The 139,355-nt window shown below is 55.7% G+C and overlaps 3 protein-coding genes and 1 long non-coding RNA gene across 5 annotated transcripts; 2 read left to right on the top strand and 2 right to left on the bottom strand.

Annotated features, from left to right (window-relative positions):
• The first annotated feature begins 23,913 nt into the window (after positions 1–23,913).
• On the top strand, positions 23,914–101,342 carry MYH14 (myosin heavy chain 14). The gene is made up of 41 exons (XM_075536194.1): positions 23,914–24,324; positions 33,135–33,291; positions 35,365–35,392; positions 35,545–35,647; positions 37,248–37,271; positions 39,140–39,232; positions 39,616–39,679; positions 40,525–40,623; positions 41,859–41,999; positions 49,583–49,678; positions 51,645–51,763; positions 52,316–52,468; positions 53,165–53,338; positions 54,332–54,505; positions 55,680–55,794; positions 61,052–61,239; positions 63,126–63,247; positions 66,692–66,761; positions 66,866–67,026; positions 68,873–68,981; positions 71,733–71,864; positions 72,585–72,791; positions 75,153–75,290; positions 75,758–75,881; positions 76,859–77,030; positions 78,531–78,743; positions 81,878–82,022; positions 82,770–82,976; positions 84,504–84,608; positions 84,701–84,853; positions 86,730–86,978; positions 89,797–90,009; positions 91,122–91,334; positions 92,531–92,692; positions 93,710–93,838; positions 94,348–94,436; positions 94,528–94,651; positions 96,654–96,862; positions 98,106–98,214; positions 99,874–100,046; positions 100,445–101,342. Exons 1-41 carry the CDS (start codon positions 23,914–23,916, stop codon positions 100,596–100,598), a joined length of 6,021 nt encoding a protein of 2,006 aa, XP_075392309.1. The 3' UTR covers positions 100,599–101,342.
• A 4,045-nt stretch (positions 101,343–105,387) lies between these two features.
• KCNC3 (potassium voltage-gated channel subfamily C member 3) lies at positions 105,388–122,207 on the bottom strand. 2 transcript variants are annotated; one of them, XM_075536214.1, is made up of 6 exons: positions 122,162–122,207; positions 116,905–119,413; positions 111,500–112,610; positions 110,091–110,282; positions 109,735–109,862; positions 105,388–106,337 (listed from the first exon to the last, which is right to left on the bottom strand). In XM_075536214.1, exons 2-5 carry the CDS (start codon positions 117,784–117,786, stop codon positions 109,759–109,761), a joined length of 2,289 nt encoding a protein of 762 aa, XP_075392329.1. In that variant the 5' UTR covers positions 117,787–119,413; positions 122,162–122,207; the 3' UTR covers positions 105,388–106,337; positions 109,735–109,758. The 2 variants fall into 2 exon arrangements, with proteins under 2 accessions (XP_075392329.1, XP_075392330.1); XM_075536215.1 differs by having other exon boundaries at positions 109,735–109,832.
• LOC142431329 (uncharacterized) lies at positions 119,406–121,807 on the top strand. Its single transcript, XR_012780820.1, has 4 exons — positions 119,406–119,494; positions 120,857–120,995; positions 121,294–121,338; positions 121,587–121,807. It is a non-coding gene; the product is annotated as an uncharacterized LOC142431329 (long non-coding RNA).
• A 643-nt stretch (positions 122,208–122,850) lies between the features above and the next one.
• NAPSA (napsin A aspartic peptidase) lies at positions 122,851–136,819 on the bottom strand. Its single transcript, XM_075537889.1, has 9 exons — positions 136,752–136,819; positions 128,113–128,254; positions 127,904–128,027; positions 127,588–127,706; positions 126,490–126,689; positions 125,402–125,524; positions 125,036–125,180; positions 123,291–123,389; positions 122,851–123,078 (listed from the first exon to the last, which is right to left on the bottom strand). The coding sequence occupies exons 1-9, from the start codon at positions 136,817–136,819 to the stop codon at positions 122,851–122,853; spliced, it is 1,248 nt and encodes a 415-aa protein (XP_075394004.1).
• Positions 136,820–139,355: the final 2,536 nt, after the last annotated feature.

Below are 139,355 nucleotides of genomic sequence, written 5' to 3'. Positions count from 1 at the left end.
GGCCTCCAGTGAGCTATTTATCTTTGTGCGTCTCCAAATGAGGTCATCAAGCTGTGACCTGATTGACAGGCTAGCCTCTGCCCCTTCACTCTTAATAGTCTCAAGTTAATACCACATTGTGTAACTACCAGTTACATACCTCACCAAATGGAGCCTGGTTGCATCGGGTTGGCAAACGGAAGATGCTCGCCTCAGATTGACAATGGAGGATGATTACATCATATTGACAATGGAGGATGATTACATCAGATTGCAAAATGGAGGAGGACATCGGATCCAAAAAGGGGAACCACCCAGTCCCAGCATTGTGGGAATCACCGCATTCCCAAACTGACACATAACATTCATCGTCACACGCTGCCAAGACACCCCATCCCCCAATGGGAGTTGAATCCCAGACATCTCTCACTGTCATCGAGTCTACTCCGACTCATAACGACCGTATAGGGCAGAGGATAAATGCCCAGTTAAGGTCGCACTGTTCTGACTGTACAAGCAGGTGGAGGAGGGCGGCGACGGGAACAGCCCGTACAAAGGCCTAAGAAAGTCCATGGTGTGTGCGTCCTAAGGTCGGGAGATTATAGGGCAACCTCCCAGTGGATTGGGACCTACCCAGAAGAGCCTAATAAACACTTAACTACGCTGGTTTCCTTTTTCCTAAACAGGGCAATAATACGGTTGCGGAGGGTAGCTGGGTAAACACTGTTAAAATGTTCACTGCATCTGCCCTTTGGACAGGCAATAGCTCTCCAGAACCAGTGCTGGTGCTGGGTTGCCAGCTATCAAGATGATAGGCATCTTACTTTCCTGGTGCAGTTCCAGCAGAAATGTCACACGTGGTTGTTAGTTGCCACTGGATTCATTCTGGTTCGCTGCGGCCCTGAGCACAACAGAGCAAGCACTGCCTGGTCCCCACAGTTGTTCTCATGAGCCACTGTGACAGCCGCTGTGTCAGTCCATGTCATTGAGGGCCTTCCTCTTTGCCGCCGCCTCTCTGCTTTACCAAGCACGATGTCCTGCTCCAGGGACGAGGCCCTCCTGATTGTAGGTCTGTGTTGGGCAGGGTTCTCTAGAGAAACAAAATCAGAACACTAATGATTACGTAAATAAAAGATGGGCTTCTGTAATGAGAAGGAATATGTGTTAGTCTGGGTCCATTAGAGAAACAAATCCACAGAAACTCCTATGTATAAGAGAGAGTTTTATATAAAGTTTTAAATAAAGGTTACCCAGTGCTGCCCAAGCCCACAAGTCCAACATTAACCCATATGTCTGACACCAATCCACAAAGTCCTCTTCCATCTCATGCAATGATGCCGACTGCAGGAAGAAAGCCGAGTCAGTGAATCTGTAAGCATCTCAGCGCTGGCAGGGGTCTCCACATGGCTGCTTCAGCTCCCAGGGCTGCATCGGGGTAGGTCTATGTGGCTTCACCCTGCGGAAGTCTTGCAGGAAGTAAGCCTTGCCAGCTGAAGCAGGGAACTGGCTAAGGCAGCTGCACCCTGGTCCGACCATCAGAAAACAAGAGACCCAAGAACTAGAAAGGCGAGGCTCACCAATTCATTTATCCCTCCACACTTCAATTAACCCCACATGTGTTTACCGGCCAGGTTGGCACAATAAACTAGCTACCTCAGAATATAACGGCTAATTCGTCCACAAAGAGAGCTCAGTTCGACTCACGTTCGTGGAACAGTTAATATATTGTAGGTCCTTCAACTCAACGTGGGTTGCCTGTCCAAGGTCAAGGAAGCAGACAGTGGAATCTGCCCTCAGGCAAGAGAGGCAGAGGTAGCCCACAGGCAGCAGACAGCAGGATGGGGCAGCAACAGCCAGTAGTGATGTACTCATGATCCACCAGCAGCACCAGTTGCCTCAAGCTCTAGGGATGCACAGCAAGGGTACAGGATCTACAGGTTGGCTCAGGCCAAAGGTAGTGCAGCACAACACTGAGGCAAAGAACTACTCAAGCAGCAGTACACTGGTCCTATCACCAGGGAGAAAGAGAGACAGGAGGCCGGCTTCGGAGAGCATTTACCTCGCTCACCCTCCAATCAAGCTGTGACCTGATAAAACTCCGCCTGCATGTTCCTACGGTGGCCTAGTTGGCACAATAAACCTAACTATCACAAGGTCCAAACTACCTGAGCTGATGTCTTACCATCCTCGATTCTAAGGAGCATCCTGGCTGTACTTCTTCCCAGATAGAATTGTTCATTCTTCTGGCAGTTCATGTATATTTGAAATTCTTCACCAGCACCCTAGGTCAAAGGACTCCCTTCTTCTCGATCTGTCTTATTAACTGTCCAGTGACTGAAAAGACCACGGCTTGGGCCAGATGCCCCTTACCCCTGAAAGTGACCCCGGCCTTGTGCCGCAAAGTTTCTCCCAAGGCAACATGCCATTGGATCTCTTGACTGCTGCTTCCACTGGCTTGCAGGTTGCAGTCTTCGGTCTTCGTCAGTCAGCACTTCAACTCCTCTTTACTTGGAGCAAATCAAGCTGTGTCGTCTGGGAAACCAGAGGCAGTTAACTGGCCTCCCTCCAAACGTGATGCCACGCTGTCCTTCAGATTGTCCGGTTAGTGGTTGCTTTTATGCCAAACGCGTTGCCCTGGGGGTAATACCGACAGGACCAAGAACTGCCCCAACGTGTCCCGAGGCTGTCATTTCTGTGGGAGCAGATTGTCACATCTTTCTCCCGTGCAGTGGCTGCTGGGTGTGATTATCAGCAAGGTGCTTTAACCACGTTGCCGCAAGGACTCCTCATCACAGGTACAGAGATTAGGATATACAACGGACTTTTCTTTTGTGTGTGTGTGTGGGGGGGAAGGGTGCAATTCAATCCCAGCCCACAGTCATCCAGTCGATTCCAACTCTCAGTAACCGTATTGGGGAGCGTAGGGCTACCCCTGTGGGTTTCTGAGGCTGTATGTCTTCAGAGAAGCAAACTGCCTCATCTTTCGTGCCCAGAGAGGCTGGGGATGTGTTCGAACCCCTGATCTTTCGGTGAGCAGCTGAGCACTTCCACCACTGCACCACGTGGGCTCCTGTCAAAACCAAACCCGAACCCCCAAACACACTCCATTGTCACCTAGTCAATTCCGACTCACGGCGGCCCTGTAGGACAGATTAGAACGGCCTCTGAGGGTTTCTGAGATGGCAATTTCCTTCTCGTTTTTAATGTATCGAAAAAGTTTATATGGAGCATTAGCCAGCTGGACTCGGCTTCGAGAATTCTCTGTTTTGTTGGCAACATCGAAAGCGTCATCCTTAGGAGCGAAGGACTGTTAATTCTTTCGGGAACAGACAGCCTCAGCCTCACGCAGAGTGGCTGGTGATTTGGAACTGCTGGCCTTGAGCCCTGGTGAGTCACGGTTACAGGTTGTGCTGCTCACTGCAAGGTCACCAGTTCAAAACCACCACCTCCTCAGTGCAAGAAAGATGAGGCTTTCTACTCCTGTAGGAGTCGGACTGGACTTGAGTTGAGTGAGAAATAGTTACCGGCTCAGAAACCCACAGGGGCAATGCTATGCTGCCCCATAGGCTCATTAGGATGGACTCTAGACCAGCTAGATTCTCACCATGATCCACAAGGAGCTCTGGTGGTGGAACAGATAAGAATTCAGCGGTTAACAGAAAGTTTAGTGAGTGCAAACTGCTTCGGTCAAGATCACCCCTCAAGAACCTCTGGAGCCATTCTCCACCGCCATCCACGGGGCGAGGTGAGCTGAAGTTGACTGGCTGGCACCTATCCAAAGGACACACCCACTTGGCTGGACCAGGAAGCTCAATGGTTTGTCAGCCTCGTCATGGTGCCTTTGGCAGTTAGACCATGAAGGGACTCATCTCGCCTGGTGCAATCTGATGTGATCAGCGAACCAGCTGGACGGGGATTAGAGTGGATTCAGCCCCTTGACTCAGGTCATCACTCTCATTCCAAGGTCAGGGGAGGTTCCCTGGGGTGTGACCGGCATCACCTTTTATTCTACTGGAGATGAAGAAGAGGGAATTGAGCAAGCAGGTGAGGGATCTCAGAAGCACCAAGAAGGAAGACCCAAGAGTGGAGCACGGGTCCCCATGCTGAGGACCCCCGAGGACCAGGGAGGGCTAATGCCAAGGGGATCCCCCCAGAGCCTTCCCTGGATGAGGGCTTCTAGCTCCTGAAGGAAGGGACCCCTGCTGGCAGAGTGGTTAAAAATTGGGCTGCTAACCTCAAAGTCAGCAGTTCCAAACCACCAGCCTCTCGCTCCCAGGAGAAATGAGGCTTTTCACTCCCATAAAGAGTTGCAGTCGGGCGGTGAGGCAGCGGGGAAAAACGAGGAGCTGATATGAAGGGCTCAAGTAGAAAGCAAATGTTTTGCGCATGACGAGGGCAACAACTGTACAAATGGGCTCGACACAATTTGTATGGATGGATTGCGATAAGAGTTGTTTGAGTCCCCAATAAAATGATTTTTTAAAAAGTTACAGTCTTGGAAACCCACAGGGGGAGGTTTCATTCCATCCTATGGGATCGCTGTGATTTGGAATAGACGAGAAAGGCAGTGGGTTTTTTTGAGCTCTGAGCTTTTAAATGGAACTGCTTAGCCACAAGGTTTGTGGTTCCAATCCACCAGGTGCCTGGCAGGAGAAAGATGAGATGAGACTGTCTACTCCCTTAAAGATGTGAAGTCCATGGAACCCAATGGGACAGGCGTCCTCTGACCTGTAGGGTGGCTATGAACGACAGTGGACCCGATGGCAGTGAGTTTGTTTGCGTTGAGCTCCTAAACTGTGGGAGAATAAATTTCTGTTGGTGAAAACCAGCCCGTTGTGATCTTTCATCAGGAGCCCTGGTGGCATAATGGTTAACCCTGGTCGTTAAGCAAAAGAATCAACCCAATGTCAGGTTTGGGGGGAATGGTTTCTCCAACCAAACTCACTGCTGTAGTCGATCCTGACTCAAAGGGACCGTGTAGAACTGCCCTTGCGGGCTTCTGAGAGCATAAGTCCTTATGGGCAGAAAGCCTCGTCTTTCTCCTTCAGAGTGGCTGGTGGTTTCGAACCGCTGGCCTCACAGCCCGAGAGTGGCCCACTGCACCATTTGAAAACTCGCCGTCGCTCAGTTCTCCTTCAACATCAGAGTTGACTCGGTGGCACCTGGCTTTGTATTTTTTTTGTTTCTTTACAGCTGCCTTTCCTGATAGAATGGCAGAACTGGGTGGCTATGGCCTGAGGAGGCGGGGAGGCTGTCTGGCCTGGCACTTGCCAGGAAAAGTGTGCTGACCCAAGGGCAAGGGCACTGGCTGGCCACCTAGGAACTGTCTGTTGCTGCCTGACTGTCCATCCCTGGGCAGCCAGCTTGCTCTTGTCTCGCAGCCAGTGCCAGTGTGGTGTCGCATGCGAGCAAACAGCAGCCTAGCAACCAAAAATAAAACACTGGCCACCATTCAAACGGCTCTTGCAGAGAAGAGGCCCAGGCGGCCAGCGGCCAGGGGCTAGGACAAGGCTTAGTACAGCTGTCCCCACCTCATTCTCTCTGGCGAGAGCTACTGACATCCTTCCCGGCGGGAGCTGCGCCCCACATTTCTTTCGACACTCAGAAAGAAAGAAAAAAAAAAAACAACAACAACCCTCAACTCCCTTTCACCGAGGGCCACCTCTCTTCCTCACTCTTCTGTCTCCTCCCTTTTTTCCCAACCCAGCTTTTTGTTGTTGTTGTCCAGTTGCCTTGGTCCCTCTCAGGTGGTAGAATAAAACCGCTCCCTGACCTTCTTCTGCCCTCTATGGAAGGAGCCCTGGCGACAGACAGTCTGGTAAGCTCTGGGCCGCTAACCGCAACGCCAGCTGTTCGAACCTGCCAGACGTCCCTGATGAGGCTGTCTGACTCAGAGAAGATGGACAGCCTCAGAAACGCTAGGAAACCCTGCTCTGTCCTCCAGGGTCACTCAGAGTCAGATTCGACTCGCTGTGGAGTGCCAGGTCTTTTCTTCCGCAGTTCCTCTCTCTCTGGGTGGCTTCAAATCACCCACCTGCAGGTTAGGAGCCGAGCGCAAAGCATGCGCAACCTTCACCCCCATTTATTTCCAAAACGTTCTCGTCGCCCCGAACAAAAACCTTGTGAAGCCAGCAGCGCACTTCCCCTTCCCCCTCCCTGACCCCTGATCACCCCGAAAACCACTCTCAGCGTACCCTTGCCGAATCTAGAGATTCCGCTTAAGGCAGCGGTTCTCAACCTGTGGGTCGTGACCCCTTTGGGGTTCCCGCTAAGACCATTGGAAAGCACTTCTCTATCAGTCTCCAGGCGGGTCTGTCCACATGCAGATACGCCCACCTACGAGTCCCTGCTGTGAAGACTGTTACCCATGCTACACCATGCTTCAAGACAAAATTTCATTTATTTGTCATTAGAAATAAATATTTCACAATCTATAATGACATATTGTTTTTGTGATGAATCACTATGCTTTAATTATGTTCCATTTGTAACAATGAAGATACATTCTGCCTTTCAGATATTAACATGATTCATAACAGTCTCAAAATTACAATTATGATGTAGCAATGAAAATAATTTTATGAATACAACTTTCCTCTAGTTCCTAAATGCTTCCTCCTCCCCACCCCACCACTATCATGATCCCAATTCTACCTTGCAAGTCTGGCTAGACCAGAGGATGCACACTGGTGCAGATAGGAACTGGAAACACAGGGAATCCAGACGGATGATCCCTTCAGGACCAGTGCTGAGAGTGGCGATACTGGGAGGGTGGAGGGAGAGTGGCTTGGAAAGGGGGAACCGATGACAAGGATCTACATGTGACCTCCTCCCTGGGGAATGGACAACAGAAAAGTGGGTGAAGGGAGATGTGGGACAGGGCAAGATATGACAAAATAATAATGTCTAAATTATCAAGTGTTCATGAGGGAGGGGGGAGCAGGGAGGGAGGGGAAAAATGAGGACCTGTTGCCAGGTGCTTAAGTGGAGAGCAAATGTTTTGAGAATGATGAGGGCAATGAATGTACAAATGTGCTTTACACAATTGATGTATGTATGGATTGTGATGAGTTGTATGAGCCCCTAATAAAACGATTTTTAAAAAGTAATAAAAAAAGAAAATACCTTCTGCCTATCAGATATCGACATGATTCAGAACAGTCACAAAATTATAATTATGAAGTAGCAATGAAAATAATTTTATGAAAAAAATGTATGGTTAGGGTCACCACAACATGAGGAACTGTGTTAAAGGGACGTGGTATTAGGAAGATTGAGAATCACTTAGGGGGACTCCTCCTCGCCGTGTCATTTTGTGCCCGGCTAACTTCACGCGGCATCGGGTGGTCAAGGTCCAGCTATGACGTCACACGCGCTGGAACATCAGCCCTCTAGCTGAGTCACCGCCGGCCTTTGCCCTGAGCGTAGTGCTTCAGTGCGCCCAGGTGTTTCCTGCTTTCAAGTCTTCCTGACAGATGACCTGGGAGTGAAGGGGGAGCCCTTGTGGCTTAGTGGGCCGCGCGATGTGGTGCTAATTGCAAAGTCCGCAGTTCGACTCCACCAGCTGCTCCTCGGGAGAAAAGAGAAGGCTGTCTGCTTCTGCTCTTGTGGTGCGCTGGTGACGTAATGGTTACACATTGAACGGCTAGCTGCGAGGTCAGCAGTTCAAAAGCACCAGCCACTCCTTGGGAGAAACTCAGGGCTTTCCAGCCCCAGAAAGAATTGCAGTCTTGGAAACCCACCAGGGCAGTTCTACCCTGTCCTATGGGGTCACTGTGAGTCGGCAGTAAGTTGGGGGTGAGGGGACGGGCAGAACTAGGAGTAGGAGCCTTCCCAGGTTGTCTTGTAGTCTCAAAAATGATTCCCCCCCCCTCTACCCCTCCCCTAGCCTGTTTCTGAGCGTCTGCTTCACCCCGCAGAGCCCAAAGGGCTGCTTTGTTGACTGGCTTCTCCCTCTGCTGCAGGGCACGCAGAATGACAGCCAGGCCGTCTGTCTCAGGGGGGACAGTCCTAGAGGGGGAGCGGAAAGACGGACAGCTGGCAGACCTCTAGGGGAAAGAGTGGAGGGGGCTTTATCCTGAGGACCCCTGCTCTGCCAGGTATGGATGACGGGTGGTGGCAGCTGTTAAGGGCAGAGATCTGCCCTACTCAGATAGGAACTTCTGGAGATTTCTGACTACCTGGGCTCGAATCCGTTTTCTAGCTATAGAACGATGGGCCAACCTAAAACCAAACTCACTGCAAGAGAGTTGATTCTGACTCAGTAATGGAACAGAAGTGCCCCTGGGGGCCTCCGAGGCTGTAATCTTTAGCGAAGCAGACAGTCTCCTCTTTCTTCTTCAGAGTGGCTGGTGGGATCCAACCGCCAACCTTTCAGTTAGGGCTCCTTGCAACCTTGGGCCATTGGACCTCAGTGCCTCCTCTGTTCAGTGTGAATGACCGGAGTCCCTATCACTTCCTAACACGGGACTAAATCTGCCTGGTAACTGGTGATGTCATCACCCCCTCCAAAAATAAAACCCCAACCAAAGCCCAAACCCATGTTGCTATGATTCCAACTGACACTGACCTAGTAAGGCAGAGAAGACCTGTCCCCTGTGAGTTTCCAAGATGAAATCTTTAAGGGAGCAGACAGCCTCATCTTTCTCCCAGGAAGCGGCTGGTGGTTTTGAACTGCGGTCAAGAGGAAGCTCATTATTATCCCTCAGGGTTTCATCAGTTACCCCATAAAGCCTTAGGTAGGTGATGACATCACCAGTTGCTAGCCAGATTTAGCCCCGTGTTGGGAATGATGGCCTCACTAATTACAGGCAGGTTATGATTTGCAAATGAGTGTGAGAGCCTCTTGCCAATGGGAATTTCTGTTGGATCTCAGCCCACGCTCTACAGTCGCACTGTCGGGCAGGAGGTGGTTCTGTCCCTGAGCCTCAGTTTTCCTCCTCTGTCAAATGGGTGATAAAAGAGTCTGTCACAAAGAGCAGGTGCCAATCCAGTGAGCTTGATGTCCAGCCCACAGTCAGCACTCAATAGACCCAGCTCCTGTCGGCCTCACTGCAGGGTGTCACAGGCCAGAAAGACAGGCGTCCGCCGTTCTGTTTTAGCGAAGAGCACAGACTCAGTGGTCTGACCCAATGCAGTCCCAGCCCAGGCCCTCCCCTAACAGCACCCGGGAGGCCCTGGGCCCCTTCCTGTCCTATCAATGGGGATAAGGGCAGTGCCAACCCCTGAGGGCCGGGGAGGAAGGGTCCCAGAACACAGCCAGGCCTTGGACAGATGAGTTTGTTTTGTTTTTGTTTACTGTGGGGGAAAGGGGCTTCAGAAAGGCCCACATCTCCTATGCCTCAGTTTCCCCATCTGAAAACTAATGGGTGATGACCGAGTTGATCTTGGCTTTGGCCTGTGCACACCCCTTTCCCGAAACCTATTCCAGCTTCTCGCCTTCTGTCTCTTACCCCTCAGCCATTCCCTCTCCTGGCTTCTTTCTCCCACCCAAGGAGTTTCTCTCTCTCTCTCTCCCCCCCTCCCTCCCTCTCGTTTTTTCCCATCCCCATATAATCAGAAAGGCAAGACATAACTGTGATCATAATTGTTTTATTTGCTGATTTTCCCTCTTCCCAAACCTGAACCTATACAGGGCATGTTGTATGAGAAGGTCTTGTCAGTGTTTAGTCAATGAACGTCTGTTGAGTGCTACTGTAGGGGAGGACCCCTGGTGCCTATAGTAGTGGTTAGGTGCTGGGCAGCTACTTACAAGGTCGGCAGTTTGAAACCACCAGCTGTTCCTTGGGAGGAAGCCGGGGCTTTCTACTCCCCTAAAGAGTTACAGAAACCCACAGGGGCAGTTCTACCCTGTCCTATAGGGTCGCTGTGCGTCTGCGTCAACTTGATGGCAGTGAGTTTTGTTCTGTCTGTTTGTTTTTACTGTGGGCAAGGTGCTAAGGATCTCCAGAACCAAAAACAAACCCACTGCCATCAAGCTGACCGCAGCTCACAGCTCCCTGAGAGGACAGAGTAAAACTGCCCCTGTGGACTTCCAAGATTTAAATCTTTTTTGGGGGGGAGAACAGACAACCTCATTTTTTACCCATGGAGCTGCTGGTGGGTTTGAGCCTCTGACCTTGTGGTTAACATTGTGGTGCTTAACACACTGCACCACCAGGGCTCCTTCCTGGGGGTCCTCTTACTGAATACAACAAAGATTCTTGCCTTCATGGGACTTATAGTGGGGTGACAGATAAACAAATAGACAATTACTCTCAAGGGTCAGGAGGCGTCCTGGTCTTGTAGTGGTTACATGATGGGCTGCAATCCGTAAGGCCAGCACTTCGAAACCACCCACCCACTATACAGGAGGTGAGGCTTTCTACTCCTGTAGAGTCACAGTCCTGGAAACCCACAGGGGCAGCTCCACCCTGTCTGATAGAATTGCTGTGAGTCTGCCCTGGCTCCATGGTGGTCGGTTTGTGTTTGGCTATCCAGGTTCAAGGAGATTCAGTGGCATGGGGAGTTCAGCACTGGGTTGCTAACCTTGAGATCCGAGGTTCAAACCCACCAGCCACTCAGCAGGAGAAAGCTGAGGTTGACAGCTTTGTTTACAGAGAGGGGCAAAATAAAAAAAGAAAATATTTTCTTTGATGGCTACCAGGGGTGGAAGGGAAAGGGAAACAAAGAGCCTCAGGGTAGACAGGGTCACTTGGGTGGTGGAAGAAAGGGGAAATGGGGTGGGGGAGTGTGTGATAGGCCACAGGGAGGTCTGGTACATTGTTTAAATGACTGAATGCAAACATGATCACCTGGTAAGTCAACCTCCACCCAATTCACAAGAAAACAAGAGATTCCCAGCCTTGGAATCACTGTGTAGGGTGGCTTTGAGTCGGAATCGATTCAAAGGCAGGGGGCTCAGTTTGATGTGGTGACTGGCAGCCATACCACCAGTATTTCAACATACCAGCAGGGTCACCCGTGGTGGACAGGTTTGGGCGGAGTTTTCTTGACTAAAACAGACTAGGAAGAAAGGTCTGGCATTTTGGCTTTGGAAGATCTGTCCGTGAAAACCCTTCCCCACACAGATTATCTGAGACTTCGTCTGGATTACTTGGGCTGCACATGACCTGGAGGGACTGGTGGCTGGGGCAGGACATCGCGGTTTGTGGCTTATGTTCAGCTGGGCAGAATGCCAACAATCTTCCGGAACTGTGACAAGCGATCCCCAGGGGTCCAGAAGACCCCACTGCCATCGCCGCCGCCTCCTCCTCCTCCGCTCCGCTTTCCGGGTGCAGTCTGCGGGTTCTGAGCAGACCTTCTGGAGTCAGAGTGACCTTTCTGGGATGGCTTGTTCCGCCACTTTGCCAGCTCAGTGCGTTATGGCAATTAACGCCTCCCCGTCTCTAAGCGTCGCCTTACCTCATCTGGAAGATGAAGATCTTCACGGCTCCCTTTTCCAGGGAACGCTGTCGACGGATCGAGTGAGATCATGCGGGCAAAGCGCTGAGCGCAGCGCCTGGCATCCAGCCTGTGCGCCATACGGTGATCATGATGATGGCCCAGGTGGTGCGGTGGCTCCGCGGAAGAAAGGCGTGGCTGTCGGTTTCCTGAAACAATGACAGCTTTGGAAACCCTGTGGGGCAGTTCTGCTCTGTTCTATAGGGTCACTCAGAGGGGATGGCAGTGGGCTTCGTCTGGACCTTATTATTGAATCATGGTTACCGGTGCTGTGGGCAGGAGGGTCCCCGCCTCCCAATGGGGAGGGGGCGGTGAGAGCCTGGGAAAGAGTGCCTGGTACAAATTCTCCCCCACTTCTCCTGCCGGTCGACTCCCCCGGGACCCAGGCATTCCGGCCACCAGCCGGCCCTCACAAAGGCCCCCATTCATGTCCTGTTTACAAAGCAGCCCATTCAGAAGGAGCCCCCCTCCCAGTGATTTCCCGCCCCCGGCCGCCCCTCGCGCCCCGCTATTGGTCGTCCCGCACCGCCTCCGTCCGCGCTCGGGCCGTTCTTTTCCCACGGCTGGCACCCTTCGTTAACTTCTGATTGGCCCGGCCCGCCAGCGGCGCTTCTGGATTGGCGGGCGCGTCCCCAGGTTCGTGGGCGGGGCCTGCCTCTGCCGCAGCGGGCGCCGATTGGCCGCTGTTGCGCTCGTGGGGGCGGTGCTGGGGGAGGACCCGCCCCTCTTTCTCCCCAGGCCGGAGCCTCGGGACGGCCCCGAACGCCGGTGAGTGCCCCAGGCCTGCCAGGAGCGCCGAGCGGGCCCGGGCCCCGGAGGCCAGAGCCCCGAACCCCGGGAATGCGAGCAGGGTCAGGGGAGGCCGGTGTGGGCGACTTTCAGAGAGGGTGCGGCGGGGACGCGGACATTCACCTTGGTCGCACCTCGGGACAGACTGGGGCAGGAGGCGTGGGGTCGGGGAACGTGGGTGTCTACACGTCCCGGGACTCGAATTCCTACTCTGTGCGCAGCCGCGCTGGCTGCCCCGCGGTGGCTTCACAAATGGGGAAACTGAGGCTCACTTTGGGACCTTGGACTCCATAAGACCTGAGTCATTGCCTTCAATGACCTCCCCCCCCCCCTTCTCCCTTTCCCTAGGGCTTGGCAGGGACTCAACTTCACGTGGGAAAATTGAGGCCCACAGAGTTGGGGACTTTGAATTTGGTCACTAAATCATCTTTTATTCTCACATGAATGGCTCCAGGTGGCTGCAGTGGTGTTCCTGCTTCCCATAAAATAATGCCAATAACAACAACAACAACAACAAAAAGCCGTTGCCCTCTAACCCATTTCGACTCGTGCAGACTCCGTGTTTTCCTGTGGCCAGGCTTTTCTTCCGTGGCCCTGAGGGATGGGCTTGAAACACCACCACCTCAGGGACTCTACCTATTTTACAGACCAAACCAAACCTCACCGCCATGGAGTGGATTCCACCCCCATCGCCAACCTATACTACAGGCCAGGGTAGAACTGCTCCTGTGGGTTTCAGAAACTGTAACTATGGGAACAAAGCCTCCTCTTTTCTCCAAGGAGCAGCGAGTGGCTTCAAACTGCTGACCTTGTGATTAGCAGCCCAGTGGTAACCACTATACCACCCAAAGCAAAACAAACCAACTGGACAGAGTCAGTGACTGCAGGGGGTCTAGGTGAAGAGCGGTCTTTCAGAGACAAATTGTGTGCTGGACGCTTTAACCCTTTAACCTTTTGAATCTCCACAACTCAACTCAAATGGCCACGGAGTCCATTCTGGCTCACAGTGGCCCTGTCAGACAGGGTGGAACTGCCCCTGGGGGTTTCCGAGGCTGTAACTCTTTATGGGGAGTAGAAAGCCGCCTCCTTCTCCCTTGGGAGAGGCTGGTGGTTTCCAACGGGCGACCTTGCTGTTAGCAGTCCCATGCATAACCCACTATTCCACCAGGGCTCTTTGAATCTCCACCGTCAGCCCAAAAGAAGGCGGTTGTCCTGTGGTGTAGACGGAGAGGGATGTAAGCAGACTATTGCTGACTGGTAGAGGGAGGATTCGCTGCTTGCTCCCCCAAAGCCCCCTGGGTCTGAACCAGAGCCCTCCCTCTTTCTTTCCCAGGGGGACTGTGAGAACATTTCTTCCTCTCTCCGCACCTCTGTTTGTTTCTCCAGCAGAACAATGGAGATGCTGGTTGACCCTAGCTGATAGGATTAAAAATCTTTGTGTGCGTGTGGTGAAAATACACAGTTGCCAAGTCAGCCAGGTCTGCAGGTGTAATTCTGTTACATTGTACAGTATAATCTGTTCACGGTCAGTTTTTCCACTGCCAGGTCAACTGTTGGAAACCACCAGCCATTCTGTGGGAGGAAGAGGCGGCTTTCTACTCTTGTCAAGAGTTACAGTCTTGGAAACCCCCCAGGGGCAGCTCTACCCTGTCCTATAGGGTGGGCATGCCTCTAAATAGACTCAATGGCAGTAAGAGAGAGCCTTTGTTTCCAAATTATTTACCACCCTAAGTGTAAAAATCAGTGCCCCCACTTCCCCCCCAAGGCATCACTGCCACCCCCTTTTATTCTGGCAATCACTAATAAATTTTAGTCTATAATAGGTAGCCCTGGTGTCATAGTGGTTTAACGTTGGGCTGCAGTGCCCAAGGTCAGCGGTTTGAAACTACCAGCCGCTCTGCCTGAGAAAGATGGGGCCTGGTACTCCTGTGAAGAGTTACAGTCTCAGAAACTCCGCGGGCCAGTTTGACCCTGTCCTGTGGGGTCACTAGGAATAGGAGATCATAAACTATCCGTCCCTCGGTTCCATCTTTCACTCAGCTGGCAGTGGTGTTTTAGAGGCTCGTCCATGTTCTGGCCTGCATCAGCTCTGTTTATGGCTGAGTCAGACTCAGTGGGTGTGGGTTGCACGCACATTTGTCAGGGGATGGGCATTTCAGGGCCTTCCGCCTTGTGGTTAGTTAGGAAGGGCATCAGGGGACACTGGTGGACCGGTTTCTGGTGGCGTTCCTGCTTCGACTCCTTTGGATCTCTACCTAGCACCCAGGGGCCCTGGTAACTCGGGAATGGTTCCGAGTTGGGCTGCTAGCCGTTGAGTCAGCGGTTCAAACCCACCAGGGGCTCCGAGGGAGAAAGAAAGACGAGCTTTCTCCTCCAGTAAAAAATTGTAGTCTTGGGACCCCGCAGGGGCAGTTCTGCCCCTGTCTTTATAGGATCACTGTGAATCAGCATCAACAGTGAGTTTGGAGTGAGAACTTAGGATTTGGTTTGCTGGTAGTTGGTGGGTTAGTTTACTGCTAAAAATCAAGGTCATTGGTTCAGAACCACCAGCCGAGCCGACTGAGAAAGAGGAGGCTTTCTACTCTTGCAGAGTTGGAGTCTTATTTCCACCCTGTCCTATGAGGTCGCTATGAATCGGAATCTGGAATCGACTCAAAGGCAGTGGGTTTGGGTTGTTCAGCGTGTTCAGGGAAACGTCGAGGCTTCTTGGGGGATCATCTTATGAGGGTTTCAGCGATGAGAATGAAGCTCCAGAGACCAGCAGAGCGTCTGCCGCCTCCCGTGCAGCTGTGCCTTGTGGGGTCCCACTCCTAAGGCTAGAGAAAGGAAGGCTCAGTTGGGACACATTGCTTTCTGAGACACTGGTCTGGGCTTCCCCGCCCCTCCACCTTCGCAGAGAGCGAAGCTGAGGTCCCGGTAGCCTGCGTGGGATTCGATCCCATCACCAGGGGCCACCGCACACCTGGCCACTACCTGACTCCGCCCCCTCGCCCGCCTCTGCGGCCCGGCAGCTCTAGGCCCCGCCCCCTCCGCTGTGGGGCAGGTGCGGGTGATGTCAGAGCCCGGGCCCCGTTCCCTGACGTGACGTGGCCCCGCCCCTCGCGCCGCTCCGGGGGACCGGCACCTGAGCCCGCTGAAGCCCAGCCCGGCTGCCCAAGAGCCCGCCGCACCGCCCTGCTCCCGCCACCGGTCGGCGCCCCCAGGTAGCCCGGAGGAGGTGGGTGAGGGTCGCAGGAGCTTCGACTTCTGGATCCAGGGAGTCTGGGGAGCTTCGTACTGTGAATCCCTAGAGGGAGGAGGGGGCTGGGACCCCAACACCTGAGACTGAGGTAGGAGGGCGTGGGGGGGGTGTCCTCCCGGACTCCCCAGTCCGAGGGAGGAGGGAGTGGTGAGCCAGTACTTCCCAGTCTGAGGGAGGAAAGCTTTGGAAGCCTGGACTCCCCCAGTCTGAGAGAGGAGGGTCTTGGGGGCTGCCAAGAGAAGTGGGTCGGAGGTGCAGACTCCCCAGTCTAAGAGAGGAGGGGGCTAGGGCCCATGAATCCTGAGTCTGAGGGAGGAGGGTATTGGGACCTGGGGGTCTGAAGGAGGCAGAGGAATGACCACCCCCACTCCCCACACACACCCTTGGATTCCTGGGTCTGAGGGGAAGAGGGGGGACTCCAGGGTCCGAAAGAGGAGCGGCAGGACCCTGGAGTCCCAGGTCTGAGGAGGGAGGAAGTATGGAAGGTTCCCCAGGTCCCCCTCCAACTCTGGGATCTGAGGAAGCAGGGGAGGGGCCAAGACTCCCCAGCCCAGAGAGGAGAGGATCCCCGGGGTCTTGTTTTAAGAAGAGGGCAGATTGGGAACCTGAGCTCCCAGGTCTGAGTGAGGAGGAGGCATGATGACACCCCCCCCCCCCCGACCCATCCTCCCAGACTCCAGGTTTAAAAGTAGGGAGTTGAGTGTCCAGGGCTTCCAGATGTGAGGGAGGTATCACATCTACACTCATAGGTCTGAAGGAGGAAGGAGTAGGTATGGTGTGGTGTCCCCCCCATCACACACACACACACTCTCTCTCTCTCTCTCACACACACACACACACACACACACACACACACACACACACACACACTCTCTCTCTCTCTCTCTCACACACACACACACACACTCTCTCTCACACACACACACACACACACACTCTCTCTCTCTCTCTCTCACACACACACACACACACACACACACTCTCTCTCTCTCTCTCTCTCACACACACACACACACACACACACTTGTGGGTCGGAGGAAAGAGGTGGTTTGGTAGCCTTCCTTCCCCTGGAACTCAGAGTCTAAGAGAAGAGACAGTATGGGGACCCTCTGACCCTCTCCCTTGGGAATCAAGGGTCTGGAGAGGGTGGGAGGGGGGAGGTGTGTGTGTGTGTTTATACTCCTAAATACTAGCTGTAAGCTGAGGTCAGAGAGCTGGATGCCAAGGGCCCCCACCCTGTCCCGGGGGTGGATCCCTGGCACCTTTTCCCTTTCCAGCCCAGCAGCCTCTGCCCCTCCCTGGGCAGGTGCTTTCACCTGCCCAGGTGACGTTAATGAGCCCTGGCACAGGCATGTGGGTGCTGAAGCCTGCAGGCCCGCCCCCCAGCAGGGCTGTGGGCCTCGGAACCCAGGCACCCTCACCCGGCTGTCTCCATGAGGTGAGGAGGCCTGGACTTGAGGTCCAGGGGGAGAGGGGTCTGAGGGAGGAGGGGACCAGGGCTCCTGGGTCTGAGGGAGGAGAGGGCCAGGGCTCCTGGGTCTGAGGGAAGAAGGGGTCCAGGGCTCCTGGCTCCAGGGAAGAGCCATTTAGAGCAAACCGATTGCAAAAATTCTCAAACTCTTCCTGGTCAAAGGCCACAGGGCTGGAAAGGAAGTGGGAGGGACGGGGGATAAAGTCCCAGGTGAGGCTTGGCTCCGGGTGGATCAAGGCCACGCGAGAGAACTGGACAGGCCTTGGAGGTTTGAAGGTCCATCAGCTGGTATTGAAAGCACATTGTCCTGAGAGAGCAGGGCCCAGCTTGAAGCTCCCCCCCCCCCCCCCCAGCGTCTGAGGGAGGAAGTGTCCCAGGAGCAGGAGAGGCTGGGAGCCAGTGCCTCTGGAGTGAAGGACAGGAGACCTTCTGGGCCCGAGCTCCGTCCCCAACCTGGACTGGCTCAGAGGAAAAGACCAGAGCTCACTAGGTCTGGGTCTTAAAGAGGAGCTGTGTGTTTGGAGGGCCTTCTGGGAGGGGGATGTCAGGTGACAAGGGGGAGAGTGACAGGGTGCCTCTAGACCTCCTGGGACCACAGACATGTTTCCACCCCAGGGCCTTTGCATTGGCTGTTCCCACTGCCTGGACCTCCCCAAAGTGTCCGTCCTACCTGAGAGAGAAAGGTGGGCATTGAGGGGAAATGTGAGGTGGGGAAGAGGAAAGGGGTGAGTGGACTTTTGGGGGAGCAGGGCAGCATGAAGGGAAGGGACAGTGCTTGGATTCTCCAGCCGCTATCGTCTGTACCCTTATCTCTGAGAGCAGAGAAGTGTCTAGCATGTTCTGGTGCATTCACTCAGGATCTTTTGGTTTAGTCCCGGCGTTTGGGGGGGCAGGTGGGGGTAGCACATAGACTTGCGATGGTCTGAGGCCAGAGCAAGGAGCCCTTGTGGTGCTGCAGGTTGGGCTCTTAACTGCAAGGTTGGTGGTTTGAACCCACCAGCCACTCCCATGGAGAAAGATGAGACTCTCAGCCCCTGTAAAGATTTACAGCCTCAGAAACCCTAGAGAGCAGCAGTTCCCAACCTGTGGCCTTTGACCCCTTTGGGGGTCGGATGGCCCTTTCACAGGGGCCGCCCTATTCATCACAGTAGCAAAACGACAGTGATGAAGTAGCAACGAAAATAACGTTACGGCTGGGGGGTCACCACCACCAGAAGGAGCTGTCTTACAGGGCTGCAGCATGAGGGAAGTTGAGAACCACTGCTCTAGAGCTTGGTGTGAGTCAGAATTGACTGGACTTGGTGGCGCTGGGTGGATTGGAGACCAGCGCCGGTTTACCCCCCAGCCCAGGACCTCTGGAGACAGGCAGGCTCTCGGGGTGGGGGGTGGGGGCACAGGACAGGATGGGACATGCTCCGCCAGGCCTGGTACATTCAAGGCCTCAGGGAATGAAAGAATGGGGCTGGTGGAACCAGGATACCGAGACAGTAACAAGGCCCGGGAGCAAGGCTTCTGCTCTGCAGGCCTGGGGCAGAGCCCCAGCCACATCACTTTGATAGAACCCTGCTGTCTCCTCTCCAGTCTCCCTTCTCACTGGGAATGAAACAATTCCTTCCACCTGTCCCTCAGGGTCCCCTTTGGCCCCTTTCCGAGCTCGCCCTCTCCCCTTCGCTCAGACCGGTTCAGCCGCCTTCTTTGGCTGTAGACTGTCCAGGTACCCCAGGACCTTTGCACGACTTGTTCCCTCCACCTGGACCCCCAGAGTGTTTAACTGCCCCCCCCCCAGCTTTCATAACCTGCCTCGGGCCTTGGGATGATGCTCCTCGAAACACCTCTGCTCGCTTCCTCCTCCCCTACAGGTCTCCCCTCAAATGCCACATCAGAGAGGCCTCCGTGTCCACCGTAATTAAAATTGCGACACCCCCCTCAGCCCTAATAGCCCCCCCGCCCCCTTATTCTCTGCTTAATTTTTCTCCTTGGCCTTTCTCAGCTTGTAACATACTATGTAATTTATTCTTTATCTTTTTATCTTCCTCCTGGGATTCCAGTGGTGCTGTCCAATAGAAGTACATATGCCAAGCAAATGTATCATTTAAAAGCAGTCACATTAAAAGGGGGGGGGGGTGTAGGAAGAAGGAACACGTGGTATGAATGTTAATTATATAGTTTTTCTCTACCCCTGAATACCATTTCAACATGCTAAAGGCAAAACCAAACTCACTGCCATTGAGTTGAATTAGACTCAGCCGTCCTATAGGACAGGGTAAAACTGCCCGTGTGAGTTTCCGAGACTATTAAAAATATATATTTTTATTGACTACTTTTATTGGGGGCTTTTACATCTCTTATCACAATCTGTACATTCATCCATTGTGTCAAGCACATTTGTACATATGTTGCCATCATCATTTTTAAAGGATTTTCTTTCTACTTGAGCCCTTGGGATCAGCTCCTCATTTTTCCCTCTCCCTCCCTCCCCGACCCTCCCTCTCTCCCTCATGAACCCTTGATAAGTTGTAGATTATTATTTTCATAGCTTACATCGTCCTCTGTCACCCTTCACCCACTTTTCTGTTGTTTGTCCCCCTGGGAGGGGGTTGTATATAGACCATTGTGACCGATTCACTCTTTCTTCCCCCACCTTCCCCTTATCTTCTTGATATCTCTATTCTCAGGGTTGGTCCTGAGGAGTTTATCTATCCTGGGTTCCCTGCATTGCGGGCTCTTACCTGTCGCAGTGTGCATGTTCTGGTCTAGTCTGACTTGTAAGGTAGAATTGAGGTTATGATAGTGGGGGGGGTGGAAGGAAGCATTAAAGAACTAGAGCAGTGGTCCTCAACCTTCCTCATGCCGCGGGGACCTTTAATACAGTTCCTCATGTGGTGGCTACCCCCCAGCCATAAAATTATTTTTGTTGCTACTTCATCACTCTAATTTTGCTACTGTTACGAATCGTCATGTAAATATCCGCTATTTGCACATGGCGCATGATGTCATCACGCTGGGTGCTCGTAGGCGGGCGTACCTGCATGTGGGCAGACCCGCCTGGAGACAGACAGAGGAGCCGTGTCTCGGTTCCTAAGACCATTGAAAGTATGTGTTTTCCCACGGTCTTAGGCGACCCCTGTGAAAGGGTCTGACCCCCTAAAGGGGTCGCGACCCACAGGTTGAGAACTGCGGAACTAGAGGACAGTTGTGTGTTTCATCGGTGCTGTGCTGCACCCCGACTGGCTCGTCTCTTCCTTGTGATCCTTCTGTAAGAAGATGCCGAGATGAACTCTACAGCAGTAGGAAGCCTTTTTGTGCCCCACGGCGGTGGCTGGAGGTTTCCATCTGCGGAGCCCAGTGCCTAACCACTGTGCCGCCAGGGTACCTCTATTTCAACATGCAGTCCATCTACAGACTGCTTCATGGGAGGCCATGTTTTTTTTGGGGGGGATGGAGGGCGCCAGTCTAAGAGTGGCTCGCGCCACATACCCAGGGCCCCCCAGCCCTCTGCAGCTGTACTACATGGAAGTGTAATGGCAACGAAGGAAACCATCAAAGGCGTATTTCTTTGGTTGCACGTGCGACATCTCATAAGGCAGTGGCGGCCGAGGGAGAGGACAGCCGAGGCTGGAGCTTCAGCTCCTTGTGCCAGATGGGATCTTTTCCCGCTTGCTACTCACTCTCTCCGACGTGCCCCAAACAATACCCAGCTCACTAGCAAAAAACTCCAAGCTCACTACCATCCAGTTGAGGCCGATTCACAGCGACCCTATAGGACAGAGTAGAACTGTCCCCGTGGGTTTCCCAGACTGCAGTTCTTCACGGGAGTAGAAAGTCCTCTCTGGATTGGTTTTTTTTTTTTTCAGAATGACTGGTGGTACTGAACTGCTGACCTTGCAGTTAGCAGCCCAATGGGTAACCACTCCGTGACCAGGGCTCCTGCTCTGCCTCACACTCACCGGAGAAACAAAACCCAACGACTCCCAAACGCATAGCCGTGGAGTGGATTTTGACTCCTGGCAGCCCTGGTGGCATGGGCAGCAGTTTGAACCAGCCAACTGCTCTGTGGAGGGAAAAGACGAGGCTTCCTGTTCCCCATGAATGACTCCAGTCTAGGAACCCCCCAGGGGCAGTTCTACCCTGTCCTTCAGGGGCACCATGAGTCGGAATCGACTAGATGCCATTGAGTTAGGTTTTTTTTTTTGGGGGGGGGTTAGTTTCTATACAGAGCCCCCATGGTTCTATAGGCCCAGCTATTCACTGAGGACCCCTGGTGACACGGTGCCTTATGATTGTGGGCTCATCAGTCAGCACAAGGTTAGCAGTTCGAATCCACCAGAAGGAGCCCAGTGGTGCCAGGGTTAAGCCCTCAGCAGCTCACTGGAGAGACTGGCGGTTCAAACCCACCCAATGGGAGAAAAGCTCTGGCCATCTGCTCCTGTGAAGACCACCCTCCAGCCAATGGGGCCGGTCAGCTCTGAGGTCCGGAGGAGCTGGAAATGGACTGACTGCCAGGCCTTTCTTCTTCGGCACTGCTGGGTGGGCTCAAACCTCCCTTCCTTCCGATGATTAAGCCGCAAAACCCAAACCTGCTGCCCTGGAGTTGGTTCTGACCACTAGTGACCCCATGTAAAGTTCTTGAGACTGGGAGTCTGTGTTTTTTTAAAGATCATTTTATTAGGGGCTCTGACAACTCTTATACCAATCCTTATATCCATTGGGTTGAGCCTATTTGTACATTTGTTGCCATCATCATTTTCTAAATATTGATTTTCTTTTATTAAAATCATTTTAGTGGGGGCTCGCACAACTTATCATCCATCCATCCATCCATCCATCCATCCATCCATCCATCCATCCATCCATCCATTGTGTCAAGCACATGTGTGCATTTGTTGCCATCACCATTCTCAAAACATTTGCTTTCTACTTGAGCCCTTGGTATCAGTTCCCCTTTTGTCCTCTCCCTCCCTCATGAACCCTTGATAATTTATAAATTATTGTTTTTTCATGTCTTACACTGACCAGTGTCTCCCTTCACCCACTTTTTTTGTTGTCTGTCCTCTAGGGAGGGGGTTATACATAGAGCATTGTGATCGGTTTCCCCTACCCACCCCCTCACCTTTCCCTTACCTTCCTGGTATCGCTACTCTCATTATTGGTCCTGAGGGATTTATCTGTCCGAGATTGCCTGTGTTTCCAGTTCTTATCTGTACCAGTGTACATGCTCTGCTCTAGCCAGATTTGTAAGATAGAATGAGGATCATGATAGTGGGAGGGAGGAAGCATTAAAGAACTAGAGCCCTGACTGGCTCGTCTCCTCTGGGAGACCCTTCTGTAAGGGCATGTTCAGTTGCCTATAGATGGGCTTTGGGTCTCCACTTCACACTCCCCCTCATTCACAATGATATGATTTTTTGTTCTTGGATGCCTGATATCTGATCCCATCAACACCTTGTGATCACACAGGCTGGTGTGCTTCTTCCGTGTGGGCTTTGAACATTGACTTTCTACGGAGCCCTTGGGATCCACTCCTCTGAGACTGGGAATCTTTACACGAGCTGGTAGCCTCGTCTTTTTCCTGCGGCACAGCTGGTGGATTTGAACTGATGACCTTACGGTTGTGCCTAACCCACAGCACCATCACCAGGACTTCTTTGAGTTTAGTCCAGCATTTCTCAAGAGGAGTCCTGGTAGCGTAGTGGTTACTGGTCAGGCTTCTAACTTTGAGGTCAGCAGTTCGAGACCACTAGCCGCTCTGAGGGAAAAAGACGAGACTTTCTATTCCCAGAAAGAGTTACCATCTTGGAAACTGACAGGGGCAATTCTACCTTGTCCTATAGGCTCACCACTATGAGTCGGGGTTTGGGGGGATGTTTCCCCAAGTGGGTGATATTACCACCTGTGGGGCACTAGAATGATCGGGGGTTGGGGGTAGGCTGCCAGAGCAGATACCTAAACTTTGCCCTGGATGATGGGCTATAGTACAAAAGTTTTTAATTGCGGGGTGGGGTGGGGGGACTGAATCATGTTTCTTCTGAAAAGGAGGCAGTCGGCCTGATAACCGTGGGAACTTATGGCTTCGTTCATCCCACTGCCCCTGTGTCCATTCTCGCTCCTAGCGACCCTGTAAGACACAGTAGAATGCCATAGGGTTTCCAAGACTGCCTCATCTTCCTCCCATAGAGCGGCTGGTGGGTGCAGACCACTGGCCCTAGGTTTAGCAGTCCAGCACTTAACCCACTGCATCATCAGGGCTCCTTGCCTCACTCCCAGCCATCGGGGCCATGCCTGCTCATAGGTGACTCTGACTCACCATCAGCGTGGAACTGCCTCCCGTGGCTTTCTGAGACTGTCAATCTTGAGAGGGGTAGAAGTCCTTATCGTTCTCCTGCACAGTGGCTGGTGGTTTAGAACTGCCGACCTTGGGGTCAACCACCTGAAGCATCACCCAGTACTACACCAGGGCTCTTTGCGGCTCCCCAAACCAGATTCACTCTCATCCAATCGATTCCAACTCATACAGGGTGGCACTGTCCCTGCGTAGCTTTCTGACATAGTCACTCTTTACGGGAGTAGAAAGCCTCATTTTTCTCCCAAGGAGCAGTGGGTGGTTTCGAACTGCTGAGCTTGCAGTTCACAGCCCAACTGGTAATGCACCAGGACCAGGACTCCGCTCCTTACCACAGAAGTTGCTTATTCATGCAGTGAATGAATGCCAGGGGCAAAGGGGTCTGTTCTTTGTTGCTCTGGAGGAAATTCCGACCCACGGAGACCTCGTGTGCACCCGTCCCAGATCACCAGGTCTTTCTTGCTAGGTACCTCGGGATGAGTTCGAATCACCAACGGTGTGGATGACCTTTTGACCCATTTTGCAGATGTGTCAAATAAGATCCGGGCAAGGAATGCTGTGGGGACAGCTGGGGATGGGGGTGGACATTTAGGGACATGCAGGTTACAGTCTCCATCTGACCACCCTCTCTCCCCATCCCTCCCACAGACCATGGCAGCAGTGACCATGTCGGTGCCAGGCCAGAAGGCGCCCCCCAGGCCGGACCCAGTGCCCGAGGCTGTCCAGTCATACCTGTTCACAGCCCGTGGGCCAGGCGGCCTTGGTGGCAGCCCTGGGGGTTTGGGCACGTCGCCGCAGGTGGAGTGGACTGCGCGGCGCCTGGTGTGGGTGCCTTCGGAGCTCTATGGGTTCGAGGCGGCAGCGCTGCGGGATGAGGGCGAAGAGGAGGCGGAGGTGGAGCTGGCGGAGAGCGGGCGGCGGCTGCGGCTCCCTCGAGACCAGATCCAGCGCATGAACCCGCCCAAGTTCAGCAAGGCCGAGGACATGGCGGAGCTGACCTGCCTCAACGAGGCTTCGGTGTTGCACAACCTGCGTGAGCGCTACTATTCCGGCCTCATCTACGTGAGTAAGGGGTGCGCTCAGGCTGGGAGCCTACCTTGTGACCCCCCTGGCTTGTGTACCCCAGCTTTATCCTGAACTGGGGAGAGAGATTTACGGGGCTTTGTTGATACTGTTCCACCTGGAAATGTGGCGACCCCCGAGATGTAGGTTTGAGCTGTTTGTGTGCATACGATTTATTCTGGTTACTGGTGAGAATTGACACATGGCCCCCAACCTACACCAACCTGACTCTATCCATACCTATGTAATTCAAGGACCCAGATTCAATCACAATCATCCAGTTGTTACCAGTCTCACCCCTCTTCCGGGGTGTTTGTTCCCCATCCACATGGACTTGTCGCCCCCTACATTTCTCACCTAGTCTTTCGATTTGCTGTGGCCTAGTTCATCCCACTGAGAAAGTTCTTAAAGCATCCCAGTGCTCAGGGAGGACCTTCTCTGTAAGTCAAGCTGAACCATTGTCTGCTTTTTAAAAGAAGATCTTAGGGGATATTTTCTACCCTGCGGTTGAAAGATCATCTCCGGGTCATTGTTTCCTGTGTAGGATTCATTCAGGATCTAAGGATCCAGGAAGTCTGGATTCCATAGGAATCTGAAATTCTGGTCAGCTTTCTCTCCCCTTTCGATGGGGAGTCTCTTGGATCAAAAGATTTAGGAAGCTCTGGAGGGTTTTCCCAAGGAATTTGCAGAAGCAAATCCTCCTGGCCTTTTTTCCAAGGTGCCTGTGAATGGATTTGGAATGCCAGCTACTCAGAGCATACTCGAGTGCTTAAACATCTGTGCCGCTCAGGGTCTCTGCTGGGGGGCAGGGGGGGCAATATGAAAATGACACTCTGCTCACTTAATATGCAGCCCCCAGAACCAACGCTCCAAAACCTCAAGGGTGTGGGAGCCAGAATTAGATGCCCAAGATCCCAATCCAACTCAAACTCTTTGGAAGCTGTGGGTCATCTTTATGCCACTGATGTGTGGCTCTCCCTGTGCGCAGTGGAGAAGTTATTAAGGGTTGGGGGACAGGGTTTACATCAGGCGCCTTTGGGGGTGTAGGCAAGATAGGTCCATGCACCGGATGATGTCCCTGAAATACAAAGAGTTCTGAACTCTCAACTCCGAGGGGTTAGACAAAGGGCTTAGATGGGAACCTCTGAGTACAGAGGGAGCCCCGGTGGCCCAGTGGTTACCCACTGGGCTGGGATCCCCAAGGTCAGCAGTTTGAAACCACCAGCCGCTCCACGGGAGGAAAAAGGGGCTTTCTACTCCCACGAACAGTTACAGTGTCAGAAACTCAAAGGGACAGTTAGCTCTGGAGGATCACTGTGAGTCGGCATCCACTCGATGGCAGTGAGTTGAATGAGTGACTTGGAGACAGAAAGTTAACCCGCTCTGTGGGACATGCCGGCCTGTGTGAATTCATTTCATCTCACCATTCTAACAAGGTCAAGTCTGTTATTATCCCCATTTTATAGAAGAGGAAACTGAGGCCCGAGAGGCCAAATACCAATAACTAGCTAACCTTGTTTTACTGAAGCACTGACTGAGAATGGGAGTAAAGGTCCCCAGGGGCCACATGCAGGATGTGATGGGCTTCTAACTGTGACTTTGGGAGACTTGAACTCACCTGGTGGTGCCACGGAAGAAAGGCCTGGTAATTTGTGTCTGTAAAGATGAAAGCCAGTAATACCCCAGTGGGGAGGCCATCATTCCGCTGGACGAGGGTCTACTTTGGGAGCGCTTCTCAAACGCACCTTGTCTCCGATCCTGGTCAACAGCTAGCTACCCTCGCCCCCACTTTACCGATGAAGAAACTGATATATAGAGAGGTCGATTCCCCTGCCCAGGGTCACCCGGTGACCTTGGAAGGACCAGGTCTGGGTAGTCTTCCCCGCTGACTTCACCACTTGGCCGGGCTGCGTGCAGCCGGCAGAGGAATTGGTGAGAGTGGGATGGACTGTGGGTATCTACCCAGCTCGATGATGTTTATGCAAACGCGGGTGGGTTGTGCAGCTGGGGTTCCAAACCCTGGTTGCACCTGAGGACCACCGGGGTTGGGGGCTGCTTTTCATAAAACAACCGATGCCTGGTTCCCACCCCGAGTGGCGCAGCATTTAAGCGCTCGGCCGCCGTCCAGTCAGCGGTTCGAATCCTGTCCGTGGTTCCGAAAGAGAAAAGACCTGGGCGAACCTGCCCCCAGTCAAGAGGACAGCCTAAGAGACTCCCTGGGGGGCGTTTCACATCCTCAGTTCAGAACAAGACACTCCTCCTCCATTCTCAGCAAGCTCCGCCCCCAGGCCATTCAAATAAGGGTCTCGGGGGTGCGCGTGCGCAGTGGTGTTTGTTCTAAGCTGGTTCTAAGGGATGGAAGAACCACCCTGGTGGCGTGGTGGGTACATGTGGGGCTGCGATGAGCCTGGTCCGCAGTTCGAAACCATCTGCAGCTCCTTGGGAGAAAGGCAAGGCTCTCTACTCAGGAAAACGGTCTCAGAAACCCACTATGAGTCAGCAATGACTTGATGGCAGGGAGTTTGGTGTTGGGTCTAAAGGGATGGGAGAGGAGCCGTGGGGGGCGGGGGGAGGAGGCGGAGTGATCACACAGTGGGCTGCTAAGGTCAGCAGTTTGAAACCACCAGATGCTCCTTGGTAGAAAGATGAGGCTCTCGGTTCCTATAAACCAGTGGTTCTCAACCTTCCTAATGCCGCAACCCTTTAACACGGTTCCTCATGTGGGGGTGACCCCCCAACCATAAAATTATTATTATTTTTGTTGTTGGTAGACTTAAATTTTTGTAAATTTAATTTTCTTTTGTAAATTTAATTTTCAATGAATAGTATCATACATAAAATTATTTTCGTGGCTACTTCATGAATCAGGTGACCCCTGTGAAAGGGTCCTTCGACCCCCAAAGGGGTCATGACCCACAGGGTTGAGAACCACTGCTATAAGCTGTTCTCCTCTTGGAAACCCACAGGAGGCAGTTCTACGCTGCCCTTCAGGGTCACCATGAGTCAGAAGTGACTTGATGACATTGAGTAAAGGGATGGGACCTGGTAGCACAGTGGTTATGCGTTGGGCTGCTAACCTCAAAGTCAGCAGCTTGAAACCGCTAGCCATTCCTGGGGGAGAAAGATGGTATTTTCTACTGTTATAAAGCATTATTGGTCTCAGAAGCCCACCGGGGGCAGTTCTACCCTGCCCTGGAGGGTCGCTCGGACTCAGAATGGACCCCATGGCAGTGAGTGGGTGGGGGGCTCTAATGGCTACCCAAGGGGTTGTGAATCCCCCTTTAACATACGAGCAAACAGGGTCAGCGAGACGGACAAGGCATGTCGAGAAAACAATGCAAGGAATGATACGTACGAGTGGGTCAGCCGATGTTTACTGAGCACTTCCGCTGGGCCGAGCACTGTCCTAAGAGCTGTGGGCTATTAGGTCGCTCCGGGCCAGGGATTGCTGTTATCATCAGACACCCAGGAATGTGAAGTGACTTGGCCCAGGTCGCACAGCCATACATGACTCCCATGCTGACATTTGAGGCCAGGCATCTGGTCCCAGAGTCACGTCCACAGCGCCGGCTTCGAAGGCTAGAGTCCCACAACCTTGCTCATTGAAACTGGCTTCTGTTGAAGGTCCCAAAAGATAGTGTAGAGTATAGATGGGAAGCCCCGTGGCCCAAAGGAGGAGACCCAGACTTTGAAAGGGGCGTTGGCTGGTTCAAGACCCCTCATCTTATGGTGGCTCACTCTCTCTCTCTTCCCCCTCCTCCCTCATGCCCTCTCTCTGCCATTGAGTGGATGCCAATTCATAGCAACCCTGTAGGACAGGGTAGAGCTGCCTCTGGTGGGTTTCTGAGATTGTAACTGTACATGGGAGTAGAAAGCCCCGTCTTCTTCCTGAGTAGCAGCCGTTGGTTTCGAACAGCTGACCTTGGAGATCGAAGCCCCATGCAAAACCACTATGCCATCAGGGCTCCTCTGGAGTGGCAGAGAGGGGTTTGACTGGAGGGCTCTAGGCAGGGGGTGACACCCTGGCCCTTCCCACTGCCTCACCCACTTTTGTAAAAACCCTGTTACCCTTGATCTGCTTCCGATTCCTGACCACCGCAGAGTAGAGCCCACCCCGTGGGGTGTTCTTGGCTGCCGTCTTTGCAGCTCCCCAGGCCTTTCCTCTTCAGAGCCGCTGGGTGCATTCGAACCACCAACCTTCTCGGGTTTGTGATGGAGCAGAAACCAGGGAAGCCTGTGATCCATCGGCTCTTACAGGTGGTCACAGCGGCAGCCAGAGTGTTGGTCAACTGTTGCTGACGCTGCATAAATCACCAAACAGCCCATCACAGGTCCCTCAAAGTTCTGGAGCCTGGAAGTCGGAGATCCAGGGGCCAGCAGGCCAGGGCTCTCCCCGAGGGCTCCAGGGAGTGGTCCTTCCTCGTCTCACTTGCTCGCAGCTTCTGGGCGTTGGAGAAACGTTTAGAACCGCACCTGACCAGAGAGCCAAGTGCTCAAGATGCTGATGCACCGGATTCCCCTCCTGACTGGGCTTCTGGAATCCTTGATCTCTCGCTGTCGTTTCTCAGGCCTCACTTCTGTGGCTCCCTGACCACGGACGGGCCTTGGCTCGGGTGTCCCTGGGCTGCGGCAGTGCCCCTGTCTTCTCTGCCTTCGTCCTCCTCCTGCCTTCTGTCCCCTTTTTGGGTCTTCTTTGGGGATCTCTTTTGGGAAGTTTTTGTTTAACCATTTCATTGGGAGCGCGTACAGATCACATAACGTTCCATTGTGCAATCGCCTCAAAGCACTGCTGTGACTAGCAACCGCCATCAGTTTCAGAACTCTTCTATCTTCTTGAACTCCTTGATATCAGCTCCCCTTTATCCCCTCCCTCCCTCACCCCAGGAACTCCCCCCCCATAATAGTTTTTTTGGGGGGCCATATCTTACACAATCCAATAGATCCATTTACATACAATTTTGTTGTTTGATTCCATTGAGTGGGGTTATACCAGTGGTTCTCAACCTGTGGGTCATGACCCCTTTGGGGTCGAACCACCCTTTCACAGGGGTCGCCCGATTCATCGCAGTAGCAAACTGACATTGATGAAGCAGCAACGGAAATAATGTTATGGTTGGGGGAGGGACTCACCACCACATGAAGAACTGTATTAGGGGGCACGGCATGAGGAAGGTTGAGAACCACTGGGTTATACAGTTGGGCTGTTAGTCTTCACAGGAGTGGACTACCCTGTCTTACTCCAGCCCAGGGATCCTCAAACTACGGCCCGCGGGCCACATGCAGCTCGCTGAGGACATTTATCCGGCCCGCCGGGTGTTTTTCCTCCTTTTGTTTTTTTTACTTCAAAATAAGATGTGCAGTGTGCATAGGAATTTGTTCATAGTTTCTTTTTTAACTGTAGTCCAGCTCTCCAACGGGTCTGAGGGACAGTGAACTGGCCCCCTTGTTTAAAAAGTTTGAGGACCCCTGCTCCATCCTTTCCACTTGCGGGCAGAGTGCTGAACAGTCGCACCATGGGGGCCCCTCAGAATAACGCTGGTCAGCGGAACTAGGCCCACCTGGGCAGCCTGGATGGTGTCTTCCCCAAATCCTTAACCTCTGACATCTGCTCATTTCAAACAAGTAACAGTCCCCGGTGCCGGGACTTAGGACAAGGTCAGACCCCTGTAGTCACCTCGGGAGCGGTCTGTGATCACCCCCATGCTGCAGGTAGGTACACTGAGCCTCCTGGAGGAGATGGGACCCAGACCAAGGTCCCCCTGGCTAGAATCAGTGAAGCAATATTTGCACCCAGATCCGTCTGCCTTCGGACAAAGCAGCTGCACTGGCAGAAAAAGCTCAGGACATACTACACCGCCACGGAAGGGAGGGAGAAGGGCCTGTCAGGATGGCTGGGGGAAGCGGGCCTCAGAAATAACCTCCAGTTTGTGAGAGCCTGCTTTCAGCGTGGGTGCTGCTCAAAAACACCTTTCCAGGGTGATGAGGCTGCGAGGTAGGGATCACATCCTCCCCTACCCCCATCCCTTCCACCTGAAGGAGGGATGCTCCTGATCCCACACTGGTAGGTCCCCAAGAAGGGCTGCGGAAGATCTGTGAAAGATGACATCAAGAGACACGGGCCTTTTCCCCTGAACTTCTTGGGGCTTCCTAGTCTGGGATACATCCTGTGTGTGCCAGGGGCCATGTTAAGCCCCCCAGATGCAATAGGAACTTGCTGCCGGTCCCCTGCTGCCCTCTGTGGGAAGTGCTGTTCCTGTCCCCAGCTAACAGATGAGGGTGACCCAGAAAAGTCGGGGTGACCTGGCTGCTCGAGTGCCCCCGCCCCAGAGAATGTTGGAGGTGTGCTTGTAGCTCCACCCTGCTTGCTGCCTTCTTGCTGAGCAAATATTTGTTGGCCGGCTAGCTGGTGGCGGGGAGGGCCGAGTTGCCCAATGGAAGTGGACTAGAATGACTGACTACAAAGTAGCTAACCAGATAGAAGGTTAACCCACACTGCCAACCAGCCAGGTAACTGGCTAGCCAAGTAGCTAGCCAGGTAGGAGGACACTAAAGTAGGTGGTTAATGAGCTAAGCAACTGGCTAGCTAAGTAGCTGTCCAGGTGGCTTAAGTGGCTCACCATAGTTAAATGGTTAACGGACCCAGCTGCTAACGAGTCAAGCAACTGACTAGCCAAGTGGCTAGCTAAGCCACTAACTAGGTAAAAGGTTCACGAAGTTGTTAACCAGCTAAACATCTGGTTAGCCAAGTAGCAAGGTAAGTAACCGTCTCCAAAATGTTCCTTCACTGGGTTCTGGGGGAGTCCATGGGATGCCCCCATGCTCACCCCACGTGGCCCTCTCACAGGGGCAGATCAATAGCCCCAGGATTGGAAGGACACTGAGGCTCAGAGAGGACAGCCCCCACCCAGCTGGAGAACGCCGGGATTGGAACCCAGAGTGACAATGGGCGTGGGGCGGGGCGCGCATTGCATTGCAGATTGCTTTTCCGGGCCTGGCTCCTACGGCTGGCTTCACCCATTATCGCCCTTAATCCCCACAGCAGCTGCGATGGGGTGGGGAGTGTCAACCCCGGCTTCCCAGGAAGGCCCAGACGCTGGCCGCAGAGCCCCGCGGGGCGGGCAGGCCTCCCCAGCCCCACCTCGGAGATCCGCGTGTCCCCCAGCCGCTCCGAGGGGGAGGGGGGAAACCGGCGTCCACCTTTGGCTCCTGGCCTTGGCCGCCAGCTCAGGTTCCCATTGCAGCGGTGTCTCCCTGGGAACAGGGTGTGGTGGGCGGCGGGAGGGGGCTGGGTGGCGTGGGAGGGTGTGAAGGGGGGCTGCGCCGCCGGCCCGGAGTGGGGACGGGGCGCCAGCCGGCATGAGATACCCGCGCAGGGAATGTGGCCAGGCCGCCGCGCCCTCGCCCTCAACAGGCTCCAGCAAACCGGTTGGGCGGCCACCCACCCTATTCTTTAAATGCTCGGCACCCAGGAGCTGGGCCCCTGCGGCGGCCACGCCCCTACGGTGGCCACGCCCCTCGTGACAGCCACGCCCCGTTCCCCCCCCCCCCCCCCAGCTCAGCTGTCCTGGGCTGCAGGGCTGCAGGGCAGTAGGCCAGCCAGGCAACCTGTCTGCCAGATAGCGAAATCGTTGACTAGCTGGCCACATTGCTGACTAGGTAGGTAGCTCACTGACTGCCAAGCAGCTACGTAACTCGCTAGCCTGCTTGTTGACTTAGCTGGCTAAGCTGTTGGCTAGTTAAAATGGTCAGCCCACTGAGCTACTAACCAACGAATCAGCTAGCCAAGTCGCTGACTTGCTGGTCCAGATGCTGACTAGTTCCATGGTTAGCTAACTGTGCTGCTAACCAGCTAATCAGCTAGCTAAGTAACTAATGGCTAGCTGGCTAAGTGGCTCCTAATTAAGTGCCTAACTTAAGAAGCTCTGGCTAGCCAAATAGCTGACCACATGATTAGGTAGATAACTAGTTAAACAGTAAGTTAAACTGCTGACCACTAAGCAGCTCACAACTCCTTATTGGTTTTGCTGTGTTTCTCAAAGTGTCCTCTGTGGGGGGCACTAGAATGACCCACGGTGTCTTAGGCTGGGTTGACTAAGAAACAAATCCAGTGACATTCATATGTGTGGACGAGAGAGTTTAATATCAGGAAGCAATTATATATCAGGAAAACATCACAGCCCAGTCCAGATCAAGTCCGTAAGTCCGATCCTAGTCCACAAGTCCCTCTTCAGACTCACAAAGCCACATGCAATGATACAGAAGGCGGGAACATTACCGGAGCCAATGGTGGTGGACACATCCACAGGAAGGCGAGAGAGAGAGAGAGAGAGAGAGAGAGAGAGAGAGAGAGAGAGAGAGAGAGAGAGAGAGAGAGAGAGAAGGAAGAAGAAGAGGAGGAGGAGGAAGCGGAGGAGGAGGGGAGGAGAGGAGATAGAGAAAGGAGAGAGAAGAGGTTCCCAGGACCTTCCTTATGAGGAGGCCACACCCACATGGAGGTACCATCAAGCTGTCACCTGATCGATAGGCTAGACTCCACCCCTCCACTTTTGTATTTTCAAGTTGACAGAAAACAATATTAACTACCCCACACGTGGGACCTGCAGACACAGATAGATACCGACCCTACATCTTACATACAGGGCTGTCTACCAAAAGTTTTTCAATGCCAGGGCTGGGGTGGGCGCTGAGTCATTTGATTTTGGGGCCTTATGCTGCAGACAGATGCCCTTGTGTATGTAGTGTACAACTGAGCCAGCTGTACATAGCTGAGGCCCTCTCTTCTTTCTTGCCCCCCCCTCCCGCCCCTGCAGACATACTCTGGCCTTTTCTGCGTGGTCATCAACCCGTATAAGCAGCTGCCCATCTACACCGAGGCCATCATAGACATGTACCGGGGCAAGAAGCGTCACGAGGTACCGCCCCACGTGTACGCAGTGACGGAGGGGGCCTACCGGAGCATGCTTCAGGGTGAGTGAGGGGGCTACGAGCCAGCAGGAGATGCGGGTGTATGGAGGAGGGGGGAGCTGCCAAGAGCTAACGTCAAGGTCACGTGACAAGTTGGGGACCTCTGCAGGGTCCCCGGGGGGTTCGAAGCACAAAACAGAAACCAAACCCCGCTGCCATCGAGTCGATTCCGATTCATCACGACCCTATAGGACATGTTAGAGCTACTCTTATGGGCTGTGACCCCTTACTGGAGTAGAAAGCCTCGTCTTTCTCCTGAGAAGCCGCTAGTGGTTTCAAACTGGTAGTATCATTGACAAGCAATTCGGAGGGCCATTCGGAATAAAAGGTGCTGCTGCTACAGTTGCAACTCCTACCAGTCCCGGATGTCTTCCAAACAAAATGTGTCTCTGCCTTTGGCTACAGCAGACACGTTCTCCGAGTGATACACTTGCGAGATTTGCCCTAGTCTTGCCCTGGTCTCCCGAGATTTCCTTCCACAAGCAGCAAGAAGCCAAAAAAGCCCCATGGGAACAGTGACTTCCTTAGGGGACTCTGCCTGGCCGGCTGGATTCAAGGTCAGCTGAGAAGGTTTCGGTGACTGTGATTTGGCACTCCCCCCAGGGGGTCATCAGGATAGATTTTTTTTCCTCAAAGGACACAGGCCCATCAGAGCGTCTTATTAGGAAGACATTTAAAAGGAAAATTGTACAATGCATCGATGAGAAAAGGGCCGAGCGGGTTGTTCTAAGGAGCCGTTCCCATCCCCACAATGTTCCTGCTCATCCTTCGAGAGTAGCCAGGGCTACCCTTGGGGAATCTCATTGGGAAACCTTACCCCCGTGCGCCTTCCAACCCCGGCGTGACTCCCTCAGACTTCTTTTTTGTTCCCCACATGAAAAGAACATTGGAAAGGATCATGATTTGGGTCCCCCGAGGCTGCCCAAACTGCCCTTCTGACATGGTGCCTGCCAAAGAGCAGCATTTCTTCGCTGCAGGCTTGGAGAGAGGGCGGTCGTGGGCAGACCTGGATGGGGGAGCCTTTGAAGAACAGTGGCCTCGCATTTGGGGAGTTTTGTTTAGCAAAGGCCCCTGTGATGACGCCGGGCGCCCCGAGGGAGGGGCATCGTGAGTTGCACCTTGGGATGCTCACCACAAGGTCAGCAGTTCGAAGCCACCTGCTGCTCTGCAGGAGGAAGATGAGACTGCTTGCTCCCCCTAAAGGGTTACAGCCTGGGAAACCCACAGGGGCAGCTCCACCCTGTGCTAGAGAGTCGCTGTGAGTCGGAATTGACTTGATGGCCGTGTGATGAATGTGTAGCAGTACTTCTTCACTTGCCTAGCCTACCCTCAACCTGTATTCAGTTGAGAAGCAGTGGAATTATAAACTCTGTAATAATACAGGTGTATTTGGTGATAGAGCAAACAGGACGCATTTGCATGCGATGTATTTATATTTGCATGGTGAATTTACACAGAGATAGGAACCGCTCGTTTTATTTGGCCCTAGCATTTGTTGCATGGACTTAGCCTTGTTGTAATTTGCATCTAGTGGAATGTTGGTTTTGATGGTGTCTCAAGGTTAAATTCAGGAGTCCTGGTGGCGTAGTGCCTATGTGTTGGGCTGCTAATCCCAAGGTCAGTAGTTCGAAACCACCAGCCGTACCACTGGAGAAAGACGGGGCTGTCTACTCTTGTAAAGAGTTTTAGTCTCGGAAACCCACGGGCAGTTCTACTCTGTCTTATAGACTTGCTATGAGTCGGCATCGACTTTGTGGCCATGAAGTGTGTGAATTTTACAGTAACGGCTGGTACCTGCCCATCCCTGGGCAGAGGAGACAGTGAAGGGGCTTGGCTCCTAGCTGAACACTGATCGGGTCGAGTGTACCCACAGGTGCCTCAGAAGAAAGGCCTGGCGATGTCATGCAGAAAAAGAGCAGCTCCCAAATCCTCAGGAGTGTCTGGCGCCCAAACTTGAGCTTTTGCTTATGATTTTGCCAAGGGGCGGGGGTGGCCAGCATAAGGGGCCGGGGTCCTGCTGGAGGAGACCCTCCCTCTGGGTAACACGGCCCCTCTCCCTCCTTCTGTCCCTTACAGACCGTGAGGATCAGTCCATCCTGTGCACGTGAGTAGTCTAGGAGGACTTCCTGGAGGAGGAGACAGGGCCTGGCTGGTGGGGGTTGTTGGGGGAAGGGCTGACCTGGCCTGTTTGCTGACCCTCCTCTGCTTCCCCATGTCATTCTCCTTGCACCCCCTCTACCCACCCTCCCTTAACAGCGGGGAGTCTGGAGCCGGGAAGACAGAAAATACCAAGAAGGTCATCCAGTACCTGGCCCACGTGGCCTCATCACCAAAGGGCCGCAAGGATCCCGGTGTCCCTGTAAGTGAATTCCAGCCCCACCCCCTGTCCCTGTCCTTGTCCCCACCCCCTGCCATCTCCACCACCCTATTAGACAGGGCCAGAAGCCCTGGTGGCCCAGTGGGCTGCTAACTGCAAGGTCTGCAGTTCAAACCCACCAGCAGTTCTGCGGGAGGAAGATGAGGCTGCCTGCTCCGGTAAAGAATTACACCTTCGGAAACCCACAGGGGCTGTTCTACCCTGCCCTACAGTGTCGCTGTGTGCCAGAATTGGCTCTGAGGCAGTGAATTTCTTTTGGGTGTTTTAAAAGCACCTGCCAGAGACACACTGCCACCGCTGGTGGGTGGGCCTACGCAGGTGTGTGTTCCTTGGTCCAGATACAGGTACAGCCCTCTCCCAAGAATTCGCTGCCTCCCTCCCAGAGGGCCACAGGCGGAGTGAGGACCCTTGCCTGTTGTCACGATGGGTGCCGAGGGGGCTGGCACAGATGGGGCCCAATTCGTGCTTTTGTTGGCACTCAGCACAGTCATGGTTGGATTCTGTTGAGCCAGTTCAGACTCAAGGTGACTCAGTGATGGGACAGAGTAGAACTGCTAACTGAACGGTTGGCAGTTCAAACCCACCAGCTGCCTCGTGGGAGAAAGATGAGGCTGTCTGCTTCTCCAAAGATGACGGAAACTCAACAAGGTGCCTCCGGGTCACTGTGGTCAGAAATCCACTCGCAGGCAAAGGATTTGAATCCTTTACTGAAGCAAAGACTGCATCTCCCTCCTCCCTGGAGCTGCAGGGGGTGGGGGGAGGGGGGTTTTCAACCACCCACCTTTAGGTGATCGACCAAGCAATTAATTACCGTGAAAAAGCAAGAACAGAAAGCAAACCCTTCCGTGAGCAGTTAATGCTTACTCAGAGCAATGCCACAGGGCGGGGAAGAAACAAGGAATGGAGAAGGCGATAGAATTCCCTCCAACTAACTTTTTGAAGCCCCCTCCCCTCCCTCCTGGGGGTGTAGGACAGCGTCGCACCGCCCAGGAGATTACCTGTGTGACAGCGCCCAGCTTCTTCTGAGGAGCAGCTGGTGGGTCCGAATTGCCAACCTCTTGGCGAGCTGCCCGGCGCTGACCAGGGCTCCCAGCCCAGCACATACTAGAGGCTTAATTTCCTGAGCACCTGCTCTGTAGGCCGGACCGCAGCCACCTACAACACCTGGGTCTGTTTTAGAAACAAACTGTGGATATAGTTCGAGATCATAGGTTCCCAAGTTTATTTGGCCTAGCACCCCCTTTTCAGAAAACTGGGTGCCCAGCCCCCCACTCCCGGGGTGAAAAACGTTTGTACCCTAGCCCATCATCCAGGATAAAGGGGAGGTACTGCTTTGGCAGTCGCCCTGGACCCTCACCAGGGGGTGCTATCCCTCGCCTTGGGTGGGGATGCCCTTCTTGGTTAAACTGAGAGACTGAGGCCCTAGTGGGCGAGTCTGTTGCCATAAACAGCAGGGAGAGTCAAATTTAGCCTACCTGATGCTCCCCCACTACCTCACCACCTGAGACCTCGGGGTCACCTGTGTGTCCATGTTCCATGTGCCGTGTCCTGGTCCGTGTCTCCTGTCCTGTGACTTCCTCAGGCCTCCGTCAGCACCATTTCTTATGTGAGTAGCAAGGGATTCCCTGGAGTCCCCACCCCCTTACCCCCTCCCTTCCAGTCTTCCTGGTCCACAAGACTCCAGGTCCCAGTGGCCACACCTGCAAGGGTCCCACGCTGCCTTTTGTAGAGGCCCTACTATGTGCACACAACCTAGTCCCACACTGTGTGCATAGCCTGGGCCTGCACTGATAGTTATGCTGGTCCTACTGTGTGCACACAGCCTCATTCCACACTACCATGTGTGGCAGTCTTAGTCTGTGCACAGCCTGGTCCCACACTGATGTTGATGTTGCCCCTACTGGATGTATGCAGCCCGGTCCCACCCTGTCATGTGTAGTGGTCCTACTGTGTGTTACGTGTGCACAGCCTGGATGTGAGCTGGCAGTGATGTTGTCCTACTGTGTGTAGACAGCCTGGATCTGCACTGTCATCTCTGCCAGTCTGTGTGGGTGTAACCTGTGTTCAAACTGCCACTTATGGCAGCCCTACTGTGTGCCAACAGACTGGTCTATAAAAAACAGCAACCCAGAGGCCCCACAACCGTCTTTTAATACTGACATGTACACAGGGCCCACGGCCCCTGCACATTCACACATCTCAGAGACAGAGTCATTTGCTGCAGGCCTACTGGGTGCCAGGCCTAGGGCCGGGCTATGATAGCTCACAGGGAAATGCCCTTTGCCCTGGAGAACCTGCTTAGGAAGGAAGCAAGAGGGATTGTCTTTCATGACATTGAGCCCCTTTGCTGGGCACTAAAGGGTTAAGGATGTATTGCTCAATGAGTGAATCAAGAATCCAGGTAGCCCCTAACTTATGATGTATTCCAGTGGCAGCAAACCATACTTGTGAACATCCTTTGTGTGTGTGTACGTGTGCATGCATGCACATCTTCTGGTTAGTATAGGAACCCTGGCTACCCATTGGGGCTGCTAAACCACAAGGTCAGTGGTTCAAATCCACTCAGGGGAAAGCCAAGGCCGTCTGTTCCTGTAGAGTCTCAGAAACCCACAGGGGTGGTTCTACCCTGTCTTAATCACCTCGATGAATACTACATCCAGTGTTGCCACTGATAACATGCCGGAGTTATCTTTCCCAGATCTACTGTTGGCAGCTCCGAAAGTCAAATAAAGATTGGGCTTAGCACGATACAGATAATAGTGAAAACTAGGGGGGGGGGGGAAGATACCGTACTGACTTGTGTCAGAACTGACTGAGTAGGTGTGACAAAAGTAGTGGCCAGAATGGAACTCCGTCAGAAGTCACTGCGGGGACTCCTAGCTTAGTTGGGTAAAAGGGCCAGGGCATGTATCGAGGCCCTCCTGATAACCGGAAAGATAAATACCACCACGCTGCGTAAAGCTCACCTGTGGCTCCCGCCTCCCCCCAGCATACGCAAGTACGTCCTCACGGTGACAGCAGAAACCAAGTCCAACGCAGCAAAATTCCTGCTCCTCCTCTTGGTCCTCCACCACGCCTTCCAGGGGCTTACACTGTGGACAGTGTGGTGCGCCTCCCTGCAGACCTCTTATTGCGCGCTAGCATGCGATTCTGCCTGTCGAATGAACAGACTTGTTCGCTGGTGGGGTGCTGTTTTGTCTTCTTCGTTTTTATAGTGGAACCGCCTCGTATTATCACACGGTGGTCCCGCAGTCGCTTATTTTGTTTTCCCGCTCCGGGACAATGGAGACGATTCCCCTCATGCCTCACCTAGCTGACGGGCACACCCAGAGCACACAAAGACCTCTGACTCCTCTAACACGCAGGCACTCAGGCGCTGTAACCACAGACCCCTCCCTCTTCCCCAAGCGGGTCCTGTTCCACTGTCTGCGCCCCCAATTCTCACTGACGCTCCATCTCCCACGCCCCCGGCAGGGCGAGCTAGAGCGGCAGCTCCTCCAAGCCAACCCCATCCTGGAGGCTTTCGGCAACGCCAAGACGGTGAAGAATGACAACTCGTCACGATTCGTGAGTGCTGGGGCAGGACAGGGTCTGACTGTGTGTCCCAGAAACAGGCTAGGGTGTCCGGGCTGGGGTGGGGCATGGAACGCTTAGGAGTGTGGATCTATGGACAAAGGAGGAGTCCGGGAGCTAGCACTTCCAGGTCTGAGGGGGTTGGGGGGTCGGGGCTGGGATCTGAAGGCAAGAAGTTGAAGGGGGCTGGACCTTGGCTTCCCCAGAGTTCTCTTTACTGGGGCCCTCCCATGGGAGTGGGGTTCAGGTGAGAAAGTCAAGAGGCAAACTTGAGTCTCTGGGAGAGGTGGGTGTGGCCAGGCGGGACCCTTCTTCATGCCTGGGAATCAGAGTAGAGGACCCTGGGCCTCAGCCTCCCCACCCCCTATTACTCTCAGGGAAAATTCATTCGCATCAACTTTGACGTCGCTGGATACATCGTGGGCGCCAACATTGAGACCTGTATCCTCTCACAGTCCAGAGGGTGCCTGGGAGAGGGGGCTGTGGGCAGGCCAGGGGGCAGGGAGGGAGGAGCTGTGGGCGGGGTAGGAACATCTACTGTTTTCATAAAAAGGCTTCACCATGGGGTTGTGAAGGAGGCCTGGTGACACCGTGGGTTAGGTGTTGGATTGCTAACCACAAGGTTGGTGGTTCAAACTCACCAGCCACTCAGAGAGTGAAAGATGAGGCTTTGTATTTCTTTAAGGAGTTAGAGTCTGAAACCCACAGGAGAAGTTCTATGTTCTATATGCTCATTAGAACTCGGAATTGACTTGATGGATTTGGTCGAGGGAGTGGAGGACTCCTGGTAGCATAGTGAGTTAGGTGTTGAGCTGCTAAGTCCAAGGTTGGTAGTTCAAACCCACCAGCGGCTGGCTCCAAGGGAGAAAAATGAGGCTGTCTCATCCCAGTACAACTCTGGTCCCTGGGACTTGGGGGATGGGCTAGTTTGGGGAAAGTAGATTGCCAGACCTTTCTGCAGAAACACATCTGGGTGATGTCACACCTCCAGCCTGCCAATCAGCGGCCGGCCTGTTAGGCCACGTGTGCCATGCAATGTCTGTTAGAGGAAGGAGTTTTATCAAGCCCTTTTAAAAGTGTGCAGCAGGCTTACACGATATGCCTAAGGCCGGGCATCCCATGACTACAAAGCCGTGGGCTTGGTCTGTGAATGATTCCATTGCTTTCTGGGAGAGAAAAGGAGGAGGGGCGGAGGGGAGCGGGCACTGACAGGTTGCAAACAGCCATCTGAGGTAGGTGGGAGGGGGCTCTCCCTGTTCTTTGGCGCCTTGACCCCCACCGCCCAGATCTGCTGGAGAAGTCGCGGGCCATCCGTCAGGCCAAGGACGAGTGCAGCTTCCACATCTTCTACCAGCTGCTGGGGGGCGCAGGGAAGCAGCTCCAGGGTCAGTGTCCCCGCCCCTTGCCCTGCTCACGGGGTGGGGAGGCTTGAGAGGGGGGCGGGGACTCAGCAGGGTGGGGGTGGGGTCTGCATCTTGGGTCTGGGGAGGAAGAAAACGGGAGGGGCCCGTGTTTGGCAAGCCCATGCTAGCGACAGGGTGCAGGCTCCCCAGCTCTTAGTGCCTGCTGCGTGCGCGCCAGCGGGCGAGCGTGCTGGGGCCTGCCACCTGCCGCTTGTGCGGGCTGTCACGTGGTTGGGTCTGCCACGTGACCTGCTGCATGCCAGTGGGGTGTTTGCCACGTGCTGAGGCTTGCCACCTGCACTTGCTGGCTTTGCGGCATGGGTGCTGTGGGCTCTACCCTCCACCCGCACCCCACCCCCAGCGCGTGCAGCTCACCCCAATCTCCTGCCTCCAGCCCTCTCCTGCCTCCGCTCCCCCTGATGAGCTTGGCCTGGCGGCACCTGCCGCTTGGCAGCTCCCGCTTCTCCGCGCCACGTGGCCCCGCGGCTCCTGCTTGCACTGGCTCTGAACCACCTCCTCCTCGTGGCTTCCACCTCCTCGGGCCTTGCCCCACCTTTGCTGTGGCTCCCGCTGCCTGGCAGCACCCCATTCTGGTTCGTGTCGCCCTGCAGCCCCAGCCCTCTCTCCTCAACGCCAGCTCCTGTCTCCCGACCCCTGCAGGCCTCTGGCTCCTCCCTGAGAACCCTCCTCCTGCCTGCCTGCCTCAGGTCTGCCCCATCTGGCCCCTGGCTGCAGAAACATCCCAGGCTCTTGTTTCCCAGGCTTTCCTCCCTGCCCTGCCCATCGTCCTCATTCTGGCCCTTCCCAGCCCGCGGCCCTGCAGCCTCGTGGCTGATCTGCCTTAGGTCTGACGGCCTCGTTGGCTTTGGCTCCTGTTGGCTTTGGAAACCACTTACCCCCCTTTCTACCCCGTGGCTTCAGCTTACTTGGGCTCCTGCCAGGTGGGAGGGGGGGCTCCTGCCTGCCCTGGGGGACTTCCAGGATGGAAACCCTCGAAGGGATGAGGAGAGAGATGATACAGTTCATCCGAAGCACCCACTCCGTGCCTGGCCTTTCCCATCCATCCCATAACGGAAGCCTCCTCATTCATTTGACCGAAGAAGAGGCCGAGGGTCAAACTAAAGTCACCCTCTCAGTGACAGCGGCGACCGCTGAATTCTGCGTCTAAGTCCACTGCTTCACTTGGTCTCCTCCTCCTCCTCCTCCTTCCCCTGCAGCCGACCTGCTCTTAGAACCATGCTCCAACTATCGTTTCCTGACCAACGGGCCCTCATCCTCCCCCGGCCAGGAGAAAGAGCTCTTCCAGGAGACGCTGGAGTCCTTGAGCGTCCTAGGATTCACCCATGAGGAAATCATCTGTGAGTGTGGGCTGAGGGTGCCCCCAGGGAGGGGTGCGGGCGCGGCACCTCACGGGACAGGCTGGGGTCCCGGGCGGGTCATGGCTTCTTGGTGTATTTGCTCATGTGATGCTTGACATCCGACAGTCTCACTTCTTCAGGGCTCGTGGTTCGAAAATACCACAAGGGGGTGGTTTCCACAAACAGAAAGGGATTTTCTTGTGATGGAGGAAGCTGGAAATCTGGATGCAGGCCACCGCTCTAGGGGGAAAGCTTTCTCACTGTCTCCCTCGGGGAGAGGGTTCTTGTTTCTTTTCATCATCTGCGGACCTGACTTTCCTCCAATGTTTCCCCTTCTCCCTCATGCTCCCCCCTGGGGAGGCACCCGTGGTTTGCACTTAGCTACTACCTCTTGGTTGGCAATACTAGTCCACCTGGTACCACAGAAGAGAAGCCTGGCGATCGACTCCCATAACACCAAAGCCAAGAAGGCCCCAGGGAGCAGTTCTATTGAGCAGCACATGGGGCCCCCGGGAGTCAGCTAACCCCCTACTGGCAAGTCCTTTCTGACCCAGAACTGCCTTTATGGGACAGAGGTGAACTGCCCCTGTGGACTTCTGAGGCTGTCCATCGTGACAGGAGCAGACAGCCTCAGCTTCCTCCTGAGGAGTGGCTGGTGGCCTTGAACTGCTGCCCTTGAAGTCCACAGCCCAGTGCTTAGCCCACTGCCCCGCCACGTGGGCGTTTAATGGGAGCCGCCAATAAGCCTTGGTCTCTTGTGTGGCCACGTGACGTTTCATTCTGGGAGGGGAGCTTGAATATGGTTTTTGTTTTCTTCATTAGAGACAAACCTTCAGGGCTTTCGCAGGGCGGGGCTGGTTCTCATCTTCCCTGGCCTGCTACAGGAGGCCACAGCCAGGGTGGCTTGGAGGGTGGGGGGTGAGTCAGAGAGGGTACAGAGCACCAGCTTGGCGGGGGTGGTAGTGGGGACAGGCTGTACTCAGCCACGGCTCTAGGTGTATTTACAGAGGGTTTCTGCCCACCCCAGTCCCCCACGGCACAGATCAGATTTCCCAACCCGAGTAGGCCCTCCTCCCACAGGCCTGTATGTGTCCTCTCTCCTCACCACACAGCCAGGCTGCAAGAAGGCAACAAAGTCAGATGGTAGCCACCCCGGAGGAGCGGGCCCTAAAGTCTGGCCTCAGGTGGTTCCCTGCAAGCTTGGGGTCTCTTAAGCCCCGGAGGCACATCCTGAAGGTTCCTACCTGTGGTGATCTTAGGAGCACCAGAGTGGAGTCTGGGTGTACTGAGAGAAACAAATTCATAGACAACTCATGTGGATAAGAAAGAGCTTTATATACAAGAGAAATTGAGTATTGAGCAAACATCCCAGCCCCGTCCAGATCAAGTCCATAAGTCTGATATTAACCTATATGGCCGATACCAATCTATAAATTCCTCTTCAGACTCACACAACACGTGCAATGACCCCCAATGCAGGAAGATCACAGGCCAGTGGGTGGAAAGTCTTGTGGATCCAGTGCTGGCTCCTCCAGCTCCAGGGCTCTGATTCCATCCACATAGCTCCATGTGGCTTGTCAGTAGGAATGTCCCTCAGGGAGAGTGTGTCTGGCCTCCAGTGAGCTAGTGAGCTCCATGATGCCTCCAATGAGGTCATCCAGCTGCGACCTGACTGACAGGCTAACCTCCACCCCTTCACTCTTAATGGGCTCCCCTTGACCCCAGATGCTGTAACTACCACAGAGGGGTCACCAGGCCTTTCTTCTGGGGGACCACTCTCTGGTGGACTTGAACCTGCAACCTTTGGGTTAGCAGCTGAGGCTGCCTGCACCTCCGAGACACTCCAAACAAACAAAATAACCCGAGGCACGTGCAGTCTGGTAGATGCCGGCTTCTGGCAACCCCACGTGGGTCAGCGTTGTAGGTGCCTGACGGAAAGCTCTCGCCAGGCCTTTTTTCAGAGGCCCCTCTGAGTGAAGCAGTGGAGCGTGGTCCTCATTTGCACACCCTGGGGATGCCATGGGGCGCTGCTAAGGCCAGGCTTGACATAGAGCCTGTGTGACTTGGGGAGTTTTCATTGGCTGGTGTGGGGAAGCAGGTCTCCAGGCCCGTTTCCCCTCGTCTGTCTTGGTCTACAAGCCCCTGCTCACTATGGGTCAGCCACCCCGTGGCCTTGCTTCCAGCGTCATAGCAACACGCAGTCCACCCCAGTTTGAGAGATGGAGAGAGGGGTGGGGGGCCATCCGTTGTAGTCGCCTCCAATGAGCAGTTCCCAAAGTCTGCCTGGGAGGGGGTTGGTCGACGTGACTCTGGGGCCATCAGCAGCCGCATCGGGGGGAATATGGGCTCCACAGATTCCCCCGGGGTCTCTGGGACCCTGTGTTTGTCAGACTGGCCCCCATGGAACATGCAGCAGTCACCGTCACCGTCAGCCGAATTGTGTTCACCATGCCGGGGTTCCTCGGAGCACGCTTTGAGAACCATTGAGGCGGGAGCTGTCTAGGGAGAGAGGCAGAGGGAGAGAGAGAGGGTCTGGGTGGCTGTGTCCTGTCCGGAGGGCCAAACCAAGGCACTGTGGGAAGTCAGCCCTGGTCAGATGCTGGTGCTGATTGGAATGACCGGCTTGGAGGGGCTACTCTCAGGTGCCAGCCTGAGTTCTCCAATACCTCAGCCTAGGGGAGACCTCCAACCGGGAACTCATTGCCCCCCGACACTTCCCAGCATTCTTGGGCTCTTTTTTGTTTATTATTTGATTTTTTTTGGATGGGCTCTTGGCTGTACCCATCCACCCCTCTCACAGTCAACCTGTTCTCTCACACACTTGCATGCACACACACACACATACACACACACTCAGTCACACCCACCCTCTCCTAGTCACACTCTCCCTCCCACACTCTCAGTCACACACAAACTCAGTCACATATAGCGTCTCATGTGGACGCATTCCAAGCCTCACACATATAGTGATCCTTCATCACCGTCACACACACACACACACACACACACACACACACACAGTTACACTCCATCCTAGTCACCCACACACTCCCTGTGAAGCCGCACACCCTCAGGTCGCTGGATGGCGTCTCTCCCAGGAGCCTCATCTCCAGTCCCCTCTGTCTGGCACGGCTCATGTGTCTTCTTTTGTCATCCAGGACCGCGCTGGCCCCTTTGGAAATGACAAGAGGGGTGGTTTTGTCTCAGTTTGGGGTATTTCCTCCCCATTAGGCTCCGGTTACTGGACTTTGGCAGGAGCAACGCCCCTGGGACACCTCACCCCGCCACCCTGACTATGTACACAGACTGCCCAGGAGGTGGAGCATCCCCCGCACACACACACACACACACACACACACACACACACACAAGAGCACACCCAGCTCCCTCCCTCCTCCCACCCCAGTGGCGGGCAGGGGGTTGGTGTGCATTGGAGCCTCATGTCATTCTGTACCCCTCCCGTCACCAGCCAGCCCCACCACCTCCAGTCCATCTGAGCTCCTCACCAGACAGAGAATCGCACTCAGGCCACCAGAGCCAGTGACCAAGACTCTGCCCCTTGTAGCGGCTGGTGGGTTTGAATGCCAGTCTTTCAACTAGCTGCCCTGCTCTCTCAAGGCCTTTCCAGGGTCACCATTCACCCCCCCTTTCCAGCCGCACAGTGGGATTGTGCTTGTGCTTGAACTCGGTGTGAACAGAGTCGGGGCAGCTAGTACACTTCCACGCCGGCTTCCTCCACTCCATGGTGGGTTTGTGGCATCCATCCACGTTCAGAGAGGTGGCTGTGTGTGTGTGGGGGGGAGGGGTCTCACACCGTGGGTGATGATTCACTAAGATCAGGGCACTGTTCCGTGAGTGTATGAGTTGCCCCCAGCTACTTTAAACGTCTGTGCTTAAAAGAGGGGGAGAATGAACATTAGGAACACAGATTCAGGTGGATATCAGACCGCCCGAGTCCAGGTCCCAGCTCTGCTGTTTATCAGCTGAGTGGCCTGGGGGTCAGTGATGAGCTGCATGCACGCCTGCAGTCTCCCTTCTATCAAAGGGGGCGGGGGCGAGAGCAAGACCTGCCTCGCTGAGTCCTCGTGCGGAGGAAAGGGACTCATTTTTATAATGAACGACAGGGCCTGGCCCAGAGTCTGTGAAATTAAACCAAGATTGATGTCAACCGTCCCTGGTGACAGCCATCTGAGAATGAGGAGCAGGGATGAGGTAGCCAGCCGGGTAAGGACACTGATCCGGGAGGCCAAGCCGAGGGCAACGCGCCCTCGCCTGGCTTCAGTGCCCTACACGAGGCCCTGCTGTCCCAAGACAAGGTTGTCCTGAGGCAGCGACCAATGTCCCTGTCCAGTTCAGAACAAAGCTGAGAACCGCCTTCTCTCCAATGACACACGGCCGCTGGCCTCCTGGAAAACCCACTGGGCCGGACACCAGGTGCAGAGCCCTTTGTGTTTCCATGGGAAACAGGTGGGGATTTGTCTCAGCCACTGCCCTGTGGTGGAAGGATGTGGGATACGGGCGCTGAGGATGGAAAGCGCTGTCAACAGTCAGAGGGAAAAAGGATCCGTCTTGGAAGAAAGGCAGCCAGATGCTCCCTAGAAGTGTGGATGGCGACATTTGCCTCCCTGGGTTTGGATACGCCAGGAGAGACCAGTCCGTGGAGGACATCAGGCTTGGTAAAGGCAAAGAGCTTTTATGAAAATGAGCTGGACTGACCGTGGCTGTCCCGATGGGTCCAAACACAAGAACAACTGTGAGGCCGGCCCAGGACTGGGCGGTGTTTGTTCTGTCCTGCGTGGGGTTGCTATGGGTCAGGACAGCACCTAGCAACAACTGAAGGGCGCAGTGCTGGTTGGAGACTTTGAAATCAGGAGGGATGCAGACCATATTTTGCGGGAGAGTATTAGCATTCCAGGCCCCCGCCTCACTGGAGAAGAACAAAAAAACAAACTCACTGCCATCAATGCCAGTTCACAGCGACCCTATAGGACAGGGTAGAACTGCCCCTGTGGGTTTCAGAGACTGTAACTCTACTCTTTAAGGGAGTAAAAAAAAAAACCCAAAAAAGGTCTTTCTCCTGCTTTCGAATTACTAACCTCAAGGTTCGCAGCTCAAGGCTTAACCACCACGTCACTGGGGATTTCCCCATAGTACCATGATGGCCCCATCTTTATAACCACCCTGCTGAAAATTCCAGTGAGTGGCAGTAGGGGGCAGCATCGGCCCCATCCTGAAGACAACCAATTCCCCCTGGGGAGCAGCACTGCCCAACCAACCAAACCCAAACTCACTGCCAGCCAATCGAGGCAGCCCTATAGGACATGGTGGAATCTCCTGTGGGTTCCTAAGGCAGTAACTCTTTACAGAAGCAGAAGGCCTTGGTTTCCAGCCGCTGACTTTCAGCCACCAAACTCTGCAAGTTCAGCAATTGCCCACTTCCATGACAGCCAAGTCCAGTCCATTTCCGGAAACAGCCTCTAGGGGACAGCAGTGACCATGTGAAGACAACCAAGTCCCTAGATGTTTCTGAATCAGGCTCTAGGAGGCAGCAAAGCCCACTGGGGATGGACTAGCTGCCCACCGAGTCTGTGCAGACTCAGAACGGCCCTATAGGACGGGCTAGACCTGCCCCTGTGGGTTTCCAGGACTGACTCTTGATGGGAGCAGAAAGCCTCGCCTATCTCCCGTGGAGCTTGTTGGTGGTTTTGAACTAACATATAACCATTGCACAATCAAACACAAACTGATGCTGGCCAGGTGATCACGACTCACATCGATCCAACAAGTCAGAAGAGAACTTCGCCAGAGGGTTTCCATGGCTGCCAATCTTGACCCCCTTCTGAAAAGCAGCTCCCTTCCCCCAAGTTTCCAGGCTAGGCTCCAGGAGGGGAGCACTGCCCACTTACAAAATATAAATACTTCTCCCCCTTTTAGTATATGGAGATAATGGCGCCGTCACACCCTCCTGCACCTCGCTTTTATTTCACCCAATATTTTAGAAATTTCTCCCATCCCTAAAAGCTACTGTGCCGGCTGTGTGATTGTTCAAGTCGGTTCCGACTCATAGTGACCCTAAACGTTAGGCCCTAAACTTTAGATGTTTTAGGTCTTAAGTTGAGGTCGAAGGAGACCAGTTCCATGCCGTTTCCTAGGCAGTCAGCTTTACAGAAGGAGTCCTGGTGGCCCAGCGGCTGGTTATACATTGGGCTGCTAACCACAAGGTCAGCAGTTCGAAGCCACCTGTCACTCCCTGAGAGAAAGATGAGGCTTTCTAGACCGGTTAAGACGGAACCCCCCAGGGGCAGTTATGCCTTATAGGGTTGCTATGAGACAAGAGTTGGCTCCACGACAGTAAGTTTGGTTTTTTTGGGGAAGATTTGCAAGAACAAACGCCATGTGGGTCTGCAGCTTGATCCCGCTAGTGGCTCCCTGGGAGATGGACCAAGGGACCTGCCCCTTTTCCTAGAGCGTCACTCCGAGTGGGAACCAATTTGATGGCACGCGACGATCGGGGCGCAGCAGGGTCAATGTAACCCACTAGACCACCAAGTCTGCACTGCAGGAAGGGCGCAAGACCAGAATCCCTTGATCGGCTTGCGTCTCACGTGGCCAGCGCTGTGTGCGACGGGGCGGTGGGGTCATTTGCTTTAGTGCCTTTGAAATCGCATGGTTAGGGGACTGGTGAAGGTCACTCATCAGGAATCCGGTTTGTGCTTTCTTTTGTTTGCGTGGATTGTTTTCCTAGGACTGGATCCCTGGTGGCATTGTGGGTTTAGCGGTCCCTCTGGATGGGGTAAAAGTGCTGTGGGCGTGTCCTGGGGCGGAGCATATATTGTGGGTGGGGCTTGGCCAAAGCATGTTCATTGTGGCCATGCCCTAGAAGCGGGTGCGGGATGGCATGGGCGTTTCCCAGGGAATGGAACATGTATTGAGAACCTGTTGGGGGCGGGGAATGGAGCTGGGTGTTTGTGGGTGTATCCTGGGTAGAACACATAGTGGGCATCTTTTGGGTGGGAAAATCAATGCATGCGCGGTGGGTGCATCATGGGGGGCAGGACTCAGAATAGCAGGGTGTGAGGGTGAGGGGCCGGGTTGTGGGCGTGTCCTGGCACAGAGCACATTTAGTGGGTGTGTGGGTAGGGAGAATGTATAGTATCAAAGTATGCTCTTTGTGACCACATCCTGGAGGGCGAGGTGTGCATTGTGGGCATTTCTTAGGGGGTGGAGCGTATGTCGAGAGCGTACCTTGGGCTGTGGGCGTGGAATTGAGGTGGGCGTTTGTGGGCGTGTCCTTGGGGCGGAGCATATATTACAGGTGGGTGTATGCTGGGTAGGGCACACTGGGCATCTTCTTTGGACCAGGGACTCAAAACGTGTGGGCGGGGCTTGTTTTGTGGGCGTGTCCAGGGCGGGACTCAGATGAGCAGGGTATGAGGGTGAGGCCTGGGTTTTGAGTTCCTTGCAAAGAACGGACTGGCTTCCGCAAGACAGTATCATGGAGGGTGGTTTCACTGTCCTAAGAAGGGCCGGGATGCCTTGCTCCTCCCCCGCCACCCAGCTCACCCTCTCCTTGCTCCCCCCAGCCATGCTGCGGATGGTCTCAGCCGTTCTCCAGTTTGGCAACGTCGTCCTGAAGAAGGAACGTAACACCGATCAAGCCACTATGCCTGACAACACAGGTACTGCCGCTGCCCCGCCCTCCACGGGCCGTCCCCTTCCCCCTGCTCCCTACAGACCTGCCTCCAGCCCAGGTCCACGTGGGGCCTGCACTGTGCCGTGTCTCAGCGAGATAACACCTGGCAACATTCTGTTTGCAGACATGCCAGCACGGGCTCGTTTTGAGCCCCGCTTTCCTAGTTCCACAGGACCAGGCGCTTCACGGGAGAGATGGGAGGCTGTGTGCTCCCTGAGAGAGTGACAGTCTCAGTGCTGCCCTGGCCTGTAGGGTCGCCATGAGTCAGGGAGTTAGTCCAGGTTGACTAGAGACACAAATCCAGAGACACTCATAGGTGTAAGAGAGAACTTTATATCAAGAAGCCATTATGCATCAATAAAACATCCCAGGCCAGTCCAGATCAAGTCCCTAAGTTTGATATTAGCCCCTAGGTCCGATATTAGCACATGAATTCTCCTTCAGACTCACACAGCACATGCAATGATGCCGAATGCAGGAAGATCGCAGGCCGGTGGGTGGAAAGTCCTGTGGGTCCAGTGGTGGTGGAAGCATTGCCAGGGCTCTGGCTGCCATCGGTGTGGCTCCATGTGGCCTGTCAACAGGAATGTGAAGTCCAAGAGAGTGCGTCCCGCCTCCAGGGAGGAAGACAGGAGTTCCCAGAATTCTCAGGAGAAGGCCAGTCCCACACAGAGGCCTCATTGGCTGTGGTCTGATTGACAGGCCAGACTCCACCCCTTCCCCCAAGTTGACAGGAGATGATGTAACTGCCACAGTCAGAGTGGACTTGCTGGCAATGAGTTGAATGCCCTTCACTTGATGCTTCCGGGTCTTAAGAAGCATGAGCGCTGCTAAAATTTTGGGGGACGCCAATGTGACCAGCCAGCAACCCAAGGTCCCACCCCCCAGCAGCACCAAAGCAGCCGAGTGGACAGCTCATGGACCAGAGCAGCCTGATCCACAGCTTATCTGGGGGTTGGCTCAGGAGCAGGCAGCCACTCATTCTGCTGTGCGTGGGGTCACTATGCGCTGTGGGGGATGGGTGGCTGCCCCCCAGATGGCACCAGGTCCAGATCTAGTTACTCAAACAATTCAGAAAAAAACATGTTAACATGCAGTCTGATTACCACTCTGTGACCCCGCAGTGCAGGGCAGAACCGCCCTGTTTCCAAAGCTGTCACCTTACCTAAGCAGAGGGTCGCCTCTTTCTGCCTCGGGGCAAGTGGGTGCTTCCCGACCAAGTAATTACCCCACGGTGCCACCAGGGGTCCCTAGAGGTCTAGCTGCTGTTTGGCTACTAGGTGCCCGTAGGACCTGCTCCAGACTCTTAGTGGCTCACCTGCTAACGAAGCAAACGCCGTCCAGTCCTGCGCCCTCCTCACAACCGTTCCCAAGTTCAAGCCCGTGGCGGCAGCCACTGTGTCCATCCATCCATGTCCCTGAGGGCCTTCCTCTTGTTCACCGCCTCTCCCGTCCCCACCCCTTTGCCAAGCTCGACGTCCTTCTCCCCGACTGCTCTCTCCTGATCATGTCCAAAGCATGTGAGATGAACGAAGTATTGCCACCCCTTGCCTCCAAGGAGCATGCTGGCCGTTCTTGTTCCAAAAAGCAAAAAAACTCCCAAAAAACAAGCTCCCTGCCACCCACTCAATTCTGACTCATGGCGACCCTATGGGACAGGCTAGAACTGCCTGTAAAGAAAAAATTGGGGTCTTCCTTTTTCGACTCCCAGGGGAACCACCAGAGGGACGATGTTCCTTAGCACCGGCTTGCTTGCTCCTGGAAAGATTTCCAGCCTCGGGAACCCACAAAGGGCAAGGGGGGTGGTGGGGGGCGGTAAGGAAGGCAAAGCCAGCGCCCTAAGAGGGGTAGCTGTGAGCCGGCATGGACTCTGCAGAGGGCAGTGGGTTTGGCGGGGTCAGCGCCCTCCTGCAGCCAGCACCACGTCCTGTCTTGCTGCCTCTCTCCCTCAGCCGCCCAGAAACTCTGCCGCCTTCTGGGACTGGGGGTGACCGACTTCTCCCGGGCCCTGCTCACCCCTCGCATCAAGGTCGGCCGGGACTACGTGCAGAAGGCCCAGTCCAAGGAGCAGGTGAGGGCAGGCGGCAGTGCCCAGGCCCCGGGGGCGGTCAGGGAATATCACCAGGGAGAGGCTATCCCTTACAGAAACAGATTCTCTCACCGTTTAGGGGACCACAAGTCCAAATTTGGGCCATGGGTTTCGGAGGAAAGGGTCTTGTTTGACTTCTTGGGGGGTTCTTAGAGGAGATCTGTCCCGTGGGGTTTCCACGCTGTTATCTCTGTGGGAGCAGATCACGGGGCCTCTTCTCCTGCGAGCAGAAGGGTGTGTTCGAACTGCTGCCCTCTGGGTGGACAGCCAAGAGCTTAACTCTCAGATCAATCAGCCTAAGGTTTCAGGAATGGTGCGGGGAGGTGTGCCCCAACTCCTCCGTCTTGATGCACTGGGAAGCTAGGAGGTGCCCTGCAAGCCACACCCACGGCCCCGCCCACTGCTCATGTCCCTCCCACTCCTTTACTTGCCCGCCCACTCCCCCTGCCCGAAGCTCTTCACTCCACCCACGCCACGCCCACTATGCTCCGCCACGCCCCTCATAACCCCGCCCTCCTGCTGCCCCGCCCACAGGCCGACTTTGCACTGGAGGCGCTGGCCAAGGCCACCTACGAACGCCTCTTCCGCTGGCTGGTGCTTCGCCTCAACCGGGCCCTGGACCGCAGCCCCCGCCAGGGCGCCTCCTTCCTCGGCATCCTGGACATTGCTGGCTTCGAGATCTTCCAGGTCCGGGTCTGCCTCCCCCTGGGGTGGGGCTCCCCGCCTCCACACAGCATGTCCCCCCCCCCCACTCCGCCCCTCACTCCCAGGTGCCCCTCTGTGAGCTTCTGCCCCTGACCCAACCTGGGATCTGGCCCTCTTTCTGGATGTCTGTTACCCGGTCTCTGTCCCCGTTTGGGGGTCTTGGGTCTCTGCTAACCCCTACAACTCTCTCTCCCTTCTCTCTGCATCTCTGTCTCCCATCTCTTGGTCTCTGCCCACTTATGTCTTTGCCCTTTTTCTCTTTGGGTCTGCCCCCTCTCTTTCTGGGGGTCTCTGTCCCCCTCTCTCTCTGGGTCTCTGCCCACTTCTGTCTCTGCCCCTTCTCTCTTTGGGTCTGCCCCCCCCCCACTCTCTCTCTGGGTCTCTGCCTCCCTCTCTCTGGGTCTCTGCCCCACTCTCTCTCTGGGTCTCTGCCCCCCTCTCTCTCTGGGTCTCTGTCCCCCGCTCTCTCTGGATCCCTGCCTCCCCCTCTCTGGGTGTCTATCCTCCTCTCTCTGGGTCTTCGCCCCCCCCCCCCCCCCCCGTCTCTGGGTCTCCGCCCCCTCTCTCTCTGGATCCCTGCTTCCCCCTCTCTGGGTGTCTATCCCCCCCCCTCTCTGGGTCTTCGCCCCACCCCTCTGTCTCTGGGTTTCAGCCCCTCCTGTGCCCCTGCCCCTGCAGCTGAACTCCTTCGAGCAGCTATGCATCAACTACACCAACGAGAAGCTGCAGCAGCTGTTCAACCACACCATGTTCGTGCTGGAGCAGGAGGAGTATCAGCGCGAGGGCATCCCCTGGACCTTCCTGGACTTCGGCCTCGACCTGCAGCCCTGCATCGACCTCATCGAGCGGCCGGTGAGCCCACCCCAGCCCTCCTCCAACCCACCCTGCCTCCACCAGCCTCCCTGCAGGCCCGGCATCATTCCTGACCCACGTGGACCTCAGGTGTCCTGCAAGCCCTCGATGGTCCCCAAACAAAACTCACTGCCATGGAGTTGATTCTGACTCACAGTGACCTGATAGGCTGGGTTAGCCCTTCCCCTGTAGATTTCCATGGCTGACTCATCTTTCTCCTGATGAGCAGCTGGTGGATTCGAACCACCGACCTCGAGGTTGGCAGCCCAGCATCTAGCCTACCCTGAAAGTGCCTGACTGAGCTGAAAGAGTGGATATCAGGTTGTTGGCTCTTGTGGCTCTTGTGCACCTTTGAGTCGATTCTTACTTATGACAACCCTGCGGTGGTCCCCTGGGGTGTCACACTAGGTTATAAGTCAGTGAGGGAGCAGGTTGCCAGACCTTTCTCCCTTGGAGCAGCTGATGGGTCAAGCCACACCTCCTGGGGAGCAGCCCGTCTGTGGGTGCCCCTGGCTGATCCTCACAGGCCCTGAGTTGCTGGTGTCACACTTAAGCTTTATTCACGAGAGTGACGCAGAAAAGGTGTCTCGGCACAGAGGCTCAGCACTGGCCACTAACCAAGAGGTTGGTGGTTCAAAGCCAAGCAGAGACCCTGCGGGAGAAAGGGCTTCGTTAAGATGGTCGCCTGGGGGAAACCCCCCGGGGCTGTTCTGCTCTGTCACATGGGGTCGTTATGGGTGGAGGTGTGGAAATTCGGGTGGCATCGTGGTGAAGTGCTTGGCTGCCCACTTCGAAGGTCAGTGGTTGAAACCCACCAGCCACTCAGCAGAAGACAGACGACTGTCCGCTCCTGCAAAGATGACAGTCAGCCGTCTCGGAAAGGCTCCTGGACATCCAACTCCGAGACCCCCCAACACCCACCAGCCTTAGCAGTCTCCTAAGGGTCTGGGGTGGGGGCCTGTGGCTTATGTCCCCCGTCCTGCCCCTGGTCAGGCCAACCCCCCTGGACTTCTGGCCTTGCTGGACGAGGAGTGCTGGTTCCCCAAGGCCACCGACAAGTCCTTTGTGGAGAAGGTAGCCCAGGAGCAGGGCGGCCACCCCAAGTTCCAGCGGCCGCGGCAACTGCGGGACCACGCGGACTTCAGCGTCCTGCACTATGCTGGCAAGGTGAGGGACCCAGGCCAGCCCCAGGGCACATGGGCAGGAGAAGGGAGGGAACGGAGGTAAATCAAGGCCACCTGATATTCACCGGGTTCAGAGAGTGGCCAAAGCAGGGGTCAGGAGATCCCAAGACGGAGCGAGGACTCTGGTGGATGAGGTCAGCGCATGGTTCCGCAAAGAGGGGTTATTTGGTGTGGGTTTTGAGGGGTGTGTAGGAGTTGCCCACGTTTGCCTTTTATTTTATTTCCACATTTGGCAAGGCCACCTGGTGTGGCCAGCTCTGTGCTGAGCAAACACGTCAGCTGAGGGTTCTGTCCTCACAAAGTTCTCTCATCTGGGAGGGAGACAAATGGCTGTTAAGGTGGTAGGTGCTTTAGCAGGAGGCAGCTAAGGGCAGTGCCAGAGCCTAGAGAAGAAATGCCAGGGAAGGTAATGCTGAGGAAGACTAAGCTAGCGGGTAGTTACCCATTTCTTTTCTTTCTTTTTTTAACCAATGAATCATTTTACTGGGGGCTCTTACAGCTCTTCAAACAATCTACACATCAATGGTATCCAAACGCATTTGTACACACGTTCCCACCCTCATGTCCAGTTGCCTGTTTCTAGAAAGGGCCGTAGTACATTTTTTGTGTGACTCAGTGGGCCGGACGGAGGGCCTCTCTCATCCTGGGCCAGTCTGTGCAGCAGTCAAACCTGGTTTGCAAACAGCAGCCGCAGGCTGGATTTGGCTCACAATCCAGTGTGTGATCCCGGGGTCAGTGTGGCAGAGCAGGTAGCCAGGGTCAGAAGGGCGCCCCGGGCACAGGGAACAGCACATGAGGAGACCAGGAGGCCAGGGTCTTCCTGGTTTCTGTGCTGGGCAGTCAGTTCATTCACCAGCTAGGTCCTAAGACCTCCTGTGGGAGCCCAGGTCTAGTGGGAAAGCTTGTCTAGAGAATGAGGGCGGAGAAGACAATGAATCTGTGTTAGGTGCAGGAATAAGAACACCCAGGAGCAGGAATGAGCTTGCATGTTGGACAGAAGAGAAGGCTGGAAAGTGGGGGCAGATTGAGGAGCCCTGTTGGCAGAGAGCGCAGTTCAGGATGCGGACACAAGGTGGAGCCAATGGCCCCCTTATAGAACAGCAGAGCTGTGAGCCAGGACTGGCTCCCCACCGCCTCCTCTTCCCAACTCCCTGCAGGTGGACTATAAGGCCAACGAGTGGCTGATGAAAAACATGGACCCGCTGAATGACAGCGTAGCAGCCCTGCTTCACCAAAGCACAGACCGGCTGACGGCAGAGATCTGGAAGGATGGTGAGGACCAGCGTCCCCGGAACCTGCCCCCGGAGGTCTATCCACCCACAGTGCGAATCCCTGTTTTCAAGAGGTTGAATTCCGAACCCGAGTTTTCTGCTGAGATCCAAAATTGAGGGGGGGAAATATTTATTAATTTGAGTTTCTGACGAGCTTCCTGAAGCTCCTTGGTCTCTCTTGATATTCCCAAGCCAGCTTTATCTTCTGATCAAATGTTCCCTGTTAATCAGTTCTAGTCTGTCTGTCCTGTATCAGTTCTAGTCTGTCTGTCCTGTAGGACCTCCTAGGTGAGTTGGAATCGACTCAATGACAGCGAGTTCGGTTTTGGTTTTCATGAATCAGAAACGAGACAAAGACGCCCACCATCAACACTGCTGTGAAAACACTGTTTGGAAAGTACTGGGCCCCTCCCCACCAAAAATAGTAAAATAAAAAAAATTTTTTAAGAAGAAAACACTGCACCTTGTAATCAGACAAGAAAAATAAATCCCAAACTGCAGACTCACTGCTGTAGGGTCAATTCCGACTCATAGCCACCCTTTAAGGGCAGGGCAGAATTGCCCTTGGGAGTCACTGAGCCTTGTCAATATTGTAACGGGAAAGGCAAGCTTGTCCTGAATCTGTAGATGCCACGTGACCTAAAAAAGTTGAGGCCCAGCTGGAAAACCATTCATAACAAGTGTTCGCAAAGGTAGCGTTGTATAGGGAGTGGTTGTTGGATGTCTTTTTGGCTGTGGTTGTTAGAATGTGCGTTTTATTAAGATTCTGCATTTAAAAATTTTTTATTTTTAATCATTTCATGGAGGGCTCTTACACTTTTTATCACTATCCATCCATCCATCCAACCATCCATCCATCCATCCATCCATCCATCCATCCATCCATCCATCCATCCATCGTGTCAAGCATATTTTGTACCTAGATTACCATCATCTTTTTCAAAAAACTTTTCTTCCTACTTGAGCCCTTGGTGATCGGCTCATTCCCCCCTCCCCCACCCTCATGATCCCTTGATAATTTATAAATGATTCTTTTTCATGTGTTGGATGTTCCTACACATGACTTCACATACACACCAGCACCCTGTGTCAGCCTCACAATTGTTCAGTGTAAGCCATTGTTGCAGCCTCTGTGTCCATCTGTCAGGTTGAGGGCTCTCTCTCTCTCTCTCTCTGCTTTAGCGAGCATGATGTCCTTTTCCAGGGACTCATTGGGCCTGATGACCTGTCCAAAGCACACACGATGACGTCTCGCCGCCCTTCTTTTATAGACAGTCCACTTTAAAGTGTGGTCCTCCTGGCTCTTCGAAAAAAGGTCTCCTTCACACCCCCGGGGAAAGAGGGAAGAGTGGCAGGCCGGGAGAAGCGCTTGGCAGAGTTTTTGTTTCCACAGAGCGCGTGGGAGTCTGGCCATCCATCTTGGTGGACGGATGCTTGTGTGAGGCACACGCAGAAACACCACGTCTTTGTGGTTGAGTCTGGAGCCACTCCAAGCCTGGTCTGCTGCCCCGGCCTCACATCCTCACACTCTCCCCAGCCCCTGCCGACATGTGTGAGCTAGTTTTAAAAAGTGGGCAGAACCGGCACCTTTTCTCCTGATTCCAGGTTCCCTGCATTTGTTAACTTCCTCAGTCCTAGATGGATGTGAATGGCCTAGCTGTAGAAGCTCCCAGCCAAAGCCATTTGACAAGAGAATGAAATCAACTGATGAGCGATTGTGTCAGAAGGAGCCCAAAAATCAAAAGAAAGGGCAATGCGTGTCTTGATTTCATGAGCTGACTTAAGGAAGAGGCATTTTATTTGTGTGTCCCCTGGGGCTTTTTTTTCTTAACTCATTTAAAAAAATTATTATCTTTACAAATCATTTTATTGGGGACTCTTAAAACAGTCCGTACATCCGTTGTATCAAGCATATTTGTACATAGGTTGCCATCAATTTTTTTCTGAACATTTCCTTTCTACTTGAGCCCTTGGTATCAGCTCTTTCTTTTGTCCACTCCCATTGTATGATTGCTTTGGGGGACAGTTGACATGGTAGCCATAGGTTCCCCCCTTCACCTGCTTCCGCACAAGTTGTTGCGAACGAGCAGCCTCCTAGTTTCTGTTCCGGCGGCTTCCTTTCGGTTCATCCCTGTGTCCCTGCCTGTCTCATTTGTGTTATTTATGAAGACATCATTGATCATTTAGTCTCATGGAGATGAGTTTTATTTTTGCTATCCAGCTTTTAAATTTTATTTATTTTTAAAATAATTTTATTGGAGGCTTGTACAATTCTTATCATAATCCACACATCCATCCACTGTGTCAAGCACATTTGTGCATTTGTTGCCATCATCATTCTCAAAACATTTGCTTTCTACTTGAGTCCTTGGTATTATCTCAATTTTTTTAAGTACAACAGGCCCCTGTCTTCAGATGTCTTCCTGTTATGGTGACTGCTTATTTTGTTATTTGCTTCATTTTTCCCCCTCTACTTACCATGAGTAGCACCATATGTGACAAGAAAACCTTTTGTCTTGATTTTACCCCCCTGCCTCCTGGCAGTAAATTCTGACTGGACATTTCGTCCTCCCGGCCCCAACGTGATGTCAGGCAGTGAGTGGATCAAAAGGTGAACCAGGCAGGGTCCCCGGCTTGAAATGCCCAAGGCACAGAACACGTGAAGAAGGGCGCTGCACAGTCTGGGTAGACATCACTAAACAGGGCCTCTGCTCCTGTCCACACTTTGGAACGAAAGCCTGATAACCTCTTACCGATGTAAACCCAACCCCACCTCTTCCAGTCCCCTTCAGGATTCTGCTCAGCGCCCCCCAACCCAACTGTGCTGTTGACTAATAACCTTTTCTTCTCTTTTTCTTCCTGCCACTGCCCTCTCCCCATCTTCTCTCCCCTCATGCTGCCCCTCCATCCACATTGCTACCCCGGCCTCCCTCATCTCTCTGTCACCTCCCTTCCCATCAGGCAGCACCCCAGGCCCTGGGGGTTTCCAGCAGTTCTCTCTCCTGGCCGCCTTCCAACCTCCGCAGCTGTTCCCTGGATCGGCCGCAGAGAGGCACGGCCCTGCCACTTCCCCTTCTGGGGGTGGGTGTCTCTTGGGCGTTGGCAAGTTCGAATAATTAATGAACTTTCAGGTGGAAGTAAGAACAGCTGTGTCCTCACGGGGTTAAGCACTCAGCTGCTCCCGCAAAGGTTGGTGGTTTGAACCCACCAACTGCTCCTCCGGAGGCCAAGGAGGCTGTCTGCTCCAGTAACAGCCTCAGAAATGCTCTAGGGTCCCAGAGGGTCGCCGTGAGCCGGAACAGACTCCACCAGAGGATTTGGGCTTCTGTTCACTGTGAAAACCACGCCCTGATGTCATTATGGCCACGGAGTCCTCTGAATGGCCCCACCAGGTGCAGGAATGGTGCCACCGTGAGAGCCGGGAGGTGCAGCACATAATGGGCCTCCCTGGTTGTTTTTTCCCACTCCCACAAACATTCTGCCTTACCACGTTTCCAGTGCTCCTTTTACTGGAAAATATGTCAGTTCCACTCCTTTGATCAATCTCCACCTGACATAGGTTCTGGCTTTCAAGGTCTGGCTGAGTTAGTCCCCCATTTCTACCTCAGAGGTAGCAAGTTACGTGCCCTAGGTCATGTGTAAGAAACAGGATCGGAGCCCAGGATGTCGGGCTCCCAGAGCCCCAGCTCTGACTGGTGCAATGAGAACTTACCCAGTGGTGGCAATCATGTAGCTAGGAACCCTGGTGGCATCCTGGTTATGCGTTGGGCAGCTGAACTACAAGGTCAGCAGTCTGAGTGACCACCCACTTCCTGGGTGAAAGATGAAGTTTTCTACTCCTGTAAAGAGTTACAGTCTCAAAACCCCCACAGGGGCAGTTCTACCCTGCCTTGTAGGGTCACCATGAGTCAGAATCGAGGAGATGGCAGTGAAGTTGGTAGCAGCAAGGAATATGAGGTACGTACCTTAACCTGGGGAGGAACATGCCATATTAAGTCCCCACTGGGTACCAATACCTAAGTGTGAACTATTCTAATGGCCCTGGAATGAGCTGGCATTGCAAGACATCCCATTGTCTCAGCTGTAGGTTCCTGGGCCAAAACAAAGGCCTGATCCAACACATCTGCCATTGGAGGCCCAGGAGGCAGGAAGGAAGGAGTGGCCAGAGAGAATGCATTACAGTACCAGTCGCCTAGAAATGAAGTTAGGCGGGCCTGCGTGGTGATTCAAACAGTGCACTCAACCAGGGTACCTGTCAAGGTGATCACTCCCTTTAAGTTCCCATTGTACAGGTCAGAGCTGCGGATTAAATAAAATAGCTATCAAGTGCAAGTACCTAGTGCCGCGGCACCTACTGATGAGAAAGTGGAAGTCATGTCCCTGAGGAGAAAAGGGGGTTAGAGTGGGATTCAGAAGTCACTGCGTGGGCTCAAACCTCAGTTCTTCCCGTTTCTGAGCTGTGTGACCTTTGGCATTTGCCTCTACCTTTCTGAGCTTTCGTTTTCCTGCCTTCTGGAAGGAGCTGGCAACTTCCCACCTTCAAGTGAGGGGGCTTGCAAAAGTTGATGGGAAAAATGCATGACCTTTCCATTCCATGTTGCCCCCTGAATGTGTGGACGCCCCCTCCCCTACACCCATCCTATCCCGTCCCCAGCTCACCGATGAGTCCAGCACCTGACGTTGCCCACTTACGATAGTGCTAAAAAAAAAACCTGTGCCATCTGACATTCCTGCGCCTCAGCCACGTGCACCTGGTGATGGCCATCACTGCGTTGTGATGTGGTAGGGACGAAGGCTGACAGTGGTGGTGACGGGGGTGTGTCAACTTGTCCGGGTCATGATTCTCAGCGGTGGGGGCAGTTCTGTCGTGGTGTGATTTGGCGGTTCTGCAGTGATGTAATACTTTGGCAGTTCTGCAGGCAGAAATGGGCACTTCTGTAATGATGTCACTTGGCAGTTGTGATCGCAGGTGGTTACCGCCCCATATTTTGCATGATGCCCATTCTCACGCAGTGCCCTGGCCATGGGAACCTAAACCGTGTCGCCAAGTCAGGAGTGGATACGAAATATGAGGGGGGCTTTGGAAAGTCCGTGGAGCGAGTTCATGACCTTTTAGTTCTATTTTTCCACGCACCTTCCACGCACCCTCATATAAAGTGCCAGATCCGAGGAAATGGCCAGACCCTCAATGTTCGGTCAACTCAGCCCCCCGAAACTGACCCCAAACTCCCTCTCTGTTTCCATCCGCACCCCCACAGTGGAGGGCATTGTGGGCCTCGAACAGGTGAGCAGCCTCGGGGACGGCCCGCCCGGTGGCCGCCCGCGCCGCGGGATGTTCCGGACGGTGGGGCAGCTCTACAAGGAGTCCCTGAGCCGCCTCATGGCCACGCTCAGCAACACCAACCCCAGCTTCGTCCGCTGCATCGTGCCCAACCACGAGAAGCGGGTGAGTGACCCGACCCACCAGCGTGGGAGGGCGTGGCCCTGGCAATGAGTACAGTCCGGTGTCCGGATTGGCCCCAAACAACCTCAGGTTCCCAGTCACTTCCGGGCCAGGCATCACTTCCGGTTACAGATAACTTCCGGGTTAGGCATCACTTCCGATTATCGATAACTTCCGGGTTATGTGCCACTTCCGGTCCAGACCATCCTGGAGGCAGTCCCAGCCCCAACCCCGCTCTGCTCTGCTGTTGGGAGAACTGGATTTACTGAAGCAGTGTTGGTTCACCTGGTCACCTGCCCTGCGAGTCCTTTCCTGACTGCCCGCGACTCAAATTCAGCACTCGCCACACCCCCCTCCGTGGCCGCTCTTTTTGGTTTAAGAATACAAACAACAAAATCCTCGTCAGAACCCACCCACAGCCACAGGGCCCCACTATCGGGCCGAGTAGAACTGCCCCCTTGCGTGGCCCAGGCCGTCAATCTTGTCCGGCAGAGCGTTCGCTTAGCGGCCAACTTTCTCAGCACCGTCTCTTGTTGGGTAGCCGCGGTCAAGGCCATTCGAGTAGCTCCAACCCTCACGTTGGCCTGGGTGCTGCCTTTCTGGGGGCAGGTCTCCACGTCTCTCTCCTAGGGAGCCCCCTTGGTGGATTTTAACTGCCAACCATCTGGTTCACAGCTGAGAGGCTCTTTCTTCTTCGCCCTGGTGCTTGGGCGGGTTGCGTGTTGGGTTGTAAATCACAAGGTCAGCCGTTCAAGCCCACTAGCTCCTTTGTGAGAGAGATACGAGTTGCGGTCTGGGACACCCACAGGGCCAGTTCTACCCTGTCCAATGGAAGTGACTTGATGGCAGTGGATTTTTGCTCCTATCTGACTTTCTTTTTATCTGACTTGGTGATGGCTTTTGCTCAGCGGCCACCTGAAAGGATGGCAGCTCACACCAGCCTGGCCGTCTGGGTCTGTAAAGAACAGCTAGGAAAATCCTACTGATCAATTCTAGTCTGGAACATTCATGGCAATGATTTGGGGGGTGGATTGTCCCCCCTCCTACCCTCCCCCCCTATGTCTGGAATCCTTGGCTGCTGCAGATAACATGCTCAGCTGGCTCATTAAAGTGTTGAAGGCTTCATTCTACCCAGAGGACCCCAGAAGACAGGCCTGGGAATCTATTTCTGTCAAAAAATCCCTGTAGTGGGAACCAGTCACAATGATCAATCTATAACCCCCTCCCAGGGGAAAGGACAACAGAAAAGTGGGTGAAGGGAGACATCGGTCAGCATAGGACATGAAAAAATAATAATAGCTTATAAATTATCAAGGGTTTGTGAGGGAAGGAGGATGGGAGAGGGAGGGGGGAAGATGAACTGATACCAAGGGCTCAGAAAGAAAATGTTTTTAAAATGATGCAACAAATGTGCTTGACACAATGGATGGATGGATGGATTGTGATAAGAGTTGTATGAGCCCCCAATAAAATGGTTTAAAAAAGAAAAATGTAAAAAAAAACCAGCTGTCTCCCCAGTACCCAGCACATAGTAGGTGCTTGACACACAACAGGCTATTCAGAAACTCACTGCCATCCAGTCGATTCTGACTCCTGGTGACTCTATAAGATGGAGCAGAACTGGCCCCAGTGGGTTTCCAAGGCTGTGAATTTTTACTGGGGCAGACACCTTGACCTTTCTCCCAAGGAGCAGCTGATGGTTTTGAACCGCAAACCTTGCAGTTATAGCAGCACAAGGCATAACCCACCAGGCCACAGGAAATCCCAAGCCGCTGCCCCCTTTGACCAGCATAAATAGCATGCTGGCTTTTCCCTCTGAAGGTTGTGGCTGGGAAGGTGGCGCCCCCTGTGTCTGCTGCTGATATTGCACGTATCTGCCCGCTCTGCAGGCTGGGAAGCTGGAGCCGCGGCTGGTGCTGGATCAGCTCAGATGTAACGGTGTCCTGGAGGGCATTCGCATCTGTCGGCAAGGCTTCCCCAACCGCATCCTCTTCCAAGAGTTCCGGCAGCGGTGAGTGGGCCCGAGGGTGGGTGGAGAGGAGAGACTGGGATCTCAAATCCCACCAACTCATGGGATCTCGCCTCTCCTTTGCTATATGGTGTGTGTTAGGCCGTGTTCTCTAGAGAAGCCAAACCAATACCGCTGAGATAGATGTAAGGAAATTCTGATGTTATATCATGAATGTGACTCACGCAGTAGTAGAAACAGGTCAGTCCAATCCGGTTCAAGTCCATGGGTTAGAGGTTCAACTGGAGGCTCCTCCTGACGCACATCGCTGCTGGAGTTGACATATGTACATATCAGGAATCATGGAGAAGAACCCAGAAGCAGAAACAGCACAGGCTGCTGGAGGTGGAAGCAGATGAATGCACAAGTCAGCGAGCCCGGCTCTCATGGCTGCAGAGCGTAATAAATCTATGTCGGCAGGCCAGGGAGAGTTGAACCAGAGGCAGGATCCAAACCAGCAAGAAGTCAAGAAGCCTTTCCACTGAGTCTGCTTAAACAAGGAGTAGGCCACCCCCACAAGGAAAACTTCCTTTCCGTTCTACAATTGTATCCAGGCTGCAACCTTACTGAGGGGCTAGCACTGCACCCTAATCTTTCCACAATGGGTTGGCTGCTCACGGAAGATCCCATCCGGGTGGAGATCACCTTACATCACATCAGAATCCTGGCCCCAGCCAAGTTGACACAAAATCCATCGCATGTCGTGGGCTTCCCAGGGCACCTGTGACCTCACCCAAATGGGGTGTTTAAAACCGCAGAGGTCTACTCTTAGCTTGTGGAGGTGGTTGCTGTGGTCATCAGTGTGGGGGACTGGCCTCCATACCGCGTGAGTTCAAGAGGTGGTTGTGTAATTGAGGGGTCAATCACATCAGCCAAGGCATGCAAGAGCTCAATCTCTTACATGGAAATTGGAACAGAAAGTGAGAGCTAACGTCTGCTCCAACAGGCTTGTGTGATCTCAGGCATGCAAACCACGTCATACACATATGTAACAGGAAGGGAATGTGTTAGAGCAGCAGTTCTCAACCTGTGGGTCGAGACCCCTTTGGGAGTCGAAAGACCCTTTCACAGGGGTTGCCTAAGACCATCGGAAAACATAGGAACCGAGACATCGCTCCTCTATCCGTCTCCAGGCGGGTCCGCCCATGAGCCCCCGGCGTGAAGACTGTTACCCACGCCACACCATGCTTCAAGACACAATATCATTGATTTGTCATTAGAAATAAATATTTCACAACATATAATGGCATATTGTTTTGTGATAAATCACTGCCTTAATGATGTTCAATATGTCACCATGAAAATACATCCTGCCTATCAGATACTGACATGACGAGTGATCACAGTAGCAAAATGACAGGGATGAAGTAGCAATGAAAATAATTTGATGGTTGGGAGTCACCACCACATGAGGAGCTGTATGAAAGGGTTGAGGCATGAGGAAGGTGGAGAACCACTGACCTAGAGATACACGTAACAGGAGGGGGACGAGCAATAGGAAGGGGAGGCGCTACGGGCACCCATGTGACAGGAAGGCACATACATAACAAGGTGGGCGGGCTCGAGTTGAGATGGCAGCCTCACCTTGGTCCTATCTGAGCTGGCCTGACTTTAGTGTCCCTGAGCTCTTCTCCGGGGGACACTCTGTGATCCCTTATCAGAAGGGCCCTACTGAAGGTGGGGTAGACAGTCGGGTCGATTGCTCTCAATGGCAGACACCATTCGGCAGATAACCTTTGGGAAGATCACCTTCAAGCGTGTATCTTAGCGACCGTGTGCTTGCAAGCAGCCCCTTAAGATTGGCATTATTACGGGGGACATCGTAGGGAACAATGTTTACGTAGGACAGTATGACAGGCATGCATCTCCAACTCACGAACGTGTAGGCCATCCTCCCGGGGAGTCTGCCTCCCATTCTCCTTCCATGTGAGCAGAGAGTCTGTCTGCACGCGCTCTCTTCCCGGCTCTCAGTTTCCCACCGATTAGGGGCTCCCTAGGCCCTCTGGGCTCATGGCAACCGTACAGGCCAGGGTGGAACTGCACCAGGGCTGTCAGTGAATCAATCACGTTGGGAGCCACGAGCCGTGCTGGTGGGAACTGCAGTCTGGAAATCCATCAGCTTGCTTGATTGGGCAAACCTCCAACACGAGACGAGATGTCTTTAGCGTGGGGAACAGCCAAGATCTCGCCAGGAGATTAACGCACAGGCCGACCCAGGCCGGGGTGTTTGTGTCCGACGCCTCCTGCGCACGCGCATGTTGGATGTTGAACGAGAAAAGCGGGAGAAGCCCCCGTGCCTTCGCATCCTGGCGTGGGCGAAGTAAGCGGTCAGTGACACGGACTCCCAGAGGAACCAAGAGCTGTGTCTCGGACAAGCACAGCCCAAACTCGCCTGGGAGGCAAGGCTGGCAAGAGTTCGCCCCCGCAAGACTTGGGGCGTTCTCTCAGGAGAGAAGGGCATCCCCAGAGAAGGACATTCCGCGCGGTAAAGTGGAGGGTGAGGTGAACCACGAAGACTCCTTCCTGGGATGGAGGGACACAGGAGCTGCCGCAGAGGGCTCAGGCATCACAAGCAGGGTGCAGACAGCACAGCATCGGGCAGCATTCCCTTTGCTTGTACCACGGGGTCACTGTGAGTCAGAGCGGGCTCCCCAGCACTTGGGCAGCAGCAACAGCGGCCCTCCAGAGGAAGAAGAGAACTAGCCCAACCTCTAACCCTGGGGGGACAGAGTGCTCCACTCCACTGAGCCCCTAAAACAGTGGTTCTCCACCTTCCTCACACCGCCACCCTTTCATACAGTTCCTCGTGGTGGTGACCCCCGCCAACCAGAAAATTATTTTCGTTGCTACTTCATGGCTGTCATTTTGCTATTGTGATGAATGGGGCGACCCCTGTGAAAGGGTCTTTCGATCCCCCAAAGGGGTCACGACCCACAGGTTGAGAACCACTGCCCTAAAAGGCACACAGAGGGTAAAAGATGGTGGCTCAGGCCTGTTGCTGCTGCTGTTACGTAGGATGTGGGTCTCCTTACTGTGCTGGTCGCCAGCTTACAGAATAACACCCGTACACCTCCGTATCTGCCTCTCTGGACAGGAGGTCAGAGAGAACAGAAACACAGCCCCCCTCCCACACACACATCCGTGTGGGTGCTCTGCTCCCTGCTCACAGATGCCCACCTCAGAGGAAGGCAGGCCATGCCCATGACCCCCTCAGAAACCCCCAGGACAGTCCTGTAAGGTTCGCTATGAGGGGAGCCCCTTCCTAGGCCCCTGGGTCAATACTGGGTGGCTTGGAATATAGTCTAAGGTTGGTTGGTTTTTGGTTTGGGGGTTTATTTGTTTGCTACAGGCCTTGTGGTGGTGGCTCTTCTTGCTGTTTGTCTCTCTGAGCCGGGTTCCAGGGAGTCAGTTGTTGATCTCGCCCCACACCCTTCTCTGCCCTCCCAGGTATGAGATCCTGACCCCCAATGCCATCCCCAAAGGCTTCATGGACGGGAAGCAGGCCTGTGAGAAGATGGTGCGTGTGGGGCAGAGCTCAGGCACCAGCAGGGGGCGGAGGAGGGAGGCCTTCCCTTTGTGTTCCCTCCTTTCTCATGACACCCCCCCACCCCATCCTCACAGATCCGGGCCCTGGAACTGGACCCCAACCTCTACCGTGTGGGGCAGAGCAAGATCTTCTTCCGGGCTGGGGTCCTGGCCCAGCTGGAGGAGGAACGGGATCTGAAAGTCACGGACATCATTGTGTCCTTCCAGGCAGCCGCTCGGGGATACCTGGCCCGCAGGTGGGACTGTGCGCCCACTTGGAGGCCTGCCAGCTGAGGCTGGGGCACGAGGGGTGTACCAGACAGCTGTAGAGGGGCTGGAGCTGGGAGAGGTTGACCAGATGGTCCCAGCAGAGACTGGAGCTGGGAGAGGTTGACTCCACATGTCCACAGACGAGGGCAAGGTGGGGTTGACCAGATGACCCCAAGTGTCAGCACCTCTGAGTTGGTGGGAAACAAGCTAAGAGCTCCCGGTGCCCATGCTGTTGGTCCTGGGCACCCTGTGGGGCAGGCCTGCTGCAGACCTGGAAAGCTGCCCATCCAGGCCCAAGTCTGGGGCCAAACAGTTTCCCAGGATCTGGAATTGGAGTGCCGCATTGGAAAATGTTCTGGGCGGCCTCGGAGGAATTGGTCCCCGGTGTCGGCTCACTGTCCCGGGAGGTTTCCAGTCTGGGCCATGATCAGGGTCAGGTCACCCACAGGTCCTGCTGGGCAACTCAGTAGGAGAGGAGAGATGGGCCAGGGCGTCCAGGCAGCAGGGACAGAAGCAGCGAGAGCCAAGGGTTCCAGGGACTCAGGAAGTGTGTGGCCAAGTCTCCTTCCTTCACTTGTGGACCTGGCCCAGAGGGAAGATGAGAGAATAAGGGAGGTGGCGGGAAGGACAGATATCCAGGTGCCGCCTGAGGGCATTCCAGGGAGCCAAGGGAGATCTGGGAGCAAAGGTGAGGTGGGATCCACTGTGAGTCTAAAGACCCCACTGAGAGCATGGGGGACAGGCCAGGGGGCTAGAGAGGAGGTGGGGTGAGACTTCAGGTGGGAGAGGAAAGGTCTGAGCAGAGCTGGGGTTGTGGGCAGGGAGAGGAAAAGATGGGGTGAAGAGGCAGGGCTGGGGAGCAGCAGGCTGTGCGCAGGACTCTCAGTAACCCAGCTGCTGCATCTGCACACCACAAAGAAGACATGCCAACCTCTCTGCCACTGAGTCTGTGCCCACTCACTGTGACCGCGACACACAGTAGGTGAGAGGTTGGAGACGGAGGCGAAGAAGGAGACAAGGCTCAGTCAGGAATGAGGAGTATAGCGAGGCTTTATTAAGGCGAGGGAAAAACTCCCGGGTGAGTTCCGCAACCCAGCGAGTTAGGTCAGGGACGTCTCAGCTTGTCGGTGAGGCGGTGGGAGATAGCCAGGGCTCGAGCTAAGGAAGTATACATCGACAGAAGGGAGATTTCTTTATTGTTTGCAGCTGCAGGGCCTTGAGTCAGGATGCGACCCGTGGGAAGTCATCCTCTTGTTTGCAAACCTGCTCTCTGGAATGCTGGGAAAGGGGCCATAAGAACTGGCCTGGGAAGATAAATTGCTTCCTGGGGTGCTGGGGAAGGGGCTACACAAACCCGACCTGGAGAGACAAGCTCTTTGGAGTGTTGGGGCAGGAGTTGCTTAGTTCAATAGGTCATCCATCCTCCCGAGAGGCTGGGAATGGGGGCTGTGAGGTTTCATCTTCTTGAAGAGCCGGAGAGGAGGTGGGGGCTGCCCAGACCAGACCCAACCCAAACATTAGGCATTTACCAGTGGTTAGCAGGAGTCTTGGTGGTGCCATGCGATAGGCGTTGGGTGCCACAGGGCAGTGATTCAAACCCACCAGCCATTTCACAGGAAAGAGGGACAGGAGGCTGCCCACTCTCTTCATGGGTTACAATCTTGGAAGCCTGAGCCAGGGTGGCAATGGGTCACAATCAACTTCGATGGCAGTAGGGTTGGGGTTTGGCTAGGTGAAGGGTGTTTAATGCCCTTGCTCAGGGGACCTAGGGGGACCGAGGCACGCACACACACCCCACACACACTGTCCCCTTCCCTGTGTCTCCACACCCAGGGCCTTCCAGAAGCGGCAGCAGCAGCAGAGCGCCCTGAAGGTGATGCAGCGCAACTGCGCGGCCTACCTGAAGCTGCGGCACTGGCAGTGGTGGCGGCTCTTCATCAAGGTAGGGCAGCCGGAGCCGGGAACAGAGCCCGACACCCCCGCGGCTGAGCACCCGCGTCCCGCATCTGTGAAACAGTGCCAGCCTTTGTTAGCGGTGTGGGGTACCAGCCCCCACAATCGAACGAGTCCAAGGGGCGGTTGTGTCATTGAGGGGTGAAATGAAAGAGACATCACATGAGATAAAGCATGCCAGGGCTTGCCTCCGGGACCCTCATGACTTCAGGAGCCAGGTCCACACAGAGAGAGACTATATTTCCAACCAAGGCTTATATACACTGAGGGGGTGTGCAAGCTCCCCTAATTACATCATAACAGGAAGGGGCTGTACCACAGGCATACGTGCAAACAGGAGGGGGACAATCTAGGGCTGTACATGCAATAAGAACGGGAGGCACTCGGGGTACACATGTGACAAGATGGGCGGATCCTAGATTCAAGGGGGCAGCCTAACCTTGGTCGTCCCTGAGTTGGCTTGACCTTAGACTTTAGGCTCTCCTTCTAGGAAACAATCCACTCTCTTGATCAGAAGGGAGTGGGTCCTACTTAGGGTGGGAGACAGACTATAGCAGCAGTTCTCAACCTGTGGGTCTCGACCCCTTTGGGGGTCGAACGACCCTGTCACGAGTTGCCCGATTCATCACAGTAGCAAAATGACAGTGATGAAGTAGCAACAAAAATAATTATGGTTTGGGAGGTCACCACCACATGAGGACCTGCATGAAAGGATTGTGGCGTCAGGAAGGTTGAGAACCGCTGGACGATAGGGTCTGCTTGGTTTAGACAAGGAAGGGGACAAGGAAGGCCAGGCAAGGTGTACCCTCGCCTCCCATAGTCCTTAGAATTCAGGGAAAGGCCGGGCTTGCCTAGGATAGGCAAGGGCTGTGCTAATGATGAGCTCTGGTATCCGCGAGCAGGACTTGGAGGGGGGGGGTCACACCTGCTTAGTGTGGTCCTTGGTGGGCAGCCTCCCTCGTCTCTGGCTCTATCGAGGTAGAACACGGTGGGCCCTTGACCACACATGGCCGGCCTCTGGGTTTTAGAAAAACAACTTCAGAGGAGCTTGAGATGGGGGTCGGGGTGGGTTAAGTCAACCTGCCTGTTTGCTCCCGGGTGTGGCTTTTAGCAGTTCTGGGTGTTTGAAAGGACAGGGTGGAGCGGTCACGATAGAAGTTCCCCGTAGGGTCATTCTCCTCCCCCCCACTCCTCCAGCCTGTAAGTCTTCATGGGAGCAGACAGCCTCTTTCTCCCATGGAGAGCTGGTGGGCTTTGAACCGCCAGCCTTGTGATTAGCTGCGTTTCCCCCCACCCCACCCCCAACCAAGTTCCTCTAAGTAAACAAGGTCACTACTAGTCAGAATATTCTGAGAGCCCCTTACTTTGGAATGTGCAGGGCCACTGAGCTAACCTTTTCCTGCCTAGTGGGTCCCACAGGGGCATCAGGGGGTCAGGCTTTCTGCATCTTTCCTTCGACGTTTGCCCACGATGCTCACGGGCAGCCTCTCGGCACACGGGGCCGATCGCTGGCTGGACAAATGGAGGGTATCAGGGATGTATGCTCCCTACAGGAAACTGGGCACAGGGAGAAGACAGCAGAAACAAAAACATAGTCCTGCGAACATCCGGATGCAGGCTCTGTCTCAGCTCTGTGGTGCTGCCCTCCCAGCGCGGCCACCACACACGGGGGCCTTTAATGAGCCGAGCGGTATTCTCTCATCATGTAGGCTACAAGTCTGAAACCAGGGCTTTGGCTCTGGGGGGAAAAGGCTGTCGCTTTTCTCTGCCCGTCTCTCTCTCTCTCTCTCTCTCTCTCTCTCTCTCTCTCTCTCTCTCTCTCTCTCTCTCTCTCTCTCTCTCTCTCTCTCTCTTGGCTGTGGTCCTGTGTCTCAGCCTCTGTTCCTTGGCGATCTTCAGGTGGCCTGCCGTCCATCTCTCTTCCCCAATCTCTGCTGCTCAATGACTTTTGTAAAAAGAACATGTTTGCCGGAGTCTTAAACTTGTTCAAGACACAGACGTAGCCTCCTGATGAGGGAGGAGGCCATTGACATGAGGGTTTGCAGATACACAGAGCTCTAAAGAGGGCCTGGGAGGTCACGGAAAACAGTCACATGTATGGTTGGCGGCAGATCGCCACATCGTGGTCACAGGCGGGGGACTGAGTGGAGTGAGGGGGAGGCCCTGATTGGGATACATGGGTTATGGCCCATAGGAGCTGACCAGCTGGGTCAGGGCGGGATGAATGATGTGAGACCCCAGGACGGGGACCTCTCTCTATTGGCTGTAAGACACACACCTGCAGGAACACTGGCTGGTTTATATAACCCAGAGAGCCTGTTTCCAAGTGGGATGGGAACCACAGGCATGGGAGTGAGGACTTACCACACTTTCTGGGGGGCTGCAGCCCATGGCATTGTGTGGGTGTGCAAGTGCCAACCTGCACCCCACCAGGGACTGTGCATCTGACACTACAGAGCTGGCCCCCAGCATAGCAGTGGCCAGGGTCCCTTGGATGTGGAGTCCCCTGTAGCAGAGCCCCACAGGACTGATGGGGGTGGGGATGCCCCTGTGCTCACCCAGGGCCGTCCAGCTAGCAGGTGGAGGGTCTGGGAGTCAGACCCAAGCCGGCAGGCATCACCAGGCATCACCAGGCTGTGAGTTTTGTGCCCCCCCCAACTCCTGGCCAGCGACTCCCACCTTGTGGACTGGAGGTTGGCAGGAGGACCCCAGCCATCCGACGGCTCCTCCTCTCCCCCAGGTGAAGCCGCTGCTGCAGGTGACGCGGCAGGACGAGGTGCTACAGGCTCGGGCCCAGGAGCTGCAGAAAGTGCAAGAGCTGCAGCAGCAGAGCGCCCGCCAGGTGGGCGAACTCCAGGACCGCTTGGTACAGGTGAGAGGCCTTCACGTGGGCCGGGGGGTGGGGTGGGGGGGGTGGCTTGAAGAGTCTGGGCGGGGTCTGGGTGCAGGGAATGCGAGTGCTGCCAGGGGCGGGGCCTGGTAGAGCCAATGGGAGAGCTGGAGCTGGGTGGAGCTAGTGTGGGTGGTGAGGCATGTATTGGGGCAGCCCAGGGACAGAACCAATGGGTGGATGGGGCCAGTGTGAGGGGTGGGGTTAGGGTAGGGAATGGGTGGGGCCAGTAAAGACTGGTCCTGGATGTGTGGTGGGTAGAGCCTGGGTGGGGTGAATGTGAGAGGTGGCGCTATGGGCGGGGCCTGGTAGAGCGAATGTGGGCGCTGGAGGGCAGCTAGTGTGGGTGGGGAGGCCGGTGGTCTGAAAGCAGGTCCAATGTGGGCGCAGGGCCATGATGTTGGGGTACGTCCTTGGTAGGTGAGAGGTGAAGCCGGGGTGGGGTGAGAGTGAGAGGTGGGCTTGGGGGACCCTGAGAGAGCCCAGTGTGCTGGAGAGAGGGTGGAGCCAGGACAGGGGCAGGGCCTGGGTGGAGCCAATGTGGGGGGTAAAGCCCGTGGGGGGTGATGTTACAGGCTGATTCAGGTTTTTGGTGGTGGGGCTTGGGGGCAAGGAGCGGGAGGGATGGGACAATCCCTCCTACCTTCTGCTGGGGGTCGTCCCTGGAGCATGCCCCTCTGACCCCCGCCCCCCGACCCCCAGCTGGAGGAGGAGCGCACCCGCCTGACAGAGCAGCTGCGGGCAGAGGCCGAGCTGTGCGCGGAGGCGGAGGAGACACGGGGGCACCTGGCGGCCCGCAAGCAGGAGCTGGAGCTGGTGGTGTCGGAGCTGGAGGCCCGCGTGGGCGAGGAGGAGGAGTGCAGCCGCCAGCTGCAGACGGAGAAGAAGCGGCTGCAGCTGCACATCCAGGTCGGCCCGTCCACGTCCGCCCTCAGCCTCGCCCACTCTCCTTCTGCGAGCCCCCGTTAGTCATAGATTTGCAGAAGACTCAGCCCCCAGCGGCTTCTGCCCCCCCCCACAAAAAAAAAACGAGACAATTTGGGGATTCAAACCATGGGAAAGCCTTGAATGGCAGGCTTCAGGCAAGGCTGGATCAAGGAGCTCCAGGATCGCCTCAGAACTCTCCCTCCATAACCATCACCAGCAGCTTTGTGCGGCACTCCCAGTGGGGCAGCCTCCTCTGGTGAACCAACACACACAACTTCTGTTCCCCCAGCATGGCCACCCCAGCAGAGATCCTCTAGAGCAGTTGGGGTCCCAGAGGCCTGGGGCTGCATTTGTTCCGTCTCCAGGCCACCTCCTGAGAGGGGAGTTTCCACAAGGCGGTTTCAGAGTGTTCACGCTGACCTGACCGTGCTATTCCACGGGCTTGCTCAGACACATACATGTTGCCAACCATGTGTTGCTGGTTTCCAGAGCTTCACGAAAACCCGTTGGCTAGTCATTTAACCACAACCAAAGTTTCGATAGTCACAACGGATCACTTTAATAGCAGGAGCAATAGCATACCTTTCGCAGATAACATCTGGAACAGTGTCCCAAATTAAAATCCATCGCGTTGATGCCAGCTCACAGTGACCCCCATCAGACAGGGTGGAACTGCCCCTGTGGGTTTCTGAGACGGCCACTCTTGACCGGAGTTGAGAACCCTGTCTTTCTCCTGCGGCCTGGCTGCTAGTTTCCAACAAGTGGAGTAATCCAGCATGCCCCATGTGATCACTGTGGTAAGGGGATGATAGCCATGAGTTCCAGCTCACGGTGACACAGACTGTTTGCCCTTTGGCCGCTAACCGGAAGGTTGGCCGTTTAAGCCCACACTATTGCACTACCAAAGAAGGCCTGGCAATCCGTGACCATGAGGAGCACAGCCAGGAACCCCCTGTGGAGCAAGTTCTGTGACACACAGGGTCACAGTGGACGATAATACAGACTTAATGATGGTGGTACCCTCATAATCCCCTGAGCCCAAACCCACTGCCACTGAGTCAATTCCGACTCACAGCGACCCTGACAGGACAGTGTGGAAGTGCCGTGGCTACTCCTGGCACATATTTCTCCCGAGGGAGCAGCTGGTGGGTCAGCACTGCCAAGTCAGGATGGCCAACCTTGTAGTCAGCAGCCTCGCCCTTAGCTCTCAGCCCCACCAGGGCTCCTTAGACTGATAAACACCTCACTGTGGTCATAGTTATGACTGAAGGTAACTTTAGTAGAAGTAGCAGGTGACTAGTAATAATAATAAGCAATCAAAGATAACTAAACATAGTAACTATTATAAAAGTAACACCCATATATCACTAACAATAAGTAATTTTCATCTATCATGTTACAGGCTCTTGTTGTCATGTCCATTTTTCAGAAGAGGACACTAGGGCACAGAGAGGGGAAATGCGTTGCCTCCAGTCACACGGCCAGTAACTGGCAGAGCCGGCATGAACCCAAGCTCTCATTCCTGGCTCCATGTTGGGGGCGCTGAACCTCACACATGTTCGCTGAGCTCCTGGGCTCTAGCAATTCCGACCCATAGCGACCATCTATAGGGTGCCCAAGACTGGAAGTCTTTACAGCATCAAACAGCTAGCTTCATTCCTCCTGCCTGTCCCCCCAATGGGACGGGACGTGGGTTTGAACCAGCCACCTTGGCACCATCACAACAGCCTGTAAACCAGCAGAAGCTCCAGCCCTTACAGAACTGCTGCCTGGTGGTGAGGAGAGAGAGAGAGACCAGAAATGGACCTTTTTTTTTTTCAGGCCACCTTGCCTGATTGGCCAGGTCCAGTCATGCCCACACTTAAGCCACCTCCCGGAAGAGGGCGGGTTTCCCGGCAGGAACATCATTGACAATGCGTGCCAAACAGCAAAGTGTCTCCCATATCCATGTCACATCTTTGGGCCTGGGGCCATGCTGGGGGAGACCGAGGACGCAGGCTCAGCTAGGAGGACAGACAGGGTCCCCAGTGGGTTGTGCCTTCCTCGAAGTGTGTAAGGAGTGCCGGACCCCTGAATTGGGAGGCACAGTCAGTCTCTCCCTCAGGGGGCTAACGGCCATGAACGCCAAGGTGCTGTAAGAAGCATCGGAGTTCACCGGACAGCCCAGGGAAGGAAATATTCCAGGGAGGAACCATGTGTGACAAGACCCTGAGGTCGCCTGACGAAAGCTTCTCCCCCAGCCCCACACTTGGGCCTGCAAGAGAACCCTTTCTCCCGTGCGTGTGTGCAGCTCGGGTGTTGGTCCACTCACACCCCCCTTCTGCCCCTCACTCCCCACTTCAGGAGCTGGAGACCCACCTGGAGGCGGAGGAGGGTGCCCGGCAGAAGCTGCAGCTGGAGAAGGTGACCACGGAGGCCCGGCTGAAGAAGTTCGAGGAGAGCCTCTTGCTCCTGGAAGATCAGAACACCAAGCTGAGCAAGGTGGGCGGGGCGAGTGGGCATGGCCACACGGTGGGGTTGTCTGGTGGGGACACGGGTGGGTTTAATGCGCTGGCCTTGTAACTAGCAATTAACGGCATCGCCCACAACACCACCAGCTCCTTAGGGTAAAGGCGAAGGGGAAGATGGCATTCCACAAGGGGAGATCTATCGAGCAGGGAAAAAATCTGGGTAGAAACAGGGCTAGCCATTGGAAGGTTTGATAAGTCACCAAATGCCGAAATGAGGATCTGATCTGTAAGCTCCCGCCTCATAATCCACAATAAAAAGCTTAAAAAAGAAAAGAATTGGTGTTCTCCTATAGAAAGAGCACCTAGAAATCAATAAGCAAAACACACACATACACAAGATGAGCAGGGTCCCCCTCAGCAAGCAGGCAGCAGAGAGCGACAACACCCCAACCCTGACCCACGGTTCCGCCTCCCCCCCGCACCCCCTCCCCCTTGCAGGAGCGGAAGCTGCTGGAGGAGCGTCTGGCTGAGTTCTCCTCCCAGGCAGCGGAGGAGGAGGAGAAGGTGAAGAGCCTGAACAAGCTGCGGCTCAAGTACGAGGCCACCATCACAGACATGGAGGGTAAGGGGGACGCTCAAGTCGGGGGTCTCCGTGGGGGGCTGTGCGCCGAGAGGGCGAGGGCCGGGGTCCTCAGCAGCCTGCTTGTTGCCTGGAGCCACGTCCTCTCTGCCCTGAAGCAGCTTCTGGCCACCCCCACCCACCCTGAGTCCAGTTCCCTTGCCTGTCTGCTCACTGGCTCCGATGCAGGCACCCACTATCTCTTTGTCTTGGCTTACAATGCTTTTATGGACTTAGCATTCATGGCTGTACAACTCGGTGGTTTACATGTATGTCAGGGCTATACAGTCAACACAGCAATCAATTTTAGGACATTCTGCGTATTGTTAATACCCCATTACCCCCCCCACACTCCCTGCTATAACCTAAGGGACTATCAATCTAGCTACTGTCTCTTTAGCATTACCTATCTTGGATTTCATAGAAAGGAAATCATACAACACAGAGAGAGAGAGGAGAGAGAGAGAGAGAGAGAGAGAGAGAGAGAGAGAGAGGTGTCACAATCTAAGAGAAAGCAAAAGATAATAGAAACTAGAACAAATGAAAGATCCTTCCAAAGGGAAAACATATGATAATATGTTAAATTATAACGGTCCAGTGCAGTCCACCTGAGGTCAAGACTGTCTGAGGGAATTCCGTAGCGGCTTAATCTGCAGGGGAACTTTGCAAATGGATTTTGGGCAGCCACTTTGCAAACTGAGTGGTGGTCTACATTGAAGCTCTAATACAGTTCCCTCCTCTGATCTTGGATTTTATCATCTGTCATTTACTGTTGACACGGTGTGAGTGAGATGGCGCAAGGGAAGCAGGAGGAGGCAGAGAGAGGGAGCAGGTGGCAAAGGAGCTAAGGGGACAATGGGGCTGTCCCCCAAGATGGAGTAGCCGGTCTGGGGGAGGGGGGAACTGCTGGGATCTCTGGGGGAGCTTCCCAGAGGGTCGGGTGAGGAGCCCCGGTGAGTAGCCTCCCCTCCCTGCTGCAGACCGCCTGAGGAAGGAGGAGAAGGGCCGCCAGGAGCTAGAGAAGCTGAAGCGGAGGCTGGACGGTGAGAGCTCCGAGCTGCAGGAGCAGATGGTGGAGCACCAGCAGCGGGCTGAGGAGCTGCGGGCCCAGCTGGGGCGCAAGGAGGAGGAGCTGCAGGCCGCCCTGGCCAGGTCAGCGGGGAGCGGGCCTGCAGGGCGAGCAGGATGGGCACAGGTCCCATGGGGTGAGCAGTGTGGCGTGGAGCACGGGCTGCGGGTGTTGGGGATGCTCCAGTTGCAGCCTCCTGGCCAATCCGCTCCCCAGCCTGACTCTGTACAAGCCATGTTCCCTCTGGGCCTCAGTGTCCCCTTCTCTAAAAGCCACTCGCAGGCATTCTGAGCCTAGGCAGCTGAAGGAAAAGGGCACAAGGGCCTTCATCCTTGTCCAGAGTCCATTGTGACTCAGCACATCGGGGGACAAGGAAGGGTCTGAACGTCCTCTCTCCCCGCTCAGTCACCCTATTCTGATAGAGTCAGTTCCGACGACTCCCCGTCCCACCCCCTTACCCCTCACCTCCAGCCAGGACAGGGTGGACCTGTCCACTGAGTTTCCAAGGCTGCCATCTTTACAGAAGCACCCGCCTCATCTTTCTTCAGCACAGCAGCAGGAGGCTTCGAACTCTAGACCTTTCTTTTCTCAGTCCAGCACTTTTAACCCAGCCCTTTGACACCAGGGCTCCTGGAACAGCCCAATAACCTCCCGCCACCAAAGAAAACCCTCTCCTATCAGCTTGATTCCAACTCACAGCGACCCCTCTGTAGGATGTCCAAGGCTGTGGAGTCTTTAGGGGAGCCGATGGCTGGCTGTGCTGGCTCTCAGTGGCCCGCATGTAATAGGGAGAGCCGCCCCTGTGGGTTCCCAAGGCTGTCGATCTTGACAGGGCCAGAAAGCCTCATCTTTCTCCCACGGAGGAGTCGGTAGATTCAAACCGCTGACCTTGAGGCTAGCAGCCCAGCGCTCTAACCCGCTCTGCCATCCGTCCTCTGGGCAGCCACTCTTCTCCTTTCCATCTCTGTGGACTTGCTGCTTCTGTTCCAGGTGTTAAGTGGGATCAGAGCCACCTGGCCCCTCGGGCTGTGTTGCTATCCTCTCGCAGCTCTGCGAGTTCAGGGGTCGTTCCCTCTTCCCTGACCAGGAACCCGACACTGAGAGGGGATTCAGTCCCTCACCAGAGTCACACCCACGGCTTCCTGGGGCAATTGAACACTCCACCCTACCCCTGGTCAGCCTGCCTCTGGATCGGATCCAACTGTTCTTCACAGCACCCCTGCAGGGAGGGACTGGAGGCTGGGTTCCATCCCAGCAGGGTCTCCAACAGGGAGTCCTTGGGCCTACCCTCCCACCACTGGGCCATATGGCCTGGGCAAGTGATGTCCCTCTCAGTCCCTGGATGTCCCCCTTGAGTGAGTGGTATTCGGCTTGCGGCTTAGATGAGGGACAAGAGGCAGGGCCATGTCGGCTGCCTAAATGTTGGTGCTCTCCCATTTTACAGCTGGGAACATGGAGGCCCAGGGCAGTGGTGGCACACGCATAGTCCGGATTTGAACCCCTGGACTGGCCGCCACCCCGGCAGGTCACCCGCCGCCCTGCTTGCGCCCCTTATGCCACTTCCTGTCCCTGTCGGCCCCTAGGGCAGAGAAAGAAGGCGGAGCGCGCGCCCAGCTGCTCAAATCGCTGCGGGAGGCCCAGGCGGGGATGGCAGAGGCCCAGGAGGACCTGGAGGTGGAGCGCGTGGCCCGGGCCAAGGCCGAGAAGCAGCGCCGGGACCTGGGCGAGGAGCTGGAGGCGCTGCGCGGCGAGCTGGAGGACACGCTGGACTCTACCAACGTGCAGCAGGAGCTCCGGTGAGGCCTGAAGAGGGGAGGGGCGTGGCCAGATGGGAGAAAGGGCGGGGCATGGGGCGGGGCCAGATTTGAGAGAGAGAGTGTGTGTGTGTGTGTGTGTGTGTGTGTAGGGTGGGCCTGTAGAGTCCCACTTGAGCAGGGCATGGGGCAGGTGAGGGGCGTGGAGGGGTGGGGCCGTTGATATGGGACCAAATGGGAGATGGATGGGGGTGGGGCTTGTGGGTGGGGCCACCGGTGTGGGTGGGGCTGGAGATGAAAGGGGCAGGGCCTGATGGGCAGGGCATGGGGTGGGGGCAGAAGGTGGGCGAAGACCTGGATAGAAGAGCAATAAGGTAGGGTTAGGGTTAGGGTTAGGGTGAGGGTGAGGGTGAGGGTGAGGGTGAGGGTTAAAAAAAAAAAAAAAGAGCAATAAGGGGGGCCGGTAAGGAGTGGGCGGGTTGTGGGTATGGCCAGTGGGATAGGGGTGGGGCCAGCAAGTACATTATTTCTGTTTCTGTTGTCCAGAGCATCGCTTAGTGGAGCAGATGCCAGTTCACCTATCCCTCCGCCCACCTTCCAGGACCCTGGTTTTCACCTACCGCGTCCCTGTTCACCACTCTCGCTGCCCTCTGCACTCCCACCTCTTCGCTCCCACTAACGTTGGCCTTCAGCTCTCAGGGAGGAGCTGATTTCAAACACCCTCAAGGTTCAAGGCAGACATTCCTAATTTACGTGTTTCTAGTTGTGGGCCTCCCCCCCGCCCCATCATTCCTTTTCCATTGTGATGGGAACGGTGGTAACTTGGCCTGTTGGAGGTAATGTCCAGCGTCCTGGTGAACAGAATTCACGTGACTGCAGTGTAACATGTGAGATTTGCTCACCTGGAAGGTGTTCCATGCCACAGCCATACCCACCACCATGAATGGGGCTGTGTTGGGGTGAGGGGGGGCCCAACACTTGAATGGGTCCTCAGGAGCAGCTTTGAGATTGTGGAGAATATTCAAGACAACGGGACACAGGCTCTTCCTCCCATGTCAGGACTGAGAGAGAAAATGTATTTTCCAATGGGTATATGTACGGGTCCTACAGATCTTTCATGAGGCATGCATGTCACACAGCTAACATATTACAAACTCAATGGGTGATATAAGTGCATGACATAACAGATAAGTAATGAGGCCAGTCATGGTCTTGACCTAGTGCTAGTTGATCTCGAACCCCCTCCCCCAAGCCCTCCCCAGGGGGTTGCAACATTTTACAGTGGATTCACCTATTGGATCTGAATGCTCCTCTCCACAGACCCCCTCCAGGCACAGAGACTAGCCAGGTGCAGAAATGATTCATCCTTGATGGCTGCTCCTTTATGACAGTTCCTTTATTGGGGAGGGGGATGTTATTGGAGGGACTGTGCCCAGTCACGAGAATGTGGATTAAGACTTATTTCTAGTTCATGACCGTGAGGGTCTCCCCCCTACTGGTGCTGTCTTTCCAGACCCTCCCTTAGGAGCGTAGAGGATTGAGCTGCATGACAGTCTCATCTCGTCCCTCAGTTTACCACAGGGATACAAGCCCCTTACCCACCAGGCCCTACAGACTCACAGCAACCCTCCGGGCCAGAGCAGAAGCACCCCCATGTCCCCCAGGCTGTCATTCTGACAGAGCAGACGGCCCCAACCCTCTCCTGAGGAGCAGCCCCTGGGTTCGAACGGCTCACCTTCCTACATCACCGGAGCTTCCCAGCTCAGCACCCAGCCTGGGCCAGTCGTCAGGGGACAAAGAGGGGTCCCAGTCAGGTTGCGACGATGCAGGGCACCTATTTGACAGGGTGGCCACCTCGGGGCAGGCAAACCCAGCCAAGGACAGAACTTGCTTCCATGCCGTGAGGGGTCATTGAGGATGAAGGGCAACACCGCTCCCCACCCCTACCCCCCACTCCGCAAACAAATCCACCACCATCGAGTCGATTCCGACTTGTGTTGGCCCCCAGGATGGAGTGGAACTGCCCTTGTGAGCTGCTGAGACCACCCATCTTTATGGGAGTAGAAAGCCTCCTCTTTCTCCCACGGATCAAACTCCGGGCTTAGCAGCTCACTGCGTAAGGAGCTGTGCCCCAGGCTCCTTGAAGATAGAGAGAAAAAAACCCTCCCATTGAGTCAGTGAGACTCACTGTGACCCTCCAGAGCAGGACAGAACTGCTATCAGAGCGGTCCCTCTTTATTTATTCATTCATTTATTTATTTTTATTGTTTTATTAGGGGCTCATACAACTCTTATCACAATCCATACATGCATCCATTGTGTCAAGCACATTTGTACATTCGTTGCCCTCGTCATTCCACCTAAGCCCCTGACATCAGCTCCTCATTTTTCCCCACCCTCACTACTCCCTCCTCCCTCATGAACCCTTGATAATTTATAAATTATTATTTTGTCATATCTTGCCCTGTCCAACGTGTCCCTTCACCCACTTTTCTGTTGTCCGTCCCCCAGGGAGGAGGTCACATGTAGATCCTGCAATTGGTTTCCCCTTTCCAATCCACTCTCCCTCTACCCTCCTGGTATCGCCACTCTCACCACTGGTCCTTAAGGGATCATCTGCCCTGGATTCCCTGTGTTTCCAGTTCCTATCTGCACCAGTGTGCATCCTCTGGCCTAGCCAGATTTGTAAAGTAGAACTGGGATTATGATAGTGGGGGAGGAGGAAGCATTTAGGAATTAGAGGAAGGTTGTAAGTTTCATTGCTGCTACATCTCACCCTGACTGGCTCTTCTCAGAGCTGTCACTCTTGACGGGAATAGAAAGCCCGGGCTTTCTCCCTTGGAGGGTCTGGTTGTATCAAACTGCTGGCCTTGCCCTTGGCAGCCCAAAGCATAACCACTGGGCCACCAGGTCGCCAGCGGAGATGAAGAGGGCGGGGGCCCTAGGTCAAGTCTATGGGAGGGAGGGGAGTCCACTAAGACTTCCCTGAGATGGGCCATCGGAGCAGGGTTTTGACGGATGCGCAGGAGTTCTCGTTCTCAGCCACCACTCGGTCTCCTGGAGGGGGGTGCTGCGGGGAGCAAGTAGCAGAGAAGGCGCAGCCAGCCACCCGGAACCCACCCAGAGCCTGGGCCTCCGCCCTGAGACTCCCTTTCCCTTCTGCCCCCAATGCATAGGTCCAAGCGGGAACAGGAGGTGACGGAGCTGAAGAAGGCCCTGGAGGAAGAGAGCAAGACGCATGAGGCAGCCGTGCAGGAACTGCGGCAGCGCCACAGCCAGGCAATTGGGGAGATGTCCGAGCAGCTGGAGCAGGCCCGGCGGGTGAGCGGGGCAGAGTGGCCAGGAGGGTGTGGGGGTTGGAGGGGAGAGGGTGTGTGTATGTGTCTCTGAGGTTCCCTTCCCTTCCTTCCATCTCACAAAACAAGCAGCCTTGGGGGCCTGCTGCATTCTACGCACAGCCCTGGGGGGGGGGGCCTGGGGCAGGGAGCTGCCCCACCAGAGCCCCCCACACCGTGGGCACATCAGAGTACACTAGATACACAGGCGCTCAGCAATGCGGGCACCCAGAACGGGAAGAGGGCCTTTCCCGTGTGCTTAAGGGGGTGCAAGTCTAAAGAGTGGCCAGAGAGGAAGGTGGCAGCTGAGTCAAAGGCTGAGGGAGGTGGGGTGAGGGTGGGGGCTGTCAGGGAGAGAACAGCCCGGTGTAAAGGTCCGGAGGTAGGAGGTCACCAGAGTGTCGTAAAGGCCCTGAGGCAAGGTTGTGCCTGGGCATTGAAGGAGCAGCGAGGGGTTCCGGGGAGCAGGAAGGGCCTGTGCAAGGTCTCTCAGGTAGGAGGTTACCTGGTTGTTGCAGGAACCAGGAGAAGGCCAGATCTCCCCCAGGCCCTGCCTGTAAGGGGCTCTTGGCCACAGGTGAGGTTGTCCCCTATCCCAGAGCGAGAAGCAAGGCATTCCAAAAGCCTAAAAGAGACCCCCTTCCCCCCACTGCACCCCGGGGTCCCTGGCCTGGTGGCTCAGAGAGGGGACACTTAGAAACACTGCTGGTCTCCTCCTGCCCTTCCCAACCAGGGCAAAGGCACCTGGGAGAAGACCCGGCTGGTCCTGGAGGCCGAGGTAGCAGAGCTGCGGGCGGAGCTGGGCAACCTGCAGGCGACTCGGCAGGAAGGTGAACAGCGCAGGCGCCGCCTGGAGTCCCAGCTGCAGGAGGTGCAGGGCCGGGCTGGCGACGGGGAGCGTGCCCGGGCTGAGGCTGCTGAGAAGCTGCAGCGTGCCCAGGTGAGTGGGGTCGCAGACTGGGGACTGGGACCTTGCTGGCTACTGGACGAAGGCTCCCATCCAGTCGGCTTCTTTGTGGGTACACCCCTGGGAGCAGAAATGCTCCATCCTCGGGTGGCTCCAAGGAGCGCTGGTGGTGCTGTGGGTCAGGCGCTGGGCTATGAACCGCCAGGTCCATGCTTCAGAAGCACCAGCCGGGCAGACACCCGATTGAGGCATCAGCTGAGTCCACGTGGAGGAATCGCATCCTGGGATCGTAATCAGAAGGCAGAAACAGTCTCAGGGTTCATATGGTGAACACCTGGTTTGTAGAAGGCTGTGGGTGACCATGGAAGCCCCAGGATCCATTAGCTGGGTGCCTCCTGGGACTAGCCTCTGGTGAATCCCCCCTGCTGGTAGCTGAGGCAGGTGAGTGGCCATGCTTTCAGACAGAGAACAGGTGATCGCTGGTGAGCCGATGTAGTGGAGGTGAGCCTCCTGTCACGTGAGCTCCCTCTTCACGCATCTTAAAGTTTAGGTTTTTAATTTTAAGACAGAAAAAGAAACCCACCAGCCCACGGCGTGGGAGAATGACAAGGCTTTCTACTCCCGTAGTGATTTACAGTCTCAGACCCCCACGGGGGCAGCTCCATCCCGTCCCATAGGGCTGCTGTGAGTGAGAGGGGGATCCTCAGGGGCCCTGGTGGTGCTGCTGTCGGCTCCCGTGGGGATCTACAGCCCCAGAGACCAACAGGGACGATTGGGCTCTATCCTCTCAGTCCTGTCCAAGCTGGAATCAAACCCTCAGGAGCCCTGCAAGGCCGTAGGCTAGGCATGGGCAGCTAACTGCAAGGCCTCGGCGGTTCAAACCCACCAGCTGAGGCTGTCTCCTCCTACACAGACGAATGTGCTCTCGGAATCCCCATGTCCGGCCGCCTTGAGCTGGAATCAACCCTGCAGCAGTGGTTTGGTGGGTGGGTTTTGTGGCGGGCAGTGTTGAGGAGCCCTGGGGGAGCAGGGGTCAGGGACACCCCCCCCCTGCTAATGGCAAGGTCAGCGGTTTGAACCCACCTCACGGGTCCGAGGGAGAAAAGACCTGGGGGCAGCGTACCCCCGTCAAGATCAAGATGGCAGCCTTGGGGACCCTGTGGGCAGATTGCTCTGTTACGTTGCAGGGGGTGAAAATCGGGGGAATGGCTGCCATGAGACGAAGTGAGCAGCTGTCAGACAGCAGGGGAGGGGTCAGGGGGTACGTGTTTAACCGCATGTGGCACCTGCGGGCTCAGGGGCAGCATCCTTAGGTCCCTGTCCCGGCCGGGGCACCTCCCGCACAGCCACCACCTACTAGTTCCCGGCGATGCCGGACAGTTTTCAGTGGAGCCTCCAGATTAGGGGAGGCGAGGAAGAAAGGCCTGGCTGTCAATTTAGACCCCTGCACGAGGTGGGGCCCCTGCACCAGCGTTGCACCAGTGTTTAAATCCTGTGAGCAGCAGCCGTCGGTGGGTGGGGATCCCTCCCAGCTGCTTCACCCGACACCCCTCCCCACAGGTTGAGCTGGAGAACGTGTCTGGAGCCCTGAGCGATGCCGAGTCCAGGGCCATCCGGCTGAGCAAGGAGCTGAGCAGCACGGAAGCCCAGCTGCACGATGCGCAGGTGACCAGGGCCCACCGCCCTCTCCTGCCCCATGCCGCCTCTTACCCCCTCCCCCAGCCCCGTGCTCACCCCAGACCTCCTTATGCCTGTAGGAGCTGATGCAGGAGGAGACCCGTGCCAAGCTGGCCCTGGGGTCCCGTGTGCGAGCCCTGGAGGCCGAGGCCGCAGGCCTGAGAGAGCAGCTGGACGAGGAGGCGGCTGCCAAGGAGCGGGCAGGCCGGGAGCTCCAGGCGGCCCAAGTCCAGGTGAGCCAGCCCCACACCATGCAATCTCCCGGCCCCTAGCTCAGGGGCAGCGTCACCCTGTGCCAGCCAGTGCCTCCCTCACAAACATCACAGCACCCAGGCGAGGTTTAAACAACAGGGATTGCTGGGTGGTTCATGCCCACCCAGTGACCCAGTGGTGCTGCAGAACACAGGCCTGGCGCTGCGCTCCCAGGGAGGTTATTCCCAGTGCCCCGGGAACAGAGGAACTAGATGGTACCCAGCGGGCCCGCTCCTAAAGGGAGGGACCACACCAGCAGGTCTTGGGAGGAATAATAATAAAGGACACTGGTTCCGTGGGGCCTGGTGGAACCCCCGAGACACGGCCCACTGTCCTGGAACTGGGCCTGCCCCATGGGTCAGCTGTCAGCCAAGCAGCAGGTCTGTAGCTCTAATGGGGTCCGCGCTCCTGAGTGACACAGGCCGCCTGAGACTGGAAAGGGGAGCAGAGTCAGGAGAGGCTCCCTGGGGGAAAGATGCTCTGCCCAACCTTCTAGGGTCAATGTGAGTCTCATTGGCTCCACGGCAGTGAGTTTGAGGTTGGGAAGGATTGGGTCCAGGACCCACCCTGCTCCTGTGGGACCTCCTGCACATACCAGAAGGAAAGCCCCCAACCCAGAGTGAGAGGCACAGGTCCTCCGGGGGCTAGGACTTCAGCCAGTGCCTCTCAGGGGACACAGTTCCCCAGGATCTGTCCCACCCCCACTCTGCCCCCACAGCCCCAGCCTCTGAGACGAAGCTGAGAACCTCCCTCCCTCCTTCTCCATCCTCTGGCCTCTACCCCAGTGGCCTGTCCACTCTCAGAGCTGCCCCTGCCCTGCGGACAGCACCCCTCCCTGGACCCAGCCTGTGCCCCTCAGCCAGGCCCTTGAGGCTCTCTCTAGCTGTGTTTGGAGACCTGGGGGGCATACCCGCTGTTGCACTGGGCTGCAATGTGCAAGGTCAGCAGTTCTAAACCACCTGCTGCTCCAAGGGACAGGGAAGGGGGCTTTCCACTCCCATAAACAGTCACAGCCTCAGGAACTGTTCTGTAGTGGGCTGGCCAGGATCTGCAGTTGGAAACCACCAGCCACCCCGTGGGAGAAAGACAAGGCTTTGTACTCCCATCAAGCCTTACAGCCTGGGAATCCCAGAGGGGCCGCCCTGCCCTGCCCTGCCCTGCAGGGCCACAATGAGTCCCAGTCCCCTCCAGGGCGGTGAATTTGAGTTTGGTTTTGATCAGCTGCGTGCATCTCTCCTCCTGTGCTTCACCAATTCACCTGTAGAAGCCACCTCCTTTCTTCAGTAGACACAGCCGTGGGTGCCTCCGCCCGGAGGCCTCCAGGCAGGGTGCAGGGGCCCCCTCTGAGCTCTCCCTCCTTCCATCCCACTCCGGCACTTCTGTGACCTGCAGAGTCAGATCTGGGTCCCCCACATCACCCTACAGTAACCCTTCAAAACGAAACAGAAATGTAGCGGCGTGGGTGCCCGACGAAGGATGGCCTGCTGACACATGTCCCTCTCCAGCGGGCGGGCTCCTGGGCCCATCTCCCCGGTCCCTTCCTCCGGGAAGATCTACCCCCCAAGTACTCTGGACTGAACCCTGGCCCTGTTTTGGACCCCGTGGCTCTCTGCCGTGCTCCACCTTAACCCCTGTTACCCTGTCTCAGACTGGGGACTCCTCAGACAAGGTCCAAGCTCTGGCAGAAGTCACTTGGGTCCCCTAGAGAGCCCACACTGGGGAGTCCTCACAACCCACAACCCCCCGCCTCCCTGGCAGCAGGCCCAATGGCACAGCTCCTTGGGCCAGGCCTCAGTCTTCCCGGCTCAGAAGTGGGACCACCAGGAGCCCACACTGACGGCGGTCTCCCTCCTGTAGCTCTCCGAGTGGCGGCGGCGCCAGGAGGAGGAGGCCGGGGCTCTGGAGGCCGGGGAGGAGGCGCGGCGAAGGGCAGCCCGCGAGGCCGAGGCGCTGACCCAGCGTCTGGCCGAGAAGACGGAGGCCGTGGAGCGGCTGGAGCGCGGCCGCCGGCGGCTGCAGCAGGAGCTGGACGATGCCGTCATGGACCTGGAGCAGCAGCGGCAGCTCGTGGGCACGCTGGAGAAGAAGCAGCGGAAATTCGACCAGGTGGGCGGGGCCTCGGTCCCCACAGGGATGCCAGTCCCCGCCCCCCCACAGAGCATCCTTATCTTTCCTCTTATCAGTTCGGATTTGTGTTCATCCCGGTGGACAAGAGACACAAAGCCATAGACACTCGTTTGTGTAAGAGAGAACTTTATATCAGAGAGCAATTGTGCATTAAGGAAACATCCCAGCCCAGTGCAGATCAAGCCCTTAAGTCCAATATTACCCCATATGTCGGTACTAGTCCATAAATTCCTCTTTAGACTCATGCAGCCATGCGATGATGCTGAATGCAGGCAGAGCGCAGGCCGGTGGGTAGAAAATCTTGTGGATCCAATGGTGGTGAAGCATCTCAGCGCTGGCATGGGTCTCCATGTGGCTCCTCCAGCACCATGAGTGTAGCTCCATGTGGCTTGTCAACAGGAATGTCAGGGAGAGTCTGTGTGTCCCGCCCCCTGTGAGCTATTCATCGCTGTAGCACCTCCAAATGAGGTCATCAAGCTGCGACCCGATTCACAGGCTAAACTCCACCCCTTCACTCTGAATAGTCTCAAGTTGACACCAGATGATGTCACTGCCACAGGATTTAACACATACTGCCTATCATTCCATATTTCAACCACATCAAGGAGAATTGTACGGAAGCTGTCCCAGTCAGTTTCTGACCATTCTCTCTCCACATGGTCTCCTTGACATTGTCTCCCTTTTACCATCACCACCCACCTCCACCACTGTACCCCCCCTTCCCCCGAACCCCATTATGCTACTTGCTGTCCTTATAGATTAATCAATCCTGGGTTTCACAGACTGAAAGACAGAAAGTCCATGGTAAAGGTCACTTGGGTTGGTCAGTATGTCTGTCTGTCCGCTTGATGTTGAATTTATTTTTTTAAAGTTTTTTGGGTTATTATTGATGTTGACTTTCTAAGAACTCTCTGACTCTGTATTTATCACTGAAGTAATGCTGTCATAGAAGAAGCCGACATACTGGTATTAACACTCAGTTTACGTTGGCGCCAAGTTTGCGCTCCTCTGGAGAGACAGACAGAACTTCAGGATTTACGAGTCTTAACAGAAAGTGAATTTGGGTATAGATTTGCCTCGTGAAATGGGTAACAACATTGGCTGTTAGGGGTCCGCGTACACGGTTTCTGTCATTTTCCTTGAGCAAATTGAGGACACGGACCCAAAACCCACTGTTAGCAGGACTCCCTTTTACCTTCAGTGGGGCCCGGTTTGATGAAACCACGTTTTCACGGAAGATTCTGTAGAAGCATTGTGATCAAAGGCGGGGTAAGCTACAGAACAGAATTTCACATTCTCCCGGAACCCAGGCTTTCTGGAGCCAAGGAGGCTGGAGGAATCCACACAGCTATTGACCTGGCCCTTATGTCGAATCAGCCCCGCAAGGTTCTCTTTAAACCAAGCAGCAGTGGAGCGAAATTCATGCAAAATGCTGGCCTGGAGCACTGCGGGCTTTTCAGGGACAGACAAGCGGGCTACCTGGTTTCTATGCAAGGGAGCAGAGCCTCTGAGAAAAGGGGCTCCACTCAGTTGCACAACCAGAAGAACGCACCCCGTGTTGCTGCATTTTGCTGGGTTAGGTTTCCAAAAACTGTATAACCCCCAAAGTGCCCTAGTTTGGTTGATGAAAGTCCAAGGTCACTCTCTGAGTAACCCCTGAGAGGATGCATGAAGAAGTTCACTTCTCACGTCTGCTGACTCACCGTGTGGACCTCAGGCATGTTGCTTTTCCCGCAGCCTCAGTTTACCCAGATAGAAAACTATCATTATCATCACCATAAAGTCCTTGTGTGATCGTTCTAGTTGTCAGGTAATCTCTAAGGTGTCCACGAGCCCTGGGGCCATCATGTGTACTTGTTGGGTTGATAACCACAAGGTCAGCAGTTCGAAGCCACCAGCCCCTCTGCAGGGGCTTCTCCTCCAGGAAAGAGCCTTCGAAGCCCACAGGGGCAGTTCTACCCTGTCCTGTCGGGTCGCTCTGAGTCGACTTGGCCCCGGCGGCAGTGAGTGTTGGGTTCATAAGGAGTCTGGGTGACGGGGTAGGATAAACATTGGGTCACTCCCAAGGTTGGAGGGGGTTCAAATCCACAGCTCCATGGGGAAAAGATGAGGTTATCCGCCCCTGCAAAGGTTGACAGCCGCCAACACCCCACGGAAGGCTGTCCAGGTCGGCCCTGCAGCGGCGAGGGCTTCTGTAGATCTGCCTCTATTGACCTGGCTTTCTCCGGACGGGAGTCCTGGTCTCTTGCTGTGTCACCACGGCTGGCCGTTGTCACTGGTTGCCAATCATGGTGTCTGCAGGGGTGGGGGGTGGGGGGGAGAAGAACGGTGAAAAACAAAAGCACGTTTTTGAGATGCGTGCCTCTCAAAGAGGAGGACGCACTGTTTGAACGAGAAGCCTGAGGAGCCTTCCCACCGGTCAGCGCTCCGTGGGCATCCCCCAGTGCTGAGCCCACCCAGCACTTCCACGAGGCCCAAAATCTGCCTGCAAAGATTTCAGCCGGGAACATCCTCCCTCCCCTCCAGAGCAGCTGGGCTTTGTTACAGGGGTGGGTGGGTGTGGGGGAGGCTGGTGGGAGGCAGGTCAGCTCAAAAGCAGCAGAGTGGGAGGCCCCTGAGTCTGAGAGTCAGAAGTAGAGCTGGATGGGGACAGACTTCACTCCCCTCCCTTCTCTTGCGTCTACCTGTCCATCTGTCCGTCCCTCCGTCTGTCTCTGGTGGCTTCCTTTTTCCCATCCCCTTGAACGGGCCTTTCAACTAACCCCTGTCTCCCTCTCCCGGTGCCTCACCTCGGCAGCTGCTGGCGGAGGAGAAGGCCGCTGTGCTCCGGGCGGTGGAGGAGCGAGAGCGGGTGGAGGCCGAGGGCCGGGAGCGTGAGGCCCGGGCCCTGGCCCAGACGCAGGCCCTGGCGGAGGAGCAGGAGGCCCGGGAGGAGGTGGAGCGGCAGAACCGGGCCCTGCGGGCGGAGATGGAGGCCCTGCTGAGCAGCAAGGATGATGTCGGCAAGAGCGTGAGTGGAGGGTCAGGCGCCCCGCCGGCCAGCGGCCCACCCTTGGGTGCCCCATGAGTCACAGCCTTGAGCAGCACCCCCTCCCCCGGTGGGTGTTCTGTTCTGCACACGTTGAGGTCTCCCTGAGCCCGAATCCCATACACCAGCAGCAAGAACGTGAGTGTGAGTAGGGACACATGCATGCTCACACACAGAGCACGAAGAATGCCGTCCATCAAAGTTGTGTACACACACACACACACACACACACACACACACACACACATGGACCAACAAGGAATCTGCACCCCAACCACATGCACAGAGCATGAGTAGAATGCTCCCTTAGACCCGCACGTGTTCACGTGGACGCAGCACACGGGAGCCACTCCCCAGACCGGTGTGCTCACGTGGGCGGGCACAGTGTGAAGAGACTCCTCACCGAGGCCCATGTGTTCACGTCGGCGGAGCAGGGGTAACCCGCTCCCCAGACACATTCGTGTGCATGCTAACCATGAAGAGACTGCTCCATCACACATGTGTGATCATGCGGGCAGCAGTGTGTCTGGGGCTTGCATTTACTCCTCCCTGAAAGGCCTGGGACCCCACCCCCCCAGGCTTTGGGCAAAGCAGCAGTGAGTGGATGTGGCTCGATGCTCTCTGTGGGGTCCGGCACAGGCTCCCCGGTCCTCAGTCGAGCTCCGTGCACCTCAGCCAGTTTCACACACGATTCCTGAACAAGCCCCAGGGACGTGAGCTCACAGGACCCCGCTTACAAAGCCCACTCCCCAATACAACAATGGATCCCCGGGCACGACAGCGGGGGGGTGGGATGAGTTGTTGAATTCCCAGCCGACCATCTGCTCTGTAGACTGTCCCTGAGTCACAACAGGAAGTTCCGTGAAATCGACCAAAGTCCACGCGGAGAGGGCCCATGTGTGCAGCAGTTGGCCACCCTCACAGACCCCAGAACTGGGGTCTCAACAGACTAGTAGATGGCACCTTTCCCCCTCCTCCATCAACAGAGGAACCTGGCCAGGGACCCTGGCTGACTGGTAGGGGGTGGGACAGGCTAGTGCCCCATGGGTGGGCCCTGGTGTGCTCAGTCTCATTGCCCCCCCCTCCCCCGCCAGGTGCATGAGCTGGAGCGAGCCCGCCGGGTGGCCGAACAGGCAGCCAGCGACCTGCGGACCCAGGTGACAGAGCTGGAGGACGAGCTGACAGCAGCCGAGGACGCCAAGCTGCGGCTAGAGGTGACGGTGCAGGCCCTTAAGGCCCAGCACGAGCGGGACCTGCAGGGCCGAGATGAGACTGGTGAAGAGAGACGCCGTCAGCTGGCCAAGCAGGTATTGGGGAGGGGTCCCCAGAACCCAGACTCAGCTGGGAAGAGGGCCCGATGTCCCAGCCTCTCCCCCACTCAGTAGCCTTGACCCCAAAGACCCTCCTGCCAGCCAGCCATCTTCCCCCACAAAAACACCTCCCTGGTCCTCCATCTGTGCCACCCTCCCCTGTGCACTTGCTCTGCGTCCCAGCCTCCATTCACCTCTCCACTGACCCAGTCCTGCATTATCCAGCCCCCCTGCCCCACCCAGCCACCCGTGCACAGCCTCGCTCTCATAGCGTCTCTGCTTGTGCAGCTAGACCCAGCCACTGCCCCAGTCACCTCAGCTACCCAGCGCCCCACAAACAGCCTCCCCACCAACTGCATCTCTGCCCCACCTACCCAGCCTCCTGTGCCAGTGCAGGCTCTCCACCAACCGTCTTTTAACTTGCGTTGCCTCCCCAATCCAGCCACCCCACTTTGCCCCAGCGAGACAGCTTCTTGCCATGTCCCACTTCCCCCAGCCAGCCACCATGCCCTCCTCTGCCCTCCACCCCAGCCACTGAGACACCACTCCAACCACCTAGCCACCGGGCGTCTCTCCCTGCGCCCAGCTCGCCCCTGCTCATGGGTATGCGGGGACCAGCTGCCCTGCCCTCCCTGCCGCTACCCCACAGCTTCTTCACCCTTACTCCAATGAGGCTGGGGGCCAGGAGGCCGGGGAGGGGGCGCTGGGTACTCTTCAGCTGCCCTGTCCCACCGCACAGCCCAGGATGCATGCCTGTGGCGTTGTCTTGGCAAGTTGGGGGCTGCAGGAAGCTCAAGGGCCCCCCTGCAGCTGTGTGGATAGTCTGGAGGGGGCACGAGGGCATGGGCCTGGAGGGGTGAGGTGGGGACCTGAGCTGGGGCATGGGCATGGGGCCTGCGGGTGGACTGCTATGCCCCTAGTATGCAGAGGACCCAGGGGCCCTGGGGCACAGTGGGTTATGCTTGGGCTAACGCTAACCTTAAGGCTAGCGGTTTGAAAACACCCGTTGGCCGCTCTGCTCCAGTGGAGAGGAGCAATCTGGGAACCCCCAGGGGCAGTTCTATGCCGCCCCATGGGGTCGCTGTCAACTCCTTGGCAGTGAGTTGGGGTTTCTTTTGGCGGGCTTGTAGAGGTCGCCTGGGCGTCCTGTCCCCTGACCCGGCCTCTCCTGTACGCCCCCCACCCCTCCCCAGCTGAGGGACGCCGAGCTGGAGCGGGATGAGGAGCGGAAGCAGAGGGCGTTGGCGGTGGCCGCCCGCAAGAAGCTGGAAGCGGAGCTGGAGGAACTGAAGGCTCAGACAGCGGCCGCAGGGCAGGGCAGGGAGGAGGCGGTGAAGCAGCTCCGCAAGATGCAGGTGAGGGCTCCGCCCTGCCCCGCCCCAACTCCTCCCCAGCCCCGCCCCCGATCCGCCCCTGCCCCGCCTCGGGCAGCATCTCCACTGGGCTCCCACCTGTGTGAGCACCCGTGGCCCGCGGGCTGCCATCGAGTGGGCTCCGACTCACAGCGGCCCCGCGTGCAAGGGAACAAACCACCGCCCGGCCCTGCGCCGCCCTCCCCGTCGGTTGCAGCCTCTGCATCCATCCATCTCCTCCCTCGAGGGCCGCCTCCCTCTTTCGCTGCGTCCCCACTTTACCTGGCATGATGTCCTTCTGCAGGGACCGCTCTCTCCTCTCTAGGCAACGGGTCCAAAGTCTATGGGGCCACGCGTGCCGTTCTTGCCTCGAGGGGGGCGCTCTGGGCACACCTCACCCAAGAGAGATTTGCCTGCCCTTTCGGCAGCCCTGGGCGCTTTCCGTGTGTGGGCGCTTAAAGCAACACACGGTGCTGGGTGTATTGCGACTGAGCAACCCTGGTTTGGAAAGAGCTCTCCGGCCCAGGAAGAAATACTGCCGGCTTCCCCCACCCCACCCCACCCCGCAAAAAGGGACACCCACCAAATACTAATTAAAACCATTAGTTCCATCAACAGCCAGGGAGGAAGCAGAGAAGTCAGTTGCCTGTGGGTCTCTGTGCCTTGGCCTCGCTGCCTCAGTTTCCCCATCTGTAAGCCAGGATTGATCAAAGTCCTCACCCCCAGGGGTTGGGAGTCTACAGGGAGCAAATTGGGAGCCAGTGCATGTAGAGGGGAGGGGTCTGCAGGAAGTTGGCGGGGAGATGGGGATGAAAAGGTACGAGAATTTCCCCTGCGAACTTTTTGATGCCCTACCCCCACTTGCCCTCAGAGAATAGGGCTCCGCCAGGACCTGCCCAGGTGGCTTGAACCTTGGTGCCTAACTCTGCAGGGCAGGTGCAAATGTTGAGATGGTGGGGCGGGGGGCGGGGGGGCACCTCCCAATGAGGCCAGTCTGGCTGAGCCTGTCCCCCACCCCAGGTCCAGATGAAGGAACTGTGGCGGGAGGTGGAGGAGTACCGCACCTCTCTGGAGGAGCTCTTTGCCCAGAACAAGGAAAGCGACAAGCGCCTCAAGGGGCTGGAGGCCGAGGTGCTGAGGCTGCAGGAGGTGAGATGGGGCCGGTGGGCGGGGCCATGGGCATGGGCGGGGCCCACCGCAGACTGCCTCCAATAGCAGCCAAGGGATGCGGCCAAAGGACCTCCAATACCACCTCAAGGGATGGGTGGTAGGTGGGTCCAACCACACTACCTCGGTGCCAGCCTAGGGGCGTGGCTAAACACTGGCCCCAAAGACTGTCCAAGGGGTGGGAATTTTGTCCTGGGAGGCACCCCCCTCAGGCAATCCATGAGGGCTGTGAGCCAGGCTTGTAGATGCCCCCCCCCCAGCCCTGGGCATTGGGCCATCGAAAGGCCCTGATGAGGATGAGGGGACTGGGCTGGGCAGCAGGAGCTGGACACAATTGGGCCAAGAGCTCAGGGGACAGAGTTTGAAGATGACCTTCAGGACCCGCGTTAGCACAGGAACAAGGCCACAGCCAAGAGGACTGGGCTTTGAGGGGCAGGGAGGGAGTAAGAATGGCACCTGGCCATTAAACACCCATTTCCACCCCATTACAGGAACTCGCTGCTTCCGACCGTGCCCGGCGTCATGCCCAGCAGGAGCGGGACGAGATGGCGGACGAGATGGCTAGCGGCAACCTAAGCAAGTGAGTGGCTTACAGTAGCCTAGGGCAGGGCCCTACCTGCTGGACCCCTGCCTCACCTCAGCCCCATCCTCCCACCTGCCCGTCTGGCTAGGGCAGCGCTTTTGGAGGAGAAGCGGCAGCTGGAGGTGCGCTTGGGGCAGATGGAGGAGGAGCTGGATGAGGAGCAGAGCAACGCAGAGCTGGTCAACGACCGCTACCACAAGCTGCTCCTGCAGGTGAGCCCACCGGCCGCCCCAGCCACCCCGCCGGGGAACCCAGCCCCCACTCACCCGAAACCACAGCCCCTTATCCAACAGCCTTCGGAAAGGAGGGGATATTTGAGTTGGGTTTTGAAGGTTGACTAGGAGTCTGCAAAAGGGATCAAGAAAGGCCCAATGCACGCACTCACTCATCCACTCGTCTTTCTGGCTCTTCTCAAGGGCCGGATCTGGAGATGAAGTACGTGGGGTCTCTACAGGGAATTATGACGCACACACACCCCTGCCCTGCCTCCCCAATCCTGACGACAGGGAATTCCCTAGGGAAGTCAGACATGGGACCACTAGGGGGCCCCATATGTGCCGAAGAGAACCGCTCCACTTGTGATCATGGAAGCGCCCTGGACCCAGGAGAGTGGGGGGGGGGGGCACCCATCTATTAAGTTCCCGCAAAGATAAACCAAAGAAAAGCAGAAGTTTATTCTGGGCTTCCCTGGATAGATTCGCGGAGTCTAGCAGGGAGTCAGAGAACCTGAGCTCCCCCGGAGGGAGAGGAGAGAAGGGAAAGGGAGAGAAAGAGACGGGATCCTTGAACTCTGGGGCAAACTCCACGGCCCCCATTGGGGGGACCCGAGAAGTCGCACTTATCTGTGGTGGAGATTGAGCTCTAAGCTGGTGGGTGGGGGAGGGAAAGCAATAAAGGGAGGGGGTAGAAACCAGGTGAGCAAGTAAGGAGGGAGGGGAGTGGGTTTGCAGCTGTGGGGGCTCTACTGGGTCACTGTCCATAAGAATTCCGAGGCAGGATGGTGCTTTGATCTTTCCTTTTGGCGCCAGATGGCTCATTGATCCTCTTTGGTCCAATAGGGCCAGGCAGGCTTTTCCTAATGTCCTCCCACCGGTACCTGACCCAACACCGTCTAGAGGAAGAGGAAAGGGTCTTTCTAGAGGAGGCCAAGAGAGCGTTTGGAAGACGGGAGATGTGCCTGGGATTTTAGCTCAGCAGATGGGCAAAAGCACTTCCTCCGGGGGCTTCGGTTCCACCCTTGCAGTTGTTGGCAAGGGCATTGCCATTTGCCCCATCTTGTCATCTGCGTGGCATCGTTACTTGGCATGTTAATCTGAAGCTCTCCTCCTTCCTGAGAATGATGGCGTAGGGGATTTGACAGCCCATCTTTATCACGCCTCCCCCCACTTCCGGTTGAGTTCTGCTTCTGAACTCGGGCGGGAGGGAGGGACCGCTGGGAGACCTGACCTCTGCCTTTTGTGAACACATGAAACCCCTGCCTTGGGCTCCTTTGGCTTTCCACGCGCCACCTTGTGACTTCCTTCAGCCCCGTGTGCTTGTGAGGCCGGGAGGGTTGGAAGTCTGAATCAGCCTGGGGCTGACTCACTTCCCTGCCGTGCCCCCAGCTGTGGACTTCCCGGAAGCTGGGAGAAGCCACAGGGACTCTTAGAAGGAGGCCTGTGTTTACACATTGGCCTTGTAGTAGCCAAGTGCTTTCCCAGGGCTCCCATACCACCCTTATTGGGACCCCCTGGGCCAGGTGGCAAGGCAGTCACCACCTCCCCCTCCACACACACACATAGCGTTCCCCCCTCCCAGACCTGCTGAGTCAGTCTCTGGAGGGAGGGGCCCTGGCACCATCTGCATTCTTGTCACAAGCTCCCCAGGTGATCCCGGTGCAAACAGAAGTGTGAGAACCATTGGAATAGGCTCATTCACAGCCCAAGGTAGAATTTATAGCCTCGAGACCAGTCTGTGAGCGTCTTGTGAATGTATTAAAATAGCCCACAGAGCATCAGCCAAAAGGTTAAAAGGCTGGGGCCATCAGGGCTATGGGCAGCTAGATCAAAGAAAAGTTAGTGGGGGGGGGGGGGCTTGAATCTTCAGTGCCTAGCGGTCCCTGACCTCTGTGTTCCAGGGCCCTGGACCCACTCCATCCTGGGAGGGAGCCGCCTGGGTGTGAAGACCACCCCATCGGAGCTCCAAAACATAGCCTACCTTTCCCTCCGGCTGCAGGTGGAGTCCCTGACCACAGAGCTGTCAGCCGAGCGCAGCTTCTCGGCCAAGGCCGAGAGTGCGCGGCAGCAGCTGGAACGCCAGATCCAGGAGCTCCGGGGGCACCTGGGCGAGGAGGACGCTGGGAACCGAGCTCGCCAGAAGATGACCATCGCTGCCCTGGAGTCCAAGCTGGCCCAAGCTGAGGAGCAACTGGAGCAAGAGTCCAGGTGGGCAGACAGGAGCTGCGTCACCTGCACCTGGCTTGGAAACACCAGAAACTCATTCGAGATAGTGGTGTCTACTGATGGCCCCTTATCAATTGAGAGTGCGGAGACTGCCTTCTCCATTGTGCCACAGAGGGGAGATGGGGTTAGGAAGAGTCCAAGACATGGGTCGGGTTAGTTCAGCGCATCATCTTTTAAGCAAGTGTAGTACCTTTGGGCGGCAAATAACTGGACCACCAGGGAGAGTGTGACAGAAACGTGTCAGGGAGCTGCGGCTGCCTAAGAAGCCATGCTAAAATGTACAAAGCCAAAAAATAAAAATAAAATAAATCAGAGTACATTCTTCTTCCCTGCTCATGAGGCCCTGGGCTGGCCGGCAGGGTCTGCTGCTCAGAGATGGATGAGGCTCACTTAGGTATCTTTGGTCAGCTTAGAGTGACCTAAGTATAGATCTGCTAATGGCCTTACCTGGGCTTCCACCTATCCAAGGCCTTGTCTGGGACAACAAGGCCGGCGACCCTGGCACTGCCCGGGCACTGATCCTCGCATTGGGTCAGCTAGTCCAGAATTGTTCACAAGGCATACCTGGAGACCCAGGGATGCGTGAAAGCGGGTGAGACAGTCCAGGTGTCTTCACCTTCAGAACAGGTGCAATGTCACTGTTGCTGCAGCCCCTTGACCAAAGTGAGTCAGGTGGTCAGCCCAGACCCCAGGCGGCGGGGCAGCCAATCACCCCTCCTGATGGGAGCAGCGGCAAAGCCACATGGCAACAGAAGGGAGAGAACACAGAGTCTCCTGAGTTTGGTTTGTCTTGCTTTGGCCATCAGTCTGTCGCAAAATGGAATTTCCTTTCGCTCACGTGGATCAGTCCAGAGCTTGGCAGCTGGAACAATGTCAGAATTTGAGGTCATGGACTGGTCTTTACCTCACCGTCACAAACCGGCTGCACTCTCTCCAAGCATAAGAACCCCCACATAGCCATATCCCCAAACCCATGGGAGCGTGGGTCTTAGCCTCGGGAAACCTGTTGAAGAGCCAGCAGGCATTAAGGCAGGGTGCAGATACCTGGAAAGGGGACCCTAGCCACCAGTTGTGCCCTGAGGAAACGGAGCCAGCCAGAGGTGGGACAGATTGATTTCAGAGGCCACTCCTTGTGCAGGGCAGCCACTGGACAAGGTCTACCATGAGGGCCAAACGCCTGGGCAGTGCCTACACTGACCGTGTCCCTCGCTGCCCCTCTTCTCAGAGAGCGCATCCTGTCAGGCAAGCTAGTCCGCCGAGCCGAGAAGCGTCTCAAAGAAGTGGTGCTTCAGGTGGAGGAGGAGCGGCGAGTGGCTGACCAACTCCGGGACCAGGTAAGCAATGACCTTCATCAGGGATCTCTGGGGAGAGGGGCGGTCACTGACCGAGAAGTAGCCTGCGCCATCTCTGGAGGTAGTGAGCTCTCCAGCACAGGAGGCAGCAAACAGATGCCAGATCAAAACCAAGGGCAAACAAAATACTTCCACAGGCTGTGGACCTACAGCAGTAGCTGAGCAATGACTTGCTAGTCTGGAATCTAGGCAGGAGCGTAGCTTGAGGTCAATGTGACCACCATGAGGGAAGACTTTAAATTCTACCCTGAGGCTTGACCAGGGCTAAAATGGCAAGATAGATCTTGAAAGGTTGCTCCATGCCCGGTACTGTGCGGAAGGCCTATCTCTTGATGTTTAGACTCCCATCACAGCTCTGTAGGGTCTATACTTTTATTTCCCGTATGTCTGACATAAGGAAACGGAGGGGAAGGGAGGTGAACTCACTGGCTCAAAATTATTTCAATAGGAAGGAGTGGAGCCAGGATCCCAACCCCAGCGCTCTGGCTCCAGAGCCTGCGTCTGTACTTTTTAATTGAGCAGTCACTTCGGCCCAACCACCGTACTAACTGCTTGTTAAACAATATGTGCACGCATCTCTCCATGTACTGTGTCACAAATGGGGAGATGAAAACTTTAGGAGAGAGAATCTTCTCAAAGTAAGTAGATTTCAGAGCCAGATGTGATCAGACACAGCACAGCTGTGGCCTTAAAAGCTCAGCTGCGTTTCAGTCACAATTAGTGCAGAGCCACGACATGCCAGGAGTGTTTGAGTCCAGTGACACAAAGGACTGGGAATGAGAAAGAATCAGCCTCTGCGTTAGTGGGATTCATATTTTCATCATGAGTAAAAACGTAACGTGGAAACTGATTGTGGTAGCAATTGTACAATACTGCTTGATGTAATCGAACGATGGAATGATATGTATGTATTACTTTCAATTAATAAATTTAAGTAAATAAATACAAGAATAAAGAACAGCCCCATTTAAAAAAAGGAATAAGATTGTGACGAGGACTGTGAAAAAATGAGTGAAGGGAGGACGAGGGACCCTCTTCAGCCTGGGAAGCTAGAAGACCGCTCTGAGAAGGTGACACCTGAGCTGAGATTGGAAGGGTGAGAGAAAGCCGGGCAGAGGGAACAGCAGAGTTCAAGACGAGTTTAGAGCAAGAAGCCGACCAAAGTGACTCAAGAGAATGAGATGGGGCGTTGAATTTTAAGAAGCCAGAGCAGCTGTGTCTGCTCCTGAGAGAGAAAGGGTATGGTACAGTCTGGGAGCAGTCTATGGAAAGTTGGTTAGGCTTTATGGGGAGAAGAAAAATGGCCAAGGCCTAGAGTCTTGCTGGTGGGAGCAGGGGAGAGCGCTAAGTGGCCAGGGGAGGGGTTAGCTCTGGCCGGAGAGACCCTCAGCGACCTTGTGGGTGGTGGATCGGGACAGGCTGAGGAGGACCCTTCCTCTCCACGGCCCCACGCAGAGCCACAGGGGAAACCAAGGATTGGGGTCAGCTTGATGGTGCCTGGCACCATCCTTGGTGATACTACTGTGTCTCGGATGACAGATCTGAGCAGAGGACTAAGGACAAGGACAGAGTCGGGGTGCAGGGAGAACCCAGCCAGGAGGCAGGCATTCCTCCCCTTGACACCCCCCCCATCTCCCCAAGCTGGAGAAGGGGAACCTCCGAGTGAAACAGCTGAAGCGGCAACTGGAAGAGGCTGAGGAGGAGGCCTCGCGGGCTCAGGCCGGCCGCCGGCGGCTCCAGCGGGAGCTGGAGGATGTGACCGAGTCCGCTGAGTCCATGAACCGAGAGGTGACCACTCTGAGGAACCGGCTCCGGTACGGCTGCCCCTGAACAAACCCCACCCCGTGAGGGGGGCTGCCCCCTCTTTCCACAGACCCAGGACCACCAGAAGCTGGGGCCCTGGCCTAGTGTCAAGTGGGTGGGGGTGGGGTGTAGGCAGGCCAGGGCTGTGCTGTGTGAGAGCCAGAGCTGAGGTCATGTCTTCCTTCCTATCGCTGTCTTCTTGTCGGTCTTCATCTCTCGCTCTCTGTCCCTCCACATTTGTCTGTCTGGATCGTCGTGTTTCCCGCATTCTCCCATGCTCCTCCCATCGCGGTGTCCCTCTGTGTCTTTCTTCCCATCTCTTTTACCTTCGCCCATTTTGTTCTTCCTCCTCCGCCGCCATGACCCAGCCATATCTAATCTGCCTTCTGGTCTCTCTTCCTCCCCACAGGCGTGGACCCCTCACTTACACCACCCGCACCGTGAGACAGGTCTTCCGCCTGGAGGAGGGCGTGGCCTCGGATGAAGAGGTGGAGGAGGCGGAGCCAGGGGCTGGGGCCCCACCCCAGGAGCCTGATGGGCCCTTGCAGGCCCCACCCCAGTGAACTCACCAGCCACGCTAACTGGATGGCCTGGAGCCCCTACCTCCCTGCGGGCTCCTTCCCAAGCGCTCTCTCCCCAGACCAGCCCTCTGGCTTTTTGCACTTGGGAGCAAGTACCCCGCTCCAGCACAGCAGCTCTTCTGAACCCCACCCCGGGTCCCCAAGACCCTCTTCAGCTGACTCCCAAAGCTAGAGGAGCAGGGTGGGGCAGGGATGCAAGGACTGGGAACCAGCGCGCCTCAGGACATCCGGGTGACGGCCTTCCTCTAGTTGTTCACAGTGGGCACTAGGAGCGGTGACACGAGCTCCCTGCCCCCTCACCAGCCGGCTGACACTGTGCTTAGCTGCTAACATTGCTTTGTTTCGAACAAAGAGCTGTTAGTTCGAATGCACTGGCAGGTCACAGCGAGAACAAGGTCAGGAAGATTTGTCCCCAGAGATTTAGAGGTTCGAAAACCCTAGGGGGCAGCTTCCTCCACCTTTACAGGGTGACTGAGTCAGAATTCACTCTCAGGCCAACAGTCGCCTCTGCCTGGCTGTCTTACACGGCTCAGCACTGCTAAGCTGAAGACTGACGGTTTGAATCTGCCCAGGGCACCCAGGGTGAACGTCCCGACTGTGTGCCCCCTAGGGGAACCCAAGGGGACACTGCCACTTGGTCATTTCCTCTGTGAGTCAGAAACAACCATCCCCCTCCTTTTCCCACCCCTTCCTGGAGTCGCTACCCCCATCTTTCTGCGTGATGAAGCTAGGAGTCCTTTCAGCCCCGCTCGGGCTCTGGCTGGAATAAATATCCCCCTCAGCTGGCCCCTCCTGTGTGGCTGTGATTATTCTCAAAGGGGGTTCTCAGGTGGGGTGAAGGGCTGCCAAGTGTGAGGGAGTTGGGGGCAGGGGCTGTGTCTGGGAACCCTGCTGGCTGGGAAAGAAGGCGTTTACCGTTGATTACCACACAGAACAAGCTCACATAGAGAAGGCGACTTGGAGACTCATCAGAGGTTTTGGAAAAGACACATCATGCCCCAGATACAGGTGTAGAGAGATGGTCAACTTGATCCTATCCCCCGACTCCACCCCCAAGGAAAAAGCCCCTCCTTTTTAAAGACGAGGGTGTGGGCAGGTCCCTGGTTCCAAGACTCCCTGTCAGTGAGATCCTGCGCGTTTGTGGAGCACGCCCTGCGTTAGCGCTGCGCTACCCGCAGGAGGTGCCAACCGCCGAATCTCCATTAAGCAACCATTCGCTGCATGAATAAGACCACCCACCCAGCTCGCCGCCAGTTGAGAGCGGTGGAAGGCGACCCCGGGAAGCGGAGTGACCCGTCCAACACCCATCTCCCAACACCCAGAGCCAGGGTTTCAACTCCACGGTCAAGAGTGCGCGAGTGGAGACGGAGGCACAGGGAAACCGGGCAGGTGTCCACAATTAAGTCGTTAACGACCTGGTGAGGAACCCCGGTGGCTGACCTCAAGGTCAGCAGTTGGAAACCACCAGCTGCTCCTAGGGGGAGAGTCGGAGAGGTCCACTCGCCTTAGAAAGTTAGTCTCAAGCCGACGGGGCGGCTCTACCCGGTAGGATCTCGAGTCAGAATCAACTCGATGGTAACGAGTGATCCTGTGACCTAGTTAAACACTCAGCTAACTGACAGGTCATTGGTTCAAGACCCAACCCTGACCATCGGCGTCCACGTGGGCTTCAATCCGGGAAGGAAGCCCTGTGGGGCAGCTGTTTTCTGGACCCAAGGGTCCATGATGGGATCAGATGGAAAGAACACAGTGGGAGGAGTCCTTTGGGGCCCTCAGCCTGAGCCTGGGGTCACGCTGCCCCCCACCCCCACCCGGAAGACTCAGTCTCGGGTCCCCGTAGCAATCTCCGGCCTTTTGACCACCAGGGCAAACAAGGCAGGCACTGGTTCCCCAATAATACGGGTTGGGGGGGAATCAACCAAGGTGACCCCACACCAAGGAAGGCTTGACCTCTGTCCACCCCCATCAGGAGCCCCCCAGCCCCCGCCGACGTAAGAAGGCCATTTTTAAATGAAAAGGAAATTTTTATTTTGGTGGTGAGAGGGCGGGAGGGGAAGGGGCATGACACTTTTTCTTTGGGGAGGGGAGGTGACATGCTGTAGCTTCTGCATTGGGCGGCTCATGCACCCAGGGTGGGCGTGGGGAAGGCCTGGGGGAGGGCTCAGCACGGCCCCTCCCTCCCTGCCCTGGGGGTGGGCTGAGAAGACCCGCCTTTAGCACCAGAGTTGGACGATTTGCAGACCTCCCCCCCTCCGCCCTCACTGACTCCGGACCCCGCCCCCATCCCTGAGAGCGCCCCCCCCCTTAGCCAGTTCCTCTCCCCGCCCCACGACAGGCCAGGGCCCGCCCCGCCCACATTTGAGTGGGAGACTTATTGCTGTGTGTTGGGAAAGGGGGGCCGCTGAGCTCAGAAAGACACCCCCCGCCCCACTATTCATTCCTCCCCAATCGCCCGGCCCCCTGCCCCGTGTCCGTGCGTTCCCGGAGCGCAGGAGGGGCGCGACATGCGTGTGGAGGCGCGTCATGCAGCGCATGCGTGTAGTTGCGGGCACCCTGGCGGCCCGAGGGGGGGCAAAGGGAAGCGGGACTTTGTCCGTCCCTGTAGCTTGTTCTCCCTCTCTCTCTCCCTCCCCGAATCCCACACTGTTGATTTGCGGGATGTGGGGGGCTTAGTGGATATGGAAGGGGTGTAGAATGACGGTGGTTCTTTTTCAAAAGCAGAACTAAAAAGCTGGGTGTGTGTGGTGGGTTGGGGGCACTTGGCAAGAGGTCCATACCCTTTGTGAAACACCCTCACTACCCTTTCCCCGCCCCCTCCGGTTCTCCTGAGGATCTGGGGTATTGTTTGTTTTTGAAGTAGCTGAACCCTTTGGCAACAGAACCAGCCCCCCACCCCCATACCCTGGTGCCCCTAGCCCTTGGCCCCGCCCCCACCCCACACCCCTTATTCACCAGGGCTTAGGTGGGGGGGAGGAGAGAAAAATGGGGAGGGGGCTCAAAAATGCCCCTTGCATAGGAATGGTTGCATTTAAGAATCGTGCTCAGCGACAACCCCAGCCCTCCGGGATTAGGGGTTCCTGAGGCCGGGGGAGCAGGAGGCTGCGAATTCGGTGGGACCCTCCTCGCCCTCCAAAGGAGGGCTCGCTAAGGATTCTGGGACTGGGACCCACAGGTCTCTGGGCTTGGGAAGGGAGCGCATCTTTGAGCGGGGGTGGGAGGGGGCAGGACCGGGGACGGGGTCAGCCTGGTGGGGCGGTCACAAGCCCTCCAAGCTCCCGGCAGGATGCCGTTCCCGAACCGCCTGGAAGCCCACGGGAGCGAGGCCCCCCTCCGTGGACAACTGTACTAATCTAAAAACCGCAGTGTCCAGCCAGGCCTTTTCCGGTTTCCGTGCGAAAACGCACTTTTTCAAAATAAATGCTTGCTTCAAACCTCAGCAGGGATGCACCATGACCCCCTGCGAGACACACGGACACCTGTCCGGTCGGAGGACTACCTGGGCACCGCTCTAGGGAAGTGGATCTTGGGGTCAGGGGCACAAGGGGGTGCCCTTTGGAGAATCTGGCTCCCTGGAATTTGCAGATTGGCTGCCCCTATCTTGGGCGTTTGGCATCAGGGGAACCTAAGGTGGGAGGGTGGGCGTTACACGGGGCTGAGAGGAGTGTCCAGGAAATGTCCGACGTGAGGGGGCGTCCCCAAAAGCTGAAGATGAGCTGCAGGGCTGGGGCAAGTCTGCAAGTTGGAGGGGCACTAGGGGAAGGGTGCCTTGTGTGCAGATGGTGGGGCTGCGGGATGCCATGGCCGAGACTCAAAATTCTGAAGTGCAGGTCTCATGTCCTAGGAATCTGGGGGGCGATGTGGGGGGGGGGGGGGAAGCATGGAGGATCTTGTGTTCTAGGGCCAATTCCCCCCAGGAGTTCTGGGGGTGCAGAGATCTTGAGTCCATGCAGCAAGAAAGAGCAGATTCCCTGGGCCAGGGGTGGGGATCAGGGAGGTGACGCTCATCTGAGGGACCCTCCTAAAGAAAGACCTACCCTGAGCCTCCCAGGCTGGCTCCTGGCCCAACAGAATCATCAACCACTGCTAGGCTGACCACCAGGCTGAAAGGATGGGCAGTTCCAGCCCCTTCCCTGAGGGCCAGGACCCACCCACCTTGTGCGGCATGCAGCCCCTGGCAGCTTATTGCTGTGGTGGGAGGGTCCCTGCTGAGGGAGGCATGCAGAGTCGGGGTGGGTAGGAAGAGGTGCCCCAAAATGTAATTGGCATCATCTGGACATATTTACACGAATTGATGGGAGGGAGGGATGTGTGTGTGTCCTATGGCTCGTGGAGACCTGAGAAGGCTTTGTTTTGGGGTTGGGGGTGGGAACAGGCTCTGGCCCCCCCGCTCACTCCATCCTGGGGACCCAGGTGGGAGGTGAGGGGCCCGGGGGTGTCTGCTGGCGGTGCCATCTCAGTTGCATATTATTGACTTTTTGTTTTGTAAAAAAAAGACACAAACCCTTTTCCCCCACTCCCCACCCCCAGCTCCTTTGACCTTCTTCCTGGTCACCCCCGAGTCCCCCCACAGGGGGGAGGGGAGCGCTAGAGGATGGAGGGCAGGGTAGGGGGTGCTCGGCGGGTGGCCCTTGGAGAGCCAGGGGGCGTGGCAAGGGGCGCAAGGCGTAGGGACACCCCGCTCAGGCCCGCGATGCTGCTCAGGCTGCGGGATTTCTCATAACCTGGGGGGGTCGAGTAGGGGGGCAGGCAGAAACACAGGGAGGACGCGTGGAGGAAGGGGTGCAGGGGGAGGGTCCGACAGACAGGGAGAGACACCCCCACCCCCCAAACAGAGAGAGACAGGCCAGAAGAAGAGACAGGAGCAGGAACAGAAAAGGAGAGAGAGAGAGAGAAAATTAGAGGGAAGAAAGGAGAAGAGAGTCAGGGCCAGCAGGTGAGACAGACAGACGGGCAGAACAAGGAGACGGAGAGACAGAGAGAAGTGGACAAATCAGAGAATCAGTTGGCATCGACGAGAAAGGTTGAGACACGGGGAGGGGGAGAGACTCCGGGTTAGGAGGCAAGTTGGCACCCACCGGGCCTCCCCCCAGCCCCCCACCCCAGCCCACCCCCGCCGTCGGTCCCCTCATCTGAGGCAGAAGGGTGGGGGCAGCAAGGCAGAATGGTTGGACGCATGGGCAGGAAGCTCTGGGTGCCGGGGAGGGGCTTGGGTGGGATGAATGTGGGGTGGGTGAGCAGCTGGGGGCTGGAGGGTAGTCTCCAGACTACCTGGTGGCATGGCAGCAAGGGAAGGTGAGTGGCGGGGTCTGAAGGAAGCTGGCTGGCAGTGGCCTTGGGACGCTATTAACGTGGGCAAGGAGGGTGGGGGCAGGCGAAGAAGGGACAGGACTTCTCCCGAAGGCTCAAGAGGCTACCCTAAAAGGTCCAGGGGTGCTACCGGAGACCTCACCGGTTGGAAGTGTCTCCATAGATTGTGGGGGTGCTTGAAGCCCTGGGAGGGTCCCAAAGGTCTGGGTGAGCCCTGTGACTTCCCCGGCAGTAAGTACTATGTGTCTTGCGGCCCTCCCCCGCCCCCCCTTCCCCTGCCTCCAGAGGGCCTGGTGGAACTCCAAGCCCAGGATCCTGGGGACACCCCCTCCCAGCCATTCCCAGTTGCTAACCTGGGGGGGAGGGGCAGGGGGGGAACCGAGGGTCTCGCGAGGTCTCAGGCGGTGACCAGAGCTGGGGACAGAAATACACAGAGTCACGGTGGGAGGGAAGGGGGTTAAAACGCACCCCCAAAACAGTTTCACTATTGGGGGAACAGAAACGCCGGGAACTCTTGGTCCTCCTCACTCGTGTTTCTTCAGGGGGAGGGGAGCAGTGAAATGGGGGCAGGGCAGCTCAAAACACCAAATATGGGAGGAGCTTCCGGGGTGGCTGAGTGGGGGGAAGGGGGAGGGAGAGGTCTAGGGAGGACAGAGACACAAATTCAGGGGTGGGCTTAGGTGTAGGAAGACTAAGGAGAGTGTGGGAGTGGGGAGACCGGCCAGGATGGAGATGGGGGTATGGGCAAGAAAGAAAGAGTGGAAGTGGGGAGGGGAAGCAGATGGGGGTAGGGGCACAGGACAGGACAGGAAAGGGGACATGGGGGACAATGGACTCAGTCAGCCCCATCAGCTCCTACCACTATTTGAGTTCAATGGATGGAGGCAAGAGAAGCAGGGACCCCCCCCACCCCTACCCACCCCACATGTTCTTTCACCCAGATCCCCAAGTCCTTTCACATCCCTCCCCCTCCCCCATCCGAGGGGGCCCACCCAAACCTGGGGCTGGGGGACAAAGGATCACAGGAGTTGGGGGGGTCAAGCTTGGGAGAAGGGGGTGCCGGGGTGGGGGTGGGGCAATGGAGATGAAGATGGAGGGTAGGGGTGGAGATGGTGGGAGTTGAGAGGAGGCGGCAGCCCCTTCTGGAAGCCTTGGTTCTGTTCCCCATCCCTGTCGCTGAGTGGCCCTGGCGTTAGATTGGACCTTCCTGGAAGTTCTGGGGGACAAGGGGATTCAGAGGGTTCCCCTAGGTCCACGCAAATACCTCCTGAGGCTGGGGGCAAAGATCCTTCAGGCTTTCCCCATGGAAGCACCTACAAGGCTTTGCTGAATGAGTTGAGTGAATGAATGAGTTTCCTGTCACATCGGGGGACGGGGGGTGGGGGTGGTAAAATCTGACCACCTCACCATAGCCCATAGGGCTCCCTCCTGCTCCTTTCCCCCTGCCTGCTCAGCACCCTCGCTGCGGCTTGAATGCAAGCTCACCCCACCTCACGTCCTTGGCACACACTGTCCCGTCTGCTAGCCTGGCCCTCTTCAAGTTTCACCACCCCTTCTCAGAGTAGCTCTCCTTGACTCCCATGGAGTGGTCAGCGCAGTCATCTTGTGTGTGTTTGGGTCATTGCTCATTGGTTTTCTACTTCCTCCAACCAAAGGGCTGCTACAGGGTTTCAGGAAAGACCCTGCTGGTGGCTGGGGCAACACGCCATGCTACCCTCGTCCAGTGACAGGGGCTGTGTTCCAGCCGAGCTTCCCCTACAAGGGCTGCCCCCTGCTTTGGAGGGTGGGTGCCAAGTCAGAAGGACATCTTGCTTTCTTCTCCTTCTCCACCAAGACTCCGGTGGAAACATGCCCTAGATAGATAGCTGCTAAGATGATGGACAGAGGGAATAAAGATGGAGAGATAGATGGATATATGGTTGATGATAGATGGAAGAAGGGAAAGTAGGCAGATGAATGGTGATAAATGGATGGACAGATTGACAGGTCGATGGTTGATGATGGATGGGTGGGTAGGTGGGAGAAGATATAGATCGAAGGTGGGGGGTGGATTGAAGTGGACAGGGAGTACAAATGGGGGCATAGATGGATGAATGGGTAGGTGGATGGATAGATAAATGGGTGGGTGGATGGATGGATGGATGAATGGGTGGGTGGGTGGATGGATGAATGGGTGGGTGGGTGGATGTATGTATGAATGGATGGATGGATGGATGGATGGGTGGGTAGATGGATGGATGGATGGGTGGATGGATGGATGGATGGATGAATGGGTGGGTAGATGGATGAATGGGTGGGTGGATGAATGGGTAGATGTATGTATGTATGAATGGATGTATGGGTGGATGGATGAGTGGGTGGGTAGATAGATGGATGGATGGGTGGATGTATGTATATATCTATGAATGGATGGGTGGATGGATGGGAGGATGGGTGGATGGATGAATGGGTGGGTAGATGGATGGGTGGATGTATGTATATATCTATGAATGGATGGGTGGATGGATGAATGGGTGGGTGGATGGATGAATGGGTGGGTGGATGGATGGATGAATGGGTGGGTGGACGAAAGGAGCTAGGGTCACCGCCTACAGTGAGTTTGATGATCACAGTGTACAAAATACCTAAGAAGGGCTTGGTTAATGTCTCCTCACTCTCTCCTCCCCAAGGTCATCAGCCCCCAGTCCTGACTCTCTGCCCTTTGTCCTCACAGCTCTGGTCCAGGCTCAGGCTTTGGCTTCTGCCCATGAAGCCCCACCCTCACCCCCCATGCTGGCTGGCCTGCTCCTCCCCAACCCCGAGTCCTTGCCTCTGTTGACACCAGCCATCTTGCCTCCTTCCCATCTACTAGGGCCACCTCCCCTTTATTGCAGTCTGCCAGCCTTTGCCTCCGCTGCGCCCCCTAATCCTTACTGTCCTCCTTACAGGGCTCCTTCTTCTTCCTCTGGTTTCATGGTGGGCAGCACCCCCTTCATCCTGGCCTAATGCCCCCATCACCCTCACCTGGCAGGGCTTGCAGGCTCCTTGTCTGGTGCTCTGTGCTGTACAGACTGAAGCATCTGCCACCTCGGACAGGGACCATTAATGAAAAGGTTGGCAGTTCACTTCCACCCTGGGGTGCCTCGGAAGAAATGCCTGGCTACCACACTTTCAAACACTCAATTCTGCTCTGACCCGTGGGGTTGACTCCGGGGTAGCTGGTTTAGGCCTGTGTCCGGGCACCTGCTTGAGCACTGGATGGCTGACCACATGATCAGCAGTTGCTTGACCCCACTGGCTGCTGCCCAGGAGAGTCCTGGCAGCCTCAGAGATGTTATGTATGGGGCAGGGCTGCTCGGAGTGTGCCAAGCTCTCCACCAAGCATGGGGCTCTAGGGATGGGCGGGGCAGCAAGTGGGTTTTGTTTCTTGTGCCTAGCATCTCGCCCCATCCTACACCCATCCGCCAATCTCCTGGATGTGCGCCCTGCTCACCAGGCTGCATGTGAAACCCAAGGGAGATGTGAATGGGGGTGAGGAGAATTGGAGGGGGGGGCGGGCAGTCACAAAGGAGGGGAGAGGCATGAGGTGTGGGAGGCTGGGGTCAGTTCATGAGGGTTAGTGAGGAGCAGTGTAAGTCCTGGGGAAGGCGGCGGGGGTGGTGGTGGTGGTGGTGGCAACAGTGCCAGGGTTGGGTTAATAGTGTGGGGGCGGAGCTCTTCACAGTGAGTGGGAAGGGGTTCTTGGTCAGTGAGGTCTGCCTGTTCTCAGAAGGGTTAGTCAGCAGGTAGGGGGAGTCAGAGGGGAGGGCAATGGGATAGGGGGACTACTTACCCCGGGGGGGAGGGGGTTCGTCCACTAGGGGGATATCCAGGCTGCGGCGTTGGCGTTGAGGTCGGGCAAGAAGCTGGGGGGCCCTGGCTTACGCCAGTCTGGGGGGGGCAGTGGGGGAGCACCGGTGGCTGGGGGTGGGGGAAGAGGCCAGAGGGTCCGGGTTGGGGGGTGGAGATGGAGATGGAATAAAGACAGGCAGAGGGTGAGTGGTGAGAGGACCCAGGGTCAGGAGGGGGTCTGGGCCAGGCCACCGGAAAACCCAACACCTTCTCCCCACCACCCTCTCCACCCTATCCCCCCATGGCTGGGGAGAGAGGGAGGGAGGGTCTCGGAGGACCGAGGGTGGGGCTCCTCACCTTTTCGGATGGATCCATCAGGGGAAGGGGCATAGTCGGTGAGGAGGAAGCAGGCCCGGTCTCGGCCGTAGCGGCCCCGACTCCCGGGAGTGATGGGGCTCTTGTCTTCCGGGGACACGGCGGGCTGGTCGATGGCTGGGCAGTCCTCATGGGCCAGGGCAGCTGCTGCGGGGTCCCCATTGGGGCGAGGATCTGTTGGGGCAGGTTTAGACAGACACACAAGGGAGATGGTGAGGCTGGGGGCTCCCGCTCTGGTGGTGGTCAGCAGGTGTTGGAGGCCAGTGACTGGGAGTGGGCGTTTGGTGGGAGGGGTGTTGTGGCATCAAAATGGTGTGGCTGGTGGCCTTGGGGAGGGGATCCTTGGGAGAGGGTGCCAAGTGCTGGGAACAGCTATCCCTGTAGGGAAGGGTGATGGGCAGGGCATTGGGAGGCTCGGAAGGAGTTGGGTTGAGAGGCGGGTGCTGAGGGCTAAGAAGCTGCAGGTGATTCAGGTGATGGGAAGGGGACTGAAGTATTGATAGAGCTGGTTGAGGGGCAGGTGGTGGATTCTAAAAAAGGGGTGGTGGGGTCAGGGGACAGCTGCCAGGGGGACTTTAATAAGGTGTTGGGTGGAGGTGGTTGGATCCAGGGGACTGAGGATGTGAGATGCTGGGGTAGGGTGTGGGATTCAGGGTGCTGAGAGCTGGGGGGTCGGGAAGTGGCTATTCAGGGAGCGGCACTGCGCACCAAGGAGGGCACAGCGGGGCCCAGTTGGAGGTGACAGATGAGGAAGGGGAGGGGGGTCCCCCAGGCTCCGACTCGTGCTATTTTTAATGGGTGTGAAACTGGGTCAGTGGCTAAGGGAGCAAGATGGGGGCCGGCAGCCCAGCTCTCTTCCTTGACCTACTTATGGTTGTTGGGGGGAGGGTGGGGGCCACCAGTCTCTCCCTCCTCCCAGACACCCAAATTCTGGCCTCCCGGCGGCCGGCCTCCCCGAGGGAGAGGCGGACATGGGTACACACGCACAGTCCACTTTCGCTCCGTGCGCCCCTGCACCATCTCTCTGAAGCCAGGAGCCTTCTCAGGCTGGAGGGTGGGAGGACCCCAACCCCCAACCTCCAGGGTTCTCCTGTGAGGTCTTTGTCTCCCACAGTCCTCAACACTCGAGCTCTCTCTCTCTGCCTCTCTGTCCACCAGGGATAACCTGTTGGTCTCTGGCTGCCCCGGCATGGGGGTCGGGTGGTGGGAGCAGATGCTCTCTGGGGCAGGCCCCACTTTCTGGAACCCGAGCTGGCCCTGCCTTGGGACACCCCTCCCCTCCCCCCATCAACTACCCCTTGGCCTCCCTACAAGACCTTCCTACCTCTGCCCATCACTCCCCCTCCTGTGCCCCCCACCCCGCGCTTGCCCTCTCCCCTACCCAAGCTCACCTGCCCTGTTGATTTCAATCACCTCTTCCTGAGCCAATGGGCAGGGCTCCCCGGGGGCCGGCAATGGAGGCAGCCCCATGATCCCCAGCCCCCCAGCTCCACCCCTGAGCAGCCCCGGGTGCGCATGGGGCCCTGGCGGGTAGGCCCCAGCCACAGTCACCCCCATGGAGGGCGGGGTGATGGGCGGCGGGGGGCTGATGCCCCCACTGCCGTGGTGGTGGGGATGGGGCGGGGGCGGCGGGGGCGGGTCTGGCTTGCAGTAGTTGGGCGAGCCGGGCTGTGGGGGCCGGGGGATGTGTTTGTTCTTCTTCTTGGGGAGCTTCTGCTTGGCCATGGCCAGCGAGTAGTACATGCCGAAGTTGTTGACGATGACGGGCACCGGCATGGCAATGGTCAGCACCCCCGCCAGGGCGCACAGCGCCCCGACCAGCATCCCCGACCAGGTCTTGGGGTACATGTCGCCGTAGCCCAGGGTCGTCATGGTGACCACGGCCCACCAGAAGCCGATGGGGATGTTTTTGAAGTAGGTGTGATTGGAGCCCAGGATGTCGTCGGGGTCGGCGCCGATGCGCTCGGCGTAGTAGATCATGGTGGCGAAGATGAGCACGCCCAGCGCCAGGAAGATGATGAGCAGCAGAAACTCGTTGGTGCTGGCGCGCAGCGTGTGGCCCAGTACGCGCAGCCCCACGAAGTGGCGCGTCAGCTTGAAGATGCGCAGTATGCGCACGAAGCGCACCACGCGCAGGAAGCCCAGCACGTCCTTGGCCGCCTTGGAGCTCAGGCCCGAGAGGCCCACCTCCAGGTAGAAGGGCAGGATGGCCACGCAGTCGATGATGTTCAGGCTGCTCTTAAGGAACTCCGCCTTGTCCGGGCAGAAGGTGATGCGCATGAGGAACTCAAAGGTGAACCAGATGACGCACACGCCCTCCACGTAGGTCAGGAAGGGCTCCGTCTCCACCTCCACGTTGGTCACGTTCTCCGGGGGCGCGCCGGGGATTGGCGAGGCCTGCGTCACCGTCTTGTTGCTGATGTGGATGAAGCCCTCGTGGGTCTCCAGGCAGAAGGTGGTGATGGAGATGAGGATGAAGAAGAGGGAGGCAAAAGCCACATACTGCAAGGCAGGGCGTGGGGGGAGAGGCGAGAGAAAGAGAGGGGGCGAGAGGTGACTGATCCGGGCGTCTGCTCCACGGGATTCCCCTGCCAGGCCCCACTGTCCAGCCTCCCAGTTCCCACATAGGGGTGTGGGTCCAACCTCCCCACCCTCTTCCACCAGGCTCCAAGTCTGCCAGCATCCTGGTCTTCCGCCCTCCCTCCAGAGCTGGCAAACGGGCAGGGAAAGGGTCCAAGGCAGCTCTCCCCTTCCCCCAACTCCAGAGAGGAATTGGCCCGGTGGAGGCAGCAGATGGTCACATTTTTCCCAGGGAACAGCCGCTTCTGGCCCCTGGCTCAGCTTCCCCTCTGCTCCCTGTGCTGGGGAGGGGTGGGGGATATGCTGGCCTTTGTTAAGGGGCTCACAGCAGAGGACATCCCACCCTCTATCCCCACCGACATGTCTCAGAGAGCTCTAAAGCTTGGAGCTTGGGAAGGCGGAGGGCAGAGTGGGGGAGCAGAGGTTACCAGAATCTCCAAGTGGCTAAGGACTTAGCAGTCAGCCTGAGTTGGACCATGGCTTTCCCTGGACCCAACTTGGGGAAGGCAAAGACTGCTAACAGAAAGGTCGGTGGTTCAAACCCATTGGCAACTCTTGGAGACAGATCCCCTGGCCAGCTGAATCCCTGTGGGGCAGTCCTACTGTCACTGGGGGATCCCTAGGAGCCGGAATTGCCTCAGAGGCACACAACAACTTGGGCAAAGGCTTAAGCTTCTGAGCATCTAGTTTTATGTTTGTGTGTGTATGTGTTGGGGGGGGGGCGTGCTTGTCACTAGGACAAATGGTGGCGCAGTGCTCACGCTTCCCATGAACTGCAGTCCTGCTAAGCAAGAGGTCAGCAGTTGGAAACCACCAACCGCTTCTCAGGAGAAAGGTGAGGCGTTCGACTCCCATCGAGGGTTGCATCTCAGAAACCCACAGGAGCAGCTCTACCCTGACCTGTAGGGTCACTGAGGCAGAAACGCCTCGATGGGAGTGAAGGGGGGTATGGTGTGTGATGATTACATTAGGTGGGCGTACAAAGGGCCTGCATCTGAACACAGTGCTCAGGACTGAAAAGATGGTTTCAGGTACTTATAGGATATGGGGAGGGGGGTAGTCCCAAGGTGAAGGTCTCAGAGAAGGGAAGGAGTCCAGGTTTAAGGCCCCGAGAGAGGAGCTGGGCTCAATTCCAGGATCCAGGAAAGGGAAGAAAAAGGGGGAGGGGGGGGCCTGAAGCCAGGAAGCATGGGGCAGCGAGGAGCTAAGAGGTGGGGGTTGGGGTGTTAGACTGCACAACGTGAAGAGGACAGAGAATGGGGAAGGGGCCTGAAGCTCAAGAGACAAAGCGCCACAACCAGGGGTCTGGATGTAGGCAGAGAGAACAGGGCTGCTTCGGGAGTTGTGCCAACGAGGTGGGGGTCACAGTTATGGGCCTGAGGAGGAGAGGGGGCAGGGCCAAGGTCTCAGGTCAGGAAGCAGATGAAGAGGTGAGAGTTGGAGGAGAGAGGGGTGGGTACTAGGGGCTAAGTGGCATTTTTAGCAAGTGAGTGTTGGACAGGAAGATGGGACAGGGGTTTTGGTTCCAGTCGGTCAAGCAGGGGCACAAGGCAAAGAGGAGGTGCGAGTGAGGATCTTGGATCTTGGAGAGGGCCAGGGTCAGCATGCCCCCTCTTCACTGCCTACTTAGGCTCTAGGGGCCTGGGGGCAGGGTCTAGCTTTCAAGAGATGAAAAGCTAGGTAGCCCAAGCTTGAGGCGGGCCGGGGGTCCTTGCTGGCCCTCCTTGAGCGCCCCCTTTCCCCCATCCGTTTCTCCGCAGTGGTGTAAGAGGCCAGAGGTCGCTGCAGAGCGCATGCCCGGTGCACCCCCCCTTCTCCCCACTCCTGGGAGCTGCAGCACCGCAGTGGGGGCGGGCCGGCCGGGCCAGGGGGCGGGGCGCGCGGCGGCCAGCACCGCGGCCAGCTCCCCCGCCGCAGTGCGCAGCCGCAGGGGCTGGAGGCCAGCTTAACCCCTTCTGGGCCAGAGCCCAGACGACGGCGCGCAGCCGCAGAGCTGCCGCTTCATCGCGGAGGGTCGCCCCAGGCCAGAGCTCCCTTAACTCCTTCCCTGCCGAGGCACAGAAGGGAATGGTGGGCACCCACCGCAGTGCGCAGAAGCAGAGGCAGGACCGCGTCGGGCGGCTTTAACCCCTTCTCTCCCCCGCCCCCCCAAACGTGCAAAAACAGGAAGAGGGGAGGTATTGAGTCCAGGTGGGAAGGAAAGGAGAGGTTAACGGGAAGGAAGTCCGAGAGAGGCAGGGCCAGACACCCCCTAAACACACTTGGCACTGGCCTTGGACCCCCAGCTCTTTCAAGCAATCCCCCTGGAGTCGACAGTGCTCCGATGCTCAAAACACATCCGCGAAAGTCGAGTGACCCTCGTGGCCTCTGGGACCCCTAGGCCTGACCGACACAGCCGAATTGCACCCTAGCCCACTCTTAACACCCTCCTTCAATGGGGTCACGGGAGGGGAAGGTGCTCCGGGCCCTGGGGGAGGGGACCACTCTGAGGCCTTGGGGGCCATCTGGGGCCACATCCCGTCCGCACTTCCTCTCCCCCACCTCCCCCCACCCAACCCCAAATCTTGCCAACTCAGCGCTTCCAGGGGAACCAAACTTTATGCGGTGCCTGGGGGGGGGGCACCCTCCCCCTCGTTCCCTCCCCCGGCGAGAATGCGGCACTGCGGCTCAGCGTCCTTCCCGGCCCAGGACGCGGCCCGCTGGGGGGAGGGGCCGGCACAGGCTCCTCAGAGCGTTTGGGACCCCAGGAAGCGCAGGGAAGAGAGGTGGGGCTGGATCGCCCCTCTTTCCAACTCCCCCCAACTTTAAACTGTCCCTCTCCAGCAGTTCTCTGCCTCCAGCATCTGAAATAGTAGAAAGGAACGGGGTTGGGGGAAGGCAATTGAGGGGAGGTAGCCATTGATACCTGGGACGTTACAACTGTTTGAAGAAACTTGTTTTTTTTAAGGGGGGTGGTGGAAGGAGTATGCAGGGAACTTTTAGGAAAAACCTGGAAACTTGAGGGAGTTGAGGATGCAGGGGGAAAGGGGAAAGGGCCCTTACCTGTGAGGAGAGAGGGCTTTGATTTAGAGCTGGGGAGAGACAAACATCCTGAGGGTGGGTAGCAAGAACTTGAGAGCTTTTGGGTGGGGGTAGGGGGGTTAGTTTTCCTGTTGATGATCTGAAGGGGGTCTCAAGAATTGAGGTCAGCGGAAAGTTTTGAGGCAGAAGGGGGTGCTGAGGAAGTCACCTGACTGGGAATGGGGCTGGGGAGGACCCCAGTGGGTTGTGCAGTTAGCAGGATGGAGGAAGAACCCAGGAGAGTCTGAGAGTGTGAAGGATCTATTCTGGAGGGTGTCAGGGGGTGATCGGGTGGTTTCTTGGGACACGGTGTGAGGAGCGAGCATGAAGGCCTCAGCTAGTCTTGGGGGTGGAAGCTGGGATGGCCAATGTGCAGAGAGATTGGAACGCAGAGGAGTCCCAGAGGGAAGCTATCCCAGGCCTAAGTGTTACAGTGATGGGGGTGGGTGGGGAGGATGGGCAGCATCCTGGCTGGAGTAAGTATTTTGGGGGTTCAGGAAACTGAGTTGGTGTGTAAAGTGTCTTCTCCCCAACTTTGAGAGAGGAGCCTTCTCGGGGATGGGAGACGGGTACCAGGAAGAAATCAAGAATTTGTTTGGAGAAGCTGTGAGGTTGTGGATTACAGGAAAACTTGAGGGGGCTGGTGGGGGCTTCAGGGCCTTGGGAAGCACTTCCCCAAGTCCAGGACACTCTAAGGCTGGGAAACGATGTTCCCTGAGGTCCTGGGGATGGGTGAGACATTGGCAGTTGGGGATGGCTCTTCTGTTTGGGGTTCGAGGAGGGGCTTGAGGGAACTCAGATCTTGGACAAGGTCTTCCGAGGGGTTAGAGGTGGCTGGGAAGGGCAGGAAGCAGTTGTTTGGAGGCGCCTGGAAGATTCTGGGGTACGGAGGATAGTGAGTGAGTGGCCTGGAGGGGCGGAGTGGAGTTTGGAGAGATCTAGGCGATTTGGAAGGTTAAGGGCAAGGTTTTCTGAGAACCTGGGGTGGAAGATGGGGAGCGGGCGGGAGGGGGGGTGTTCAGAAGTTGGGGAGCAGAGGGCAGTTAGGGTCAAGCCCGGGGGATTCTGAGGGCCTGGGTGGGCTCCCCTGGGGGATCCGGGCATGCCTTTCTAGGAGTGGGGGAAAGGAGTCAGGGGGCCCCTAGAGCGCGCTCACCCTGGCGGCCCGCGACGAGTAGGGGTCCTCGAAGAGCGCCCACACGCGGGGCTGCCAGCGCCGCCACCACGTGCCGCCCGCGCCGCCCGCGCCCCCTGGCGGTCCCCCGGCGCCGCCCGCGTCCTGGAAGCACAGGCGCTTGAGCTCGCCGCCCGCGCCGTCCAGGCCGCCGCCGCCCGCGCCTGCCTCGTCGTCCAGGCCGCCATCGTGCGCGCCCGCGGCGTTGCCGGCATTGGCCGCGCCCGCCGAGTCCGGGGCCTCGAAGGAGTCGAGCGCCTCCTCGGCGTCGCGGTGCTGGCGGTAGGTCATCCAGCAGCAGGCCTCCACGTCGGTCTCGTCGATGCCCCAGAAGCCGAGCTCCTCCTCGAAGAGCGGCCCGCACACGTCGGCCGGGCAGTGCAGCTTGCCCGTGCGGTAGTAGTTGAGCACGTAGGCGAAGACGCCCGGGTGGCGGTCGAAGAAGAACTCGTCGGAGCCCGGGTCGTAGTCGAAGCGCGCCGCCGCCTCGGGCTCCGTCAGGCCGGCCAGCCGCGTCCCCGGCAGGGTGCGCAGCGTCGAGCGGTACGTCTCATGGCGCACGCCGCCCACGTTGATCACGATCTTGCCGCTGTCGCCACCGCCGCCGCCGTGCCGCCCCATGGCCGCCGCCGGCAGCCCGGGGCATGGCTCGGCGCGCCGGCCCCCGGGCCCGCGGGGTGCCGGGGAGCCCGCCGGGGACGCGGCGGGGCCGGGCTGGGCAGGCTGCTGCTGCGGCGGCGGCAGCGGCGGCGGTGGCGGGGGCAGTGGCGGCGGGGACTCGGGTGGCTGCGGCGGCGGCGCCGGCTGCTGCTTGCTGGCCCCCTGGCGCCCGCGGAAGGACGAGACGCAGACTGAGCTCAGCATTGGACGGGGGGCGGGGCGGGAGGGGCGGGGCCTCAAGGGGCGGGGCGGGAGGGGGAGCGGTAGCCTTGATTGGGTAGGTGGAGGCGCTAGGTGGAGGAGGTGGGGCCGCAGGGGAGAGAGAGAGACGTGATTGGGCGGGCGGAGGAAGAGGGCTGGAGTGGGCGGGGCCTCGGGGGGACGGGGCGGAGCTCAGGCCTGGAACAGGGCTGGGATAGATGCTGCCGGGCTGTACGGGGCTGGGCCACAGATGGGAAACAGCGATTGGATCGTCCCGAGAGTAAGGGCGGAGTGAGATGTAAAAGAGGGCGGGCGGGACGCCAACGTCGCCTGGCTTGGCCGCACAGGGTGAACGGAGGTGGCCTGGAGAACAGGACCTGAGGGACTGAAAAAAAGGGGGGGGCAGAAACTACAGGGAGGGGACAAGCCCAAGTGATCGAAAGGACGGAGGGAGGGGCGGGGTTGCGATGGAAAGGACCATCATGATTGGACTGAATTGGGGGCGAGGACGAACGAAAATCTGCAGTTCGAGGCCTAAAATATGGATACCCAGTGGGGTGTGTGTGCGTGGGTGGTGGTTGGAAAGAGGCCAATAGTGTAGGTCCCTCACAGGGCTTGGCCTGTGAGGAGCTTGGCTTAAGGTGGGCGTGGTTAAAGATTATAATCGTCCTGATTGGACAGGGCGAGTGAAGGGGCGGGGACAGGAGAGGAAAAGGTAGTGGGAATAAACCCGTCTGAAAGGGCAAGGTAGGGGAACAGAAGGGGAGACCCGATGATAAAAGGTTGAAGATGAACGAGGCCTGGAAACCTGGGGGTGTCTGGCTAGTCCTGAGGGGAGGGCGGGACTAAATGAGGGGCCAGGCCGAGGCTGCAAGCTTGCAGGTTACACCAGGCACGGCCAGACAATAAGGGTCTGGGTGGGTGGGGCAGGCCTGATGGAAATGGGTGTATTCTACAAAAAGCATCCAACGTCTATTACGTCCTGTGGGAAGCGGACTAAGGGAGGCATATGGCTTAGAGGGGCTGAAAGCAGCCAAGCCAAACTCCAGCGGGCCAGGGCTGAGAATGAGGAGTACGAATAAGGGTCCTGGTTGGAATGAGGGGGACGGGGGTGGGGGGAAGGTGGGTAACTCTAGGGACTAAGAGGAGCGTACAAAGCAACGGGGTGGGGCCGGATGGAAGAAGGGCGAGGTCTGGCCTCTGGGAGATCAGACAACATCAAGGGATCCCTTAACTCAGGGTAAGTCAGTAGTGCCTGATAGGGCAAATTGAGATCTTACACGTGGTGGATAAAAGGGGTCGAGAAAAATGGCAGACTGCAGATAGAGGAAAGGGCTGAGGAGGGGGTGCTGAGGAAGCTATAAGAGCGCCCAGACTTGCAGAGGGTGTCGCCCAAGCCCCCAGGGAGGCGGGGACAAAGGTGAATAGGATGGAGTTGTGTCCGAGAGGTCTCCGTAAGGACGGTGGGTTGGGGGCGTGGTTGAAGAGGGGTGGGGCCACAGCTAGGCGGCCCGCATCGGAGCGGGGGTGGGGGTGTCCGGTCCCGCCCCCTCAGGCGAGAAGGCGCAGGCGCAGGGGGCTGGGGCGGGGCCAGCGCCTGCAGCAGGGCTGCGGCGGGAGGAGGCGGCGCCTGTAGGAGCGAAGGGGGCGGGTCAGGGGCTGCGGGCCTCCAGGAGCTGCACCGTCCCTGGCCCGCCGCCTCCCTCTGCAGGTGCGGCTGGTTCGTATGGCCTCCCCACCCCACCCCCGCTCCCGTTCCTGTGTCTCTCGTGGTCTCTTTCCCCGTCCCTCTGAGTGTCCTCCCAGTTCGTTCTCTGTCTCCCCATCTCTGAGTCTCTGTCTGTCCCCCTCCTTCGGAGTCTTTGCTCTGCTTCTTCTTGGGCCACAGGCCCTCTCCCAGTGTCTCTCTTGGTCTCTGTACGTTCCTGTTGGAGGTCCCTCGCTGGGTCTCTGTCCCCTCCACGTCAATCCTTATCCTTCCTCCCCCCTCCCACCCCTTCTCTGGAAGTCTTTGCCATTTCTATGCCTGGGAATCTGTATCTCTGGGTTTATGACACTTTCTTCTGGGCCGTTCAGCAAACATTCCTAAATTGCCCCCTACTTCGCCTGTGTGCCCCATCCCCTCTCTACACTTTTTCTTTCCAGGTTTCTCTCTCCTCCTGAGACCTTGACACCCCATCTGCCCCTGTTTACCGCCCCCTTCTCTCTCTATTCACCACTGGACAAGTCTGTCCTACTCTGAATGTCTGCACTGGGTCTCTGTCCCCCCCCCCTCTCTCTCGGGGTCTGTTTCCCTCTCTTTGGGTCTCTGTCCCTCTGCTCTCTCTGAGTCTCTGTCCCCTTCTCTCTCTGGGTCTCTTTTCCGTCCCCACCCACCTCTCTCTGGGTCTCCATTTCCCTCTCTCTGGGTCTCTGTCCCTCCTACTCTGGATCTGTTTCCCTCTCTCTATGTCTCTGTCCCCTTCGCTCTCTGGGTCTGTTCCCATCTTTCTCTGGGTCTCTGTCCCCCCTACTCTGGATCTGTTTCCCTCTCTCTAGGTCTCTGTCCCCTCACTCTCTGGGTCTCTGTTCCCATCTTTCTCTGGGTCTCTGTCCCTCCTACTCTGGATCTGTTTCCCTCTCTAGGTCTCTGTTCCCACCCCCTCTGGGTCTCTGTCCCCTTCTCTCTCTGGGTCTGTTTCCCTCTCTCTGGGTCTCTGTCCCCATCTCTCCCTGGGTATCTGCCCCCACCCCCACCCCTGGATCTGTTTCCCTCTCTCTGGGTCTTTGCGCCCCTCTCTCTTTGGATCTCTGTCCCCTTCTCCTTGGTATCTGCACCCTTCTCTGTGAGTCTGTTTCCCCCTCTCTGTGTCTCTGCCCACTTCCCAGCTCTCTGTCCTCCCCATGCCATTTTCACTGACTTCTGGGTCTCTGTCACCTCTCCTGGGTCTTTGTCACTTTCTCTGGATCTGATCCTCCTCTCTCACACCTACCTCACCCCCACCCCCATGCTTCTCTGCGGTTATAACATCTCAATCTCCATCCCTCCCTGCCCCCTCCCCCACATCACCCCTGTAACCCCCATCCTGGCCAGGACTCTGCTGCAGGCTGCGTCACTGCCGAGTTGCAGAAGTGGGGCCTGCCCCGGGACCAGAAGCTGGTCTCCATCATCCCATCCCCCTTCCAAACCCTGGACTCCCCTACCATCCTGCTCCAGGACTCAGGATCCTCTGGTAGCCCTTGAGACTCTGAAGGATGCAGAGGGCAGAGAGGGGACTGATGGGAGCTTCCTAGCCCCCTCTGTACTCCCAGGCAGGAGCACTGAGTGGGGGGCATGAGGGGCTGGCACTGGGTTGAGTCAGGTTGGGGTGGTGGCAGGCTGGGGGCTAGGGGTTGGAGCAGGGGCCGGGCAGGAACAGAGGCTCAGGTGAGGGGTTGGGGTGCAAGTATCAGGACCTCAGACTGCCACCCTCCTTTCATGACTCCCTTTTCCCTCTTCCTGAATCTACATTTCTCTTCTGCTTTTGACAGCAGCCAGGCACGGGGTCAAGCGACTTAATCATCGATGTCACTCAGGTCAGAAGGTGTGGGACAAGGTGGGGGTGGGGTGGGTGTGGGTGTGGGTGGGTGTGGGTGGGGTAGGAGTAGAGGTGGAAGGGAGGAGACTTGAATTAGAGAGGGGGCTTGTAGGGAGTAAGTGGTAACGAGACCACCCACGTCTGTCACTAGGGTGGTCTGGGTTCCATTGTGGGGGGTGGGGGGGAGATGAGTGCTCACCCTATCCTATCCCCAAGACCTCACTGGGATAACTCCCCTCCCATTAGAGAGATAGAGAGAAAGAGGAACTCCAGGACACCTGGGGGGGGGGTGACTCCTGTCACGGGACACCCAGCCCTGTCAGCTCAGCAGTGAAGTGGACTCATTTTGAGCAGGGACACCAGGAGGAAGGAGGCTGCTGTTTGTCCCTTTCTCCAGAACCTTCCTCCCACCCTTTCCCATTCGGCTCTTTTCCCAGCCCCTGATGAAATAAAATTCCTGAAAACTCCGAATTCTCATTCCCTCCGCGATTCCCTAAAGCTCTGGAATTGGGAGGTGGGGGCAGGCTCTTCCCTTCCTGGACTCTGAGGACCCTTCCTTGATCTGCTTCCACTCCCATTAGTTCCAAACCCAGGAACCAAAGAGGTCTTCCAGACACTCAAAATGGAAAATATGGGAGACTCCATGCCTGTCATCATTCGTTTCCCTGAAACCCTCCAAGGACCTTGGCCGCCAAGCTGGCACTTGAGGGAAATCCTTCCGCTATAATCTTTTAGGTTCTTGCCTCTCGCCTCCATAACTGGGATCTGAGCTGTCTCACCGCCCCCAATCCCTGAGCCTTTGCTCCCTCCCCCGTACTCACCCCAAGTCGTGGCGGGGCGGGGATGGGGGATCCCGGGCTGGCGATGGGGGGGGAGGGGTAACCCAGCCCTGGCAGCTCTGGGCAGTAAGAGGCTGCGTTGGAGGGTGGGGGAATGACATCACCACCGGAGGAGGTGCAGCATCGCTTCCCCCCCCCCCAACATGGGGGCTTCAAAGCCCCGCCTACATGGTGGACCCAGGAGTCCCGGAATTCCCAGGGGAGAGAGGAGTTATACCAGTGATGAAGTCTGCGGAAATGGTATCCTCTCCCTTTACAAAGAGCGTTGGGAACCTTTTAACGACTTCAGCCACCACCCTCCATGCCGCCTGTCCCCGCCGTCGCGACCTGTCGCCTCCCACGAATGTTGTGTCTGCGCCCGCCCCCAGCCAATCACGAATAGGGCGTGGACTACAACTTCCATCATGCTGAGCGGTGCTCAGCTCCTTTGACGACCGGTGGAGTAGGCGAAGGGCTTCATGGGATTCGTAGTACAAGACCCCCCCCACCACCAGCTTGAAACCTAGAGAAAAAGGCTACCTCCCCCTACTTCTCTTATTCAACTCGAGATCTCGACCGTTGCTTTTTCCTCTCCAAAAAACATGCCCTAAAACAAAGAAAACAGCGACCAAGGTAAATGCAGCGGAAATAGTGGATTTTCACAGAAGGGGCCTTTGGCGCCTAGCCAGGCATCACCCATAGAACTGCGCCTGCGCAGAGTCTCCCTCTTGCTGCCCCGCCCCGTGCGGACGGGCGCGTGCCAGCCCCACTCGGGCACCGCCTTTTGTGTCACCACGGTCGAAGACGGCCACGTGGGTCCCCAAGAACACGTCGCCAAGAATCCAGAAGGGCCCCATGGGTGGAGGTATGTCCAGAGCCTGGAAGCCGGACAGGCAGAAGTGGACACCAAACCGAGCAATCTGCAAAGAAACCAAGTGGGGCCACCTGAGCCACACCCTTTCCCTCCCGTTCCCTCAGGGGCTTAGAAACTCAACCATCACCCCAATTTCCCTGAGGAAGTCCGTGTCTATGGAATTTACCCAGTCCTACTACTGTCTCCGTCCCAGCCACACCCTCGAGAGCCCAATCATATGACATCCCTCCCTCTCACGTCACCTTGATGTCAACCTACCTGGATGACGTAGTCTTGGCCTGTGAGGTTAAACCAGACTCCACCAAGGAGGAGGGAGATTGGGGGGAGTGACGGGATTTTTGAGCAGTCAATGATGTACTGGAAAAGAGGAGCATGTGAAGACACAAGGAACCCTGTTCTGTGTGGGGCACTAACTTCAAGTACAGCAGTTCAAAACCACCCAGCTACTCAACGGGAGAAAGACGAGGCTTTCTACTCCGGGGAAGCGTTACAACCTTGGGAACTCAAGGGGTGATTCTACCCTGTCCTATAGGATCCCTATGCGTGGGCATCACCAGTGAGGTCTTCTGAGTGATGGAAGATAGGAATTCTGCTGTGCTCACATACCGACTGTGGATTCCCCAGTACCTTAGGAGCAGCCAGGTGCTGATCTTGGGCAGTCACACCTGGCTGCCTTTCTTTCAAGGTGCCTCTAGCCTTACCAGCTCTGCCCTCACCCCTGTATAATGTTTGCAACTGCCTCCAGACTCCGTGTAGCCAGACCCTCTCTTACTCTATTTATCTGAATGTAGATTCCAAACACTGAGCCCACTAGGGAAGCCAGGGAGTTCCAAAATGTTCATGGCAAAATAAAAAAAGCACGAGCTTTCTTACATTTTTCTGTGAGCTTTTTGAAAGCCCCCTTGTATTTCATTCACCACACACAGTGACCTAAAGGGGTTTGGTTTGGTTTTGACTTGGTTAACAAGTGGTACCTATTCCTCCGTGGTCCAGGCTGGGTCTTTGTGGCATCTGTCCTGTGTTCAGAGGCTGGTTCTTTCACTTCCCTGCTGTGCAACTTTAGGTCAATGACTTAACCTCTCTGTACCCCCTTCCCTGTACTAAAAAGGCAGGGGTTCATCATAATGACCTTATAGGGATTTTGTGGGAAATGAGTGGTCCTGGGAAATTGTCTGACGCATTCGTCAGTGCTATGGTGATGACGATGATATGATGATTTTCACCAATCAGGAGCTTTCGAGTCAGGTTTTAGGTGTCTTAACACACAAGCTTCCGGTGACAGGTGAGTGGTGGCGGCCAGTGAAGGCAAGGGACCAGAATCGAACCCCAGACGCTCTACATGGAAGGCCAGCATGCCATCCCTAAATCACTGGTAAAATGTCTCTCTCTCTCCCCCCCCCCCACCCCACTCGCTCCCGCTCCCACTCCCTCTGCTTCTGCTTCTGCTCTGCCTGAGGGCTTGTCTGATCGCCTCCCCCACCCATCCCCAGCAGTTATTTCTGCCAAAGAGCCAACTAACCAGTGACCACCAAGTCCCCTAGGCTCTACAGCGCCCCTCGTGGTTCCAGTGGAACTGCACTCCATGGGGTTCCCAAGAGCTGGTTTGAGGGAAGCAGGTCACCAGGCTGTCTCTGGAAGGTGCCTCTGGAAGGGTTCGAACCTCCAGCCTGCCATCCAACCAGCCGAGTGCATTCATCTTTGATCGACCAGGGATTTCTCCTAAGTATGCCTCCTCCACGCCTCCCCAGATGCCCCCAAGTCCTCCCCAACCCCTCAGTTCCGTCCTGTCGTTCGTAGACCTGCCCTCTCCTCGCCACCCTCTCTCTCCAGCCACTTGGCAGCTCCACGTCTCTTTTCTTTATGGACCAAGTCACTCAAGGCAGGCACTTGGAAGGTGCCCCTCATTGGTACCCACCTTCAGCCCTGAGATATCCTGTAACCACCAGCTTCGGATGCGCCACCCCCAGACTCCCTAGTTACGCCCACTCAGACCCAGTACTCACCTGCCCCGTCAATAGGGGGATACCGCCTATAGCTGTGTTCAGGGCCTGGATCTCCTCGGTGGGTCCTATGATGAGGGACGTGCCCGTATCCAGGATGGCGGCACAGCCCCGGGCACAGAGGGTCAGCCCTGGGCCCACCTTCACACTGTGGCCAGGAGGGACAGTCAGGAGAGTCCCTCCTCCCTCAGACCCAGGAGTCCTGACATGCCCTCCCCAACTCTTCCCTCAGACCCAGGAGTCCAGGTACCCAGCACCCAGGCTCCTCCTCCCTCAGACCCAGGAGTCCTGGCTCCCAGCCCCTCCTCCCTCAGACCCAGGAGTCCTGTCCCCCAGGTCCCCTCCCTGGGACCAGGAGTCCCTGCCCACCTCTGCATGTGGATCTGCCAGTAGGCTGGGACAGTCACTGGCACATAGATGAGGGGTGGGATGTAGTGTGCAGGATCGGAGCCCCCCAGAACCAGTTCTCCACCATCAGCCTCGTTGGGGTTCCTGCCGAGACACAACTCTATCAGAGTCCCCAGGTTCCCCTCAGGGGCCCAGGGACAAGGCTTCTGCTATAAGGGTACAGGCAGGGCCTAGCAGTGGGGACCAGAAGCCAGGTGGAAAAAGTGAAGGGAAGGGGACTCAGCTTGGTGATGGATGGACTTTAGGGTGCTGGGGCTTTCTGTAGTGGGGGTAGTGTGGGGTTTATTGTTTGCGTGTTTGTTTTTTGGCAGGGGAAATGTCCTTAGCTGAATGTCATAGTCACTAAGTTCTGAATTCATTTTGGGAAGGGTGGCTTTTCAGGAATGTGTGTGTGTGTGTGTGGGTGTGGGTGTGCTTTCTGAATGACATATTCCTAGTGGTGCAGTGCATTAAGCGTAGGGCTGCTAACCAGAAGGTCAGTGGTTCTAACCCACCAGCTGCCCTGCAGGAGAACAGTGAGGCTGTCTCTTCCCTGAAGATTTCCTGCCTTGGAAACTCACCCTGGAAGTTCTGCCCTGTCCTGTAGGGTCACTTTGAGTCAGAATCAACTCCAGGGCAGGCAGGGTGGGGATCTTGAAAGGGGTAAGACTGTCTGCCTCACCAGACAGTGATGGAATGGGAGGGCGGAGACATCCTCGCAGGTGAGGTGATACGGACTCATAGCGACCCTATAGGCCTGAATCCAATGATCTCGTAGGCTTTGCAAAGTTGTTGGTCTTGATGGAAACACACGGCCTCTCTCCATCAGAGAAGCTGGCAGGTTCTAACTGCCAACACTTCAATAAGCAACCTGATACTTCCACTCTGCCACCAGGAGTGGGTGGGACTTCCTGTGTGTCAGTGGCCTCCTGCCTAGAATAGGACTTCCCAGTGGGAGAGTGGCATTTTATTGGGTAAGGGACTCCCATGAGGGCAGAGCTTTCTGTCTTCTTGGGGCTGAGACCCTAAAGAAGGAAGACCAGACCCCCTCTCCCTCCCACCCCCAGTACCTGTTGAGGTAGAAGGAGAAGACAGGCTTGTCCACTAGGCCTTGGTCCACCAATATGTCCAGCGGGGGCTGGACTCCATCCACAGCCAGGATGGGAAAACCGAGGCCGAATATCCCATCAAAGTGGGCAAAAGTGAAGGTCAAGCTGGGCTCCCACAAGGCCTCCCCGAAAACCACGGATGCACCCTTGATTCCCCCAATCTAGGGGTAGATTGAGAGGGGGGTCAGTTACTTCTGGAGTGACGTTACCCATGCATGGCCCCCAAACGAAACACTGGCCTATAAGACAGGGTAGAACAGCCCCTGTGAGCTGCCAAGACTGTATTTCTACGGGAGTAGAGAACATAAGACCTTCCCAAACAAGGCATGAGCCCACATCTGGGGCCTCTAGAAAAAAGTCCCAGTGGCCTCAGAAGCTTTGGGAAAGCCCTTGCTTACATCATCCAGGAAGTCCCACCCATCCATTGAGAACCCCCGCCCTATTCTTGATAAGCCACGCCCCCACAGGAACCCCCCCTTCTCCACTTGAGAAGCCCCACCCATTTCCCAAGGAATCCCAGCCCCTCCACCAGGAAGCCATGCCCTCCTCTGATATGCCCCGCCCACCACCCGGAAACTCCACCTCTGCTTGATTAGCTCCACCCCTTCACCAGGAAACCACGCCTTTCCTCACGACTAGCTCCACCCCTTTCCATGGAAGGCCCTCATCACCCTGAGAAAGTCACCCCCACCACCACCAGGAAAACCCACCTCTCCATCTAATAAGCCCCACCCCTTCACCAGGAACCCCCCCCCCCACCTCTCCTCATGATAAGCTTCACCCCTTCCCGTGGAAGCGCCCTTCTCCTCTAGGGCCCACCCTTCCATCAGGAAACGTCACTCTCCCCTTGATAAGTACCACCCCTTTCCCAAGGAAGACCAGCCTCGCTTGAGAAGCTCCGCCCCTCCACGCAGGGATCTCCGCCTTTCTGACAAGCCTTGCTCCTTCACCAATAAACCCAGTCTCCTTAAATCCCTTCTCCCAGACCAAGGATGGTAGATATGGGGAAATGTCCCAGGCTCAAGACTTCCTGGAATGGCGGGCCACAGGGTCACGTACGGTCAGCTTGTCCTCGCTCAGAATGCCGCTGAGTCGCCCAGATCCATACTGAATAGCAAACTTGGTCCCATTGCGCTGGAAGGAGCTGGAGGCTTTGGCGTTGAAACGGTGGTGGAACCCTAGGTCCAAGGTCAGGGAGGTGTCAGTGGCCCGTGAGGGCTGGGTCAGAGGAGATGGTGACTTCAGAGGCTTGGGAGCAGCTGAGTCCCTTCCCACTTCCACCCTGCATGTCCTCTTCCCCCGTAAAAACTCACAGCAGGGCAGGCTTAGAAAGTGGCATCTTGTAGAAGGGACCCAGAGGTTTGTAAAAACTCACAGCAGGGCAGGCTTAGAAAGTGGCATCTTGTAGAAGGGACCCAGAGGTTGGAGGAGCCCGTGTCAAACATGACTGAGAAGTTTTGGGGAGGCGTTCCCAGCCCAATTTCCCCAAAATACTGCACCTGGTGGTGAAAAACCAAAACGAGGTACCCGGTGAGCCTTGCTCCACCGCACCCGGCTGTGGGGAACGATGAGGCGGTGACTCACGTTCAAGTAGTTAGAAAGAGGCACAAACGTGGATTTGTTCCCAGGAGATGAAGCCCCCAAGCTTGGGTGTTGCACCGGCTTCCCCCATGCCCTCAGTGGGTCCAGGGTGCTGGGTTGAGGGTGCACTCGGCGGAGAGGGACGCTGTGGGGCAGACGATGAGGGCAGTTAGAAAGGGACTCCTCCTGGAGTCAGTTTATGACCGGCTTTCCCAGTTGGGTGGGAATCCTGTGACAAATCAGACTGGTCCCAACAACAGCCACCCAGCTGGATCAGAAGCCCTCCAAGAAGAACCGTCCAGAAAGCCCCACAAATGCCCACAAAGTCTCTGGAAGAACACATCACCGCCAGCAGACCACCCCCGCCCCAGTCTTGTAATAATAGATATCGCCAAAATCAAAGCCTCCACCGTTGAGTGGATTCTCACTCGCCCAGACCTTCCGTACAGGACAGAGTAGAGCTGCCCCTGTGGGTCAGAGGCTATAGATCATTACCTCATCTCTCTCTCGCCAGGCTGCTGGTGGCGTTGAACCACCAATCTTTTTAAAAATCATTTTACTGGGGCTCGTACAACTCTTATCACAATCCATCTATCCATCCACTGTGTCAACCACATTTGTACATTTGTTGCCTTCATCATTCTCAAAACATTTGCATTCTACTTGAGCCCTTAGTTTATCAGCTCCTCATTTTCCCCCTCCCTCTCCGCCATCCCCTCCATCATGAACCCTTGATAATTTATAAATTATTATTATTTTGTCATGTCTTACACTGTCTGACGTCTCCCTTCACCCACTTTTCTGTTGTTCATCCCCCAGGAGGAGGTTATATGTAGATCCTTGTAATCACTTCCCCCTTTTTACCCCACCTTGCCTCCACCCTCCCCATATTGCCACTCTCACCACTGGTCCTGAAAGGTTCATCTGTCCTGGATTCCCTGTGTTTCCAGTTCCTATCTGCACCAGTGTACATCCTCTGGTCTAGCCATATTTGTAAGGCAGAACTGGGATCATGATAGTGAGGGGAGGAAGCATTAAAGAGCTAGAGGAAAGTTGTATGTTTCATCATTGCTACACTGCACCCTGACTGACTTGTCTCCTCCCCATGATCCTTCTGTAAGGGATGTCCAGTTGCCTACAGGTGGGCTTTGGGTCCCCACTCTGCACTCCCCACTGATTCACAATGATATGATTTTTTGTTCTTTGATACCTGATCCCTTCGACACCTCATGATCACACAGGCTGGTGTGCTTCTTCCATGTGGGCTTTGTTGCTTCTGAGCTAGATGGCTGCTTGTTTACCTTCAAGTCTTTAAGACCCAAGATGCTATATCTTTTGATAGCTGGGCTCCATCAGCTTTCTTCACCACATTTGCTTATGCACCTGTTTTGTCTTCAGCGATAGTGTCAGGAAGGTGAGCATCATGGAATGCCAGTTTAATAGAACAAAGTGTTCTTGCATTGAGGGAGTACTTGAGTGGAGGCCCAATGTCCATCACTATCTTAATACTAAACCTATAAATATGCGCACGTAGATCTATTTCCCCATCATCATATAAAAATATATTTACATATGTACATGCCTGTATTTAGACCTCTATGAATGTCCTTTGCCTCCTACTTCTTTCCTGTATTTCCTTTTACTTTCCTCTTGTCCCACTATCATGCTCAGCCTTCATTTTGGTTACAGTAATTCCTCTCGGTTACATTGCCCTTGATCAAGTCCTACCAGGCCTCCTATACCCTCCTCGCCACTGATTTTGGATCACTTATTATGCCCTTGTGTCTGAGTTAGCTAACACCACTTCCTTTTCCCCACCTCCCCCTCTCCCATGTCCACTCCAGAACCTTCTGTCCCGTTGCTTTCTCTTCCAGATTGTTTATCCCTTCTATGTTATTTAGATAGACCTGCAGAGATAATAATATGCACAAAAACAAGACTGAGCAAAATAAAGCAACAAAAGAAAAGAACAACCACACACACAAAAAAAGAAAAGTCTGTAAATAGTTCAAGGTCTGTTTGTTGATCTTTAGGATTGTTTTCCGGTTGAGTCTGGCCACGCCCTGACCCCAAAGTCTATTTTTGGTGTTCTCTTGGGACTTCCTTGTTCTGCTCCCCTTGCTGTTCTGTTGCACACCCTTAGTATTTTGCCTTGGTGTGGTGGGGTTAGAAGCACCAATCTTTTAGATATTAGTGGACTGACTGCTTCACCCATGGCACCACCTACTGTCATGGAGTTGATTCTAATTCACCGTGACCATATATAAGGTTTCCAAGACTGTAAAAGAGGGAGGGTCACGTGCCGCTCGATTCAGGGCGATTCAGGCCTGAAGTCATCAATCCCAACTCACATCACACACCTCCCCCATGAGAAGCCGTTCGTTCCAGCCATCGCATACGGGAGGCTGTGTTTCGTTCTGCTGTGCGTAGTCAGAACCGTGAGTCGGAACCAACTCCGTGGTACCTCACAACAACAACACAGGGTGGACAAGAAGCCGTGGTGGTGTCCCGGTTTGCTCTTCCTACTGTAAACTCCAAGGTCAGCTGTTCAAACCCACCAGGCACTCTGCCGGACAAAGGTGGGGCTTTCTACTCCTATAGATAGATAGCCAAATAGTCCTGGGCAGGAAAAAGGTTTCCCACCCTGGCCTGAGAGCAGTCAGAGATACCAGGTGGTGCCTCCCTGTGTTAGTCCGGGTTGACTAGAGAAACAAATCCATAGACCGTCATGTGTGTATAAGAAAGAACTTTACAAAGAGGGCAATTGTACATCAAGAAAACATCCCAGGGAACCGATCACAATGATCTACATAGAACCCCTCCCAGGGGGATGGGCAACAGAAAAGCAGGTGAAGGGAGACGTCGGTCAATGTAAGACATGAAAAAATAAGAAGGATATATAAATTCTCAAGGGTTCGTGAGGGAGGGGAGAATGAGGAGCAGATCCCAAGGGCTCAAGTAGGAAGAAAATGTTTTGAGAATGAAGATGGCAACAAATGTACAAATGTGCTTGACACAATGGATGGATGGATGGATTGTGATGAGTTGTATAAGCCCTCAATAAAATGATTTTTTTAAAAAAAAGTTCGTCAAGTGAAACCAAAGACAAAGACGGTGCTCATTTGTTTTGTTTTGTTTTTGTTTTTTTATGTGCATTTGGAGTTTGTTCCACCAGGTTGGATGGTTAACTAAGCCTTCTATTTAGAGGTTCTGAAGAGATTGTGTTAACAGTATGGAACTAAAAAGGCCTGATTTGTGGCAGACGGGGGATTGGTTTTGCCACAGGGCAATGCACCTGCTCATGCAGCCATCTTGGTGCACGAGGTTTTGGCAAAAAACAGCATCCCAAGCACCTTACTCATCTGACCTCGCTCTGTGTGACTTCTTTTTGTTTCCCCGGATACAGAGAGGCATGAGGGACAGCGATTTGGCGACATGGCAGAAGTGGAAAAAAAACCCGAGGGAGATCCTGTCAGCCACCCAAACAGATGAGTTTGAAATATTTTTCCAAGAATGGAATTGCAGACATCATGACAAACATCATGTCATGGAGAGTACTTTGAAGGTGATGAGGTTTGTTTTGTAAGTGAAATTTAAATACATAGCTTTGAGGGGGGGAAATTCTGGGGTTTTTTTGGGGGGGTGGGTACCCCCTTGCACCATATCAAAAGGGTGAGCATTTGCCTAGGGAAGAAGTTCAGGAAACAGGAAGGGGTGGAAATCATAAACACCAGTAACGGGAAATGTGCTGTCATTCTGGGGAGACTACAGTCAATGCCACGAAACAAAATGTGCATGGATTGTTGAAAGGAAAAATGATTTGCTTTGCTAACTTTCAGCGAGATCACAACAGAATGTTCAAAAAAAAAAAGGTCCTGGGAATTTTACCCACAGCTGATCATTGGACAAGTGGGTGAAGATGTGGGATGAGGATGCATTTGATGAGGAAATCTGGAGGACTCCCGAAAAGGTTCATCAAGGGGGGACATTGGCTCTCCATCCCGTTCAAGCACCAACAAAGGTGAAGTAGATCATTGTGTCCATGGCACTCAAACTTTAGCATGTAGCTGACTTACCCAGAAGAGAGCAGGTGGGTCAATATTTCTGTAAAGACTTCAGGGTCATCGCATTTCTATGATGATCACCCAGCTGTCAATATGGCTCCACAGCTGCCTGGGATCATTGACAACTTTATCAATGGGATATCATTGCTGGCAATAATAGTTGAGCTTCCTCCCAACTAGGCTGGACCAGGATTCTCATGAGTTCTGCAGTGGAGGACTAGTATCTCCCACAATGGGGCCTAACACAATGTAATCAGTCCCATGTAGGGTGAGATCCACTGTGAGACGCGTGGCAGTTATGTAATCTCCTGTTAACTTGAGCGAAGGGGCGGAGTCGAGCCTGTCAATCAGGTCATAGCCAATGAGGCCTTCTCCTGAGGATTCTGGGAATGCAGTCTTCTTCCCTGAAGGTGGGACACACTCTCTGCTTGGCATTCCTGCTGACAAGCTACATGGAGCTACACTGATGGAGCCAGAGCCCTGGAGTTGGAGGAGCCACGTGGAAGCCCACACCAGCACTGAGATGCTTCCACTGCCACTGGATCACAAGACCCACTGGCCTGTGATCTTCCTGCATTCGGTGTCATTGCATGTACTGCATGAGTCTGAAGAGGAATTATGGACTAGTATCAGATCTATTCTAATATCAGATTTACAGACTTGATCTGGACTGGGCTAGAATGTTTTCTTCATGTAGAATTACTCTTTAATATCAAGCTGTCTCTGACACACTGGATTTGTTTCTCTGGTCAACCCGGACGAACACAAACCCCCAGGAAATGCTGAAAGAGCAGATGTTTGGTCATATACAGGCACACTCCATTTGATTGCGCCCCGAGATAATTTTGACAAACCGGAAGTCAACTGTCTCCATTAAGGAAGCAAATACCAAGGGCTCAAATAGAAAGAAAATGTGTCGAAAATGATAGTGGCCACAAATATACAAATGTGCTTGACCCAATGGATGGATGAATGGTGATAAGAGCTGTATGAACCCCACAATAAAATGATTTTAAAAAAAAGATTTTCAATTCCAGACACCCACAGAGGCAGTTCTCCCGGACCACCACGAGTCGGAAATGACACGGTAGCAGTGGGTTTGAGTGTTTTAAAAAAATTTTTTTACCGGCATCATTTATCCAACCAGAAGCCCCGGAGGCATCGGGGTGATGCACTTCAAGGTCAGCAGTTTGAAACCCCCAGCCTCGCCTCGGGGAGGAAGACTAAGCTTTCTACTCCGTGAAGAGTTAGAGTCTTGGAAACCCACAGGGGCGGTTCTACCCTGTCCTATAGGGTCGCAATCGCTGTGAGTCATAGTCCACTCGAGGGCGCTGAGTTTGGTTGTTGGTTTATAACTAAACCCAAGCCAGTGGCCGCTGGGCTAATTTCAACTCTCGGCAAACCCCCTGTGACCAAGGAGAGCTTCCCCGTGGTGTTTCCTTGACCGCAATGCTCACAGAGCCACAGCCCTGGTGGCACCACGGTGAAGCTCTCCGCTGCTAACCGAAAGCAACCTGCTCACCCGCCTGAGTTGACCCGATAGTTCCTCTGCAGAAAGTCCTGGCAAACTGCTCCCACCGAGATGACAGCCTAAGCAGGCCCATGGAGCGGTTCGGCTTGGCCATCCTACAGGGCCATGGTCGGTCCTGACCCAACTCAGCAGCGAGCGCAACGCCGCCGATCTCAACAGAATGTGATGGCCAGGACTTTCTTCAGCTTCACTGTGGGGCCGGTGCATCCCAGCTGTGCACTTTGGGATCCTAGTTAAGCACAGGCCTGTGTGCCGCCTAGGGAGCGCCGAGGGCAGGCCTGGTGGCACGGTCAGAAGAGCTCTGGGCTGCAGACCGCCCAGGTCAACAGTTGGAAACCACGCATCCCTCTGAGGGAGCAAGATGAAGCTTTCTACTCCTGTCAAGAGTTACAGTCTCGGCAGAATCGGACGATCAAGACCTGCGTCTTGATAAAGCTGTGATTGTTTGCTGAGTCCTGCCCTCGAGGGTGCCTTAAAAGCCATAGATTTCTCGATTTCTGATACAGCAGACCTGGATGGGAGATCCTGAGGGGGTGCAAACAGCGCTCAGCTCAAGGTTTCAGGTTCAAGCCCCCCGATGGTGACTTGGAAGAAAGGCCTAATGATCCACCTGCCAGAACCACTAAAATCCCGGTGGAACTCCGTTCTAATCTCACATCCATAGGGGTCAGCCTCCGAGAATCTGACCAGAGGGCTAATGGTCAGGTGATGTTGTGGGCGGGGCCTGAGGATTTGTATTTCTAAGGAGGTCCCAGAGAGTCCTGGAGGCATAGTGGGGATGCACTGGGCTGCTAACGGCAAGGTCAGCAGTTCAAAACCACCAGCTGCCCTGAGGAAGAAAGACAGGCTTTTTATTCCCATGAAGAGTTAAAGTAAAAGAGGAGCTGATACCAAGGGCTCAATAGAAAGTAAATGCTTAGAAAATAATGATGGCAACATATGTACAAATGTGCTGGATACAATTGATCCATGGATTGTTACAAGAGTTGTAAGAGTATGCAATAAAATGATCTTTTAATCTAAAAAAATAGAGAGAGTCTTGGAACACCTGCAGGGCAGTTCTATTATGTCCTAGAGGGTCTGAGTCATCGGGAATGATTGGACAGCAGGAGGTTTCTGGGTAGGCACTTCTCACAACCCCGCCCCCTTGTTCTCACCTTTGGTCTCGCCTCCCCTCCCCTCCCAGTCTTGAGAGGCACAAGAATGTGAGGCCAGAACTTGGCTTCCTGGAAGACCAGCCCCTCTCCCTCTCACCCTTCCCCCAGCAAGAATTAGGGGGCAGGGAGAAGAGAGGAGAGGAAGAGGTTGGGGTGGGCGGATGCCAGAGGCAAGCAGAGGCAAGTGCTGGGTCGCTAGTTTAGGGGGGGGGGGTTGCCTGTCCCATACCTGCAAAGGAGGTTGGAAAGAAATCAGGCACCCACTAGATGCCTATGAAGGCCCCAGACAGAGCATGCCCCTATTCAAGCCCCTGGGCCAGGTGGGAGGTACACCTGGGTGTCCAAACTAGGCCCAGACTCATGACATCACCCAGGTGGGTTCAACCTAACCAATGGGGTTAACCCATACTTTCAACCACGCCTTCCCCCAGCCAGGGAGCAGGCGTGAATAAAGGCAGGCAGCACGCTTTTATACTCTTGCCTCTGTTCACTCTTGCCCCTTGCGCACTCAACCCTTCCATCCCTGGGATTCCCCCCACCCCTGTTCTGCACACATGGGTGCTCTCTTCCACATGGCTGTTTGGGCCCAGTGGTGCACCCCTTTGAGATGGTAAAACCGGACCCATCTCCTTCCTTCCTAAAAACCCATGTGGATTACAAGACGGGCTTCAGCATGAAGCCAAGGACTGAGGTATTTACCCATCACAGAAACCTAACACAAGTTCTTGGCGCCACCCCACCCCCCCCCCACACACACATACCTGGGACCCTTAAGGCTAGACAGGTTAGAAGATGGGCATCTGGGAGTGGAGTCACAGATCCAGGTCTCCAAGATGCTCTGGGTCCCATGTCTAGACACCTCCCCTCTCCCACCACCATGTCTCACGGAAGTACCAGTAGAATGAAGCTCCATTTTCCAGAAACAGATAGCCAGGCCTTTCTTCTGAGGCACCTCTGGTGGATTTGAACTGCCAACCTGGCCACTAGCCGCTAAGGGCTAATGATCTGCACTGTTCAGACCTACTTAATCCAAACCAAATCAAACTGACTACCAAGGAGTCGATTCAGGCTCACCAAAATCCTATAGGACAGGGTAGAACTTCCCCTGTGGGTTTCGAGACTGCAACCCTTAAAAATTTTTTTTTTCTTCCTTGCATTCATTTTCACTCGTGTAATTTTTTTTATTGTGGCTGAACGATAGCGGCTGCGATTCTTTATGGGAATAGTTAGCCTCATCTTTCTGCCTAGGACCGGCTGGTGGGCTCAAACTGCTGGCCTGGTCGTTAGCAGCCCCACAGTAACTCACTATATCACCAGGGTTTCCCTTCCTTAACTGGGAACTCAAAAATCTCAAAGCTACGACGAGCCCCCTGGGTGAAAAAACAACCAGGGCCACTGCCGCCAAACCAAGTCCGGGGAGAGTCCATTCCCACGCACGGCAAGCCTGTGTATCATGAAAGAGAATCCACTCCACCAAGAGGAGAGAGCCAGGGCTTTCTTCCTCGGCGCTGCCGGACAGATTTGAACCATCGACCTTGCAGTTGGTTCCGTGCCAACCACCCTCCACCCCCAACCAACCATCACAGCTCAAGGGAGTGCCAAAGCCAAGCCCGGAGAGGTGGGGGAGGGGTGCGGGTCCCATCGGCTCCAGGTTGGCCTTTGTAGGGTGCGGTCTGGGAAGTGAAGCGGAGCAGGGGGAGCCCTCTGGATGACAAGGTCAGCCTTTAGTGGTTGGGGATCTAGGAACCCCAAGATTGTGTACTTATGGGTTCTGGGGTTCCCAGTTTGGGATTCACCAAATGGTGGGGCGGTGGAGGGTGAGACGCATGATTGGAAGGGCAGGAGGTGGAGAGTCTCAGGATAGGGGGTCTCCAGTGGGGTCCCCAGTACCGGATCAGCGCAGCTGTGACGGATCCCAGGAGCAGCACCAGCAGCGGCAGCGGCCATAGCGCAGACATCTCTGGGTTCCAGTTTTTCGGATACAGATGTCTTGGGTTCTTGTGCTGCCCCCCCCATTCCCCGCCTCCACCCCCCTCTCCGACTCCTCCCTGTTCACCACCCACCTCCGGACTTGGAGGCGAACTTTGTTGTCTCTTTGCAAGTGGCCCAGGTGGGAGGGGAATTTGGGGGGAGGTGTTGGGGCCACAGATGCCAGGACTATTTTTATAGGGCCCCTCATATCCTATGTCTCTCTCAACCTTGGGGGGCGGTGTTCAGCTAGGACTCCCCCACCTCTGCCTCCCTAGCCTCCTAGCCCTCCCCTCCCACTTCCTCCCTTCTGGTTTTGCTAACTGTCATGTCTAACTTTCACTTCACCTTTCTGAAATTCATTAACCACAAGTGTTGCTCTAGGCAAGGGCCAGGGGGTAGGCGGGGTGTTCTGAAGGGTCATTGATTTGAAGGCAAGTGTGACCGGATCAAACTGCAGCTTCCCCTTGCCCCTCATATCAAGTAGTGGACGACCAAGTGTCTGCAGCACCATTTTAGATAGAAAATACTAGGAGAGGGGGTTACTCCCCCACCCCCAAAATTGTTTTTGGTAAAAATATCCCCTGGCGGATAAGGGAAATGGTAAATAAAATGAATGAATGAATGAATGAAGCACTTCACTTTCTCTGAGTGGGTTTCTGCCCCTCTCCTCCCTGAGCAAACTTCTTATAGCATAAGGAGCTCCTGAGAGGTCAGATGGGAAATTCAGGGACCAGCGAGTGTATGTCCATGGGGCAGGACGAATCATTGGAACGGGAGAGTGAAAAGAGACAAATCCCAGAAGGTCAGCTGGGTCACTGTCTGGTACATGTTAAGTGCCAAAGAGTTGGTGCCAACCCATAGCAACCTTATAATGTACATCAGAAGGACCACTGGCTGGTCCTGCATCATCCTTACAATTGTTTCCGTGCCTGAGCCCACCGTTGCAGCCACTGTGTCCATCCATCTCCTTGAGGGCCTGCCTCCTTTTTACTGCCCCTCTACTTCTCCAAGCACGATGTCCTTGTCCAGGGGTTGGTCTCTCCTGACAACCTGCCCAAAGTATGTGAGATGAAGTCTTGGTAGTCCTGCTTCTAAGCAGCACTCTGCGTGTGGGTGTGAGCGCCTTGCAACTCCGGTTGGTTCACCCTCTCAGCAGTCCCTGGCACTTTTTTTTCTTTTTCTTTTTTAGTGAGAGAGAGTGAGTTAGTGAGTGAGTGAGTGAGTGAGTGAGTGAGTGAGTTAGTGAGTGAGTGTGAGAGTGAGATTGAGTGAGTGAGAGTGAGTGAGAGAGTGAGAGTGAGTGAGAGAGTGAGTGAGAGAGTGGAAGACTAAGAGAGTGAGTGAGTTAGTGAGTTAGTGAGTTAGTGAGTGAGTGAGTGAGTGCGAGCTAGCCATGGCACTTAAAAAATCATTTTATTGCGGGCTCGCACAACTCTTACCACAATCCATCCATCCATCCATGGTGTCAAGCACATTTGTACATTTGTTGCCATCTTCATTCCCAAACATTTGCTTTCTACTTGAGCCCTTGGTATTGGCTCCTCATTTTCCCCCCTCCCTCCTCCACCTTCCCTCCCTCCCAAACCCTCGGATAATTTACAAAGAAATTTTTCATGTCTTACACTGTCTGATGTTTCCCTTCACGCACTTTTCTGTTGTCCGTCCCCCTGGGAGGGGGTTATATGTAGATCATTGTGATCGGTTCCCCCTTTCTACCCCACCTTCCGCTTACACTCTTGGTATCACTACTCTCATTATTGGTCCTGAGAGGTTTATCTGTCCTGGATTCCTTTTGTTTCCAGCTCTGATCTGTACCAGTGTGCATGCTCTGATCTAGCCGGATTTGTAAAATAGAATTAGAGTCATGATAGTGGGGGGGGGCATTAAAGAACTAGAGGAAAGTTGTATGTTTCATCGGTGCTACACTGCACCCTGATTGGCTCGTCTCCTCCCTGCGACCCTTCTGTAAGGGGTTGGATGTCCAGTTGCCCACAGATGGGCTTTGGGTCTCCAAGTTCATGGCACTTTCCATCGTCTCCTCCAGCCAAATGCCTTGATTCATCGCCGGCCTTCTTTATTCCATGTGCTTGTACGCCATAGGAACTTGAATTGGTGTGTACTCTGCTGTGGATATCTTCAATGACCACAGAATAAACGATGAGTGTAAGTTTCTTTCTTTAAAAAAATCATTTTATTGTGTTCTTACAGCTCATAGCAGTCCAAACATCTATCGTATCGAGCACATTTGTATATATGTTGCCATCATCATTTTCAAAACATTTTCTTTCTACTTGAGCCTTTGGTATCAGCTCCTTTATTTTCCTCCACCCCCCTTGATAAACTATAAATTATTTTTTTTCTTATCTTGCACATCTGCTGTCTCCCTTCTCGCACATTTCTGTTGTTCGTCCCCCTGGGGGGGGATTATACATCAAACATTGTGATCTGGTCCCCCTTCTCCCCTTTCACCCCTCACCTTCCCCTACCCTCATGGTATCACTACTTCCATTACAGTTCCTGAGG

The sequence above is a fragment of the Tenrec ecaudatus genome, chromosome 18 (genome assembly GCF_050624435.1).
Source record: "Tenrec ecaudatus isolate mTenEca1 chromosome 18, mTenEca1.hap1, whole genome shotgun sequence".
In the NCBI taxonomy this organism is placed as follows: domain Eukaryota; kingdom Metazoa; phylum Chordata; class Mammalia; order Afrosoricida; family Tenrecidae; genus Tenrec; species Tenrec ecaudatus.
This window is presented reverse-complemented; position numbering and strand designations above follow the sequence as displayed.

Coding starts and splice junctions, on each gene's coding strand:
- MYH14 (XM_075536194.1), top strand. CDS start 23,914: ATGGCAGCAGTGACCATGTCGGTGCCAGGCCAGAAGGCGCCCCCCAGG. Junction 35,648..37,247: donor GCAAGGATCCCGGTGTCCCT/GTAAGTGAATTC, acceptor TGACTTCCTCAG/GCCTCCGTCAGCACCATTTC. Junction 82,023..82,769: donor AGCTGGAGCAGGCCCGGCGG/GTGAGCGGGGCA, acceptor CTTCCCAACCAG/GGCAAAGGCACCTGGGAGAA.
- KCNC3 (XM_075536214.1), bottom strand. CDS start 117,786: ATGCTGAGCTCAGTCTGCGTCTCGTCCTTCCGCGGGCGCCAGGGGGCC. Junction 110,283..111,499: donor GATTGAAATCAACAGGGCAG/GTGAGCTTGGGT, acceptor CTGCCCCAACAG/ATCCTCGCCCCAATGGGGAC. Junction 109,863..110,090: donor TGATGGATCCATCCGAAAAG/GTGAGGAGCCCC, acceptor CCCCACCCCCAG/CCACCGGTGCTCCCCCACTG.
- NAPSA (XM_075537889.1), bottom strand. CDS start 136,819: ATGTCTGCGCTATGGCCGCTGCCGCTGCTGGTGCTGCTCCTGGGATCC. Junction 128,028..128,112: donor CTCTTTCTAACTACTTGAAC/GTGAGTCACCGC, acceptor TTTCACCACCAG/GTGCAGTATTTTGGGGAAAT. Junction 123,079..123,290: donor GCCAAGACTACGTCATCCAG/GTAGGTTGACAT, acceptor GTTTCTTTGCAG/ATTGCTCGGTTTGGTGTCCA.